This window comes from Palaemon carinicauda, chromosome 11, assembly GCF_036898095.1.
Source record: "Palaemon carinicauda isolate YSFRI2023 chromosome 11, ASM3689809v2, whole genome shotgun sequence".
Classification (NCBI taxonomy): domain Eukaryota; kingdom Metazoa; phylum Arthropoda; class Malacostraca; order Decapoda; family Palaemonidae; genus Palaemon; species Palaemon carinicauda.
This window is the reverse complement of record NC_090735.1, coordinates 3,161,046-3,305,224: the sequence shown is the minus strand read 5'-3', so window position 1 is coordinate 3,305,224 and position 144,179 is coordinate 3,161,046. Positions and strand designations below refer to the sequence as shown.

The 144,179-nt window shown below is 39.5% G+C and overlaps 2 protein-coding genes and 1 long non-coding RNA gene across 6 annotated transcripts; all 3 read left to right on the top strand.

Moving 5' to 3' along the window:
• Nucleotides 1–1,956: 1,956 nt before the first annotated feature.
• On the top strand, nt 1,957–23,630 carry LOC137649940 (small subunit processome component 20 homolog). The gene is made up of 3 exons (XM_068382900.1): nt 1,957–2,194; nt 4,441–4,655; nt 15,144–23,630. Exons 2-3 carry the CDS (start codon nt 4,452–4,454, stop codon nt 23,412–23,414), a joined length of 8,475 nt encoding a protein of 2,824 aa, XP_068239001.1. The 5' UTR covers nt 1,957–2,194; nt 4,441–4,451; the 3' UTR covers nt 23,415–23,630.
• Nucleotides 23,631–35,455: 11,825 nt separating this feature from the next.
• Nucleotides 35,456–97,314, top strand: LOC137649939 (uncharacterized). Of its 4 annotated transcripts, none has more exons than XM_068382898.1 (17): nt 35,456–35,658; nt 37,809–38,020; nt 39,429–39,574; nt 42,398–42,574; nt 45,765–45,888; nt 56,975–57,140; nt 59,787–59,932; nt 71,216–71,424; nt 73,183–73,306; nt 73,439–73,609; nt 77,824–77,940; nt 78,963–79,117; nt 82,405–82,576; nt 83,841–84,805; nt 85,902–86,100; nt 86,589–86,717; nt 95,011–97,314. In XM_068382898.1, the coding sequence occupies exons 3-17, from the start codon at nt 39,452–39,454 to the stop codon at nt 95,064–95,066; spliced, it is 3,033 nt and encodes a 1,010-aa protein (XP_068238999.1). In that variant the 5' UTR covers nt 35,456–35,658; nt 37,809–38,020; nt 39,429–39,451; the 3' UTR covers nt 95,067–97,314. The 4 variants fall into 4 exon arrangements, with proteins under 4 accessions (XP_068238999.1, XP_068239000.1, XP_068238997.1 ...); XM_068382896.1 differs by having other exon boundaries at nt 35,457–35,658; nt 37,809–37,933; XM_068382897.1 differs by lacking the exon at nt 35,456–35,658 and adding an exon at nt 35,712–35,819 and having other exon boundaries at nt 37,809–37,933.
• Nucleotides 97,315–101,973: 4,659 nt separating this feature from the next.
• LOC137649938 (uncharacterized) lies at nt 101,974–117,060 on the top strand. The gene is made up of 3 exons (XR_011045880.1): nt 101,974–102,097; nt 108,175–108,296; nt 111,369–117,060. It is a non-coding gene; the product is annotated as an uncharacterized lncRNA (long non-coding RNA).
• The last annotated feature ends 27,119 nt before the right edge of the window (nt 117,061–144,179 follow it).

Sequence of the window (144,179 nt, the reverse complement as noted above, 5' to 3'; positions counted from 1 at the left end):
AAGAGCAATATGGGAAGGGGAAATAATGCCTAAAGACTGGGAGGAGAGTCTAGTGACATTTATATGTAAGCTGAAAGGTGATATCATGGAATGTGGTAACTACAGGGGAATTAAACTAACAGAGTATGGTTTGAAAGTTTTTTTTTAGAGGGTACTAGATGAGAGATTGTAAAGATTGGGAAACAGCTATATGGATTCGAGTGGGAAGGGACTGTAAATGCTATCTTTATTGTAAGGCAGCTACAGGAAAAGAGGGTTGAGAGAAACCAGAAGCTCTTCTGTGCTTTTGTAGATCTAGCAAAGGCTTATGACAGAATAACAAGAGAAGTTGTGTTTCTGTGCTAGAGGGAGAGTAAAGTCTCGGAAAAGTTGTTTAGAATAATAGAGATGTACAAAAGAACAAGGACAAAATTAATAACAACGGTTGGGGAAACATAAACCTTTGAAGTTAGTGTTGGATTACGCCAGGGGTCAGCATTAAACCTGTTTTTTAATCGTGCTGGTTATGGTTGTGTTAATTGAAGAGATCAGAAATGAAAAGTATTGGTAGTTGCTATATGCAGATGATTTGGTGATATCACTGAAAATGAGAAAGAATTAGAGAAGGGTTTTAGAGTAGCAGGAGACTTTGGAAAGGTGTGGTTTGAGGGTAAAAGTGGCTAAGACTGACGTTATGGTGAGCAGTAAGGGTCACTAAGGAAGGCATGGTTAGGAAGATATCCATACATGAAAGAAAAGGTTCGGTTATAAAACTGGTGGAACAATTTAGATAACTGGAATTTACTAATGTCAGGAGGGAGGTTGTGAGGTTGAAGTTAGACTCCTGAGGATCTAAGTGCTTGTGACTGGAGAGAGGAGGAGGATGATGTCCATAGACTTGAAATGGGAAATGATTAAAAAAAACATGAAGAAGGTGCACATATGAAGGACTTGGATATGACGCATAAATGTTCAACATCTGTGATCTGCTCAATTTTGAAGCAGAAAGACTCTCAAGGATATAATGCCAGCCAAAGGTGGTAGATAATTTCAAGGCTCCAAACATCTGTTTATGAAAAGTGATGAAATTTGGTGAAAGAGACAATAATTAGAGAAGATAGTTATAAAAATTAAGATAAGCAAAGAAAAATAGAAAATAAAATAAGAAAGATAAGAACAAACAATTAGGAAGTAGCATTTAAGTTTAGGGTTACGTATTTAGTGTTAAGTAGTGATAACAAAAGACGAGCACTGGTCCTCCTGCAACAATTTCCTCTACCTCCCCCAGCATCCTCGTACACTGTATTAATTTTCTTTATATCTTTACATATTCCTTCTCTAGTTTTTATGCAAAATTTGTTATTTAGAATTTTTTTTCCTCATTTAATAACATGAAACAAGAATATGGGGTGACATTTTGAGGGGTGGAATGGATTAAGGGTATTTTAAGTATTTTCTAATGTGGTTAATCTATATTGGCTTTCACAGTAAAAATACTACCTCATTGTTCAAGTGATACACCTATCATGGGATAGTACACATCAACTGAGAGTAAAGACAATAATTTCAAGAGCATTAGGGAAGCAGCGCTGTAAAGGCGAGAATCGAATACAAGCTACTCTTACTAACGTTTAAGATACAATAATAATAATAATAATAATAATAATAATAATAATAATAATAATAATAATAATAATAACAATAATAATAATAATAATAATAATAATAATAATAATAATGTTTTTTTTTATTATTTCCTTGTTTCCTTTCCTCACTAGGCTATTTTTCCCTGTTGGAGCCTTTGGGCTTTCAGCCTCCTGCTTTTCCAACTAGGGTTGTAGCTTAGCTAATAATAATAATAATAATAATGATAATAATAATAATAATAATAATAATAATAATAATAATAATAATAATAATAATAATAATAATAATAATAGAAATGAAAGAGCCGTTACAAAGGCATAACTTTTTTCTTAATGTATAAAGGTAAACAAGCTAAAACTCGTGGAGCACTTTATTGCATTGTGCTTCTATGACATTATAGTCTTTGTTCATCTTATTTCTTCTTGTTTATCATAATTATCGTCATTCTATAATTTAGAATTTTATAATAGTATATATCGAATGTGTGAATAATACAGTGGATTAACTGGAACCAGAAAAGACGGGAGAGATGACATCACATGGACATGCTTTGTTAATGTAAAAATAGGTAAGAAATTATATTGTTTATCTTTTAAATATTAAATTTAAATTGTGTTCTAAAAATTTTACCTGTAAAATATTTGACATTTTTTTCATGTATATTTTCGTGTTTTGAACGTTTTAGATATTTCGGAGCCTTGGGTTGTATGTATGATGGCGGCCACCTGTATGTCTTATTATGTCAAACTTAGAATACGGCAGTTTAATGGGGGTTGCAGGGGGGAGTTAGGCCCCCTCTGTTAGGTAAGTAGGTAAGGACACGGCTAATAGAGTCCTTTCAATACACGTCATCAAACTTCCGGTCCGCCATCTTGGAGGGCATACAAAGACGCGTTCATTGAATAGCTATGGTTGAACTGCTGAATATTTAGCCATTTCATCACATTCACATTCACACAATGCCCAGTTTTTGCGCTATTGCTGGCTGTGGGAATCGAGGACGAAGAGATGACAAGAGTTTCTACTGCATACCGGCAGTTATTCAGAATCAGGACAAAGATACAGAGGAATTATCCAAGTGCAGACGTGACTTGTGGTTGACTAGAATATCACGGGCTGATTTACGTGAATCCTCACTACCCTAAGCACGTATCTGTTCTGATCATTTCATATCAGGTCAGTCTCGGCTAGGCCCTAAAAGTATCATTATTCCCGTGTAAACATGCTATATCCGATCGCATAGGTGACTTCAAAAGTATCATCGTCAGTTCAGTGTGTAGTGTGTGTGGGGGAGGGGCATCTCAATTCTTAAACATCAAAAGGGGCATCTCAGATTTACAAAACAAAAATTAAAAGCGCCCATATTGGCTATATTAACAAAGGCTACTTACCTAGGTCTCTCTTTCGCCAAGGTGCTCATGCCTATATATAATTAAGTGTATATTTATATTTATTTTAATTTGTGTATTAAATTGTGCAGACATACAGGCCTATGTGATGAATAAACATTGATTATAAATAATATAATATCTGAAAGCTGGTTTAACCCAAAGGGGTCTTCAGCTTATATATGAAACATCGAAAAAATAATTAAACTTGCGCATTTAATTGCAAGGAGGCAAAACGATCATCCAAGAGCATTACAATAAAGTTTGTCCATCATATGTTTATATGTATATAAGAAATTATAGCATCTGTAACCAAACACAAATACAATGGTTAGGCATGAACTGATAAAGATTTGACATAATAATGCAAAACTTTTACATACATTTTGACAATAAAAAATTATAATACACAAGGTTAGGCTAAATGATCAATATTAGCATTATAATTATTAACACTCTCTTCATCGGCCCAGTGTTTATCTAATTTTGGACTTAAAAGCATTAAAGGGAAAAACAACAAATTCTGGAAGCAGATTATTCAATGGAAATGTATGCCCACTCATGTTCTGGGTTGGCCGACAGTACCAAGTAGTTCACCATGTCAATGTATGAAATACTGGGAAAATCCTCAATATTTTGACTGAATGAATTCTGCATCTGGTATGGATCTAGGCCATCAATTAGATCGAGTTTCTGCTTGTAAAAACGCTCATCATCACCCGACAATTGTTTGACAAAGTCGCTCTCATTGTCCATATTCGCTGTAACAGCCGCTATGTTTTCGCTTTGTATGCCCTCCAGCATGGCCGCCGGCGATTCCCAGTGACGTCATTGAAAGCACTCTATAGGTTAGGTTGGGGGGGGGGAAAGTGGTAAGTTTAGGTTAGTTGATCTCCATTTTTAATCAGTGTGAGGAATTGGCTGCTGATATACAAAGGCTCCGGAGCCTTTGTATATCAGTGGCCAGTTCTTATAGTGTGCATTAAAAATGGATACGAACTAACCTAAACTCCCCCCCCTCCCAACCTAACCTACAAATTGTGTTCTTACCTACATACCCAACGGGGGCTAGCGCCCCTCTGCGATCCCACTTACATTGTCTTATTCAAAGTCAGCGGTCATCATACAATTTTGATCAGCATATTCAATTAAACATTGCTAGTGCATTCTAAAACCCATACCCAGAAATCGCTGGGTAATTGAAACTGAGGTCATCAAATTCTGAGTTTGTATAATTAATAATTAACACTGAAATACAAGCCCATGGAGCTAACGCGCTTGGGGAAACATGTTCCGCTTGCCAAAACATAGTCGACCCACCATAACTCAAAACCTAAGGATTTCCACCAGAAATCATTATCAGAAACATTCAAAACACCTATAAATACACAATATGTCGTTCTTTTGAAGTCTAAAAATTTTTCAGGTCCAACCAAGATGAAAGGGAAAGCTAGTCGTCAGTCTCACAAAGCCACCAACACCTTTGTGTTTCGTGGTTTTGGTGAAAAGGTGCGAGCATTGCGAATCAGTGCCAGAAAATATCTGTTGCAACGTCCCCAGAATACTGAGGGCGAAAGTACAACTTTTATTTATGAAGCAATTTGTAAAGCTAGAGAGCTAAATGTCACTCAGGAATTTAAGGTAAGTACATGATTGTACAACAATTTTTTTCCTGTAATGATGCTACGAGTATAGTGCAGAAACATACAAAAAGGGCCAGTTGTTTCAACACAAATACAAATTTTTGTCCTTTTAAATAGGAGAATTTTCCCTCCCAAGATTTAACAGCCATTGAATCTCTTAGGTGATGTGGTAATGGCTGGTGGTTGAGTTGATTCACATTTTTACCCGACAGTCAAGCACAAACATCCGCTCAACAGAGATAAGTGTATTGAGTGTGGTTTCTGTCTCTCGGTTTGATGGTGGTGCCTGGGATTGTTCTGGAGACGTATTGTGACTGTGGTCTGCTTTGTTTGTGAGTTTTCATGGGTCATGTAATTGACTGATTCATGCCAATGATTGAGTATTCTAGAGCAGTGGGATAGCTACAAGCAGCCTGGGTTGACTGGGAAATCAAGTCCATCTGGTGAGGTCTCATGCTGTACCCCCAAAAAATGGAAGATTGAAAGAAAAGAGAGGCCCGTCAAACTTCACTATCATCCCAGTCTTATATGTAACCTCAGCCCTCAGCTCACAGTTACTGGTCCTGTGAAAGGAACCAAAGTAGCTAATACCACCTTCAGAGCAGCTACACCAGGCCTTAGCGTAAAAGGGCCCAGGGACTTGTGGGTCACATTCCATAGGTAGTTGGTGGTGAAGGTTGTTTGACGCTTCCACACACCTGCTTGGAGAACTTGCATCACAGAGAAATTCCTCCTGAATGCTAATGAGATTCTGATTTGTCTCATGTAATGATTTTCAACTTGTGATCTTTCTGTGGAGGCTGAAGATACAGTAGTGTTTGGGAGATCACCTCTCTTAACCTGAATGAGATTGTATTTTTGGATACCTCCTTTTTGGTTCTTCATATAGAATTGTTCAAAAGCAATAAATCTTAAATTACTTACTGCAGTTCCACACTCGTCCAATTCCAACCAACGTTTAAACAACTTCATATTGGCAGCAAATTTTTAAGTAGTTTCACCTTTGTAAAGCCTACAGCTTCAAACTTACTTCAGAATTTTTGTGCCATGCATTCAAATCTTTTTAACAAAACATTTTTCACAGATTCTAAATCTGCAGCTTCTTCTGGTGTATGGTGATCATATATACAGAGTGCTTTTCCTTGAAGTAACGATGATAAACCTATGCTCCAAACCTCAGCTTTCCATTTTGTAGCTGTTGCATAAACGGTAAATTTTTGTAGATACGATCACGACTTCTTCCGCTGTATTACGCGATACTTGATCTGTATAGATCCCTTTGTGATTATACATTTATTCTTTGTGTCAGAAGTTCCAGCAAAAGGATGACTTTTCACTTTTGGAGATGTCTTCATTAAAAGTGTCAAAAGTCTTCCTTCGTTCTCACCCGAGAACACCACATAGTACTTGAGACTGCTGTTTCCCCCCGTACTGAGGCAGCCATGGTGAAAGGTTCTCACCTTTCCCCCACACCTACATATAAGTCTAGGTTGCCATGCATGCATATAATGAAATTATATAATTTCTGAGGGTTTTAGCATTGTTCTCCCCAGAATTTGCCCTTTTTATATCCTTTTCTGATGATGACTCTCCCGGCCAAGTTGATTGTGCGGTCACCAGCTCAGCTGATGTAGCCCCCCTCAAGGTTCTGATGTCTGGGTTGGAAGCATCAGAAAAAGTGAATTAGTCAGCCACTATCTGTGATCTGGGAGTATTCTCGCTGACCATACCCTGATGCAGGTGAAGACTTTTTTGTATCCATTATGTTTCATATGTTGACGTAATTCTCTTGATGCACGTTCTTGGCAGTGTTTCATCTCCAATTACGTTAATGACTTAGAGGGAACTGACACTTCGGCCCTGCCTCTACAGGAGCCGGCCGGCCGGTCAAATACTTATATTTATTTTATCTGTCCATTCATTAATGGTATAGAACTTAAGGTGACCTCCTCTTGACAGGAACTTCCTCCCACCTAAAGAAGACCCCGATATAAATGACTCAGGAATTTGCTTCCGCAGAGGAATAAACTACAAAATTTTAGTACAATTTGTATTTTTCTTAACTATTTAAAGAATTTAATCATTTTAAGAATTTTAATAAACTCAACTTTAATAACAATGATTTTAGTAACTTTAAATAATAATAAGTTTAATATGCAAAGGCCCTGTCTCATCCACTCCCCAAGTCTTTGACCAGGCAGAGTGAAGTCTGTCTTGCAGCACCTCGTAGTGCTGACTAACATTGGCGTTGCCTAGTAGCATATAGTATAGTAGCCAGTTAGGCACTCTTTTTTTTTTTTTCTGATCGTACAGGTTCAACACGGGAGTAAACCCATATGAAGGACTCGGGTTTGTATAGCTAAGAAAAATACAAATTGTATTAAAAATTTGTAGTATTATCACTTCAAATCCTTAAAAACAATTCAGCACAAATCAAAGTTGTATTATCAGAGAGATCTGAGAGCAGAGGTATCAAAGCCTAAGAGAGACTTGCCGTATATCTGACGTCTAAAGGGCGGTCGTATCTGAACTTCCAAATAGGTGTTTGTTCCGTAACCGAAATACAAACCACGCTATTTACATTGGGTTTACCTTTTAGCGTAGCTGAAATGACGAGCCAATAGTTCTTAACGAGAGTTAACTACCCCCGCGCTAGTTAGCGGGGTTAGGGGAAGGGATAGCTTGCTACCCCTCCCCCCCACACACCGGGGATTTGCTTCACTTCACTTTTGGCTCCGGCGATGAACAGACGTGTCTGTCCATCATCCTCGTTGACAGCCTTTAATCTTTTTCTGCTTTTTCTTTCAGTTTGTGTGTGTGTGTTAGAAGTTGACCACCTTTATTGTTACTATGCGTACGTGCCCTGGAATTGCCGGCCGCCCTTGTGGTACTTTTATGTCGGCCGTGGACACTGATCCTCACACTCTTTGCCCGCAGTGTTGAGGCCGACGGTGTGATCAGGAAAATAAGTGTAGTGAGTGCAGGGAGTGGTCTGCCTCCCAGTGGGAGAGGTTTGGCCGCCGGCGTAAGAAGAAGTTCAAGAGAGACCGTTCTCCTTCCGGGGTTGCCTTGAAGGAGGAAGGTTCTCGGGACTCTTCTTTCGCCGCCCAAACCTCCTCCGAAGCTCCCCCTCGTTCGGCTCCTAAGGAGAGTCGGCCGAGTGGGAGCGCAGGCCCTAGTTCTGTTTCCCGACCTTGGGTTGGGGGAGAGGGCGTCGCCTCCCATAGCGGGACGGTTCCTCCTCCTCCTCCGGGGGAGGTTATTGATGAATCTTTGTCTAACGATGATCTTTTTCAGATTTGGGCTTCCCTGGGGCTTAAGGGCCTGCCCTCCAGGGTAGCCCTGATTGACCTTGTCCAGTTGGGGGCCGCCGTTAAGCAGTCGCCGGTGATAGCAGAGGTAGATCCTCTGTCTATCGTCGACGTCGTGGTGACAGAGGCTTCCGATGGGGCGGGTCAATCCTCTGCAGGTGCAGTTGTGGATGTTGGTGCTGACGGCTCTCCTCCCCCTTCCGTACATCCTTCGAAGGGGGAAGGGAGTCCTACGGGCTCTTCTGCTGTCCAGCTTCCCTCTAAGGGGAGTGCTTGGACTGAGACTCCCCTTTGGAGGACTGATGGTCCTGACGATCTTCCTCGTGGCCGCCTTTGCCGTAAGGCTCACCGTCTGCTGCGTCGCAAGGGCCTCCCGTCTCCTTTTAAGGGTGCTAAGAGGCGCCTTTTTGGATCTTCTCCTTCTTCCTCCAAAGGGGACTCTCCTCGCCGTAAAAAGCCTGCAGCTCCAGCTTCCTTAGACCTCTCTGGGGATCGGTCTCCTACGCCTTCCAGACCTTCAACTTCTGGGGCAGATGTTCAGTAACCTGACCTCGTCACCCGACGGGCAACGGTCCCTTCGGGGCAAAGGGATTCTTCCCTTATGCGTGCAGTGTTAGCGCACAGGCGCTCTCCTGCTCGTCAGCGCTCTCCTGTTCGCCACCGCTCTCCTGATGATCGCCCCTCTTCTCGCCAGCGCTCTCCTGAGGACATCCTTCAACCTGTTGTTCCCGATGAGCGGCCAACCGCCAGCGTTCCCCTGCTCGCCCTTCTGCAGTGTTAGCGCACAGGCGCTCTCCTGCTCGTCAGCGCTCTCCTGTTCGTCAGCGCTCTCCTGTTCGTCAGCGCTCTTCTGAGGACCATCGCCCCACTGCTTGCCAGCGCTCCCCTGTGGTCTCCGAATATCCTGCAGTTCCTGTTGTGCGCCCTGCGCGCCATCAGTCTCCTGAGCGCCCTCGCGATCCTCAGCTTGTTCCTGCACAACATCGCTCGCGTTCTCCGGCGCGTGTTTCTAAAACACACGTACGCCCACGCGCTTCCTGTTCCTGTTCGTGAACGTTCTCCTTTGCGCCCCACGCCGACTGTTCCCTCACAGGATTCCACGCGTCGCTCTCTTGCTCGCCAGCGATCACAGACGATTCAACAATCACCTGCTCGTCAGCGTTCTCCTGCTCGTCAGCGATCACCTGGACATCGGCGATCTCCAGACCGCCCGCGTGACCTATCGCCTGCGCGCAAGCGTTCTCCAACGTGCCGTCGCCCAGAAGATCTGGAAGGACATGGGTCGCCCTCTGTTAGCTCGCCCTCGCGCGGTCGTTCGCCTGCGCGATCTACGCGCTATCGCTCGCCAACGTGTCACCATGCGCCAACGCGCCATCGCTCGCCTGCGCGCCAGCGTTCACCAGCGCACCACCGATCGCCTGCTCGCAATCGCTCTCCCACGCGCTACAGGTCTTCTGACCAACGTCGCCAGCGATCTTCGGAGCATTCTCGCTCGCCAACGCGACAACGCGTTCCCTCGCCTACGCGCCAACGCATTCGTTCAGCCAGCACTCGCCGATCAGGGGAACAAGCCAACGACTGCCTCACCTCCGCTGAAGAGAAAGAGAGGAGTGGACTTCGTGATGACTTCCCCCAGGGAGAAGTTGGTTCCTAAGAGGTCTGTCGGGAAGGCCCCATCCCCTTCGCAGGCGTTTTCTCCTTCTCCCGTGGACGAGGCTTTTCCGTCCTCGGTTGAGTCCAGTGAGGTGATAGTCTCCCCCTCGGCACCAAGGGGGGAGCCTTCTCTTCATGGAGGAGAATCGTCTCGCGCAGAAGGGGCTCTCCGAACCTCTTTGTTGGGATCCTGTATCCCTCCCAGGAGGGAACCCAAGTACTCCAAGACCATCCCGAAATCGTCTTCAAGGATTCGCCAGGAACCCGCTGCTCCCCGGGAGAACGTCCACGCTTCGCCCCAGGAAGAGATTCCGGGGACGGGAGACTTAGCTGCCAGCCCGCAAGGAGGAGACCAGCAGGAATCTGAACATGCCTTCTGCCAGGTCCTGAGCCTGATGAGGTAACTCAACGGGTTCATGGATCCTGTGATCGTCCCCCGAGAAGGCGAGGACACGGTCCTGGACCAAGTGTTCGATGTTCAGAAGGCCCCTAAGACCAGTGCGGCTCTGCCCTGGTCTCGAGATTGAAGAGTGCCAGAGCCAGGGCCAATGCCCAACTCGCGATTCTTGCCTACTCCAGTCGTTCCTCTGCCGGGAACAAACTCATCCCACCTCCTCGTCTCCAGCAGTGAAGGTATTTTGAGATCTTGGGTGAGTCTAGTCTCGCTCTTCCTCTCCATCACTCCGTAGAAGAGCTGGCTAAGGGAGTTCCTCTTGAGAAGCTCTCCGCCCGACAGGTGTTGTTCTCGGCGTCGGAGATCCTGAGCCATGAGAAGGTCGCGAAGTGCGCCATGCAGGCCACTTCATGGCTGGATATATGGCTAGGAACTCTGGGCATCCTATTGCGCTCCGAGGACTTGTCTAAGGAGACCAATAGGAAGGCCATGGAGACCTTCTTACTCTCGGGCACCCGCTCCATCGAGTTCCTGGCGCACCAGGTCACCACCCTGTGGGCCAACTCGGTGTTGAAGCGGCGCGATGCGGTGACCGAGAGGTTCCACCCGAAGGTCCCCGCTGTGGATGTCTGTAGGCTCAGACATGCTTCCCTCCTTGGGGAGAATCTGTTGGAGCCACAGGATATGGAGCGAACGGCTGAGAGGTGGAGGAAATCTAGCACGGACTCCCTCCTCCATAGGGCCCTTACAGCTCGGCCCTATAAGCCTCCAGCTCTGCAGCAGCAGCCTCATAAGGCACCAAAGCAGGCACCGGGAGCTAAGAAAGTGGTGTCTAAGCCCCAGCCCTTTCCAGCCAAGGTCAAGAGGGGCAGTAAGTCCTCCAGGGGAGGCAAAACTCTTAGAGGGAGCGGCCGCCGCCGCAAACACTAGGAGTGGCAGTCCCCCCGCGTGTCCACCTGTGGGGGGATGCCTTCAACGTTGCGTGCACAGGTGGCAGCAACTCGGGGCCGATGCTTGGACGGTTTCAGTGATCGGCCAAGGCTATCGCGTCCTGTTCATAACATCTCAACCTCCCCTGACAGCGAATCCAGTGTCGTTGAGCTCCTATGCCACGGGATCGGCAAAGGGGCTGGCCCTTCGGGCAGAAGTCGAGACCATGCTCAAGAAGGATGCTTTCCAGGAGGTCGTCGACAGCTCCCCAGGCTTCTTCAGTCGACTCTTTCTTGTAAAGAAGGCGTCTGGAGGCTGGAGACCTGTCATCGACCTCTCGGCTCTGAACGGGTTTGTCAAGCAAACCCGGTTCAGCATGGAGACAGCGGACACGGTCAGACTTGCGGTGAGACCACAAGACTTCATGTGCACACTGGATCTAAAGGACGCGTACTTCCAGATCCCAATCCATCCGTCTTCCAGGAAGTACTTCAGATTCTGCCTAGGCGACAAGATCTACCAGTTCAAGGTGCTGTGTTTCGGTCTCTCCACAGCACCTCAGGTGTTCACCAGAGTGTTCACCCTGATTTCATCTTGGGCGCACAGGAACGGCATCCGTCTCCTTCGTTATCTGGACGACTGGCTGATCCTAGCAGACTCGGAGTCAACCCTTCTTCGGCACCGAGACAGGCTTCTAGGTCTTTGCCAGGATCTGGGGATCGTGGTAAACCTCGAGAAGTCCTCTCTCCACAAAGCCTTTCCATCAGACGACAGGATAGCAAGGCTGAGGAGGGTGGCGGAACCCTTCCTCAGGCGAGAAGAGCTTCCCGCCCAATCGTGGTTGCGTCTCTTAGGTCACCTGTCCTCCCTGGCTCGTCTGGTTCCAAACGGCCGCCTCAGGATGAGATCCTTACAGTGGCGGCTCAAGTCCCGGTGGAATCAAGGATCCGATTCCCTGGACGTTCAGGTCCCGATAGGATCTTTGGAACGGACGGATCTGCGGTGGTGGCTGGTCGACGAGAACCTGCGAAAGGGAGTGAGTCTTCTCGTCCTCCCCCCGGAATTGACACTGTTTTCGGACACGTCAAAAGAAGGGTGGGGGTCGCACGTTCTGAACCAGAGGACCTCAGGCCTTTGGTCAGAATCGGAAAAGTGCCTGCACATCAACCTGCTGGAGTTGAAGGCCGTCTTTCTGGCTCTTCAACAGTTACAACGGACCCTAGCGGGTCATTCCGTGGTGGTGATGAGCGACAACACCACGGTAGTGGCTTATATCAACAAGCAGGGAGGCACTTTTTCGCAGCAGCTATCCCATCTTGCAGTAGAGATTCTGAGGTGGACCGAAGTCCACTCGATAACACTATCAGTTCGCTTCATTCCTGGCAAGAGGAATGTGCTCGCTGACAGTCTGAGCAGGGCCTCGCAGATAGTGAGTACTGAGTGGTCTTTGGATCCTCAGATAGCCAACAAAGTCTTGACTTTGTGGGGTTCCCCGACCGTGGACCTGTTCGCGACAGCATTGAATTTCAAGCTGCCTCTATACTGCTCCCCAGTCCCGGACCCCAAGGCTCTCTGGCAAGATGCTTTCCAGCAACGGTGGGACAACATCGACGTGTACGCCTTCCCACCGTTCTGTCTGATGAGAAGGGTGCTCAACAGGACCAGACTATCGGTCAACTGTTCGATGACTCTGGTAGCTCCGCTATGGCATCACGCGGAATGGTTCCCGGACCTTCTGCAGCTCCTGACGGAGCTCCCGAGGGAACTTCCTCCACGACACGAGCTTCCCAGACAACCCCACTCCAACGTCCCTCACAAGGCCATGGCCTCGCTTCGGCTTCACGCCTGGAGACTATCCAGCGTCTCCTCACGAAGAGAGGCTTTTCGCAACAGGTTGCGGAGAGAATGTCTCGGCACCTGCGAAAGTCCTCTGAGGGAGTCTACCAGGCGAAGTGGAGAGTCTTTTGTGGTTGGTGTCGTGGGAGGGGTATCTCTCCACTCGATGCCACTATTCCAGCAATAGCTGACTTCCTCGTATATCTGCGGGAGGAAATGCGCCTTTCTGTCTCAGCAGTGAAAGGCTATCGCTCAGCCTTAACCTTGGCTTTCAGGGTGAAAGGCGTGGACATTTCTTCCTCGGTAGAGCTCTCTCTACTCATACGTAGCTATGAGCTTACCTGCCCCCAGTCGGAAGTGAGACCTCCTCCTTAGAACGTGGTTCGGGTTCTCAGGGCTCTTAAGAGACCTCCCTTCGAACCATTACGCCAGGCCTCCGATCGCCACCTGTCTTGGAAGACGGCTTTCCTGCTCGCTTTGGCTTCGGCCAAGCGAGTTAGTGAACTTCATGGTCTCTCGCACGACATCGTCCATTCAAGGGGATGGGGGGAGGTAACGTTCAGGTTCGTCCCTGAGTTTGTTGCCAAGACTCAGAATCCTGGAGTGCCGGATCCTCGGTTCGACTCTTTCAGGATCGCGAGTCTCCGTTCTGTAACAAGCGACCCAGACCAGCTGCTACTATGTCCAGTGAGGTGTCTGAGGTACTACTTGAAGAGAACAGCTGCAGTCCGTCCTCAAGTGCGAGCATTATTTGTAAGCACAGGCAGAACGTAGAGGAGGGTCACCAGGAACACCATCTTGGCTTGGATTCGAAGGGTTATCCACCACGCCTTGAATCCAGACCCTCCTCCGTCACGTCGCCCTAGGGCACACGATGTCAGGGGTGTTGCTATGTCCCTGGCCTTCAAGAGAAACTTCTCTGTGACGCAGGTGCTTCAATCTGGGGTCTGGAAGCGTCAGACGACCTTCACAGCCCACTACCTGCAGGACGTGACCCACAGGAGCCTCGATACGTTTTCTATCGGCCCTGTGGTGGCTGCACAACAGCTGGTCTAACCTCAGGCTCCTTTATGGACAAGTAGCAGTAGGTTGAGGGCGTTGTTACCCGGTTTTAGTCTGCGTGAATGAAAGAGTATGTCTGACCCTTACTTCTTTCTTCATTCTCCCCTCTCTTGGGGAAACAGCATCCTGGTCCTCGCATAGCTGACCTCGACCTCTGCAGGTAACCCATGCTTCCTTGTACTCCTAGTATTAAGCTTAATACTGTTGTGTCCCCTATACCTTGACGAGGTGGTATTGGGAAAGTCCTATCCTAGATTCCTATCTAAAGGTCTCAAGGTCAACTTCATAGGATGAGTCACACTTTTCCTCCACACACAACTTATGTAGGCCACTCGTTCCTAGCGAAGTAAGGAACTTGTGAGGTGCAGGGGCTCCTTCTCTCAAGTGCTACTCACTGAGGGACGGAGTCCCCGGGCAAAGCCGAAGTCAGTAAGGCTGGGAACTTTCGACCCTTCCTAAGGGGTAAGTCACCCAATGTAAATAGCTTGGTTTTTTATTTCGGTTACGGAACAAATGACAAATTCGGAGATAATTTGTATTTTTCCTAACCATACAAACCTCAGCTATTTACACATATTTGCCCGCCAGCCCTGGCCCCTTAGTCAAGTCCTACCTCTAAGTGAAGTGAAGCAAATCACCGGTGTGTGGGGGGGGGGAGGGGTAGCAAGCTATCCCTTCCCCTACCCCCGCTAACTAGCACGGGGGTAGTTAACCCTCGTTAAAAACTATTGGCTCGTCATTTCAGCTACGTTAAAAGTAATCCCAATGTAAATGGCTAAGGTTTGTATGGTTAGGAAAAATACAAATTATCTCCGAATTTGTCATGTCGTCCTTTATCCAAAAGCAACTTTTATATACCCAACCCTACCTATTTTCTATTGCAATACTCACTTGATGTTCTTATGCATGCCTTTTTGGGGTGTTTATGTTCATACAGTATTGAGTCAGCTTCAAGACCAAAGCATTATATGAAGATCAGGTAAGTGTAGAAATAATAAATTTTATTATTTAGATTGTGTTAAGGCTTCCACATATGCCATCTTAAATATTTTCTGCTGAAGTGGAGGAGAGGTTTTAAAGGAACCATTTTTGGCTTGTGTAAGAAAGGGGAACTCTATTTTGGTGTACCTCACCATCACTCAGTAAATGTTTCCTATAGTTTTATCAAATTGGAATGATCCACTTTTATTTGTGGCATTTACAGCCCATGTTAGATATGTAAGTTTTTTTGTGGAGTGTCACTATTTACAAAAATCTAGACTGGTTTATGTCCTCATGGTGCATTCTTTGTTAATTTCAGGCATTTTTGCGTGAACTGGGAAATGAAGTACGGACAACTAGTCAGCTGGTACTTCTTGAGAACCACATTGTTAACTGTATATCAACACACATCAGCATACCGGAAACATCAGCTCTTCAGCCTTTATGTGATATTTTGGTAGCCTTTGCTAATGACCTTCCTCAAGAGTTTTACAATAATCATTTCTATAACATATTGCCAAAACTCATTGCACATTTATCTATTAAGGAACCAGAGGTGATTGAAACAGTATTTTTGTGTATTGTATCATTATTTGTTGTTTTACAGAAGTATCTTTACGATGATTTTTACACTTTGTACCATGTGCACAACTTCTGTCGTCTCCTCTCTAAGTCATATCCTTGGTACATTAATGAGCTTGCTGCTCAGAGTCTTGGAGTGTTGGTTCGTAAGATTCCCAAGAAAAACCAGTTCATTTCTGTATCCCTTAAAAAACTCAAGAAAGATGAATCCCAGATACAAGGTTTGGGCCGTGTTTTTGCCTCCATGATGAAATCAGATGTTATCCACAGACTTCATAGCTGTACTCCAAAAATATTAAGTAAATTGTTGGAAGCTTTAAGTGGCAGCGATGAAGTGCCTCAAGAGCCAGCCCTGGAAACGGTCAAATTTGCGATGTCTCTTGTGGCTAAATATATAACAATTCATTCAGACAATAGTGTCCCGTGGCAAACTTTGTGGAAAGAAGATAATGCTCTTGTGTGGCCAACCTTTTGGGATTTTATTAAGAGGTTGATTTCTCAGAATGATGCCAATACTCATCATCACTTAAACTGTGTTTTACAGGTTCTTAATGTCTTTTTATCCCATAAACAAGGAGCATTGATAACAGATGTAAATGACAGTGTGGCTAATTGTGTACTTGTGCTTGAATTCTCCTTACCAGACACTGTGGGATATACAATGACAGAAATTCTGGCAACATTGCTGACAATACCAGAAGACAGACTTTCTCATTCTGATTTCAAGAGAATTATTATTTCATTTCTGTCATGCAATTACTCTCCTGCCGTTAAATTTAGTTTTGTTAAGCAAGTTCTTGAACTAGAAAGGTTTGATGAAGAAATACTTCCTTTACTTTTACCCTGTCTAGATTGTATGATAGGCAAGAATGAAGATCCAGGCGTATCTAGGAATATCGTAGAGCTAATTGCCGACATAACTGTTCAAAAACGACCTCCCTGTGCAACTGGTCTGGAATTGAGTACTTGGAGTCCTTATGCATTAAACTTTACTGCGCCTGGTTCAAGTGAAGGGTCTCATATTGGTCAGTATATTGAGAGGGAAATAAAGAAAGGTTTTTCTGAAGACCTGTCAAACCTAGAGGATTTGTCTTTGTGCCTACTATGCTTGCCCCATATTATGAATATGAACTACCATACATTAACTCCATATTTGTCTAAGATTTTGGGCAATGCCATGGCAATGTTAAAAGATGAAGCACAGAAAGTGGTTGACACTGTTAAGCCTTTGAAAAAGAAAAAGAAGTCTGAAGTACCAATTCCAGAACTTTCTTTTGATATGAATATAAAGTCGGATATTCCTCTGGTTGCGAGACAAGTTTTATTTCTGATCAGTTTGGTGGTAGAAGTAATGTCCCATACACTATCAAAGGAGAATTTTCTTGCAAGTTTATGTCAGCTGAAGCTTATTGAACTGTTGAAGAAGAGGCACCATTATAGAGAAAATGTTCATATTCTAAGAGCAGTTGATATTCATTTTACTGTTGCATCCTCTGAGAATCAAAAAAACATCATAAATGAAGAATATTTGAGAGAAATTTATAAATTTCTGGCTCCAGCACTAGCATCGTCCAATCCCCAAATTCGTTTTTTGATTCTTCATATATTTTCATTGTTTCCCATAAATTTAATTCCCCTAGAAAATGGCGATCATGTTGAAAGCGTTTTCCAAATCTTGCTAAAAGCTGAATCTGTACCTATTACCCCATTTGAGTTTAGGGATCGCCTTCGATTCATCACTATGGTAGATGCTGACCACCTCAAACCGCATATTCCAATATCGGGAGACTATAATGAGGCTCCGTTGTTGTTTTTGATTGGACAGTTATATACAAATTACAAAGATCTTTGGAACCCAGTTCTGAAGACAATATCGGGGTTTGCTTATTCCATGCCACATGATGTATTTTGGCCCCTTTGGTTTTCCAAGTTAAAAATAGCCTCTCACACAACGCATGAAGTTTTACTTAGAAAACAGGTAGACCCTGAGCAAGATCTTCACCTATCCTCTAGTGTCATATATGATGTTGATTGTAAATTAACTCTGCATTCAGGTTACTCAAAATTACAGCCAAAACCAAATCATTTAAATTTCCGTGACTTGCTGTGGAGAGCAATGGACAAGTTCCCAGATATTTGTGAAAATAAAAACAGGGATTTAGTACCATTGTTCTTTGATTTTTTAGAGAAAGAATTTTTCCCTGTAGATTTTACCGTAGCACCAACTCAAGACATCACCTTACAGCAAAGACAACAGGAATGTGTGAATAATGAAGGTGACGATGTGTCAGAGCAAGCTGAGGAAGGAAAAGAAATAGGGAGCCAGTTAGAAGAACTGGAGGGAGATGAAGACACTGCAGAGTATCCGAAAAGAGCTTCGGTCAAGTCACTCTGTGAACAACTTACGCTTTTCTCTAGATTTCATAACCCAAGGATGCTTACTCAATCCAAAAAACTGGAATCTATGTACCTTGAACTATTAACACATCCTTCTCCTGCACTTCAAAAACTATCCTTTGATTGCCTGTTGGGTTATAATCATTCTTTTTTAACTCCATACAAGGATCACATGTACAAGTTGCTAGAAGACAAGACATTCAAGAATTCTTTAACGCTTTTTTCAATAGATGGATCAGAGAAGACACTAGATGATGAACATAGAAAAGACTTCATGCCATATCTAATGAGGGTATTGTATGGAAAAATGCACTTCAAAACAGGCTCTAACAGCGCAGGCAAAGGAAGGACCAGTGTCCGCAAAGCTGTAATTCTCCGATTTTTGGCTGGCGCTAGTGAGGAAGAGTTTCAGACATTCCTTGACTTGGCGTTTGATGTAATACTTGGTCATATTGATGGAACAGCTTTAGATATTGTTAACCGAAGTAGAGACGGTCTAGACCTCAAGAATGTTGTGCCACTTAATAGACTTCAAGGAGCACTCACCACTATGGAAAACATCATTGAAAGAATTGCAAACAGAATGACCATAAAAAAATCTTTGCTTTTAAAAGTTATTATCTACATAGCAAATTTGTCCTCTTTGATTCTTGAACGACGTTCTGAAATAAAGAAACGCCATGTATCTTTCCTGAAGCATATTAGACAACAGGCTCAGAAACAAATTGTTAACTACTTTGCACTTCTTGAAGATTACAAGTGGCAAATGGAAGAAATTGATGCTGTGTTTGAAACTATGGTTTGGCCTAATTTGAAGCGTTTACCAGATGAGGGCCTCCTATCCCCTGTTCCACTCTTGAATCTGTTTGAGTGCTGGGCTGAAATTCCAAGATATTTTCCATTACTAGCCAAGGTTCACAAGGAAGATGATACCCTAACACCGCTAACTTACATTGTAAAACTTGTGTCTAGTGAGAAATGTAGTAGTAAGGTAAGGACTGTTGTATTTGGCATGGTTGAGAAGCTTCTCACTCTGAAAGACCACGAGGAAAGTACCTTGAATGAAAAAGGTGAAGCCCTTCCTTTAATTGTATGTACTCCTGTAGTAGAGGTGAAAAGGCTTATATCAAGAGATGGTCTCACTCAACAGAATTATGGCTCTGCCCTTCTTGTGCCTCACTTGAGTGGGTTGCTGCAAAGCATGAAAATATTAGTAACCAATTTAAGCAAAGGCATTAAAGTTTCCCAGAGGGACTTGACAATTCTTAGCAGTCTAACAGAATGGGTTACTGATAAAAACATAAGTGAGGAACTTTTGACACTTACAATTCCACTTATTGTAAATAAGCATGTCAAGAAAGCTGAAATTGTAGCACAGTTGCTCACAACATGTTCTTATCTGTTGCCTGTCATTGATAACAGTAAGCAATTTTTACGTCCATTAGTCTCACAGTTTGGTTGCTTAGTGGACCGAGCATCGCGCGATGCGTTGTGCAAAGCAATAGCTGCCATTGCTTCTGTAAATTCTGAGTATAAGGAGATTGCAGACTTGGCCGCTAATCTCAATTCATGGAATCCAAAGTTCGTCGATGTAGTAGACTATGATCGAAGGTTGGATGGCTATAGACAGTTGAGTGATTACTGTAAAAGTGCTGAAAATATTTCCATTGATTATTGCCAGTTTTTAGTATATAACTGTATGTATGTAATACTTCATGTTCATGACACTTCATTGCGAGATATGTCACGCCTTTGTTTAGACCAGTTTATTGATATGTGTGTGAGGTTGGAACCAACTCAGCCATCTGAAGTGAAGCAGGTTTTGATCGATCGATTGTTGTCCTTGGTGAGAAACGGACTTAGAGACCCGAAAGATGAAGTAAGAAATGACATATTCTTTGTTCTCCAGAAAATTGTTCATAAATGCCATTCTTTGTATGATAAACTAAAGGACCTTCATAAAATTGCCGACGAGGTTGACGACGATGCCGACTTTTTCAGTAACATGATGCACATTCAGAGGCACAGACGTTCAAGAGCAATGATGAGGCTCTCGGATAAATTGAAGAGTGGGTCTGTTGTTCTCTCAGTAGAAACTATCACTGAATATCTTTTACCAGCTTTGAAAGTTTACCTATTCAACGATACTTATGCAAAAGATGACCATTTAGTACAAGCTGCAATTAGATGTATTGGCGCTTTTGCTCTACTTTTACCCTGGCATTCTTACATGAGAATGTTGAAAGCATATTTGAGTATGTTTAAGAAAATAGATATAAAATATCTCAAGGTTTTAGTTAAAATACTGGAGTTCATGATTGATGGTTTCCATGAAGAGGTAGAAGAAGTTGTAATATTGGAGAAAGAAAGTAAGAATATCAAGGAAAATATTGAGGGGATAGGAAGTGGTGACAAATTAGTGTCAGAAGAAGGTGCTTTGATTAAGAGTGAAGAGTCTGTTGCTAAAGCTGCAAAGAAAATGTGTGGGAAGGAAGGTGAGAAAGTGATAGAAGGAAAAACAGACCTTAAAGAATTTGAACATGCTGATCTTCCCTTGATGGCTGATGAAGATTTACTTACGAGACCCCAGAAGATTTACCTTGCTCTTGTAAATAACATAATCCCACAACTGAAGAAGACTCTGGTTGGGAGAACTAGATCCGATTCAAAACACAAAGTCAACAAAGGTAAATATCCTGAGGATGATGATATTAAGCGGATTCCATTGGCATTTGCTCTCATAAAGCTCATGAAAAAACTTCCACCAAAGGTTCTCGATTCTAATGTAAATAGTATACTCATGAAAATGATGACTTTCTTGAAGAGCCAGTCTCAACCTATACGAGACGAAGCTCGCAATATGCTCGTGAAAATCATGACAGAATTGGGTGGGAAATACTTGCCCTGGCTGGTTAGTGACTTACGAAGCATTCTGACCAGAGGATTCCAAACACACGTTCTTGTATTTACCCTTCATTCTGTGTTGTCACAGATTCGGCCATTATTGAGAGGGACTGATATAGATTCTTGTCTGGTTGATATGATAGAAATATGCAAAGAAGATATCTTAGGTCTGCAATCTGAAGAGAAGAAAGTGGCAAAGATCACTACCAAAGTGAAAGAAGCAAGAAATGACAAGAGTTATGCCATTCTGAATTTTACAGCAGAATTTGTTTCAGCGCAAGCCCTAGCGGAGCTTTTGATGCCTTTAAAGGAAGTTCTTGCTTCAACTCAAGATAGGAAAATAGTTAACAAGATAATCAAATGCATGGACGACATAGCATCTGGTATTGAAAAGAATGAGAACATTACCCTTACACAAAAATCTGTCTTCATTTATGGAATATTGAATGAAAAGCTAGGCCTTCTCACTGGTAATGGTAAAAAGACAAATAGTGAAGGCAATACGGAGAAAATTCAGCACCCTGATTGCTATTTACTTGAGCCCGAGCCAAAGAAAGCAAGACTTGTCCCCAAAACAACTTTTGAAACTACATCGTTTGTTTTTATTGAATTTGCTCTTAAACTCCTTGCAAGTTTATTAAGGAGAGAAAAGTTTAATCCACAGGATGAGGAGCATCTAAAATTGCTTGATCCATATTTAGGCGTCATGGGAAAGTGTCTCAAATCTGAGCATCCTGACATTAGTATGCATGCATTGAAGTGTATCACTCTTCTTGTCAAGTATCCACTTCCGTCCTTAAAGAAACATCTGGCTGATGTAAGCAGTGAAATGTTTGTTATTTTGCACAAATTTTCTTCCTCAGAACTAGCAAGAGGAAAAGTTTATGAACTATTGCAGTTGACGTTCAGGACGTTAGCATTCATCATTAAAAATGTGCAAATTTACACCATGACTTCTGAGCAAGTGCGTGTATTACTACAGTATGTACAGGAATCTTTGGATGATAGTAGTCATCAGACAGTGGTTTTTGCTGTCCTGCAAGCTGTTTTAGCAAGGAAGATAGATGCTCCCGAGCTTCATGAACTAATGGGGACCGTGAAGAAAATGAGCATTGTATGTACTCGTCAATATGCTCTCAACCAAGCCCGAGTAACCTATTACTCTTACTTGCTTACATATCCTATGAAAAAGAAGAAACTAATAGCTGAAATCCTTTATTATTTGGGAAATGTGTCTTACTCAATAGAAGATGGTCGACTTTCTGCACAAATGTTCATTAATGGTGTGATTACTAATTTCCCTGTGAAGATTTTCACCAAGGAACTAGAGACAAACTTTTGGTTGAAGATATCAGAGCAGATTGTTAAAGAGCAATGCAAAGAAAACAGAACTTTGCTTCACAAGTCTCTGAAGACTTTATTTGAGAGATCAGAGAGGAAGTCTTATTTGATTGATTTGTGCTTAAAGTTGCTCGGTGATGATGATGATGAGAATATAGAATCATGTGCTGTGGCCATACAGTTAAGTTGCAAGTCTTTAAGTGCATTCCTTGATGTGTCAATTAAGAAATTGCCCAAAACCATGATTTCTGAGGTTGCTCCCAAAATAGTTTCACTTTTGAACCCTTCAAAGTTCAGTGCTCAAATGAAAGGATCTTCTCTCCAAGATGATGTCCTGTGTAATGAACCAGCTGTCAGTCAGCTTCAGGAAGTTGATAATGCATTGGTGTTGTTGATGGAAGTGTTGACCAAACTAGGCTCACTATATTTAACAAGTTCAGAATGGAGTGAGCATGTTGATGACAGTATGTGGGTAAATATTCAGTCTTTACTATTCTATCCTCACATTCAAATACGTTTGAGCTCAACTAGTCTGATTGGACAGTTGCTGGCTGCATATCCAGTAGAGGGTGTTAAAGTTCCTGTTGTCTGCTCCACTACAGATAAAGCCCGTTCGCTTGTGCTAGATTTATGTGAAGTTCTACAAACTCAGGCAGAAACAGAAGTTGCCACAATGATGCAGTTATCTTTGGCTGTTGTGAGAAATCTTATTTATTTAATTCGAAACTCTTGTCGAGTGTCACTTAATAAACCTAAAGTTATTGATGAAGGTGAGAATGAAGTAAATTTTGAGAACACAATAAAGGAAACTCAAGATGCAGGAGAAAATATTGAAGAAAATAAAGATCCTCTTGTTCTCGGTGCCCTTTGGGTCATCCGCCACGTAGGAGATATAGCTTACAAAGAGCTAATGGTTAGTGGAAAAGATTATACTGTTGTGCGAGAGGCTCTGTTGAACTTAATCGCTGGAGTGATTGTTGTTGTGGGAGAGAAACTTGTGTCCCCGAACCTTCTTTCGTATATCATAAAACATCTCGCTAGGGAACTTTCTGATGATAGACTTTCTGAAAAGCTTATTAACTGTACTCAAGAAGTAGCGAATTTGGTGAAAGATCACGTCGGTGTGGAACTTTATACCCGTTACTTTACTGCGGCTCAGGTTAGTCTCTCAAAGAAGAGACTGGAAAGGAAAGCACACGAACAGCAGCAGCGTCTTGTTGATCCACAACGCTTTAACAAGAAGAGGAAGAAGAAGCGATTGGCAAGAGCTGTGTCCAAAAAAGTTGCTCTTGCAGAAAAGAAGGGGAAAGTGATGAGCAAGACTAAAATAGCTAAGTTAAGAGCCAGTGCATTTGCAACAGAGTAATGTTGTTAGTATTAGTGAAATACAGTCACAGGAATGTACAATATTGTTGATGGGGTTTCATGAACAATGTTTGATTAGTCTGTTAACCTGTTATATACAGTATACTGGTCTGTATTGATGAGTGCGTCAACTTTTTTTATATACTGCTCTGTATAGATTGATTTATCCGACATATGTAAATGTTTTATATATTCTTAATAAATCTATAACTACTCAGTTGTAATAGTTTATTTTTATACATTTAAATGTTGAAAGTTTTATATTTGCTTTGCAATCACAAGAACATTAGACTGGTTTGTGTTAGATTCTGAAGAATTTTTGCTGATGCTTTGCCAAGTACTATGTGCTTACTCAGGTTTAATTCTAAGTATCAACCTTTCAGCTGGCAACCAGAGAAATGATGGAGTCAAGAAAAAACTATTATGTTTAAAATTGAGGTCATTCCAAGATTTATTTACACATGTAAAATATTTAAATTAGTGCACTCAGTTGCCTCAGATTTGCATCAAATATTACCTCCCTGGTCTCCCTTTGACCGTGCTATACCTGTCAGGGCTTTACTGCCTCTTTGGGGTATGAAAATTTGCATTGTTTCCTACATGAGTGCAAACCACCGTCCGTTAATAGAAGTATGATTTTAGCAAATCTAGAATGGTTGTTCGAAATTTAAAAAGTTAGTATTTAACTACCGATAAGTGGTAGTTCAGTGATTAGCGGGCTGTTGTCAAGTGTAGCGCACTGACTAAATCAGGTTAAAACCTTGATCCCTCTAACCTACAGCTAATTAAATTACTCTGTTGGAACACTTTCAAGTTCTGGGCACCACCCCCTTTTTTTTTGGTCCTTGGCAAGGTGACCCAATAAGCTATGTGTACTTTAGGCGAGATTTTTCTGTGTTGTTATTACAGTACTTAGAAAAATTAAGATCTATTTTATATTAATACAGGTACTGAGAAATCTGGGTCAGGTTAATAAAGAAGTAAACTGAGAAATAAGAATAAATAATTTTTTCAAAGCAAAATTAAAGAAAAAACTTAATTTTCAATATTAAACTTACCCGATAATCATGTAGCTGTCAACTCCGTTGCCCGACAGAATTCTATGGAGGGATACGCCAGCTATCACAATACTAGAAGGGGGTGTATTTACCAGCGCCACCTGTGGCCAGGTACTCAAGTACTTCTTGTTGACACCTCCTCAATTATTCCTCTGTCGTGCTTCCGGCAAGACGTTCTGGGATACGCTTATGTTCTTGGAGTATTTTCACGACTTTGGTGAAGTATTTCTCTTTGATTTCGGCTATGTTATTGTGGATAACTGATTATATGAAAGGAAACTTCTATATTAGCTTAGTTAGCTTTTGGAATTAATTTGATTAATTTTGGTGACGTAGAGAGTATGAACTCTCGTTCACCTTTCAATGGCCGACCCTTCCCTTAGACGGAAGTGTTGGTGTCTAAGAGAGTATAGACTCTTTTTCTTAATTTATTTTATATCTCTCCGCCTCTTATAGGCCTCTTCGATTAACTTCCTTTTATTATAAACTTATTAAAATTAATTTTTATATTTGTTTATATTCGACCTTCCTAATAGTAGGCGGTCTTTTCTTGGTACCGAAGTTAATTAACATTGAGCCCGTCATTTCGGTTTTACCTCTTTGATAGTCTCGTACTGTTTTCAAAGTTGAACTAACGTTTTGTTTTGTCTCTGCAGTTGTTGACGTTCAGAACGTTCAACTTGCACTCTATCGTTACGATAGAGAAAGAATGTTCACGGTTTCACGTTGCAGTAAGAGTAACCGTGTCTAGCGTTTTGTTCATTCTTTCTTAACTTAATGGTTTTGATCCTAATAAAGGAACTTTTCAGTTTTTTCCTTTAACAATAATATGTTTTAACGATATATATGATTGGGCTCTTCTCTCAGGTTCTAAGTCAAGAGAGAGAGAGAGAGAGAGAGATAGAGACGGAGGGAGAAAGAGGATAAACGTTTCATTCAAGCCTGCCAGGCGTACGAGTAACGTCGTTATCGTTTTTGCTCTTCTCCCTAGTCTCTTTAGGGGAAGAAACTAAACGTTTCTAGAGTGATCTAGTGTTTAGTCTCTTTCCAGCCACTGAATTATCTTTCATTAGATTTTTCTGTTACATTGTAATTCTGTTTTCGCAATTACTAACTTTTGAGAAAGGATAGAATTGCGTGTTTCAGGTACAAACCACTTAAAGTTTCGAGTTCAGTGAAATAAGTGCAAACAGAAATCAAAGTGATAAGTGATTAGCGCAAAGTTGTGCGTGAGGGTACTTTTGTGCGCGCCAGTCGTCCTCCCAGTCCGGGACCTCTTGCAAGCTCCCAAGCCCAGGGGAGAAGCAATGTCGAAGGGCAGAAGGGTTCAGCAGGCCTTGATCGGCGCACAGAAGTATCCTCGGTGGTTGTGGGCGTGTCTTACCGAGACCGTCACTCCCACCCGCAGACGATTGAGCCCTTATTTTTGCTCGTCTGCAGAAGAAATTTAGGGGAGAAAACGCTGGTCTCAGGTCTCAAGACCTTTTAAACGTAAAGTCCAGACCTATGCCAGACGTACGAAGTTAGAGTTCACAGTCATTGGGTTAGCTCTGACTCTCCTCAGTCATCAGTTGAATGCACTCCGCCTAAGAGGAGTTAGGTTCTGCCACAACAGAGCTCGACTGTTAAGGCTTTACCTCAGCCTACTGTAGTTTCTGCCGACCCCAAGTGGACTCTACTACAGTCCATGCAAGCACTGCTTTCGGACTTGATGCGTGAGTGTCGGGCTGAGAGTGTTGCGCATCCGCCTCCGCCTACACTCCCTCCGCCTGATCGCAGTACCACCTGCCAGGCGTACGATGTTGTGGACTCTACTACAGTCCATGCAAGCACAGCTTTCGGACTTGATGCGTGAGTGTCGGGCTGAGAGTGTTGCTCCTCCGCCTCCGCCTACACTCCCTCCGCCTACACTCGCTCCGCCTGATCGCAGTTCCACCTGCCAGGCGTACGATGTTGTGGACTCTACTACAGTCCATGCAAGCACAGCTTTCGGACTTGATGCGTGAGTGTCGGGCTGAGAGTGTTGCTCCTCCGCCTCCGCCTACACTCCCTCCGCCTACACTCGCTCCGCCTGATCGCAGTACCACCTGCCAGGCGTACGATGTTGTGGACTCTACTACAGTCCATGCAAGCACAGCTTTCGGACTTGATGCGTGAGTGTCGGGCTGAGAGTGTTGCTCCTCCGCCTCCACCTACACTCCCTCCGACTACGCTCGCTCCGCCTGATCGCAGTATCACCTGCCAGGCGTACGATGTTGAGCCACGTGCTGAGTTTGCTGTTCCCAGTGGTGTTCAGCCTCCGCCTTCCTTAAGGCAACCTTTACAATGGGATCAGGAGGATTTTACCTCTCTTCCTCCGCCTCCACTTGCTGTTCCACCAGTGATGCAACACTCGGTTGAGGTACAACAACCTCTCCCGTCCATGAGTCAGTCTCCTCAGCTCTCGCTGCAGCGAGCTCAACCCTCCACAAGGCAAGCACCACAACACCTTAGCCTTGCGCCTCAGGAGCCTCAGCTTGCGAGACATTTACCTTGTTCTGCGCAGCCTCTTCCTCATCGCGCTCCGCTCACACCACAGGAACTGGAACTTGCTACTCCGCTTCCGCCAACCGCTCAGCAAGCGCAACCCTTGGGTTCAACCACTCATGCTAGGAGTCAGCCTCCTCCACCCATGCGCCTTCCTTCTGCTTGTCTTTTATTCAGCCTTTGCAGACTGAGCCTCAGGTGTTCCCTCAACAGAGTCTTGAAGAGGAAACCACAACTATTGTTGTTCCAGCTCGTTATGACTCTGCTGTTCAGCATACCTTACCTCCATTTTCAAACCATGGCAAAAATATGAATCATGAGTTATGAATGTAAGGTAAACATTATGTTGATTTTTAATCCCCATGCAAGCATGCATAAAGCACTCTAGCACTGGTCATGGAATTTCTGAGAAATGTTAAACGCCATGCACACGCTCTGCTTTCCTTACAGCAGGCTCTGCTTACAGCAGGCTCTGCTTACTACATGCTCAGCATACAGCATGCTCTGCATTCAGCATGCTCTGCATACAACATGCTCTGCATACAGCATGCTCTGCATTCAGCATGCTCTGCATACAACATGCTCTACATACAGCATGCTCTGCATACAGCATACTCTGCATACATCATGCTCTGCATACCTTACCGCATGCTTCTCAGTCACACATCTTGGGTTGTTGCCAACTCACTAGACTGTCAAGCAGTTTCATAACGTTGCCTTCTAGTCTGCTGCTTTTGCACCAGTGAACCCTCACTCAGAGAACTTAGCTTTTCTAGGATAAGGTCCCTGTAGATGAGAAAGTTCTTTTCTCCCTCCTTCTGATATTCCCTTGAGGACTCTGTCATTTGGAGGGAGCCTTTAGCTGCATAACCTCTTATGGACTTTTATTTAAGCATAACATGCTTACAGGGAAGGTTATGGTTCCACTTCAGTCGCTAATCCCGTCTGTTACCACACCTGCTCCCATAGACCTTGAGCTGTGTTGCATGACATGCAGTCCAAGCTTAGTCCTTGTTAGAGGATTTTTTGTTTACGGAGTCAATGTGTCACGGGGAAGACGTTCAACAACCAACAGAAGTGACTTGTTGTGACGCAGTGCGGCAACCTCAGCAACCCGTTAAGGAGTTGTCTGTACGACCCAGACAGTCTAGACAGATTCGGGTTGTCACTATACTTCCTCGCTTGCCCATGATTGACAGTTCACAGACTGTGCAGCAGTATCATGATCTTATGTCCGGCTCCGTCAGACGACTGGCTTTTAAGAGCTCCCACAAGTCGTCGCTGTCTGGAGATTTTCAAATGGACTATGGATCTGACCAAGGAACTGGGCCTCCTGGTCAATTTTGAGGAGTCTCAGCTCGTTCCATCCCAGACCATTGTCTCCTTGGGTATGGATCTTCAGAGTCGAGCTTTTCGGACTTGTCCGTCGGCCCCAAGGATCTTCCAAGCCCTAGAATGCATCCAGAGCATGCTGAGAAGGAACCGATGCTTAGTCAGGCAGTGGATGAGTCTAACAGGGACACTTTCATCGCTGGCCCTGTTCATCGAGTTAGGGAGACTCCACCTCCGCCCCCTTCAGTATCATCTAGCTGCTCACTGGATAAAGGACATGACGCTAGAGACGGTCTCAGTTCCTGTTTCCGAAGAGATGAGGTCTACTCTAACGTGGTGGAAGAACAGCATTCTTCTCAAGGAAGGTCTACCATTGGCTGTTCAGACCCCCGACCACCGTCTCTTCTTGGACGCATCGGACACGGGCTGGGGTGCGACACTGGACGGACAGGAATGCTCGGGAACATGGAATCAGGAGCAAAGGACACTTCACATCAATTGCAAGGAGTTGTTGGCAGTTCATCTGGCCTTGATAAACTTCAAGTCCCTCCAACTAAACAAGGTGGTGGAGGTGAACTCCGACAACACCACAGCCTTGGCTTACATCTCCAAGCAGGGAGGGACTCATTCGAGGAAGTTGTTCGAGATCGCAAGGGACCTCCTCATTTGGTCAAAGATCGAAAGCTCACGCTGGTAACGAGGCTCATTCAGGGCGATATGAATGTCATGGCAGATCGCCTCAGCCGGAAGGGTCAGGTCATCCCCACAGAGTGGACCCTTCACAAGAATGTTTGCAGCAGACTTTGGGCCCTGTGGGGTCAGCCAACCATAGATCTATTCGCTACCTCGATGACCAAGAGGCTCCTCTTGTATTGTTCTCCGATTCCAGACCCAGCAGCAGTTCACGTGGATGCCTTTCTGCTGGATTGGTCCCATCTCGACCTGTATGCATTCCCGCCGTTCAAGATTGTCAACAGGGTACTTCAGAAGTTCGCCTCTCACAAAGGGACACGGCTGACGTTGGTTGCTCCCCTCTGGCCCGCGAGAGAATGGTTCACCGAGGTACTGCAATGGCTGGTCGACGTTCCCAGGACTCTTCCTCTAAGAGTGGACCTTCTGCGTCAACCTCACGTAAAGAAGGTACACCCAAACCTCCACGCTCTTCGTCTGACTGCCTTCAGACTTTCGAAAGACTCTCAAGAGCTAGGGGCTTTTCGAAGGAGGCAGCCAGAGCGATTGCCAGAGCAAGGACGACATCCACTCTCAGAGTCTATCAGTCTAAATGGGAAGACTTCCGAAGCTGGTGCAAGGCCAATGCAGTTTCCTCAACCAGTACCACTGTAACCCAGATTGCTGACTTCCTGTTACATCTAAGGAACGTAAGATCCCTATCAGCTCCTACGATCAAGGGTTACAGAAGTATGTTGGCAGCGGTTTTCCGCCACAGAGGCTTGGATCTTTCCTCCAACAAAGATCTACAGGACCTCCTTAGGTCTTTTGAGACCTCAAAGGAACGTCGGTTGTCCACCCCAGGCTGGAATCTAGACGTGGTCCTAAGGTTCCTAATGTCATCAAGATTTGAACCGCTCCAATCAGCCTCTTTTAAGGACCTCACATTAAAAACTCTTTTCCTCGTGTGCTTAGCAACAGCTAAAAGAGTAAGTGAGATCCACGCCTTCAGCAGGAACATAGGTTTCACATCTGAAACGGCTACATGTTCCTTGCAGCTCGGTTTTTTGGCTAAAAACGAGCTTCCTTCCCGTCCTTGGCCTAAGTCGTTCGAGATCCCAAGCCTGTCCAACATGGTGGGGAACGAACTGGAGAGAGTACTTTGCCCAGTTAGAGCTCTTAAGTACTATCTAAGAAGGTCAAAACCATTACGAGGACAATCAGAAGCCTTTTGGTGTGCTATCAAGAAGCCTTCTCTACCAATGTCTAAGAACGCAGTTTCTTACTACATCAGGCTTCTGATTAGAGAAGCAAATTCTCATCTGAAGGAAGAAGACCTTGCTTTGCTGAAGGTAAGGACACATGAAGTGAGAGCTGTGGCTACTTCAGTGGCCTTCAAACAGAACCGTTCTCTGCAGAGTGTTATGGATGCAACCTATTGGAGAAGCAAGTCAGTGTTCGCATCATTCTATCTCAAAGATGTCCAGTCTCTTTACGAGTACTGCTACACCCTGGGACCATTCGTAGCAACGAATGCAGTAGTAGGCGAGGGCTCAGCCACTACATTCCCATAATCCCATAACTTTTTAACCTTTCTCTTGAATACTTTTTATGGGTTGTACGGTCGGCTAAGAAGCCTTCCACATCCTTGTTGATTTGGCGGGTGGTCAATTCTTTCTTGAGAAGCGCCGAGGTTAAAGGTTGTGATGAGGTCCTTTAGTATGGGTTGCAGCCCTGTATACTTTAGCACCTTTGAGTTGATTCAGCCTCCCAAGAGGAACGCTGCGCTCAGTAAGGAAGACGATCTTATTAAAGGCAGAGTAACGGTTCAAGTCGACTTCCTTACCAGGTACTTATTATTTCATTGTTATTGTGGATAACTGATTATATGAAATACGGGATACTTAGCTATCCTTTAGTCTTGTACACTGGTTTTTCACCCAACCCCCTGGGTGTGAATCAGCTACATGATTATCGGGTAAGTTTAATATTGAAAAATGTTATTTTTATTAGTAAAATAAATTTTTGAATATACTTACCCGATAATCATGATTTAATCGACCCTCCCTTCCTCCCCATAGAGAACCAGTGGACCGAGGAATAATTGAGGAGGTGTCAACAAGAAGTACTTGAGTACCTGGCCACAGGTGGCGCTGGTAAATACACCCCCTTCTAGTATTGTGATAGCTGGCGTATCCCTCCATAGAATTCTGTCGGGCAACGGAGTTGACAGCTACATGATTATCGGGTAAGTATATTCAAAAATTTATTTTACTAATAAAAATAACATTGTTCTATACTGTAAAAAAAATCATGGTTGCCAATACAATTTACATCTATAACTACTATGACAACTTTTACTTTGAGAGAAAAAAATATGGAAATTATTTAAACACTGAAGAATCACAGAAGGCTTTCAACAGAACAAGAAAATTATACTAGAGTAGAAATTTTTTTTTTCTCATTGCCATGACTTCTAAGGCTGCCCCTGCAGTTTCATCCCAACTCCTCCTTCTCCCATGGAAGTGCTGGAGGCTGAGGAACAAGCTGATGCTGCCCCCATGGTCTCTTCCATGGAAGTTTAATCATTGTGGGTTTCCAAGAACTCTACCCCATAGAAGGCTGGCAACAAGAGGTGCGTTTTCTCTTATAGCTCTTCCTCTGCTTCGTATTTGTTAAAGTCTTCAGAAGCTGCTACTGCACTGTACTCTCATGTGCTTGTGCAATCCGGAACAGGAACAAGGGACCACCCAGAAGCACTCACAAGCACCGAGATGCTGTATTGCACATGTGTGATTGGCAGTAAGGTTCTTTAATTTACCAGTATGTATACATGTATCGCTGTCTGATATTGCTATCACTTTTACATTCCTAAGAGGCTCAAATATGCTGTACATGTACTTCCCCCTTAATGAACGAGCTACAACCCTGTTAGCAAGCAAAATCTTTGCTAAACAGTCTACCCTTTTAGTCAACATCTTGAGTATACAATTCCAGTCTTGCTCCTCTATTACATTTTATAAATTCTTAAATTGTACTTTGGGTAAATTGTAATGGAGCCATTTAGCTTGTTATCGACACGGCGTCAATGACCTTAGATGTCAGGATGCCTGAAAACTTTAAATCATTCATTCAATTGTTATCGACAAGGAAAAAAATACTTGCATCGCACTAAGGCGCATGTATAAACAATGGAAATTCACATTTTATTGGCTGTAATTCCTAACTGTATGTGTGAGTATTTTGCAGTTACTTGTATTGTCTAACAAATTGCCTAATTCAATTGAACTTTCTTCTTGATAAGTATAACTTTCCGTGTTCTAGATCATAATATAAAGTGTAGATCTCACACCATACTTTGGCACTCGCATGGAATCACAATGTAAGATGTAGATCACAAAGGTTCCAGGTTCCTTGTCACTCGCTTCACAACAGGATGATTGAGGGCACACTAACATAGATGTGTTGGTGCAAAGCACTACAATCCATAGAAAGTTCATTGTTATCAGTTATCTCCTGTGCAAAGAACATAGCTTGCATACTTTAATTCTTAACTTCCCTAGCCTGTCTAATATATCAGGCAACTTTTTTGGTTGGCAACTCCATTCTTTTTTAATTCTATGCCACTGGTTCTAAATGTTCTTAATTCTCTATAGCTAAACAAATGCTCAGTTGTTTCATATGAATCTCTGCACAGCTTACAAAGCCTATAATTTTAATTTATGTTTCTATATTTTTTCAAATCTTTCATATTCAACCTTATCTTTAATACTATGACAGCTTCCTAAGTATCAAGTTCACTAGTGTAATCTTTTCTGCCATTATGATTTTTAGACCAACTGGGTCGTTTCTCTTTTCTTCTATATTTCTTTCAATTTCATTTACCCCTTTACCTCTTATTTCTTTCTTGAGTTCTCACTTCTTATACTTTATTACCCCTTCAGTTTCAAAATTATACTCTGCTTATTTGTAAAAGTACAGAGTATATCCATGACGCTTTGGTAACAGGTCAAAATAGCACCGTCGTACTGCTGTAGATATAGTTGCACTCGTTCAGTAATCAGTTCTGGTAGTAACAGTTAATCGCAAGTTTTTAACCGAACATTCATCCAGATATTTATTTACGAATACAAAGTTTCTCATATCTAGTGATGCTTACTACATTATTCATTTGAGCACTGAGAGACAAATTACAGTCCAGCAACACAGGTCACAAACACTTGAATATCAGAATGTCTGATTTTCTAGGAGGTTTTATATTATATGTGAGCAGAAAATGCAGTGGGTTGAATTCCTATTTGGAGCAGCACTAGAGGGTAAAGCCTACAAAATTAGTTCAATGCGATAATTATACTCATACTCGATGTGTTTCACAAAAAAATATGAAGGGATTGTTCCAAATAGTTTGTGAAATAAGATTATATTTTTTTATTCTTAGCTGATTTATTTCTTGATAGAATTCAATAAAACTTTACTTGAATAATCACCATAAATCAAAACACATGCTGTATTTGAGCATCCAGGCTCTATTAGGAAAAAGATCAAATTTTTTGCTCTACAGGAGCACATTAAAAGATGTCGCTAAAGTAGAAAACATGAAGGATATACATTATAAAAAGGGAGAGGGTTAATGTTACTCTCTAGGTATAGAAATGGCATAGAAATAGGAAAGGTGAAAACAAGAACTAAAGACATAATGCATGGTTAATGCAGTGCATACAATTATACTTCTGAATTATTGTCATTTTATTTTTCAGTAGTTAATGCTGAAGATAGAAATTTGGATAAATCGACAAAACATAAATTGGGGAAAATACAAGAAAGCAAAATAAAAAATAATCTTTAATAGTATTAGGGACATCAATAGATATGTAAGATTTATAGGCTATCAAAACTTAAATAGAAATAAGGAAATAATAATAGATTATATGAACGACCACGGGTTAGTTCTGCATAACGGAAGTTTTAGATTTACAGTGAACACTACAGATAATGAAAACCAGCAGTAATGGTGAAATGTGGTTTAGAAATAACTAAAGAAAATGAAAATGGGAAAACATAACATATACAACTATAGAGAAATTTTAGAATAAATTGTTGATAGAAAATAAATGGAATAGTAGTACATTAGGCCTATCATCAAGTCCATGGGGATGAAATACAATAAACTTAAGAGGAATTGAAATAACGAAGCTACAACGGATAGGAAATGGGATATGTAGGAAAATATTAAGTGCTACTAAAAATACAGCTATTACTACATTAAGGGGAGATAGAGGGGCAAAATCTGAAAAATGTCATATATGGGAAGCTGCAGTAAAGTAACAGTACCCTGAATAAGAAAAATAAAAGATATATAGTCCTAGAAAACAATAACCCTGGTCATACAAGAAAAAGAAGGGAGTAGTTTAAAGAACCAGTTAAGTATCTACTAGATTTAAATGAGATATAAGACAAATGGGAAGAATAAATGAAGAGAAAATTAGATACTGAAATATAGCAGGAAAAAAGTGAGCTTAGAAATGTACAGAAAGTTGAAGAAATAAAGTTTATATATATATATATATATATATATATATATATATATATATATATATATATATATATATATATATATATATATATATATGTGTGTGTGTGTGTGTGTGTATATAATATATATATATATATATATATATATATATATATATATATATATATATATATATATATATATATATATATATATATATATATATATATATATATACATATGACAATACTTTTGCATTCATGTTATATTTCAGAACAGGAAAACACATTGAAATTAAGCATTATAGATAGATATCTGGATTGGATGATGTATAATCAATAATTGTTTTCTTTTTATTAAGTTATAGCGGATTTAACACTTTCGCCTGAAATAGAGAAATGAAAATTTGAATTAATTGAACAACCATATGAAGACCTAAAGAAAATAGAAGGAACATTTCTATTCAATGAAAGTTATATTAGAAAATAGAATTTTATAAGAAATGTAGAGAAAACGACGAAATATTACAAAAAGGCTGAAAACTCAAAACTAAAATACACCACAACATTAGAGGAGCTGTTCTAAATCTAGACCTCACTAAAGAACTACTACTATCACCACTACCCAGGGTTGCCATTCGTACGATAATTATAGTACGTGTACGATTATTTTGGGTCCGGTACGATGTACGATACATACCTAAGGTATAAACAATGTAGGTGTGTGTGGGTTTAATTAAACAATTATACTAAAATATTTTGAAATAAGTCAATCATGTAACACCCTAATAATTATATTGAAACTGTGTACGATAATTTTGGTTGAAAAACGACAATTTTAAGGCTCATGTACGATAACTCAGTCGAAATAATCTGGCAACCCTGCCACTACCCTAAAACTGACAAAGGTTGTTAGAGTAAAACCTCATAAGTAAACTTCGTTCAAATTTCTCATCAACAAACCTCAAAGTAGAAATACTTTTAGGCATAAAAAATATGAATTTAATCCATATAAATATTTCTTTCAATTTTAATTAACTAATAATTCATGTGTTATCAAAGGCTACAATCAAATATAATAGAATTATTCAAAAATGATGTCAACATTTATCATGTCGTTGGCGGGACGAACTTGACAACTGACAAAAGGTAAACACAAATAATATTTTGACTTATTCTCAAATTACGATCTTGCTATCCTATACAGTACATTAATTTACTTTACTTTTAATTTAAGGGCTTTTTCTTGGTCCTGTCAAATTATCATTGTCATCATTACTAGCCAGGCTACAACCCTAATTGGGAAAAAAGTGAGGAAAGTAAATAAGGAAAGAATAGTGTGTGTGAGTGTACCTCAATCAAAATCTACATTATCAAAGCGCCATAATAAGAAAGTCTTCTAGTTTCTCCTTGAAAGCCTTAATATTCTGCCATTCTGATATCTAGTGGGAGCTTACTGTATATTTTAAAGCTCTTGAATGTTTTTAAAATGTTGCAGTTGTTCATTACTACTTTTATCGCTTATTTATTTCCTTTTCTCACTGGGCTGTTTTTCCCTGTTGGAGCCCTTGGGCTTATAGCATCTTGCTTTTCCTTAGGAAGTAATATTATTATTATTATTATTAGCCAAGCTATAACCCTAGTTGGAAAAGCAAGATGCTAGAAGCCCAAGGGCTCCAATAGGGAAAAATAGCCCAGTGAGGAAAGGAAATAAGGAAATAAATAAATGAGAATAAATTAATAATAATAATAGAAGCTCCAATACTTCAATAACTTAAAACTATTCTCGTATCTCTACACTATTCGGTAATATTTCGGTCGAGTCCCACCCGGCCATTACCGCTTGCCAGTACATAATAGCTTGATGGTTTTTCTTTTTTCCCGAGCGAAGCGAGCGCATGGGGCAGCAAAATCCATTGAATTTTGGTAATATTTTGATAGTTTTTCATGGTTTTTGCTGTGCTGTGTGCTCGCCTTCTCGGGAAAAAAGAAAGACATCGACCTCCTATGTACTGGCAAGTAGTAATGGCGGGGTGGGACTCTACTGAAATATTACCCATGATTCGTTACTTACTTTACAATAACAGTTATGGCCTCTATAGCAAGGGGACCCTTTTACAAGACCTTTCACAATTCATTTTGGTTTTATTATATGCATTCCAAGGCATTCATTATTTCACACCTCATATTTTCGTTTATTTTCAAATCCACATTATCGAAGGATTTAGAAAACAAATCTTCAGTTTCCTTTAGAAAGATTAATCTCATGATGTTACTGTTCATAAAATATTTTATTTTGATTGTTAATGCTTCTCTTATTTATTTCCTTGTTTCCTTTCCTCTCTGGGCTATTTTTCCGTGTTGGAGCCCTTGGGCTTATAGCATCTTTCTTTTCCAACTAGGGTTATAGCTTGGCTGGTAATAATAATAATAATAATACATTCAATCTTTTGGGTGTCTCCTGGGAGCTTTTTGTATAATTTTGGGGCCATATATTTAAAAGCCATAAAGCATACAGTAGACATATATCTAGGTTCCAATCATTTGAAACCAGCTGTAACTATTTTCATGTGAACACAATTTCTTGGTTGTACGATGTGTAGCTATTCTCTTAGATATTTTGGATGCCCTGTCCTGGTAACTATATGAGTTAATGCACATATCTTTATTATTATTATTATTATTATTATTATTATTATTATTATTATTATTATTACTTGCTAAGCTACAACCCTTGGTGGAAAAGCAAGATGCTGTAAGCCTTGGGGCTCCAACAGGGAATACAACCTAGTGAGGAAAAGAAACCATGAAAAATTATATATTTTAAGAACAATATTAAAATGAATGTTTCCTATATAAACTATAAAAACTTTAACAAAACAAGAGGAAGAGAAATAAGATGGAATAGTGTGCCCGAGTGTACCCTTAAGTAAGAGAACTCTAACCTAAGACAGAGGCTGTGACACTACCCAAGACTCGATAACAATGGTTTGAGTTTGGAGCGTCTTCTTAGAAGAGCTCTTTACCTTAGGTAAAGAGTCTCCTCTACCCTTACCAAGAGGAAAGTGGCCACTGAACAGTTACAGTGCACTAGTTAACCCCTATTCCAGCTTTAATAGGCAACCAGTATAATTCAATTAGTATGGAAGTAATCTTTTTGGGTTGGAACACCTTTTTTCAGTCCTGCTCCTCTGTTTAATGTTTTGTAATTTCTTAAGTTGCACTTTGGGTAGACTGTAATAGATGAAATTACAGTAGTCAACCCTGGCAATAACAGTTAATCACAAGTTTCTTTACAGAATATGCTGACAACACTAATTAAGACGATGACATCTTTGACCAACGCTAGCTGATTTCCTTCTCGCTGCAGACACTCTTCTTAGAAGCTCAGTTTGACCCCAAAGTGCTGACGACATTAATTAAGGTAGTGACAGCTTTCACTAACAACTTGCAGGATTTCTCCTCACAGCAGACCTGTGTTTGCTTTCCAATTGGCTTCTCTCCTGGCAAGGTAACACTAAGTCATTCTTTGTAAATCTAAAGACGTCTGGAAAAAAGAAATGTTTCTAAGGGGATATCCATCTTACTACATTATTATGGGTGTATGTAGTTGGTTGGGAGAGGTGTAAATTTTATTACTTGTCAAATCAATTTTCTTTATGAGCAAAATGTTATCTTTATCTGAAATACGATATTATGATGCTAGTTTTATGATTTTCGAAATATGGTTTAGTGTTACCTTGTCACGAGTGAAGCCAGTTAGGAAGCAAACACAGTTAAAACTTAGTCTTAGGGTAAGCTAAGGATAAGGCGGTCTACTTAGACATCGCAGTGGCTATGCTCCCCCCGGTAGGTAAGGATATGTCTCATAGGTTAGGTTAGGTGGTGTTTTTGTGTTTGTTTATCTTTTAAAATGTGTTTTTTCCATCATAACTTTTAGAATTTTGAAACATCTAAATTTAAAAAAAAAATATGGGTTTCCCCCAATTATTTGCATCAGAACAGTTCAAAGTACCTATGAATACTCCAGGAACATTTCTTCTTCTTTTCATTAGGAATATTGATGATAACAATTATTTACCCATGGTAATTACCGACCCAGTCTGTCCCAACCAATTACAGACTTTCCAGGACTAAGTTGCTTTTGATATTTATTTGGATGTCACCCAAGTTTCTTAAGTTGTTTTCCTTCTTACCACCATTTTCATTTAATATTAGTTGTCCTTATGCTGTATACAAACGCTATGTTCTTTACTGTAGAACAAGAAATCATTGCAAACTGACAAATGACTATAAAACTTTTAACGAGGTATAAACAACTGCCAATGTTAGCGGGGAGAAGGACCGTCTGCCCCTCGCTCCCTCATACTTTTCTTACTTCGATTTTAACCTTGGTCGAAGGCAGACATCTCCTTCTACATTACTAACTGGCTGTGGCCATGAAACGTATTCTTGGTTTCATTCCCAGTTGACGTATTAGCCTCTTGGGAATATTTTCTTGGAGTCTGAGTCTTGATTATATTAAGTAATTTGTATTTTTCCTAACTACTGTATGTAAAACTGCGTCATTTAAATTACACTGCCTGCCTCAACCACACCAAAAGTCGTAGGTTAAGGCCAAAGGGAGAGTTACTTTAACTGGCAAGTGGGTGGGGCTTACTCTCCACCCATTAGAAACTCTAACTACCTCGTTAAAAGTTAAAATGGAGGTTCCAGTTTTGCTGACGTCATAGTCCTGTTAAAGGTCTTAGGTTTGTATAGATAGGAAAAATACAAATTATGTTTACTACTGTATTAAAATTTTTGATATTTGCATAGCTAGGAAAAGTATAGGATTAGTTTTAGAATTTTATATTTTTCACTATAATCTTCAATAGTTAAATTTTTAGATTTTTTAAAATGATTGTATTTTTTTGCAGACCATTCAAAACTCAAAATTGCAATGGCTCCTATGCATCCATTAGATGACTCCTATGACACCGGTCAGGTACTTTACTCGTCACTACTGGTCCTTGGTCTTGATGCAGTCTCCCTGGAGCACAGCCTTCGTACACCAGTCAATCAGGTAAGTTTTAATTTGGATAACGTAGCCAACGAATGCTTGATTACTTAGGATTATTTTTATTTCACATCTGTGAGATTTAGCATAATTTATTACCTTAATTGCCAAATTTTGTAATTTCATAAGTGATAACAAATCTTTCGTCCTTTAGATTTACCAGTTTGGTTTGTCTGTTTAATCGTTACCAAGGTATTTAGGTAACAACGGGAAGCAAGGGGATCCACAATCTGTCTTTGGCCACTTCTGATGTGGATGTATATGAAGCAGCTCTTTGCCACCATGTTTCTTTATCTTTTTAGAACCTTTTATTTGTTCCTACAGGAATGCAAACAGTATTCCTTTAGTGGGAATAAGACTGAATGTGGCTAAATATTTAGATGGATATGCACGCATGCAGATTCAACCCTTACCACCCCTCCCCTCTCCTGACTGCAACCCTTCTCCTCCCCTACCCGAGGGACGGGGAGAGATCGAGTACAGTACAGTAGTTATACGTCTTGCCACTGAGCGTGACCTGGAAGAAATTCATATAATTATACCAAGACACATGCTCTTTGTTATATAAAGGAGATACGTATATATATGTACAGTATGTATATTCAGAAAAGTCTTTTAAAACGTTTGGTGATTAATCTATCATGAAAGAATGTTTTAATTCTTTCAGTCTACCTTATTTCTAGTATTGTTTTCTTGTCTGATGTTCAGCTGCTGACTCTCATCTTAATTTTTGGACAAAAATTGTGGTTTATTAAATTTCTTATTTCTGATTTTGATATTAGTCTCTGGCACCATCGTTCAGTTAGTTCTTATGCATGTGGCATAAGTTTTTTTCATAATTCAGGCCATATTTTGCATTCAGATATTCTTGGACTTTCCATTCTGTATGTACTATTAGGTATGTAGTTAATTCCAAAATTCTTGCCTTCTCCATCATAAGGGACAACACTGCACAGTATTCTAGAAGTTTTATTACAGCTAAGACTAAATTGTGGAGGGATCTTCCTAATCAAGCAATTGAATCATTGGAGCTTTAGAAGTTCAAACTTGCAGAGAATGTTTTTATGTTGAGTAGGTAATAGGTTAGCAAAGGCACCAACCATCCATTGAGATACTACCGCTAGAGAGTTATTAAGTCCTTTGAGTGACCAGATAGTACTGCATTGAATCATCCTCTAGGTATGGCTCATTTTTCCCTAGCCTACACATACACCGAATTATCTGGCCCATTCTTTATACATTTTCCGCTTTCCCCATACACCTGATAACACTCGAGTTGTTAACTACTGCACTGTAACTGTTCAGTGACTACTTTCCACTTGGTAAAGGTAAAAGAGACTCCTTAGCTATGGTAAGCTACTCCTGTAGGAGAAGGACACTCCAAAATCAAATCTGTGTTGTCTAGTCTTGTGTAGTGCCATAGCCTCTGTACCATGGTCCTTCACTAGTTTTCTTGCTTGAGGGTACACTCAGGCACAGTGTTCAATCTGTTAACTTATTTCCTTTAATCACTGAGCTATTTTTCCTGTTGGAGCCCTATGGCATCCTGCTTTTCCAACTAGAATTATAGCTTAGCTAGTAATTATAATAATTATATATATATATGCAAATTTTCATGTATTTTTTGTTTATTTCAAGTTGTTGGCTTACTTTTTAATGTTATTAGTATTAAGAAATCATAGGTTTAAGGATAATGTGTAGCTTAAATTACCCTCCTGTGTAAGAGTCTAGTTATATAACAATGAAGAAATGGGAAAATTCATACTGAAGAAACTTTTTTTCAATAAGATTCAAAGGTGTGAGGTTTGTTTTTCAATCCTACCTCATTATTTTTAATGCCTGAACAGGGATTGCCGAGGTTCGAATGTTGGACGTATGAAAGAATTAGAATTAGGATTGTTTGTGAAAATGGAGGAGCAAATAAAGGTATCAAAGGATGAATTTCTCTTGACTAGGACAAGAAGAGATGATAGTAGAGAATAAGAGTTTGAAAGGTGACAATAATACGCAGGAGGAGCTGAGAAAACTGAAGGAATTGTAGAAAGAGTGGAAGAAGGTTTAGCGATAAGACTAAGAGAGAACGAAGAGTGAGTATAGGAATGAATGCAAGCTACGATCGGCAAGTTGTAAAGATGATTTAAGACTTCATAGGTGAAGGTGCAGTTGGAGGACTGTCTTCTGTTTCAATTAATGGGTTGAAAGTGAAAGAAAAGACTAAAGTATGTGATAGTGGGGAAAGAATTATTAGTGATATTGAAGCAGGTAAAGGGATTAAGCATATTAAGAATTAACAAAGGGAGAGGGAAGGTAAGAGTTATTTGAAAAAAGAATAGGAAAAGGGTCACGATGAGAGTGAGGACTATCATGAATGGGTGAAGGTGGTAACTAAGAAGTGTAAGAATACTTGTAATATGAAAATTTATTAGGGAGGGTTTTAGGTGAATTTTAACTCATACATTTTTTTCATATGAAGATAATACCATTCATAAATTCAAGAATAGGCCTAATGCCATTAACTTCACTAATACCATTCATAAATTCAAGAATAGGCCTAATGCCATTAACTTCAGGAAAAAAAGATGTCTCAGAAGAACAGTTTTGTAAAATTATGTTATACTGGAAGCTAAACTGTACAGTAAAATTGTCTTTATGAATGAAAAAATTTAAAGAGGTTGAGGATAGAATTTTTTAATCTATTTATCAGACTTTAGTTCGATATTTTCTGTTTATTAGCTAGTCTTCATGGGATTTTGTCTGCCCCAATATCCTTGACATAGTAGGATGTGTGTGTATAGTGTCATATAATAAAAAAATCTCCCATACTTTCAGAAAATGTTTGTACGGATGAATAAGAAATTGGGAGAACATATCCTTCATTTTCTGTTCACCTGTATTGACCAGGAGAAGGCATCTAAGGTGTTTCGTGACTGTTGGCCAGTATTGGATAAGAAGCAAGAGTACCAGTTTCACAAGGCAACATTTGAATGGTACAAGCTCCTTCAAAAGGTAATTGAAAATATAACTATTGTGTACAGTTTTACATCGTTTTTTTGTTTAGTAAATCATTCAATTAGCATGATTTATTTACTCCTACACATATACAGTCTATCGTCTCTTAAATAGAAGTACGTATGTCTTCATTAAGAGCTGAATTATTATTATTATTATTATTATTATTATTATTACTACTTAGCTACAACCTTAGTTGTAAAAGCAGGTTGGTATAAACCCAAGGTCTCCAACAGGAAAAATAGCCCAGTGAGGAAAGGAAACAAGAAAATAAATAAACTACGATAAGTTGTTAACAATTAAAATGAAATATTTTAAGAGCAACAGCATTAAAATAAATTTCTCATATATTAACTATAAAAACTTTTGAAAAACAAGATTAAGAGAAAGAAGGTAGAATAGTGTGCCCGAGTGTACCTTCAAATAAGGTAGAAAGGAGGAGCCAACCACCTGCCCAACTATATTAAGTCTATTTTGTCTGGCCACAAAGAATATTTGATATCTCACAGGAATATAGAATATTCCTGTGAAGGGGGGGGGGGGGGGGGCCTGTGGCACCCTAGCAATACCAGCCAAACTCGGCTGAATTCCACGTCATGCTGGAAGGAGCGGAGAGAGGAAAGGTCTCCTTTTGTTCCTTTGTTTGATGTTTGCTACCCCCCAAAATTGGGGTAAGTGCCTTGGTAAATAGATAGAATAGACAAAGAATATGGACTTACTGATTACTGCTCTTCTAAGTGTTGGTCCTTTTCTTAATTCGTTATAAGTGGTTTATTTGTTCCTATGTGAATATATCAAAACGTCCTTTTATTATATTTACGGAAGCACTTGCGGTACTTACGTAATCCTTTTCTGACCCGTGTAAAGTACGTAAATATTCAATTTTTACCTCCGCCAATGAAGTTGAGAGGTTATGTTTTTGCCCTTGCTTGTCCGTTTGTTTGTGTGTGAACAACTTTATGGTCACAATTTTACTCATAGAGTCTCGAGCGGGAACGAGACTTTTTCTTCTTGCGGTATTTCTCCCTCTTCCTCTTGCTAAGGTTTCTGTCTTCGTCCTCTGAAGACGAAGAAGACGAAGAGTCCGATGACGACGACGAGGATGAAGACGGAGCTCTCCGGCCGGCCGACACATCCAAGACTGCGGGGGGAAAATCACGTCGTTTCTCAGGTGTGGGCGGTTGCAGAAACACGGGGGGTAGCGTAGCCGAGGGAGCCGGAGGAGACCGCGCGAGCCCTTTACAGAGCCATTGATCTACATCCTCTTCTCCTCTAACGGAAGACCTGAAGGGAGTCCTAGGTTTCACCCACGTGGCGGGGTCCGAAGACGACGAACTACCTTTCTCCGTGTCTCCCCCGGCGGTTGAAGCACCCGAAACACGCCACGAGGCAGGGGAAGTATCGGCACTCGGCCTACCCCACATTGGATCTTCCGAGGCGACGGGACCTGCGGGCACCAGGCCCTCGCCTCCTACCCACACTTCCGCACTACACTCAGGCCCCACACATGCCTGCCCCACACTGGAAACTTCCCCCACAGGAATATCAGACTCTTGGGGAAGGGCAATGGACCTCTTTCCCGCAACGGACTTACCTCGTCCCCTACGCTGGGTAGGGGAAGAAGGACGGGCGCTACGGTCTGCCGAGTCGTCTGGCGAACCTACAGGCGAAGAAAAGCTGGAATCCTTAGGCATCTTCTTAGCTGCCTTCTTCTTCTTCGTCCCGAAGAGCACCCACTGGATCTCAGACTAATTAGCACACTCCGGGCACGTAGAGGTAGGAGAACACGCTTTCCCCCTACACGTGGAGCACAAGGAGTAGGGATCAACCTCAGGCTTAGAGAGGAAAGCTCCGCAAGACTTCCCAGCCACAGGCCCAGGGCAACGACGAGGATGCTCCATAACACAAAGCTAACACACCAAGAGACAGAAGGATGGAACGGGAAAGTGAAAATGAAACACGTGGGTAACACGCGGTAAGCACAAAGGATCGGGGGACACAAGGGTCGCACAAGGTAAGAGAGAGCGCGGCGAGATGTTTATCGCGTCGCGACCAGAAACTTACTGACGATTTGACCTGAGCTAGCACGCTGCCTGACCCCGGGGTCGCCTCAGGGCATGTACCACACTGCCAGAGGTTGACCCCGTTGAAAACGGGAAGAGGGGGGTAAACTATACGAAAAGCTGGTCGGTTAGGTAGAGTTAACCAGTAACTCCTAAGAAGGTAGTTCTAGGTAAGTATGTTAGGAAAAATTCAAATTACTCAAAAATTTGTGATGTTGAGACAGGAACTGATTCAATTTTTAAAGTCCTAGGTCAAAGATCAAGTTCGAGCAAAAGGTCGAGAAATAAGCTGCCGTGGCGAAAGTCACAATTTTACTCATAGAGAAGTAAAACTTCCAAGGATTAATTGTTATGTTTAGACATGGAAGTGATTCAATTTTGAAAGCCCTAGGTCAAAGATCAAGGTCAAGGTAGAGTAAAAGGTCGAGTAATAAGCTGCTGTGGTTGAGGTCTGCGCTCTACTGAGTGCCCCTCTAGTTCTACAAGAATTTGAGGTAAAGATATTTATACTAGTCTCCGATAAACTTCGAGTGCTCCATTTTCTTTCATCAAGGCTAGAAAAGAGAATGTAGTTTCCTTTTTCCTTCCGGTCATGTGAATAAAGTAAGTTTGTTGTGTTTTTCTAGTTATGTTCATTGTATTTCATTTTTTTTTTCATTTATATATAAGTGGAATTATTGCTAACTATTAACATAAACCTTGTTCAGAGAAAATGCTTTTGGTCATGTAGTTAGAATTAGCTATCAACTTTTAAAACACAGAATTAAATGATTTCTCATAGGGGAAACTTCAATGAAAAAGTAATGTAGTAAAATAGGTAATGGAATAATGCTGAAAACCTTTAGAAAATACCTAAGACAAGGAAACAACATAGGAATTCAGCTCAGCTGTTAACGTATTCTCTGAATATGCATGTTATGTGTACAGCGTTACTGCTGCTGTTATTGTTTGATAGACAAAAGGCTCTAGTATCTGGTACGTTAAAAAATCATGACTGTAGATACTGCATAAGTGATAGTTTTGTGATGAAATTGATATATTTTGTTTCAAGCCTAGACAGTAGTTTTCAGTGTTTATTAATCATTAACAAAGCCTTAATTCAAAGTTTTATTGCTTTTCACCAGGAATATGGCCAGCCTTTACCTGCTGTGGTTGCCAAAACGTTCTTGTCACCTGGCGGTCCAAAGTTTACATCTACGTTAATGACCTTATCTATGGTTGCTCTCCATTCGTCTGTAAATAAACGAGGTACGATTATTTACATTTTAATTTTCTCATTGATAGTTATGCATAAGTTAATGTTATAAGCAGCAGTTGTTCAGTGAAGTTAGTGTTGATAGAAGTGCTGCTGTAGAGTTTGGTGTACAGTACATTGATTCATCCTTTTTTTTTTTTTAAATTGTTGCCATTTATACAATTTATAAGTGATTTGTGTTTCTCATAAATTGAACTTGTTTTATTGATTTTAAATTTGGTCTGTTATTGTTTACTTTAATAGAAGGTAGTTCTTACAATACTATACCTAATGATTATTTATAGATCCATTTCTTTAAGATGTACAACATTGAAACTTACCAAAATGTAATTTGCCATTCAACTGGAATATGGCTTCATCGGAGTTGGAAGAGCCGTATAACCTTTAACAAGGTAGTTATAGTTACTGGCAGGGGGAGGGTAGGGGACCTGCACGCCAGGCACAACAACCCTCACTTTGACTCCTGCTGCAGTTCAATACACACCTACTTCTCTGCTACTTCTAACTTTTGCTGTTTCCACATTTTCTTTATCCTTGCTGATTGCTTTTTCCGTTCATGGAGTCTGCATGTGACTGTACCCTTGGAGGCCAGGCGGAAAATGCGGCATCGTAATGAGCAAGGCTTGTGTTTTTCCCCCATGAACTTTTCGATTTCTGCAGAGGTATGACTGCTTGCAGTCAGCTCTCTGTAACGGGTGTAGCGCATGGCCTTTTCTTCATTTGGAAAGAAATTTAAGAGAAATTCTTTGGAGTCAGACTTAGTAATGTCTAAGCTAATGCCGAAGAAGCTCTATACAGTAGCTCCTTCTCACCATCAGGTTCCTCAGGGTGAGGGTCCTCCAGAGGGACTCATAAGAAGGGAGGAGATGCACTCTTCCCCTTAGGGCACATTTTGAAAGTAGCATAAGTATTACCTTCCCCTAGCAAAGCTAATACTCTTCTGCCTCTCAAAGTAAGCCTGTTGCTGTGCTGTAATGATGAGGTTTGCAAGGGCTTGGACCTATGGAAGTTGTGGTCTTAATTGGGTATCAATGGCATCCTATGTGCTGAAAAGCTTCTGGAAATATCGATTGATCCAAGGACCCGTAAGGAGCGCGACTCAGCCGCAAGCTTGGAATTTTGGAAATTTCAATTACTGTATAGTATACCAATTTTGGCTAGAGAACGTCTTTCATGTTTAAAATAGATTTTTTAATGAATACACCTATGTTTGTGCAACTGCGTCCAGTCCCATATGCAACCCTTTTTTGACCTGTTTACTTATTTCTTTCGTTTAAAAAATTCCATTGAAAGCTATTTATTTTATTATCCTGTTCAGTTTGTGTGTTGAACAAGAGCTGGTGATAAGTAGAAGAGAGATATAGATAAGTATACATAGGTAAGAGTGGCAAATGGAAGAGTTGTAGAACTGGCATTGATGGATTAAGTGTTTACTGTATAACAAGAATGATGTTTGGAAGATTGCAAGATGTGTACATGCTTAAGGGTATGGTCTGATCAGTTTTTGATTGAAGCAAAATTAGTTGTAGCTAAAGATTGGGGAGATAGAATGGTGGGAGGTAGTGAAGGTGGAAGAGTTGAAAACACCAAAGGTAAAAAGTGAATATCAAGAAATGTTGGAAGTGAAAGTGAGAAAAACTGGTGATTTAGAGGAGTGGTGGTACATACATACATATACCAAGGCATTTCCCCCAATTTTGGGGGGTAGCCGACACCAACAAAGAAACAAAACAAAAAGGGGACCTCTACTCTCTATGTTCCTTCAGCCTAATCAGGGACTCAACCAAGTTCAGCTGGTACTGCTAGGGTGCCACAGCCCAACCTCCCACATTTCCACCACAGATGAAGCTTCATAATGCTGACTCCCCTACTGCTGCTACCTCCGCGGTCATCTAAGGCACCGGAGGAAGCAGCAGGGCCTACTGGAACTGCGTCACAATCGCTCGCCATTCATTCCTATTTCTAGCACGCTCTCTTGCCTCTCTCACATCTATCCTCCTATCACCCAGAGCTTTCTTCACACCATCCATCCACCCAAACCTTGGCCTTCCTCTTGTACTTCTCCCATCAACTCTTGCATTCATCACCTTCTTTAGCAGACAGCCATTTTCCATTCTCTCAACATGGCCAAACCACCTCAACACATTCATATCCACTCTAGCCGCTAACTCATTTCTTACACCCGTTCTCTCCCTCACCACTTCGTTCCTAACCCTATCTACTCGAGATACACCAGCCATACTCCTTAGACACTTCATCTCAAACACATTCAATTTCTGTCTCTCCATCACTTTCATTCCCCACGACTCCGATCCATACATCACAGTTGGTACAATCACTTTCTCATATAGAACTCTCTTTACATTCATGCCCAACCCTCTATTTTTTACTACTCCCTTAACTGCCCCCAACACTTTGCAACCTTCATTCACTCTCTGACGTACATCTGCTTCCACTCCACCATTTGCTGCAACAATAGACCCCAAGTACTTAAACTGATCCACCTCCTCAAGTAACTCTCCATTCAACATGACATTCAACCTTGCACCACCTTCCCTTCTCGTACATCTCATAACCTTACTCTTACCCACATTAACTCTCAACTTCCTTCTCTCACACACCCTTCCAAATTCTGTCACTAGTCGGTCAAGCTTCTCTTCTGTGTCTGCTACCAGTACAGTATCATCCGCAAACAACAACTGATTTACCTCCCATTCATGGTCATTCTCGCCTACCAGTTTTAATCCTCGTCCAAGCACTCGAGCATTCACCTCTCTCACCACTCCATCAACATACAAGTTAAACAACCACGGCGACATCACACATCCCTGTCTCAGCCCCACTCTCACCGGAAACCAATCACTCACTTCATTTCCTATTCTAACACATGCTTTACTACCTTTGTATAAACTTTTCACTGCTTGCAACAACCTTCCACCAACTCCATATAATCTCATCACATTCCACATTGCTTCCCTATCAACTCTATCATATGCTTTCTCCAGATCCATAAACGCAACATACACCTCCTTACCTTTTGCTAAATATTTCTCGCATATCTGCCTAACTGTAAAAATCTGATTCATACAACCCCTACCTCTTCTAAAACCACCCTGTACTTCCAAGATTGCATTCTCTGTTTTATCCTTAATCCTATTAATCAATACTCTACCATACACTTTTCCAACTACACTCAACAAACTAATACCTCTTGAATTACAACACTCATGCACATGGTGGTGGTAGAAAAAGAAAATTTTGTTTGGCTTGCAAGTGATGTGTGTGGTAAGAGAATTGTTGGAAGCAACATGTGACTTCCAGGTTTCACCTTCAAAGATGAATGCCCTGGAGAGGTCTTCCTGTGGTGGAGGAGGAACTTCCAATTGTTCTCACTCGGCTGAGCAAGGAAAGCTTCCTTAACGCATGCACTAGACGTAAGTAGATTGCGGTTATCCTCGGCACCCACTGTTTCTCCATGGTCTGTCACCACGAAATCGGTCTCTACGCACTAAGTTTCCATGTTCCCGGTTTTCATGCGCTTGATCCTCACCTCGCGCTCCGGTTTTCATGCGCTCAATCTCCTCATCTTACGATGCATCACTGCTTAACCTGTAATAGCGTGCACAGTCTCCTCGCATTTGTACACCGAGCCATAGGGCACCACCTGATCGGACACCAAACGACCATACCCCTCAAGCCTCCACTTCTCGAGACCACGATTCCAGCTTTTCTTGGGATCCAGATTATTGTTCACTTGTGTTATCCCGTCTATGTCATGCCCTTCTAACTCACCAAGAAACTTCTAGGCCTCAAAACCTTCTGACACACCGAGACTGGTTTACATCGTACAACTTTTCACAATGTGACTGGCCTTTGACTCATGTTTGTATATTAAGGAAAAATAAAAATTATATGCTGTATAATTATTTGATTGTTAAGATGAAATGTTTTGTAATTTGAATTTTCAATATTAAACTTACCCGATAATCATGTAGCTGTCAACTCCGTTGCCCGACAGAATTCTATGGAGGGATACGCCAGCTATCACAATACTAGAAGGGGGTGTATTTACCAGCGCCACCTGTGGCCAGGTACTCAAGTACTTCTTGTTGACACCTCCTCAATTATTCCTCTGTCGTGCTTCCGGCAAGACGTTCTGGGATACGCTTATGTTCTTGGAGTATTTTCACGACTTTGGTGAAGTATTTCTCTTTGATTTCGGCTGTCGCTTTACTGGAAACTTCTATATTTAGCTTAGTTAGCTTTTGGAATTAATTTGATTAATTTTGGTGACGAGAGAGTATGAACTCTCGTTCACTTTTCAATGGCCGACCCTTCCCTTAGACGGAAGTGTTGGTGTCTAAGAGAGTATAGACTCTCTTTCTTAATTTTGCTTAACAAAAGTTATAGATTTATTTTATATCTCTCCGCCTCTTATAGGCCTCTTCGATTAACTTCCTTTTATTATAAACTCATTAAAATTAATTTTTATATTTGTTTATATTCGACCTTCCTAATAGTAGGCGGTCTTTTACCGAAGTTAATAAACTTTGAGCCCGTCATTTCGGTTTTACCTGTTAACATATTATGCTATTTCCGCCACAGAGTTTGAAAGATTTTCTTTGACAGTCTCGTACTGTTTTCAAAGCTGAACTAACGTTTTGTTTTGTCTCTGCAGTTGTTGACGTTCAGAACGTTCAACTTGCACTCTATCGTTACGATAGAGAAAGAATGTTCACGGTTTCACGTTGCAGTAAGAGTAACCGTGTCTAGCGTTTTGTTTATTCTTTCTTAACTTAATGGTTTTGATCCTAATAAAGGAACTTTTCAGTTTTTTTCCTTTAACAATAATATGTTTTAACGATATATATGATTGGGCTCTTCTCTCAGGTTCTAAGTCAAGAGAGAGAGAGAGAGAGAGAGAGATAGAGACGGAGGGAGAAAGAGGATAAACGTTTCATTCAAGCCTGCCAGGCGTACGAGTAACGTCGTTTTCGTTTTTTGCTCTTCTCCCTAGTCTCTTTAGGGGAAGAAACTAAACGTTTCTAGAGTGATCTAGTGTTTAGTCTCTTTCCAACCACTGAATTATCTTTCATTAGATTTTTCTGTTACATTGTAATTCTGTTTTCGCAATTACTAACTTTGAGAAAGGATAGAATTGCGTATTTCAGGTACAAACCACTTAAAGTTTCGAGTTCAGTGAAATAAGTGCAAACAGAAATCAAAGTGATAAGTGATTAGTGCGTGAGGGTACTTTTGTGCGCGCCAGTCGTCCTCCCAGTCCGGGACCTCTTGCAAGCTCCCAAGCCCAGGGGAGAAGCAATGTCGAAGGGCATAAGGGTTCAGCAGGCCTTGATCGGCGCACAGAAGTATTCTCGGTGGTTGTGGGCGTGTCTTACCGAGACCGTCACTCCCACCCGCAGACGATTGAGCTCTTATTTTGCTCGTCTGCAGAAGAGATTAGGGGAGAAAATAAAGGCAGAGTAACGCTGGTCTCAGGTCTCAAGACTTCTTAAACGTTAAGTCCAGACCTATGCCAGACGTACGAAGTTAAAGTTCACAACCCGAATGCAGTCATTGGGTTAGCTCTGACTCTCCTCAGTCATCAGTTGATTACACTCCGCCTAAGAGGAGTAAGGTTCTGCCACAACAGATCTCTGCTGTTAAGGCTTTACCTCAGCAGAACTTAGTGTCTGCCGACCCCAAGTTAACTCTACTGCAGTCCATACAGTCACAACTTTCGGTCTTGATGCGTGAGTGTCGGGCTGAGAGTGTTGCACCTCCTCCTCCGCCTACACTCCCTCCACCTGTTCTCGCTCCGCCTGTGCTCGCCCAGCCTGCACCTGCTCCGCCTGTGCTCGCCCAGCCTGCACCTGCTCCGCCTGGTCGCAGCACCATCTGCCAGGCGTACGATGTTGTGAACTCTACTACAGTCCATGCAAGCACAGCTTTCGGACTTGATGAGTGAGTGTCGGGCTGAGAGTGTTGCTCCTCCGCCTCCGCCTACACTCCCTCCTCCTACACTCGCTCCGCCTGATCACAGTACCATCTGCCAGGCGTACGATGTTGTGGACTCTACTACAGTCCATGCAAGCACAGCTTTCGGACTTGATGAGTGAGTGTCGGGCTGAGAGTGTTGCTCCTCCGCCTCCGCCTACACTCCCTCCTCCTACACTCGCTCCGCCTGATCACAGTACCATCTGCCAGGCGTATGATGTTGTGGACTCTACTACAGTCCATGCAAGCACAGCTTTCGGACTTGATGCGTGAGTGTCGGGCTGAGAGTGTTGCTCCTCCGCCTCCGCCTACACTCCCTCCACCTACACTCGCTCCGCCTGATCGCAGTACCACCTGCCAGCAGTTCCACCTGCCAGGCGTACGATGTTGAGACACGTGCTGAGTTTGCTGTTCCCTGTGGTGTTCAGCCTCCGCCTTTCTTAAGGCAACCTTTACATTGGGATCAGGAGGATTATACCTCTCTTCCTCCGCCTCCACTTGCTGCTCCACCAGTGATGCAACACTCGGTTGAGGTACAACAACCTCTCCCGTCCATGAGTCAGTTTCCTCAGCTCTTGCTGCAGCGAGCTCAACCCTCCATAAGGCAAGCACCACAACACCTTAGCCTTGCGCCTCAGGAGCCTCAGCTTGCGAGACATTTACCTTGTTCTGCGCAGCCTCTTCCTCATCGCGCTCCGCTCACACCACAGGAACTGGAACTTGCTACTCCGCTTCCGCCAACCGCTCAGCAAGCGCAACCCTTGGGTTCAACCACTCATGCTAGGAGTCAGCCTCCTCCACCCATGCGCCTTCCTTCTGCTTGTCTTTTATTCAGCCTTTGCAGACTGAGCCTCAGGTGTTCCCTCATCGGAGTCTTGAAGAGGAAACCACACTATTGTTGTTCCAGCTCGTTCTGACTCTGCTGTTCAGCATACCATGGTTTAAACCCCATGCAAGCATGCATAAAGCACTCTAGCACTGGTCATGGAATTTCTGAGAAATGTTAAACGCCATGCACACGCTCTGCTTTCCTTTCAGCAGGCTCTGCTTACAGCAGGCTCTGCTTACTACATGCTCAGCATTCAGCATGCTCTGCATTCAGCATGCTCTGCATACAACATGCTCTGCATACAGCATGCTCTGCATTCAGCATGCTCTGCATACAACATGCTCTACATACAGCATGCTCTGCATACAGCATACTCTGCATACATCATGCTCTGCATACCTTACCGCATGCTTCTCAACACATCTTGGGTTGTTGCCAACTCACTAGACTGTCAAGCAGTTTCATAACGTTGCCTTCTAGTCTGCTGCTTTGCACCAGTGAACCCTCACTCAGAGAACTTAGCTTTTCTAGGATAAGGTCCCTGTAGATGAGAAAGTTCTTTTCTCCCTCCTTCTGATATTCCCTTGAGGACTCTGTCATTTGGAGGGAGCCTTTAGCTGCATAACCTCTTATGGACTTTTATTTAAGCATAACATGCTTACAGGGAAGGTAATGGTTACACTTCAGCCGCTAATCCCGTCTGTTACCACACCTGCTCCCATAGACCTTGAGCTGTGTTGCATGACATGCAGTCCAAGCTTAGTCCTTGTTAGAGGATTTTTTGTTTACGGAGTCAATGTGTCACGGGGAAGACGTTCAACAACCAACAGAAGGGACTTGTTGTGACGCAGTGCGGCAACCTCAGCAACCCGTTAAGGAGTTGTCTGTACGACCCAGACAGTCTAGACAGATTCGGGTTGTCACTGTACTTCCTCGCTTGCCCATGATTGACAGTTTACAGACTGTGCAGCAGTATCATGATCTTGTGTCCGGCTCCGTCAGACGACTGGCTTTTAAGAGCTCCCTCAAGTCGTCGCTGTCTGGAGATTTTCAAATGGACTATGGATCTGACCAAGGAACTGGGCCTCCTGGTCAATTTTGAGGAGTCTCAGCTCGTTCCATCCCAGACCATTGTCTCCTTGGGTATGGATCTTCAGAGTCGAGCTTTTCGGACTTGTCCGTCGGCCCCAAGGATCTTCCAAGCCCTAGAATGCATCCAGAGCATGCTGAGAAGGAACCGATGCTTAGTCAGGCAGTGGATGAGTCTAACAGGGACACTTTCATCGCTGGCCCTGTTCATCGAGTTAGGGAGACTCCACCTCCGCCCCCTTCAGTATCATCTAGCTGCTCACTGGATAAAGGACATGATGCTAGAGACGGGCTCAGTTCCTGTTTCCGAAGAGATGAGGTCTACTCTAACGTGGTGGAAGAACAGCATTCTTCTCAAGGAAGGTCTACCTTTGGCTGTTCAGACCTCCGACCACCGTCTCTTCTCGGACGCATCGGACACGGGCTGGGGTGCGACACTGGACGGACAGGAATGCTCGGGAACATGGAATCAGGAGCAAAGGACACTTCACATCTATTGCAAGGAGTTGTTGGCAGTTCATTTGGCCTTGATAAACTTCAAGTCCCTCCAGCTTAACAAGGTGGTGGAGGTGAACTCCGACTACACCACAGCCTTGGCTTACATCTCCAAGCAGGGAGGGACTCATTCGAGGAAGTTGTTCGAGATCGCAAGGGACCTCCTCATTTGGTCAAAAGATCGAAAGCTCACGCTGGTAACGAGGCTCATTCAGGGCGATATGAATGTCATGGCAGATCGCCTCAGCCGGAAGGGTCAGGTCTTCCCCACAGAGTGGACCCTTCACAAGAATGTTTGCAGCAGACTTTGGGCCCTGTGGGGTCAGCCAACCATAGATCTATTCGCTACCTCGATGACCAAGAGGCTCCTCTTGTATTGTTCTCCGATTCCAGACCCAGCAGCAGTTCGCGTGGATGCCTTTCTGCTGGATTGGTCCCATCTCAACCTGTATGCATTCCCGCCGTTCAAGATTGTCAACAGGGTACTTCAGAAGTTCGCCTCTCACAAAGGGACACGGCTGACGTTGGTTGCTCCCCTCTGGCCCGCGAGAGAATGGTTCACTGAGGTACTGCAATGGCTGGTCGACGTTCCCAGGACTCTTCCTCCTAGAGTGGACCTTCTGCGTCAACCTCACGTAAAGAAGGTACACCCAACCTCCACGCTCTTCGTCTGACTGCCTTCAGACTATCGAAAGACTCTCAAGAGCTAGAGACTTTTCGAAGGAGGCAGCCAGAGCGATTGCCAGAGCAAGGACGACATCCACTCTCAGAGTCTATCAGTCTTAATGGGAAGTCTTCCGAAGCTGGTGCAAGGCCAATGCATTTTTCCTCAACCAGTACCAATGTAACCCAGATTGCTGACTTCCTGTTACATCTAAGGAACGTAAGATCCCTATCAGCTCCTACGATCAAGGGTTACAGAAGTTTGTTGGCAGCGGTTTTCCGCCACAGAGGCTTGGATCTTTCCTCCAACAAAGATCTACAGGACCTCCTTAGGTCTTTTGAGACCTCAAAGGAACGTCGGTTGTCCACTCCAGGCTGGAATCTAGACGTGGTCCTAAGGTTCCTAATGTCATCAGGATTTGAACCGCTCCAATCAGCCTCTTTTAAGGACCTCACATTAAAAACTCTTTTCCTCGTGTGCTTAGCAACAGGTAAAAGAGTAAGTGAGATCCACGCCTTCAGCAGGAACATAGGTTTCACATCTGAAACGGCTACATGTTCCTTGCAGCTCGGTTTTTTGGCTAAAAACGAGCTTCCTTCCCGTCCTTGGCCTAAGTCGTTCGAGATCCCAAGCCTGTCCAACATGGTGGGGAACGAACTGGAGAGAGTACTTTGCCCAGTTAGAGCTCTTAAGTACTATCTAAGAAGGTCAAAACCATTACGAGGACAATCAGAAGCCTTCTGGTGTGCTATCAAGAAACCTGCTTTACCGATGTCTAAGAACTCAGTTTCTTACTACATCAGGCTTCTGATTAGAGAAGCAAATTCTCATCTGAAGGAAGAAGACCTTGCTTTGCGGAAGGTAAGGACACATGAAGTGAGAGCTGTGGCTACTTCAGTGGCCTTCAAACAGAACCGTTCTCTGCAGAGTGTTATGGATGCAACCTATTGGAGAAACAAGTCAGTGTTCGCATCATTCTATCTCAAAGATGTCCAGTCTCTTTACGAGTACTGCTACACCCTGGGTCCATTCGTAGCAACGAATGCAGTAGTAGGCGAGGGCTCAGCCACTACATTCCCATAATCCCATAACTTTTTAACCTTTCTCTTGAATACTTTTTATGGGTTGTACGGTCGGCTAAGAAGCCTTCCACATCCTTGTTGATTTGGCGGGTGGTCAATTCTTTCTTGAGAAGCGCCAAGGTTAAAGGTTGTGATGAGGTCCTTTAGTATGGGTTGCAGCCCTGTATACTTTAGCACCTTTGAGTTGATTCAGCCTCCCAAGAGGAACGCTGCGCTCAGTAAGGAAGACGATCTTATTAAAGGCAGAGTAACGGTTCAAGTCGACTTCCTTACCAAGGTACTTATTATTTCATTGTTATTGTGGATAACTGATTATATGAAATATGGGATACTTAGCTATCCTTTAATCTTGTACACTGGTTTTCACCCACCCCCCTGGGTGTGAATCAGCTACATGATTATCGGGTAAGTTTAATATTGAAAAATGTTATTTTTATTAATAAAATAAATTTTTGAATATACTTACCCGATAATCATGATTTAATCGACCCTCCCTTCCTCCCCATAGAGAACCAGTGGACCGAGGAATAATTGAGGAGGTGTCAGCAAGAAGTACTTGAGTACCTGGCCACAGGTGGCGCTGGTAAATACACCCCCTTCTAGTATTGTGATAGCTGGCGTATCCCTCCATAGAATTCTGTCGGGCAACGGAGTTGACAGCTACATGATTATCGGGTAAGTATATTCAAAAATTTATTTTATTAATAAAAATAACATTTTATAACCGTTTGTTGATTTTGATATTGAAGGACTTTTCAAAGTGCTTAATGTTTTTACCTTTCTGCACCTATCTTTCATGCAGTAATGAATAGATGTAAGAAATTATTATACATTATTCTGGTACCCTTTTTTTTTGTTAAGTTATCTTTAATCCTATGAATCATGTTATGTAAAAGGCAATTATGAGGTTTTCCCTAATCTAGTTCCAGAACACACACTCATCCACTTTCCAACTCTCAGTCGTAATCCAAACCAGAATTGCAGCAAATTGAAACTTCTTCAGATGTCTAAGAAGTTATATTTACAGGAATTTATTGCGAAACAAAAAAGAAGACAGGCAATTTTATCCAAGCTTCAAGAAAAATCCAGGTGAGTTTGTGTTACGATTACGATTTGTAGAGGGAATTTTATCATTTATTGTAAGTATAGAATCATGTTTTGTTGGTTTCTTTGCTACATCTGGGTCTGGAAATTAGATTATTACAAGATATATCACTGAAACTTACATATGGTTCACTTTGCATCCTCGGCAAAGCGCTCTTTTTGACATCTTATCACTGAAATATTAAAATTAATTCCCAATCCATCAAAGTATGTTATGGTTAATTATGCCATCTGTGGTATACTATGGTAAACAATTTAGGTGTGGGTATGCATCATATTTTGTATCTAAACCTCACAAGTGAGATGTTCTTTTCATTTCACTTCACCGATAATTCGTTTTGAGTTACATAGTGCTTATTTTGTTTGTTAGATTGCTCAAGCATATGAAAAGTTCTTAGATAACCTTATTTAACCCTTTTACCCCCAAAGGACGTACTGGTACGTTTCACAAAAGCCATCCCTTTACCCCCATGGACATACCGGTACGTCCTTGCAAAAAAATGCCATAAAACATTTTTTTTTCATATTTTTGATAATATTTTTGAGAAAATTCAGGCATTTTCCAGGAGAATGAGACCAACCTGACCTCTCTCTGACAAAAATTAAGGCTTTTAGAGCAATTTAAAAGAAAATATACTGCAAAATGTGCTGGGAAAAAAATAACCCCCTGGGGGCTAAGGGTTGGAAATTTCCAAATAGCCTGGGAGTAAAAGGGTTAATAATGTGTTTAGTTAAATTTCTAAATGGGTTCGTGATACAACTCTGAATGTAAAAGGGAAGAAGATACTATATGGATTAGAAATTATGAACAGGCTAGGCTAGATACTGTACTGTATTTTGTGTGGCAGCATAGAAATTACTGAACAGACTGATGTGATGAATTTAGATTTCATCTTGCAGTATTTATAGGAAAAGTTCTCAATCATGAAGTCTAATGTTTCTAAAGATAAATCAATAGGTGGCAGTGTTCTGGCTTAAGGAGCGTGACTCAGCCCCTTGAAAACAATGTTATTTTTAGGTTATTTTAAATTCCAACCACTTTTTTTTCTTTACCAATATTTTTTCATTTAAAAACCATTTAGAAGAGAATTCTCTCCTCTAAAAGTTGTACATTAATTTGATGTTCATGAATATGAATATGTTTTGTGTATTAATCGAAAGTTAACCTAACTTTCACTGAAGTTGTAAGGGCCTGCATTCACATTGCTATATTTCAACAAAGAGGTATCTGGTAACCAACAGATTCAGTACTATTTATACTGTAATAATACCCTTTAGCAGTGAGCGACATTTTGCAAATGCCCAATTTTTTTTTTTAAACCAGTTAAGAATACTGATCTGAGCATTCGCAAGCGGCAATGAGTTAGATTTTGATCGTTGAGAAAAAAAGTTTGTAAAACGTGATCGGTCAGGCTCTACCCACCAAACAGAAATGCATATTTCTGTTAGTTAACCCCTCCACTCTGAGGCATGGGATCCGCCCTCAGAAAGGAAAAGGGTTTTTCACTGTCCTCTAGATTGTCCATTTGAACATTAAAATAATATCTTACGTAGCTTATTCAAGGAGGGATTTTTGTTACCTATCCAGTTTTAAAATATTGTTCAATATCTCTGTTGTATTTCAGCTGTTAAAGAGTGTGAGTAATAGATAAAAAGTCTGGGGAAACTGAACAGATTAGGACTTTTGTCAAATGCATTCAGAAGCAAAATTAGAAGAAAGGACCAGGAGAGGAGAGGCATTACTCTGTTCCTCTGCCTACAATTTCTGAGCCAAGCATTCATGATCAATCTTTGCAAGTGTGATTAATAGTACAGGGTATTACAGTTTTCATTAGTTCTCTGAATACAATGCTAAGAAAGATCTATCTGGACTTATTAGAAACTTAGTAATAAAACTCAGGAAGAGTAAGAGACAAAGTATTAAACACTCTTGAAAAGGAAATTGTTTCAAAGTTGCGGTTATCTTTACTTGGCTATGTAGGTGTGTATATAGGATTATATATTATTGATTCTAGGCTTGCGTAAAGTTTGCAGTACAGTGATTTTCTCTGCTCATTATGGCAATTGGATTTCTTCTTTTTTTCCGTTGTAGAACTTAGTTTAGATACTGTAAATTGGTTGCATACTGGTACAGTATACAAGAGTTTGTGATTCATTATAGTGAACCACAAGTAAAGCTCAATGAAATAAATAGAATTTTAGAAATAGAAATTATTTCAGTCCTAATATGTGGTTATCCTAATTACCCAAAACTTCATCCCCCCACTTCCCCACACATAAGTGATATTAGGAGGTTTTTTGGGGCTTAAAGGTGGACTGCAAAATGAAGTGTACCCACACCTAGGAGGAGTAGCACAGATGACATGATTAACCTGAACATACTAGGGTTAAAGGCAATTGGACTGAGGGAGCAGGAAGTGTTTTAATTTTTATTAATGATAGACACCATAAAGAGAAAGCTCTACCGAGGAAGCCAGGTAAAAATCAGATAATTATTTAGATGATATACTGTATTTATAATTGGAATTCTGCTTTTGCAAAATAGTAAAGCTTATGGTGTTATCACTTATGAATTATTTGAAGTGGATATTATATTGGAATATATATTGACATATTTCTTTTATTTTTCAGGTATATTTTAAAAAGATATCATTCGCTCTGCTCAGAAGATGATATGACAAAACAAGAACTAGAGCAGACCCTTCAGGATTTTGAAAAATTAAGTCCGCAACATAAAGATAATTTTTTGAAGAGTCCCCTCTCTGAATTCCAAGGAGGTAAGTTTCTATTCTTTTAGATTTGTTACCCATGTTGACAATATGAGTTTATTTGATAGAAGCTCTAAGCTTTTAATACCAATATAAAAGTATTGTAATTATTGATACAGTGACCTTAGACATTTATCATTGTAGGTAGTTAAGCAGGAAAGGCAGAATGGAGGCTTATTCCCATCGATAAGAAAAGTACATTTCAAAACTAAAGGAAGGTCTGGATAGGGGATATCTGCCCAATTTTGAGGAGCACTTCTCCCATCATCATCATCTCCTACACCTATTGATTCAAAGGACCTCGGTTATATTTCGCCAGTCATCTATATCTTGAGCTTTTAAACCAATACTTTTCCATTCATCATCTGCTTCACGCTTCATAGTCCTCAGCCATGTAGGACTGGATCTTCCAACTCTTCTAGTGCCTTGTGGAGCCCAGTTGAGAGTTTGCATAATACTCATATTGCACTGATTTGATTTAAACTTTGCAAGCAAAAATCTCCTATTTACAGCTCTCCTTTCTGTTAACCCTGGATAGGTACGGTGGGTCGTTTGCGACCCCGAGCGTCAAAAAAAAACAGGTTTTTCTCACGTGACTCACCCCTGTGACTGAATTTGTGGGTGATCGACCTGCAGGAGGTGTCTCCCCTACACGCTCTAGTAGTGTCCAGATGTGCATTGCTGTAGCTGTACTCCTTCCCCGATTTCTGAGACGCGTCGGGGTCGTTCGCGTCCGAGTTTACCCTTCTGAGGTAGTTTGCATAATTATCAAAGTTATTACGTATTATGAAATTGTCGTAGAATGGTGCAACTTGTATAGGTTATCAGTTGTGGAAAGTCTTGGTGGATTGTTTGGCTACCATGTGCATGTTTTTTTTTTTAGTTAAAATGTCGTTCATCACCACGAGGACCATTTTACAGCGAGTGCCCCTTTTTCATTTTTTTTCATTTTTTTTCCAAGTCATTTTTCCGTAAGATATTGCCAAATAGTGTCGTAAAACTTTTGCTTGTTTAGTGTTGGAAAGTGTGTCTAGATGATCTGGCTACCCATGCATGACTTTGTTTTTGTCAGATACGACGTAGTTATTGGTATATTGGGTATTTAACTGCGGTTACCAATTTCTGTTTTTTTTTCAATGTTTGTAAAAATTACTACGTAGTAAGGAATTGCCGTATATTATTCATTTTTTTTTCATGTTTATGTGTTAGAAAGTGTGCCTTGATGGTTGTGCTAACACGTGCATGTCTTTTTTTTTATCTGAGATGTCGTATATTAGAATGTCGGGCATTTTACCGCGAGTGTCCCTTTTTAATTTTTTTAAATTTTTTTGCCAAGTCATTTTTCCGTAAGATATTGCGAAATAGTGTCGTAAAACTTTTGCTTTTTTAATGTTGGAAAGTGTGTCTAGATGATCTGGCTACCCATGCGTGATTTTGTTTTTGTCAGATACGACGTAGTTATTGGTATATTGGGTATTTAACTGCGGTTGCCAATTTCTGTTTTTTTTTCAATATTTGTAAAAATTTACTACGTAGTAAGGAATTGCCGTATATTATTGATTTTTTTTTCATGTTTATGTGTTAGAAAGTGTGCCTTGATGGTTGGGCTAACACGTGCATGTCTTTTTTTTTTCTGAGATGCCGTATATTAGAATGTTGGGCATTTTTCCGCGAGTGCCCCTTTTTATTTGTTTTGCATTTTTTTGCTTAGTCATGTTACCGTAAGGAATTGGCAAGTAGTGTCGCAAAACTTATATTTTTATAGTGTTGGAAAGTGTTTCTAGATGATCTGGCTACCCATGCCTATTTTTTTTTTAGCCAGATATGGCGTATATATAAGTATGTGTTCGATTTTCCTGTGATTGCTATTTTTTCGTTTTTTCCCATTTCTTTCAAAATTACTACGTACTAAGGAACTATCACAGAGTAATATTTCATTTATATGTTTATTTGTCGGAAAATATGCCTTGATGGTTTGCCTAGCACGTGGCTGAAATTTTTTTTTTTCTGAAATGCCGTATATTAGAATGGCCATTTTTCCACGAGTGCCCCTTTTTATTTGTTTTGCATTTTTTTGCTTAGTCATGTTACCGTAAGGAATTGGCAAGTAGTGTCGCAAAACTTATATTTTTATAGTGTTGGAAAGTGTTTCTAGATGATCTGGCTACCCATGCCTATCTTTTTTTTAGCCGGATATGGCGTATATATAGGTATGTGTTCGATTTTCCGGTGATTGCCATTTTTTCGTTTTTTCCCAATTCTTTCAAAATTACTACGTACTAAGGAACTATCACAGAGTAATGATTCCTCTAGATGTTTATTTGTCGGAAAATTTTGTTTACTTTTTTTTTGATTGAATATCATCAAATTTTTTTAGCTAAAATATTGTTTTACATTTTTTTTTTTTCGATTTTATTTCCCTTCAAAAAAAAATTTTTGGGTCAGAATTTTAATTTTATAGTCGTAAAATAATCGACAATTATCCAGCAACCCACCATACAATTTTTATGCATATCCAATAATAATTAGATTAGTAAATAACACCTTGAAATTGACATACCCTTCCTACATTTCAAGTGGCAGATTAGGGAGTCTGAGTCAGTGTGGTTGGCGGCCATTTTGTGGACATATCCAAAGCGTAAGCTGCCCTATCTATATATATTCTTGTTCCCTATAGAATTTGTGATATTTTAGTATATTTTTACCTGCATAAATATCATATTATATATTAAATATATGTATTTTTTTACGAAATTTCCAAGTACTCAAAAAATTACCTTTAGATATGGCCCCTGATATAAATGTAATTTACAAAATAATGAAGATTTTTTTACATATTTCTATTTTAAGATAACATATGTTTATTCCCTAAAAAAATTAGCCACTTCCTATTTCATTTGGGTACCCAAAAAAATTCATGAAATTTGGACAATTTTTTTTGGCCAAAAAAAGTTACCCTTTTTTTTTCATTTCAGATCTTCACCTCCATGGGTCTGACTTCATCCAAAATACATCAAGATGTGTCCTAAACATTCAAGAATCAATTCCTAAAAGGATTTGTGTATATATGTATAAACTTTTTTTTTATGAATTTTTATGTCAGGTCTTTTTTTTTTCTACTTAATTTTTTAAAATATTTATAATAAATAGTTTTTCTGCAGATGAGTAGTATTTATCTTTACAGTTGTTTTAAGCATTCATTGAAGTTTTTTTTGGCAAAAGAAAAAAGGAGGTTACTGCAAAAACTGATTTTTCAAGAATTTTTTTTGGCGTCGGGGTCGTTCGCGTCCGAGTATACCCTTAAAGGGGTGTCCGAGGACCGTACTTATCCAGGGTTAATGCCTTTTCTGCTCTTGGTGTCGTCAGCAACTTCCCCCATATCTAATATCAGCATAAATGTTAGGCAGTTATGCTGCTGCCTTGGGCTACCAAACTAGAGAAGATTGTTGAGAAGTTTGCTTATCTACAAGGCCTCGCTGGTTTCAAGTCTTCCAAATGTTGGTTCATGTGGTTCAAGTGTAGTATGGTCTTACTAATTGTAAGGGACTCACCAAAGATTTGGGCATTTTTAAGGATGGTATCAACAAGGATTTTTAGGAAGGCTATATTTTTCAATATTAATCTTACCCGATAATCATGTAGCTGTCAACTCTGTTGCCGACAGAAATCTACGGTCGGGATACGCCAGCGATCGCTATACAGGTGGGGGTGAACACCACAGCGCCATCTGTGGTCAGGTACTCTAGTACTTCTTGTCAACACCACCTCAATTTTTCCTCTGTCGTGCCTCCGGCTAGACCTACATGGATACGCTGTTGATTCTGGAGTTATTGCTCACGATTTGGTGATGTATTTGCTCTAGAGTTTAGCCTTCGCTATTCAGGAAGCTATATCATTAGCTTAGCAAGTTTTTGGAATTAATTTGATTTAATTTTTGATTTAATTTTGGTACGAAGAGAGTATGAACTCTCTTTCACTTTTAATGGCCGACTCTTCCCTTAGACGGAAGTGTTGGTGTCGAAGAGAGTATAGACTCTCTTAATTTTGCTTAACAAAGTTATTGATTTATTTTATATCTCTCCGCCTTTTATAGGCCTCTTTGATTAACTTCCTTTTATTATAAACTTATTAAAATTAATTTTTATATTTGTTTATATTCGACCTTTCCTAATAGTAGGCCGTCTTTTCTTGGAACCGAAGTTAATTAACTTTGAGCCCGTCATTTCGTTTTTACCTGTTAAATGTTTTTGAAAGAATTTCTTTGATAGTCTTGTACTGTTTTCAAAGTTGAACTAACGTTTTGTTTTGTCTCTGCAGTTGTTGACGTTCAGAACGTTCAACTTGTGCTCTATCGTTACGATAGAGAGAGAGTCTATCACGGTGTCACGTTGCAGTAAGAGTAAACCGATTCTAGCGTTTTGTTCATTCTTTTTTAGCTTAAATGGTTCTATTCTAATAAAGGAACTTTTTATTTGGGAAACCTTTCAGTTTTTTTCCTTTAACAATAACGATATATATAATTGGGCTCTTCTCTCAGATGCTAAGTCAAGAGAGAGAGAGAGAGAGATAGAGACGGAGGGAGAGAGAGGAGGATAAACGTTTCGTTCAAGCGGGTAACGTTGTTATCGTTTTTGTTCTTCTCCCTAGTCTCTTTAGGGGAAGAAGGTAAACGTTTCTAGAGTTTTATTCTTGTTCTCAGACTTTATGCGGTGAGAGATTTTAAACGTAGTTTATTTGATCTAGTGTTTAATCTCTTTTCCAGCCACTGAATTATTTATCTTTCATTATGTTTTTCTGTTACATTGTAATACTGTTTTCGCAATTACTAACTTTTAATGAAGGATAGAATTGCGTGTTTCAGGTACAAACCACTTAAAGTTTCGAGTTCAGTGAAATGAGTGCAAACAGAAAATCAAAAGTGATAAAGTGATAAGCGCAAAGTTTTACAGTGTTGCGTTCGAGGGTTCGTCTGTTCGTGCCAGTTGTTCGCCTAGTCTGGGACCTCTTACAAGCTCCCAAGCCCAGGGGAGAAGTAATGTCGAAGGACTTATGGGTTCAGCAGGCCTTGATCGACGAACAGACGTTTCCCTCCGTGGTTTCGGGTGTAACCAACTCACGTAGCCAACGTGATCACCCCACCCACACAAAGACGAGAGAGCCCATTTATTCCTCGTCTGCGGAAGAGGTTTCTCGCAGAAACCATGGACCAATCTTGCAGCTTTTAAGTGCAAGTCGGTCCCTTCCGCGCAAGTCCAACTCCTAGGTGGTGCCAGACCGCTACGCTCAGTTAGCACTGGGTCAGTTCGGACTTGCTGCAGTACGACAACTGCACACCTCCCAGAGAGGCAAGGTGGTATCGCAACAGACAGTAACTCCGTCTGTTGCCGCACCAGCTGTTTTAGACCCTCAGTTTCAACGGACAGTAGCTCCGTTTGTTGTTGTCTTTCTTAAACTCTAGTGGTCTATGCTGCTGACAATGCAGTCTCAGCTTGCGGTGTTGATGCAGGAGTTTCAGGCAGAGAAGGTTAACACACCTCCTCCTGCGAGCGCTCCTCCACCTCTACGCAGTCCAGCCTGCCAGACGTATGATGTTGAGGTTCCTCAAGCTACCTCCATGCGTGAGCTGCCGCATTGGGAGTTGCCAGATACCAGCTCTGTGCAGCAACCTCCACTTTCCTTGAGGCAGGAGCCTCTTGCCACGCGGCAACCTCCTCAACACTTGAGGCAGGAGCCTTATGCTTTGCAGCAACCTCCTCTACCCTTGAGGTAGGAGCCTAATGCGTTGCGACTACCTCCTCCATCCTCGAGGCAGCTACCTCTTGCGGTGCGACAACCTCCACCATCCTCGAGGCAGCAACCTCAACTCCACCTCTGCGCAGTCCACCCTGCCAGACGTATGAAGTTGAGGTTCCTCAACCTACCTCCACGCGTGAGCTGCCGCATTGGGTGTTGCCAGATACCAGCGCTATGCACCAACCTCTCGCGTTGCGGCAACCTCCACCATCCTTGAGGCAGCAACCTCAACTCTTGCGGCAGCCACCTCCACTCTTGAGGCAAGAACCTCAACTATTGAATGGGCTCTCGTGGCATGGTTGGTTTCGACCTGGCCTTTCATTAGAAGGGCCTAGCGTTCGATCCCAAGTATGAGGTAGAAATTTATTTCTATTTTGAACACGATGTTGTGTTGATATTTATCCATATTGACTCATTAGGGGTAATTTGAATGAATTACTACCAATTTTTCAATATTAATCTTACCCGATAATCATGATTATCGGGTAAGTATATTCAAAAATTTATTTTACTAATGAAAATAACATTGTGTCACGTGGTGGCCCGGGGAAATCTGGTAAAACTCGCTGGTAAAGAGACTGATGTCTCACCAGGTAAATCCTCGGACAGCTAGATTAGTGTCAGGTTCAGATTTCTTTAAAAATCCTCCTCTACCCATGAGGCAGCCTCATGCTTATGAGGAGCCTCATGCTATGCGGCATCCTCCTCAAACCATGAGGCAAAAGCCTCATGCTATGCGGCAACCGCCTCAACCCATGAGGCAGGAGCCTCATACTATGCGGCATCCTCCTCAACGCATGCGGCATAAGCCTCATCCCTTGCAGCTTGAGCCTCATCCCATGCAGCATGAGTCTCATACCATGCAGCATGAGCCTCATCCCATGCAGCATGAGCCTCATCCCATGCAGCATAAGCCGCACGCCATGCAACATGCTCTGCTTTCCTTACAGCATGCTCTACATACAGCATGCTCTGCATACCTTACCGCATGCTTCTCAGTCACACATCTTTGGTTGTTGCCAACTCACTAGACTGCCAAGCAGTTTCATACGTTGCCTTCTAGTTTGCTGCTTTTGCACCAGTGAAACCCTCACTGAGAGAACTTAGCTTTTCTCGGATATGGTTCCTGTAGATGAGAAAGTGCTATTCTCCCTCCTTCTGATTTTCCCTTGAGGACTCTGTCATTTGGAGAGGAGCCTTTAGCTGCTTAGCCTCCTATGGACTTTTATTTAAGCATAGCATGCTTCCAGGGAGGGTAATGGTTCCACTTCAGTCGCTAACCCCGTCTGTTACCACACCTGCTCCCATAGACCTTGAGCTGTGTTGCAAGACATGCAGTCCAAGCTTAGTCCTTGTTAGAGGATTTTTTGTTTACGGAGTCAGTGTGTCACTGGGAAGACGTTCAACAACCAGCAGAAGTGTCTTGTTGTGACGCAGTGCGGCAACCTCAGCAACCCGATAAGGAGTTGTCTGTACGACCCAGACAGTCTAGACAGCTTCGGGTTGTCACTGTACTTCCTCGCTTCCCCATGGTTGACAGTTCACAGACTGTGCAGCAGTACCATGATCTTGTGTCCGGCTCCGTCAGACGACTAGCTTTTAAGAGCTCCCACAAGTCATCGCTGTCTGGAGATTCTCAGATGGACTATGGATCTGACCAAGGAACTGGGCCTCCTGGTCAATTTTGAGGCGTCCCAGCTCGTCCCATCCCAGACCATTGTCTACCTGGGTATGGATCTTCAGAGTCGAGCTTTTCGGGCTTTTCCGTCGGCCCCAAAGATATACTAAGCCCTAGATTGCATCCAGAGCATGCTGAGAAGGAACCGATGCTCAGTCAGGTAGTGGATGAGTCTAACAGGGACACTTTCATCGCTGGCACTGTTCATCGAGTTAGGGAGACCCCACCTCCCCCCCTTCAGTATCATCTAGCGGCTCACTGGATAAAGGACATGACGCTAGAGACGATCTCAGTTCCTGTTTCCGAAGAGAGGAGGTCTACTCTCACGTGGTGAAAGAACAGCTTTCTTCTCAAGGAAGTCTACCTTTGGCTGTTCAGAAACCCGACCGCCGTCTCTTCTCTGACGCATCAGACACGGGCTGGGGTGCGACTTTGGACGGACAGGAATGCTCGGGAACATGGAATCAGGAGCTAAGGACACTTCACATCTATTGCAAGGAGCTGTTGGCGGTTCATCTGACCTTGATAAACTTCAAGTCCCTCCAGCTTAACAAGGTGGTGGACGTGGACTCTGACAACACCACAGCCTTGGCTTACATCTCCAAGCAGGGAGGGACTCATTCGTGGAAGTTGTTCTAGATCGCAAGGGACCTCCTCATCTGGTTAAAAGATCGAAAGCTCACGCTGGTAACGAGGTTCATTCAGGGCGATATGAATGTCATGGCAGATCGCCTTAGCCGGAAGGGTCGGGTCATCCCCACAGAGTGGACCCTTCACTAGAATGTTTGCAGCAGACTTTGGGCCCTGTGGGGTCAGCCAACCATAGATCTGTTCGCTACCTCGATAACCTAGAGGCTCCCGTTGAATTGTTCTCCGATTCCAGACCCAGCAGCAGTTCACGTGGATGCTTTTCTGCTGGATTGGTCCCATCTCGACCTGTATGCATTCCCGCCGTTCAAGATTGTCAACAGGGTACTTCAGAAGTTCGCCTCTCGCAAAGGGACACGGCTGACGTTGGTTGCTCCTCTCTGGCCCGCGAGAGAATGGTTCATAGAGGTACTGCAATGGCTGGTCGACATTCCCAGGACTCTTCCTCTAGGAGTGGACCTTCTACGTCTACCTCACGTAAAGAAGGTACATCCAAACCTCCACGCTCTTCGTCTGACTGCCTTCAGACTTTCGAAAGACTCTCAAGAGCTAGGGGCTTTTCGAAGGAGGCAGCCAGAGCGATTGCCAGAGCAAGGAGGACATCCACTCTCAGAGTCTATCAGTCTAAAGGGGAAGTCTTCCGAAGCTGGTACAAGGCCAATGCAGTTTCCTCATCCAGTACCACTGTAACCCAGATTGCTGACTTCCTGTTACATCTAAGGAACGTAAGATCCCTTTTAGCTCCTACGATTAAGGGTTACAGAAGTATGTTGGCAGCGGTTTTCCGCCACAGAGGCTTGGATCTTTCCACAAACAAAGATCTACAGGACCTCCTTAGGTTTTTTAAGACCTCAAAGGAACGTCGGTTGGCCACTCCAGGCTGGAATCTAGACGTGGTCCTAAGGTTCCTTATGTCATCAAGATTTGAACCTCTCCAATCAGCCTCTTTTAAGGACCTCACATTAAAAACTCTTTTCCTCGTGTGCTTGACAACAGCTAAAAGAGTAAGTGAGATCCACGCCTTCAGCAGGAACATAGTTTTCACATCTGAAACGGCTACATGTTCCTTGCAGCTCGGTTTTTTGCTAAAACGAGCTTCCTTCACGTCCTTGGCCTAAGTCGTTCGAGATCCCAAGCCTGTCCAACTTGGTGGGGGTCGAACTGGAGAGAGTACTTTGCCCAGTTAGAGCTCTTAGGTACTATCTAAAAAGGTCATAACCTTTACGAGGACAATCAGAAGCCTTATGGTGGGCTATCAAGAAGCCTTCTCTTCCAAGGTCTAAGAACTCAGTTTCTTACCTATTCAGGCTCCTGATTAGGGAAGCACATTCTCATCTGAAGGAAGAAGACCTTGCTTTGCTGAAGGTAAGGACACATGAAGTGAGAGCTGTGGCTACTTCAGTGGCCCTCAAACAGAACCATTCTCTGCAGAGTGTTATGGATGCAACCTATTGGAGAAGCAAGTCAGTGTTCGCATCATTCTATCTCAAAGATGTCCAGTCTCTTTACGAGAACTGCTACACCCTGGGACCATTCGTAGCAACGAATGCAGTAGTAGGCGGGGGCTCAGCCACTACATTCCCATAATCCCATAACCTTTTTAACCTTTCTCTTGAATACTTTTTATGGGTTGTACGGTCGGCTAAGAAGCCTTCCACATCCTTGTTGATTTGGCGGGTGGTCAATTCTTTCTTGAGAAGCGCCGAGGTTAAAGGTTGTGATGAGGTCCTTTAGTATGGGTTGCAGCCCTTTATACTTCAGCACCTAAGAGTCGTTCAGCATCCTAAGAGGACCGCTACGCTCAGTAAGAAAGACGTACTTAATAAAGGCAGAGTAATGGTTCAAGTCGTCTTCCTTACCAGGTACTTATTTATTTTATGTTATTTTTGAATAACTAATAAAATAAAATACGGGATACTTAGCTTCTGTGTTAACATGTATGCTGGTCTCCACCCACCACCCTGGGTGTGAATCAGCTACATGATTATCGGGTAAGATTAATATTGAAAAATGTTATTTTCATTAGTAAAATAAATTTTTGAATATACTTACCCGATAATCATGATTTAATTGACCCACCCTTCCTCCCCATAGAGAACCAGTGGACCGAGGAAAAAATTGAGGTGGTGTTGACAAGAAGTACTAGAGTACCTGACCACAGATGGCGCTGTGGTGTTCACCCCCACCTGTATAGCGATCGCTGGCGTATCCCGACCGTAGATTTCTGTCGGCAACAGAGTTGACAGCTACATGATTATCGGGTAAGTATATTCAAAAATTTATTTTACTAATGAAAATAACATTTTTTCTATCAGTTTATCAGTTCTTGAATCTACCCCAGTATACCCAAAAAAGACTTCGCCGATGAGTCTGAAAGATGGATTCAGTACTGGTGGAAAAGTTAGCAAACAAGGTGTATGCCTTCTGCTGTGTAAACTTCCTAGATACTTATTATCTTTAGTCTTTGAGGGCTGGGCCAAAGCAACCCTTTTTCAAAAAATGATGGGTAGGAGTTTCTTTAATAGGAGTAGAATTTTGACTTAGCTGGAAATAGCCTTTCCACAAGGTAGTAGTAGTTACTAGTGAGGGAAAGGTAAATATTGATGAACTGAACTTCGGGAGAAGAATACATATAAACATCAGATTAGTATCATCATCATCATCAACATTTCCTCCTACGCCTATTGATGCAAAGGGCCTCGGTTAGATTCTGCCAGTCGTCTCTATCTTGAGCTTTTAAATCAATACTCCTCTCCTCCATTCATCATTTCCTACTTCACGCTTCATAGTCCTCAGCCATGTATGCCTGGGTTTTCCAACTCTTCTGGTGCTTTTTAGAACCAAGTTGAAAGTTTGGTGAACTAATCTCTCTTGGGGCGTGCGAAGAACATGCCCAAACCATTTCCATCTACCCCTCACCATGATCTCATCCACATATGGCACCACTCGAGTAATATCTTATAGTTTCATTTCTAATCCTGTCTGGGTGTGTATAGGAATGAAAAACTATTAATACAATTTATTTTCATATGATTTTTGTGGATTGATCTACATAAACTTCTTTTTAATTCATATAATTTGATGATTAAGGATTTCTTTAATAAATTATTTTAATTAAATTATTGTGAAATTTAATGTAATGCAGTAAATATAATATATTGCTTTTGTTACAGAAATAATGCTCGACATGTCAAAGTTGAATAGTGAAGCTGGTGATCTGTGGGGACGAGTCGGTACTTTCCAAAATATTGAGTCCTCTTCTTGGAAAGTGTTATCCCCGCTCTTAGATGGAACAATGTCCTTGTCACATTTAGATGGCTCTCTTTTTACACCAACAGTCCCTGAAACTGTATACAAGGACTATGCAGTAGACATCAATAAGGTTAGATGTGTTTTTTTAAGCATATATGCTGGTCTAGTCATTAATGTAGGCAGTAATGAAAGTTTGATATTAATATTTTCTTAAATTTTCTTTGATTTTATTAGTTGTCAAAATTTTAAGTTTTTGTTTGGCTCAAATAGTAATTGGAATGTATTTATAAAAAAATATCACTTGCAGTGTGACAAACCGCTTAATTTTTTATAGGAATGCTTAATAATAAGAAATATTTGTAAATGTTTATGAGTAGCCTCTAGTGATTTCTTAATGGTAAACATGGGTAGTAAGTGCTCACTTGCATATAATACTCTTGCCTACACATTTTAAGTTACATAACATGAGCCTGCATTCTAAGATAGCTGTATGAAATTGTAGATGTTATTAACATAGAATCTATAATTTTTTACTTTATCCTGTGCATGACTTTAACTATGAATACTGAATCAAAGGGCTATAAACCTAAAGATTGAAGATTTTACATAAGGATATGAGACCGATAGGTATAGGTAATCATTTGATTCAGCAAATCATTCTTGTACAGTGCACAGTTCCAATTTTAACAAAGCACTGAGAATGAAATTACATTGTATAGATTCTATATACATTGGCCTTAGTCATCATAGGTGAGGGACTGATTTGTTCCTACACATGTACAAATATTTCATCATTTAAAATATGTAATGTCATCAACGCTGGCTACAATGTCTGTTGAATTCATTAATGAGGTAGTTAACAACATGTGATGAGCGTGGGCATGTAGTGTCCACCCTCCTGTCAAAGACTCCCCAGTTTTGTCTTCGGCCACAATGAGTATGGACAAATTGTTGCAACCTTACAAAAGGCTTTGATGTAGAATTTCCTGTATCATTAGATAATGAAGTAAAATTTCATACCCTTGCAAAAGTGAGTCTCCTGAATTTATTCTTCTTAATGTAAAGGAGAATGCCTGAACAGACTGCTAACCTATTGGCATGTTGTTTGCTAAGTAGAGAAAGAAGTTCTGGATGAAGGTGATACGTCACAAATAGGAACTAAACCCCGTTGTATACGGTATTCCATAAGGTTGGCCAACACTTACAAGTGATTATACAGTATACACATTTGTTACACCACCTCTGTGAGATAGAAACTCAGACTATAAACAATATTATGGCACAATAAACTGTCACTATACTTCAAAGTTGACCTTATTTTTCTGCGGGACATTGATGAAGAGGGAGTTGGAAGTAGATGGCAATATTTTTTTTTTTTTTTTTTTTTTTTACGTCAAAATCAGGTGAGGTCTGTATTCTTTCTTTAACTATGATTTGATACAAAGTTGGTTGAAAGGTGTATCTTTTATCATCGAAAGTTTTCTTAAAGGCAGGCACATTTGGGTTATGTATTTCGAATTTTTGTTGACCCTTTCCATACTCACCTGATGTTTATATACAAATCCACCTACCTCCTAACTAACTTGCGATGTCATGGAATAGGGAATTCTTTAGACTTCAAAACTGAAGAATGGGAAACTCCTGGCATGGCACTTACCATTAACTGCTAGTTTGTTGCATTACTTTACTTGGGACATTCTTTTGACAAAAAGGAAAAAAAAGAGGAAAATATTTGATAAATGTTGGGGTTAAATTTTGATAAAATGAGCCTCTGGTGAAGAAGCAATGTATCAGGTGAGTATAGAAATAAAAAAAGAATTACATTCGAATTTTTTATTCCTGTTGTCAAAGTAAGGATAGTATTTTAATAATTTTTTAAAAATTTCAGATTGGTCTTCAAGGTTTATATGCCGATGAGAAGTTGAATCTCTTATGTTTGATACAGTATTCTACCTTTGCTCTCCGTAGTGTTTTAAAGGCAGCGCACACTATTCACTCTCAAACCAGACCAGGTAAAGGTTTCCATGATCTTGTATTCATATGTCTATTATATATATTTTGGCATATTGGATATTTAACCACAGTATTTTTGGTGTTTTCATATGCACTAATGTTTATGTATAGTTTTATTTTTGTCTCACCAGAATCTGCCAAAGTGCTGAAAGTGTTGACAGGTCGTGCAGCTAGTATGAGTGAATCTATGAGCGACCTTAGCAGCAAGCTTAACACGTTGCTCCCTACTCTCATAGACTCCGTTTCAACTCTACGACAATGCTCTTCAACTTTTATGGAATCTTTGGATCACTTGGAGCTCGGTAAGAGACGTATTGCAGTGTTTGGTTATTGAACTTTAGTTTCGTGTGGGACTATTTAGCTCTAGATTTTATATGAAGACTGGCCATTACTGTCAGTTTATTTCACCTAACTAATTTGTTGAAGCATGAATTACATGAAGGGTAAAAATTAAAGATTACAAATGTAATATGATATGATCTGTAAGGTAAAGGAAATTGATATGTAACATTTACAGCAATATATAAATCTGTTTAAATTCAAATTTAAAATAGAAATGAACTGCATAAAGGAGAGATCTAATACTTAGGAAAAGCAGTTCCCTGAAACTTATGAATTTTTAGAGAGGACTGGTTGTGATAAGTGTAACAAAGTCAACTTTTATAAGAAAAGTTAAGGCTAGTGTCTCCAATCAAAATGATAATGCTAGGCTTTGTTTCACCATAAATCCTTTACTTTATGTTTACTTTATTGTGTAAACATGCAAACTTCAGAAACTATATAGAAGAAATTGTCTAGTTACACATGTAAGGTATGCTTCCAGGCTTCAATAAGGGTGAAACGAATCACCACTCCTTGCTTACACATGAGAAATGGTGCTGTACTGAGAGCCAAGATGAAGGACGCTGTCCTTTTCCTTTCCTTTCTCCTAGATGCTTGAGGTAAAGCTCACTCCCTTTCTCTAAAGATACTTTGGTACAAAAGGGAGAGATTGAGTCATGGTGAGGTTCCATAGTGTATGTATAATAGAGAAACGGGGGAGAGGAATCGGCGACTAGTCTCCTTGCTTTTACGAACGACGACATATTCCCTCATATGAATGTGATTGAGCTTATTGAGCCTTGTTTTCCTTGTGATTGCTCTGGGTGTGATAAGTTGCCGCCAGATCAGTCACGCAGTGATCGGTCATCGCATGGTTGTCCTTCTCGTAACTCCCTGGTCATTAGAGATCCTCCCTTGCATTTGAACGTCAGGGAGTGATGTAACCTTTTCCATGTTCTTTCCTTGTGGTATGTTCTTTCCTCATGTGGAATGTCCACACCTCTGGAAGTTGCCCTTTCCACGAGAGACCAGGTACAAGAACAGCTAACCACCCAGGACTTCAGGTTTTATAATGTACAAGGGATTGGAAACAACGTCCTTTGCTACCAGGTGAATGATATTTACATGACGCCACCCCCAAAATAGTGCTCACTAACACTTACCACAGAGTCTAAAGTATGCTGTACTCCTTCAGTGTCTGGAGGCTTGAATGTCAAAGGCAGTTCTGTTTCTAAAGGGGAAGAGTATTGTCAGTCAGCTCCCCTCACCTTATCTTATTCTTTCGGTTCTATTCTTGGTCCTGATCTGTCACCGGAGGTGATTGTTAGACTACCTTTCTTGTGAAGGAAGAGGAGTCTCAAGTTTTCAACACCTTCATTAAACTTGACTTTAGTCCGGCAGACCCTGAGACCCCAAAGACTGATTGTTCATTTATTGATGTTCTTGCGCTCACTCGTGATTACACTGAACTTGGAGAGGCTACCGTGGCTTTTTTTAACTGGGATCTATGGTCATTGATCGCTGCTCCGGCTCATCTCAATGATCAAAGACTTCATTGGAGTTGCCATGTTCAGAACTTGCTTGTGTGGCATTGGACAGGGGTGATATTCAGATCTTTGGACATGAGAATTCTCTGTGGTTTAGCCAGTCAAGTAAATTTCCCCTCCCGTACTCTCTCTACAAAGGAAATTTTTTGGATCTGAGGGTGTTACCCTGTTTCCCCTAACTATCGATCCCGCAGTTTCTGCTTTGTCAACAGGATTGTCCTTGAGTCTGCTGCCATGGAAACGTCTTCCATAACTATCCTCCAGTGGCTTAGATATTGAATAGTGGTCTGGTACAGTCAACTACTTTGCCACTTTTCAAGATTTGTCAAATCCTTTGATGCCAAAATATAGCAAATGGGTTCTGTCTACTGCAAAGGCAGTGATCCTCTTTGTATACTAGTCAGCTAATCAATGAGCCAACTGGGTCTTGAAGTTGTTCCCTGATTCTCAAAAGGATATAGAGGTAATGGTGGAGAAATATAGAAAGGCTAGACAAATCCCTCATCTATCTTGCAGTTACTTTTAGGGGTCCGGGCCCTTTGAAGGTGGCTACAGCAAGAACTTTGGTCTCTGCTGTACTGTCAGTATCAGCTTTAAAGAAAGCTCCAACAACTTCCAAAACCCTATTGGGACCTCCAGTTGTCTATTCCTCTAGAAAAGCATGGATGTTGCTCCACTCTTACATGCCCAACCTGGCCAGTTCAGAAAGGGCAGGAGAGTCTGAAATCTACTGTTTGCTTCTCCTACTGGTGTGAGTCAGAGGATGCCTGCCATGCCATTGGTTAGCAGGGTAGCAACTTCGAGCAGAACAGTCAGTAGTAGAAGTCCTTTGGATATGGATAGCACCTACCCGTTGAAGATGATCTACCTTCCCACCCTTTCTCTGGTAGCGTTCCATATTTACCCTCCAATGTTCCTGAAATCTCTTGCCTTGGTGGCAGAGATGAAATGAGAGAAGAAGAATGTTGCTCTATATTTTTCTTTTTCCTGGTTGAAAAGTTGACGGGAGGCTGGAGAACAATTGTCAACCTCCTGCCAATAAACCAGTTTGTTCATCAAACTCCATTCATCATGGAGACATAGAGTACTATGCAGTTTGCCCTCAGATACGGAGACTTGAAGCTTTTGTAGGTTGAAGGAAGCATAAATCCAAATACCTCCACTTCATCCTCGATGGAGTAGTATATCTGTTCAGAGTCCTATGCCTTGAACAGTCCACTTTTGCACAAGTGTTCACGCAAGTGTTCAATCTAGTTTTGGCTTGGGCCCACTCAAACAGGATACATCTGTAGAGATACCTCAACAACTGGTTGATCCTGGCATCTTCCAAGAGGCTGTTGAATCAGGATTGAGATAGACTACTCTCCTTTTGTCCCAGTCGGGGGTCAGTGGTAAATTGGAAAAAGTCAAGCGTCAATCCCAAGCAATGGATAAAGCACTTGGACATAAACATGGCAGCAGCGAGTCTCACTCTACGAGATAATCATATTAGCAATCTCAGAGAAGTAGCGTAACTGTTCTCTTTCAAGCGAGAACTCCTCGTTGGTGAAACTCGTTCCATGGGACCTGCACCATTGATCGTTTGGGTGGTGTCTGAAGAGTCACTGGTCAGCAGCCAAAGATCTCCCATCCTATCTTGTTCCAGTTGAGCAGGAGGTACAAAACTATCATTAACTGGTGGTTGAACAATGAAAACATTGCCAGTGGAGTGCCACTCAATATCACTAGCCTAGCATACTCTGTTCTTTCCTCTAGTTCACTCTCTTCTTTTCCTTCAAGTTTAGAGTGCCAATCACAGATCCTTTTAGATAATAACTTACATATTCTTTCTTAGGCTTATCTGGAGAATTTACATATGCCAAACATTTACACTTTAAATCTCATTGCCGGGCCCGTCTTGAAAAACAAAGTGAATGTGGGTGTTCTCTTCTTAATAAAACTTTTGCACTTAGCATTTTCAAACAAAGGAATTTCAAAATCCATTGGAACACGTATTTGGATATGCTTAGATCTATATAACAAATGAAAAGTGTCTAAATAACCCTCAAAAATAATTTTTCTAACAGAGACCAGGACATCTGGCCAAAGTGAATTCAACAGTTACCGTAAGACATTACTAAGATGATATTATTTACCATAGAGTGCCACGTATGGCGTTTCAAACTATGACGTAGCTCTGGTGGGTGGAGAAGACAATTTGATTGAGGGAGAAAAATAATTTCTTTTTCATTCTCTAATGTTAGAGGTCAGATTTGTTCAGCAAGGAAGCACAGGTGATCCACAGGAGTGTCGGGTTTTTGGAAAAGAATGTTATTTTTTTATGTATAGCCTCTTTTAATTGTAAAGTTATCATCACTCGAGTATTTAGCTGTGAATATTAATTTTATTTATTTCAGAATTATTTGGAATCAAATCTTTGAGAGTTGAATTTGACTCATTTGTGTGGGTGTAACGTTCTCATTTTCTTTGATGATGATGCTATGATTTATCTACATCTAGTTTTATGAACCTTTCTGAACCTTCACTGTTTTAATACCTATCTTGATATTTACTTTGGTTCTCATGATGAGAGTGTCTATTATTAATTTCTTCATTACCTCTTAAACAAAGTTGGAAATTTTTTATATTAAATGTTATTGTTCTTGCAGAAGGAAAACTTCAGCTGTGTCCACCAACACCACCTCTAAGTTTAGTCAGCACTCCAGTTGGCACACCAGTCAGTGCTCACAAAAGTAAAAAGTTATTACCACTGCACCTCACTCCAGGTAATTGGTCCCTTTTTTTGTCTAAAAACTCTGATGATCTGGAAAAATGTCTTAATAATAAAGATGATTTCCTACGGGGAAAATATCGTAACCCTTTTACCCCCAAAGGATGTACTGGTACGTTTCACAAAAGCCATCCCTTTACCCCCATGGACGTACAGTACGTCCTTGCAAAAAAATACTAAAAAAATTTTTTTTTTCATATTTTTGATATTTTTTTTAGAAAATTCAGGCATTTTCCAAGAGAATGAGACCAACCTGACCTCTTTATGACAAAAATTAAGGCTGTTAGAGCAATTTGAAAAAATATACTGCAAAATGTGCTGGGAAAAAAATAACCCCCTGGGGGTTAAGGGTTGGAAATTTCCAAATAGCCTGGGGGTAAAAGGGTTAATAATAATGGTGATTTCTTAGGGAAAAATATCATGATGATAAAGATTATTTATTTTGGAACAATATCTTAATAATAATGATGACTTCTTAAAGTGAATAAATGTCATGTACAGTATAGTATACCTGTGTGCCTTATATGTTATGTCATACCTTACCGAATTAGAAGGACTGGACAGGAGGAAATCTTATACACCAGTACATTTTATGGCGGCACACGCTGATGATTTCATGTTTTAGCTCTTGTTTAACCATGATCATTCAAAATAATCAAATTTAATGCAACCAGCCTGCAGGTAATTTTCCTTGTGATGAAATTATTAAAACAAGATAATTGTTCTTTCATGGGTAAAATGGAATCTTTGTATATGTACATAACTGGCCCAGATCCTATAAGCTTCCTTTTTCTGACCTGGTCACTTATTTTCTTATTCTTATTCAAGAAGGTTAAAATACACAGGGTTTTCTGATAATGAATTTTTCAGATTCACTGGTTTTGATTGTATTGTATAGTAATATAAAAAGCTAAAACCAGAATGTACAATATTTTGCGGTATTAAGGTTTCTTTTAGAATTTTATATAGCTAATTTTATGTATTCCACTTGATAGTTTTATAATTTTTATCATTTAGGAATACTAGGCGATAGACGTAGGACAGTTCACTGCATGAATGGTATAACACCTACCAGATTATTGTCGTCCATCAACATAAATCGAGCTGCAAAGAGATCTCCCAAAGCAGATGTCATGTTTTCTTCGTCTACCCATCTTGATGATTCAGTTGTAGTAAGTGCCTTTCATTGTATTTTTTTTAATACAGTATTAGTAGTTTATTGGTATGCCTTTGAGTCTGTCATATGTCACATCATTTGGGTATAATTTTGAATGTTAAGATTGTTTTATTCATTCTAACTTCTTCATTTTAGTAATCTAAATTTGTATTATTTTATTTTTATACTTTCCATGGTTTTCTTTGCTAAATGAAGATAGCAACTTGTAATTTATTATATTGTCATACATATAAAATTAAATATTTTAAATGAAGTTTTCCATGGAAATTGTATTAATTTTCATTATATGTACAGTATATTATTTGGTATTTTTAAGCATTATGAAGTGAATACTGTACACTACTGCATTCAAATTACAGTATTCATTAAAAGGTTGTTACAAATGGTCTTCCTTAGGTTTCATTGCAGAGTCTATGGGAAATTGATGATCAATGAAAACAAACGCAATTTTGGGTAAATTATATTATTTGTAAGGGTAGAGGGATAAAGATTTTGTTTATTTTTTATTTCTAGCAAAAAAAAAAATAGAGAACAGTTTATGGTGTTTCATATTGAATACAGTATTTACATTAATACCTCACACAGGTATGTGTCTGGTGGTTGTTTATATATTGTCATAAAAGCAGTCACTTTTGTTTAATTACAGTCTTCTATTACTCCATGTGTTTGATACTGGCACTCCGAATGTTACTATTGCATTTTTTCTGCCAGTTTTGTGTAGTCCTCTTTGATGACAATTGAATTATACTAAATTTATTAGGCTAGGCCAACATATCAAGATGCCAGTGCTAGTAGAGATGTTTATGTTGAAGTGCTAAATTGGTTCTAGTGTTTTGATGATGTCAAAAGTGTTGTTGATCTATCTGCTGAGGGAGTTGTTGATGCACAATAAATTAGTGCAATTTTAATCTTTCAACGGGTAATAATCATCTAATGGTGATACTCTTAACTCTTACTGCTGGTAGACGACTATCATCAATAGATGATGTCCATGTTTCTGTGGATCACAAGCCAAAAAAATCAAGTATTTTATATATTTGGTAAGAACAGAATATGAATTACCAATTGGTAACACAATCTATACAGTATTGACCCATACCAGCTTGCTATGAGCAGTTAGTTACTCATGGGATTTTGCCACCTATGGATCCAAATATGCCTCCTCCTAGCATGCCATTTGCTGAACCCAGGCCCAAGACATTGTTGAAAGGAGGGCTAAGTGTTGTAGAATCTCGCCCTCTGTTAGGCAAAGATGAAGGTGATAGCCAACAGAGATTCTGAGGGTTATAGGGAAAATTAAAACGTAACTAATTATAGTTGCAATGAATTACCTTGAAGCATAATTACTGATGAAGTATCCCAATGATGAAAATGATAAGGAACTTTATGTGCCATTAGGCATTGATACTATTCATGAGAGAGATGAAAGATATACTTCACAATATATGATAATACACATTATAAAGAAGCTAGCTGTGTGTGTTAGTCAAGGGAGAACCCTGTGAGTGTTGCCAGTTGAGAAGGCTGCGTTCATTTGATGTCCTTGTAATACATTCTCCCACGTTAGATGACAGCCGTACACAGTGACAGTTATCCCCATTTGAAAGATTTTCTTGTTGATGCAGAGGTTACTTAGGACTTTGGTATACCTCATAATGGCAATAGATGTGATGATTATTATAATCTATGGAGTTTACGGATGATGATAAAATCATTGACAAGAATAGTCAACTGTTGAATGGAATCTAAGCTCAAAAGTTTTTTATCTGGTAATACCATGAGTCGGTAAATTTCTACAATATGCTAGTTAATGTGCATGTGAATGCATATCTGTCGGGGAAATAGACCTCACTGGAGTTGGCTCAATATATCAATTGTCGATAGCTTATCGTCGGCCCCCCACTCGTGTCCGAGTATTGGGTTCTGTCGTTAGCCATCAGCCTCCTATCTATGGGGTGGGTGCTTATGCCTGATGTGGCTGCTAAGTCCGATAGCTTATAGCAATATTGAAAGCCCTTCAGGATCAGATACCACTGATTGTAGGGAAGACCGTGGAGGTGTTTTCAAACAAAATGACGGCAGTAGCCTACATCGGAACTAACGGAGTACAAGGTCACCCTTCCTTTTCTGGATAGCAAAGGTGCCATGAACTTGTGCCAATTTAAAAGGAATAATCCTGTCTCTGTTACTTGACTCCCGCGAAGAGGGATGGCTGACTGTACTGTATTTTTAGTAGCCTTAGTCTTAGGAGGAAGAGTCGGCAAACTGGCTGCGTTCTACAGAGAATGAGTGTTCCTCACCCTCACTCCTATCCTTCTGCTGATACCGACTACAGGTCTTTTGGCAAAGAATTAAAAGCCCCCGCATTGATGGGATTATCTTTCTCTATATTTTAGCATTACAGCCCCTTTGTGACATCTATCCATTGTTTACTCTGTCATTCTTTTTGCAGAGATCTACATTGATACTGGGGAGGGGGGTGCCAGAACCTTGATAATTTTTCATTATAGGTTTCCAGTTCTTGCCAGAAGCTTACCTTACTAAAAAAACTTTTATTTGAATATTTAGAAAAAAAATACAAATGACATCTAAAATTTATATTATTTTAGCTACCAAATAGTAGACTCCAATTTAATTCTAAAAATGCATTCTCTCATATTACGAATCATGTTATTTTTTTTATGGGGATGGTACTTTATATGTTTTGGCCAGTCTATGAGATTTATATTTTTTTCTAATATCTTTGTTTATTTAAAACTTTCATTTATGCAAATTATATAAAAAACAATTAATTTTTTGTAGTTTGTAATCATTATATTACAAGTTATTCTATAGTGAGAAAATATTCTTAGACTTGTAATTTTGCTAGAAATGAGTATACTTTCAATGAGTCCTCAACTTATAAATGTTTTGTGTATACTTCTTAATTTCATTAGGGTCAACTCACTTGCATTTATATACAGTACAGAAGTTCCTGAACTTACAAACTTAACAGGTTCCAAGAAGCTGTTTTTAAGTCGAATTTTTGTTAAATTTTAGCCTAGGGTAGGCCTGACCTATGATTTCCAGCTACTAAGGTCAACAAATAGTTGTGATTCATATGAAGTAGATATCAGGTTATTACAAATGTTATTTTGCTTACTGTATTAAATGATATATTGTTTTATTACAGTATTTATTTATTTTATCTTGGTTAATTTTAGTTGGTTTGGTGTTTGGATCTCCAAATGTTTTGTAAGTTGGTGACCTGTATCTTCAATTGTATGACTTTAATTAAAACAGATCGATACGAGAGAGGAGGCCAATAAAGTGGAAGAGGAGGCTGGTCTCACTTTGGAAATGGTAACCGTGGATTGTAGAGGAAGCTACCAACTCCAGCAGGAACAAAAACTCCATGAACAAAAACACCAGAACTCACATGGGCACACTAAGCACCAACCTAAAGGAAAAAAAGGTATATCTTAGTATATGTTTATTTACCTAGTTATTGATGTTATTAAAAAAAGTTGAAAAGGACTTCTCGAATTGAATTTCTTCCATCTTGGAAGGTTTATTAAGTTAGTTATACCTTGATGAGAAGTAGAGACGACTGGCAAAATCGAACTGAGGCCCTTTGCGTCACTGGGCGTGGGAGGAGATGGTGATGATGATGATGAATGAGAAGTGAAAGTTATGCAGTAGTGATTTAAATCTTTTAGAAATTGCTTAGTTGGAAGAGATCAGAGAGCAACATAAGAGTGAAAGAAGAATGCAGTGCCACTCCAGAGAATTTTTAGTACCATCTATGATGCATGTTAACCCTTTTACCCCCAGGCTATTTGGAACTTTCCAACCCTTAACCCCCAGGTGGTTTTTTTTTTTTTTTCAAGCACATTTGGCAATATATTTTTTTTAATTGCTCTAACAGCCTTAGTTTTCATCATAGAGAGGTCAGGTTGGTCTCATTCTTTTGGAAAATGCCTGAAGTTTCTCATAAAATTATAAAAAATATGCAAAAAAAAAAAAATGTAAATAGCAGATTTTTGCAAGGACGTACCAGTACGTCCATGGGGGTAAAGGGATGAGTTTTGTGAAACGTACCAGTACGTCCATTGGGGATAAAAGGGTTAAGACATAATTTTCTTCCAATATCAAATTAAAAGAATGAGGTTCTTGTGTTTACATGTTAAAAATGTTCAGTTTAAAAACTGAGAAGAGAATCAGATGGGTTAACTTGAGGTTGTAACCTCTTATCTTTTACTTGAATTCCACGAGGAAGTTCTTAAATTGTGTGCATAATTGGTTTTCAGAAACATAATGGCTATCTTTGAAAGCCACCTTTGTAAGTAGCGCCATTAGTGTCCCTCACATGGCACTCTGTAGGTACACTTTCACCTTTCTGTCCAGCTTATTTTTGCTATTTCTTTCTGCTCCAATTATGTTGTTTCCCTCAAGCTGCTACTTGTTCTTTTTGTATGTATCTGGGTGCTGCTGGCTTTAGGATTAAAGATGTTTTGGAAGGTGAAGATCTTCTAACATATCCATGTATATAAGTTTTACTATAAGAAGCAGATGTAGATGGTATAAAAATCAGAGAATATAGTCATATGTTTTCCCAAAATAATTCCTTTTAGATAACTTATATGACAGTAATTACTAATAATTGTATTTTTAATTGAGATAGTTTCTTGGGAGATCCTATATTTTATTGTTCTAAAAATAATTCTGTATTTTATCAGGTCGTGCAGAAGAAAAGCGTGCCGAGACACTTTTAGATGCAATAGAAAAAATTGATATCACTCCTAAAAGCAAACTTAAGAAAAGCAAAGGCAAATCATTTCATCGAACTGTGGGACCAGGGAAGAAGAGTCTTGCTCTTAGCAATAGTTCTGATTTGCCACAATTCTCTAAAGCCAAACAAACACCAATTAAGTCTGGGTTTACATCAGAGAATGGTACACACTGTGCAAAGCTCATTGACTACACACCTTGCATTAATAAAATTGATCACCTGAGTGTAACAGGTGCTGTATCTTGTGAGGACCCATTTAAAACCCCAGTGCCTTTACAGCAACTATGTAGAGGAAAAGTTTCAGCTTATAGCAGTCTAAAATGTGAAAATGGATTAGCAGCTTTATGTAATATAGACAACAAGAGTCCCTCAAATGATGAGCTAATCGCAAGAATGGCACTTCTCACTCAGAGTCCAGCCAGGGATGCTCCAACTCCGCTTGCATCAAAGATTCTGTCGAAGTTTGAAGACGTGAACTTTGCGAAGGTCAAGAACTCAAAATCTGTTTTATCGTCAACAAATGATGTTTACTGTGCAACTGTGGAAGAGTTGCGACACCAGACCAAGGCCAATCTTAATAACTTAATGAAACAGGTCCAAGAGGTGAAAAAGGAATATCCAGCTAAAGTTGAGAAAATGAAGGAAAGAAGAAAGACCGAGTGCGGCTTCAATTCAAAATTTTTAACGTTTGTCGAAAATATTAAAAGTGGGAAGGACTCCGTTCAGACTACAGAACTAAAGGACAGTTGTAGCTCAAGTGGTCAGAATCACATAAATAATGAAGAAACGTACAAACAGGAGCCAATCAATTCCAGACTCTCGACTCAATCTTCAGTTGCAAGACTGGAGGCACTTTTGGATATTACCAACAGTGATGAGGATGATGACACCTTCACTGGAAACTTAGGAAAGGTATGCTTTTTTACTGTGTTTATATCTGAATGTTTGTAAGTTGGGGGGGGGGGGGGACCTTCTGTATACACTATATTGAGCTTTTGACCCAACAACAGGCCATCACCCTTGGCCTCTTATTCTGTTATATTTTAATCATGAGACTAACCCGGTAGTTATATATATAGCTTACATCCCTGACGTCAGCTATATACTGTATATAACTACCAGGTAAGTATGTTCAAAAATTTATTTTATAATAAAAATACCATTTTTTTTTTTTATTGATGACAAGGTTCACTGATTTTAACCAATAGCTAATAATTATCACTTAGCTGAATAAACATTAGTGTTCGTTTGCTTGTGCATACTACATGTATAACTAGGATATTGTTTCTGAATGTTTTGATTATGCAAATGTATAATGTTTATTGAATCTGCCAGTATCCTAAGAAAACCAAGAAATATTGTAAAACTAGAAGGCCTGATCCTTTAATATAATGGAAGATGCAAGAAAAAAAGAGTTGAAAGGTGGATCCTCTCCAATTGGTCAGTGACATTAGGAATAATTATAAGAAAATGTAACATAAATTTTGTATAGTGACATCATAATCTTTAGCTTATAAGCTACAATATTCCCTTATCCACTCAACTATAACCTCAATTTTGTCCTTTTCCATTGCTAGTGTTCAGGGGCACAGGGTTTTGTTTTTAGATACTTTTTCAAGGAAAACTGAAAGATTGTAAAGAATATGTTTCGCAGTTGGGTGAATTTCAAATCTAAATTTTATTGAATGCTTGTATAAAAGCCTTGTTTAGTGAAGTTATGCTAAGTCATCGAATAAGCAATTCTTTCAGCTAATGATGAAAATATTAAACTTTTTATATAATCCAGGAAAATAAATTTTCATGCAGATTTCGCTAAGCATATAGATAATTCCAATTTTTTCTTCTTAAATATCTTTTTTTCCTTCTTTATAGTAATACCTGTTTTCATTTTCCATCGTAAACGCCCATTTCTCTATTTTCTTTTTTCTTTTACCTTCATAGATACACAATACTCTGCTTCCTTGCATCTCCTATATTTTGTTCATTGATAAGTATTTTTTTTTTACAGATTACTTCATTAACTAAAGACGAGGAGAGCTTTATGAATTCTGAAGAATTTGAGAAGACATTGTTACAGACCCCTGGTTATCGATCATCGTATTTGCCTAGGGATTCAATATTTGACACATTAACGGAGTCTATATTAGCAGGAGAGGTGTCTTCATCTCTATTAACAAAGGAAGACGTTCAAGATGAAATTCGACGAGGTATGTTGTCGTACTCTCATTATATTGTATAAAGTTGAAATGTTTTTTTTGACAATGTATCTAAAATGATGTAATCTGTATTTTGAAGCCATTTTATATTGAATATATATTTACATTCTATTCAGTCTGTTCACTTTTGTAGAGAGGATTTTCTTGTAAGGATTTTCATACTAAATTTGTTGCTATATAAGGAAGCTGCTCTTAGGGAAAGAGCTGAACTAATGACATTTGTATATATAAGTTGAGTGTGCTTAATGTATTTTTAGTAATATTTAATTTTTTTGAAGGTTGCCATTATTTCTTTTATAGTTATAACCTAACTTTTAAAGGTAATAGAGAAGAAAGGAAATAAAAAATATTTATAGCAGACATTTAAAAAAGCTTTATGGTCTCTTTAGAAAACAATGTTATTCTATCATTCAGGAGACATTATTTTCTATACATTATATCAAGTTCTGTTGTTAAATTTCCTTTTAATTATCTTTCAGAATCAATTTCATCTCGTAGGCAGTCACTAATTAGCTTGGGAAGGATGAGTATCGGTTCAAATAAAGATTTATCAGAAGCCCTATCGGTGTTCCAGTGTCGGATGTCAACAGATTGTGCGGGTATATTAGGTAAGCTTTTCCTGTTTCCTTTCTTGTGTAACATTATGTCTTGTAATCTTGTGGGCAATAGAAATAAATTTGTATATAACATTGGGATCAGACTCAAAACTGATGAGTGAAAGGTATGCCACAAAAATGAGCGTCGGCGGATTATAAAGAAGTTGAAATGTAACTATCAATTTAGCCACAAAAATCATAAGTGAAGTTGGAACTTGAGTACTTAAGTGAATTTGGAACTTGAGCACTTAAGTGGATTTGGAACTTGAGCACTTAAGTGGATTTGGAACTTGAGTACATAGGTGAAGTTGGAACTTGAGTACTTAAGTGAATTTGGAACTTCTGTACTTAAGTGGAAGTTGGAACTTGAGTACTTATCACAGTAACTGATGGTGATCTTAGCAAGCTTCACACATGACATTCCAAGAGGTTTGAGCAACTTCTCAGTCCTCGAGAAACTCGGGATTTCCTTCATATTATATAGATATGACGAAAATCTACAGCAATCGTGTGCACTAATTGTATTTTAACCTATGTTAAGATGGTAGTAGCGCTTTTGACTGAAAGGTAAGGATGTTACCAAGACCTTTACACCATTAGGCAGTTCCAAGACTTTGTTTCGTAAGGATTTACTTGTCTACCTTCTCTTGAAGCTCACCAATCCACCCACCTGCTCTGACTATCAATGGGGCTAGTGGCACACATTTCTCCCTCTTGCTATTGTATCATAAGCCTTGCCTATTATTATTCATATACTTATTTTTGACTGGTTGCTACATGCAGCCCATTTGGAAGTGTGGTAACTCCACCTTTCCTAGATCTACTGATATACAGTAAATGCCTCAACATAGCTAGAAACAGTCTTTCAGTGTTATTACTTTTTCACACCTTCCATGACATAGCAAGAGAGAACTGTTTGGGCAGCTCAAGTTCCTAACACAGCACATCTGGCAATAGCTTGGTTCTATGCTTCAACCCCCATCCTCTTCAAGGTTGCAAGAAAGGGTAGCAGAAGGGGTAATTGAAAAGATCAGCAGAGGTGGATGTTAGTTCTTTCCTTCCTACCTCACACAGACATACCCATATCGTGTTTTATTCCCATGGAGTTTGTAATGAGATAGAAGAAGCTAAAGAATTCATAAAAGTTTTAAGGATGTTAGTTCATTGTTCGTATGTAAAACACAGGCAGAACAATCTAATATGATCGAATGAACTTAATATCCTTAAAACTTTGTGAAGTTTTAAAGGTTTTAAGCTCATTCGTTTGGTTTAGAACTTAACAAACAACCAAACTTATATGTTTGTCCATATCTGGGAAAGGGATAAGCATTTTTACGTCAAGTTACATTAAGAGCATGTTCCTTTTCTTATTTTCTATATTCCTTTTGCATTTTATTTTTATTACCATTTTGTTCCTTCAAAAAGTCCTTTACACCATGTTAAAGGACTGGTTATATCTACCATACAGAATTTTGATTTTTTCCAGCTCAAAACTAGACCTTTTTATTCCTGTATGCAGGTTATATGTTACAGGTCCTCAACTTACAAACTCAGTAGGTTCCAAGAAGCTGTTGGTAAGTCGAGTTTCTTACATTTTGCCCTAGGGTAGGCCTAATCTGAATCCCATGACTAAGATTTCCAGCTAGAAAAGTCAACAAATAATTGGGCTTCATATGAAATAAATATCAGGTTATTACAAATGTCGGTTTGCTTACTACATTAAATGATATATTGTTTAATTACAGTTTGTTCCGTAACTGAAATACAAACCACGCTATTTACATGGGGTAATTACTTCGGCGTAGCTGAATGACGAGCCATAAAAGTTTTAACGAGGGTTTACTACCCCGCCGCTAGTTAGCGGGGGGGTAGGAAGGGGTAGCTAGCTAAACCCCCCCCCCTCACACACACCGGTGAATGCTTCACTTTACTTTTGGCTCGGGAAGAGAACAGACCTGTCTGCGCTCTCCCTCGCTTTGACTGCCATATTATTCTGTTTTTGCTTTTTCTCTTTTGCAGTGTGCTTGAAGTTGGCCTCTACTGACAATGCGTACTTGCCCTGGACTTCCCGGCCGCCCTTGTGGGACCTTTATGTCGGCGGTCGACACCGATCCCCACACCTTATGTCCTCACTGTAGGGGCCAGCGGTGTGATAGTGATAATGTATGTATTGAATGTAGGGAGTGGTCTACCTCCTATCGCTAGCGCGCCATTGCTCCCTCGTTCCTGAATCTTCGCCTGCGTGCCACCACGCCCTCGCGCCCGCCCCCACCCACGCGGATGCGCGCCCACGCGAGCATGAGATTCCTGTGTCGCGCGAGCCCTTCGCATGCGACTCTTTCACGCGCGACCCTGACCAGGGCCTGTCACGCGACCCCCAGCGCGAGCGCCGCCAGGCGGACAGTTCTTCGTCTCGTTCCCCTCCCCGCAAGTGCAGACCAGCGCACTCGCCGGAGGAGGGGCGTTTCCCGGACAGGTCTAGGGACTTTCCTTACAGCCCCACAGGCGAACCCACATTTGTCGACTCCTCCTAGGGATCGCACGATCCCCTTCCCTCCAGAGGGGGTGTCTGACAGCACGACTGTCAGCCAGCTGCCCTGGTTCGGCACCCTAGTCAGAGCTCTTGTGCAGACGATTAAGCCCGCCCTCTCTGACAGGGGTCACAAACCAGCGGCAGCTTCCTCCCCCCTGAAGAGGAAGAGAGGAGTCTCTCCCGTGGAAACTTCTCCGAGGCCTATATTGTCTCCTCGCAGGTCCTTGCGCAAGGCTCCTTCTCCCCCCCAGACTTTCTCTCCCTCCCCTGCGGATGAGGACTACTCATCATCAGGAGAGTCGGATGAGCCGGACCGTTCCCCCATCGCACCAATGGGGGAAGCGCCGCCTCTCCCTGAGAACTCGTCTCGTCCAGGGGTGGAGAAGAGCCTACCCCCTTTGTTGCTCGAGTCCTGTATCCCACCCAGGAGGAAGCCTAAGGACTCTAAGACGATTCCCAAATCGTCAGCAAGGATCAGGCAGGAACCGTCTAGAGCCGCCGAGGATGTCCATGTATCCCCCCAGGAAGAGCCACTGGGGACGGGAGACTTCGCTGCCAGTCCTTCAGGAGGAGAGCACCAGGAGTCAGAACATGCTTTCTGGCAAGTCCTGACCCTCATAAGGAACCTCAATGGGATCCCAGACCCTGAGATTCCCCCTCGTGAAGGTAAGGACACGGTCCTGGACCGCGTCTATGGCACCCAGAAACCCTCTAGGGCCAGTGCAGCTTTGCCCTGGTCTCAGGGGATGAAGAGTGCTAGCTCTCTGAGCTTGCCTCCTCCAGCAGATCGAGTGCCGGTAACAAGCTCCTCCCTCCTCCTCGAGTCCATCAGAGGAGGTACTTCAAGATCCTTGAGGAGTCTTGTCTGAGTCTTCCGTTGCACCACTCTGTGGAAGAACTCACAGGGGGAGTCCCTCTTGAGAGACTCTCCAACCGGCACGTGTCCTTCTCAGCCACTGAAATCTTGAGCCAGGAGAAAGTCACCAAGTGTGCCATGCAGGCAACTTCGTGGCTCGACATCTGGCTGGGGTCTCTGGGCATCCTGGTGCAGTCCGAGGACCTCTCCAAAGAAAGCACCAGGAAGGCGCTGGAGACTTTCTTACTCTCGGGCACACGGACCATTGAGTTTCTGGCCCACCAAGTCTCGAGCTTGTGGGCCAATACGATTCTCAAACGTCGGGACGCTGTGGCCGAGAGGTTCCACTAGAAGGTCCCCAGTTCGGAGGTTAGCAGGCTCAGACACTCCTCCGTGTTCGGTAAGAGTCTGTTTGAGCCTAAGGTCGTAGAGCTCACCGCTGAGAGGTGGAGGAAATCCAACCAGGATTCCCTCATCCACAGGTCCCTGACATCGAGGCCCTACAAACCTCCAGCGGTTCAGCAGCCCCGTCCAGCTAAGGACACGAAGAAGACTACTGCAGCAAAGCCAAAGGTGTCTAAGCCCTTTCCTGCCAAGAGCAGAAGGAGCAAGAAGTCCTCCAGGGGAGGCAAGAATCCTAAAGGTAACAGCCGAGGCTGAAAACGCTAGCGTTGGCAATCCCCCTGCATGTCCACCAGTGGGGGGATGCCTACAAAGTTGCGCGACAAGGTGGCAGCAACTCGGGGCAGATGCCTGGACGATCTCTGTGATCACTCTAGGTTATCGTGTCCCGTTCACAGCCTCTCTACCTCCCCTGACAGGGAATCCTGTGTCGTTGAGCTCTTTTGCCATGGGATCGGCAAAAGGGCAAGCCCTTTGGGCAGAAGTCCAGACCATGTTGAAGAAGGACGCTCTCCAAGAGGTTGTAGACGGGTCCCCAGGCTTCTACAGTCGACTCCTTCTTGTGAGAAAGGCGTCTGGAGGCTGGAGACCAGTCATCGACCTCTCAACCCTGAACGGGTTTGTCAAGCAGACTCCGTTCAGCATGGAGACGGCAGACACGGTCAGACTTGCGGTGAAACCACTAGACTTCCAGATCCCAATCCATCCGTCTTCAAGGAAGTACCTAAGATTCTGCCTAGACAACAAGATCTACCAGTTCAAGGTGCTGTGCTTCGGTCTCTCCACAGCACCTCAGGTGTTCACCAGAGTATTCACCCTCATCTCTTCGTGGGCTCACAGGATCGGCATCCGTCTCCTTCGTTATCTGGACGACTGGCTGATCCTAGCGGACTCGGAGGCAACCCTTCTTCGCCACCGAGACAAGCTCCTCAAAGTTTGCCAGGATCTAGGGATCGTGGTAAATCTCGAGAAGTCCTCCTTGCAGCCCTCTCAGAAACTGGTATATCTAGGCATGGTCATAGACACCAATCTCCACAAAGCCGTCCCATCAGACGGCAGGATAGCAAGGCTGAGGAAGGTCGCGAGACCTTTCCTCAATCGAGAACTCCCAGCCCAATCGTGGCTTCGTCTCCTTGGCCACCTCTCCTTCCTGACCCGTCTCGTTCCCAACGGTCGCCTCAGAATGAGATCTCTCCAGTGGCGATTCAAGTCCCGGTGGAGTCAAGGCCACGACTCCCCGGACACTTTGATCCCTATGGGCACTGCGGAACGGACGAACCTCCGGTTGTGGGTGGCGGACGAGAACCTATGAAAGGGAGTGGATCTTCTCGTCCCTCCCCCAGATTTGATGCTGTTCTCGGACGCATCAAACAAAGGGTGGGGGGCCCACGTTCTGAGCCACAGGACCTCAGGCCTGTGGTCAGAATCAGAAAAGTACCCTCACATAAACCTGCTAGAAATGGAGGCCGTGTTCCTGGCACTCCAGAAGTTCCACCAAGTCCTGGCGGGCCACTCTGTTTTGATGATGAGCGACAACACCACGGTAGTGGCTTATATCAACAAGCAGGGAGGTACCTTTTCAGAACAGCTATCCCATCTTGCAGTAGAGATCCTGAGATGGTCCGAAGTCCACTCGATTTCACTAGCTGCTTGCTTCATTCCAGGCAAAAGGAATGTGCTCGCCGACAGTCTGAGCAGAGCGACGCAGATAGTGAGTACCGAGTGGTCTTTGGATCCTCAGATAGCCAACAAAGGCCTGACTTTGTGGGGTTCCCTGATGGTGGATCTGTTCACTACGGCGCTGAACACCAAGCTCCCGCTGTATTGCTCCCCAGTCCCGGACCCCAAGGCTCTCTTGCAGGATGCCTTCCAACAACGGTGGGACAACGTCGATGTGTACGCCTTTCCCCCGTTCTGTCTGATGAGGAGGGTACTCAACAAGACCAGAACATCGGTCAATCTCTCAATGACCCTGATAGCTCCGCTATGGCATCACGCAGAGTGGTTCCCGGACCTTCTGCAACTCCTCATGGAGGTTCCGAGGGAGCTCCCTCCACGTCACGAGCTACTCAAACAACCACACGCCAACATCTACCACAAAGCCGTTGCTTCGCTTTGACCTCACGCCTGAAGACTATCCAGCATCTCCTCACAGAGAGAGGATTTTCGCAACAAGTTGCGAACAGGATGTCTGGCCACCTGCGCAAATCATCCGCTGGAGTCTACCAGGCGAAGTGGCGAGTTTTCTGTGGTTGGTGTCGTGGAAGGGGTATCTCTCCCCTTGATGCCACTTTACCAGCAATAGCGGAGTTCCTCGTTTATCTGCGGGAGGAAATGCGCCTTTCAGTCTCGGCAGTGAAAGGCTATCGCTCAGCCTTAAGTCTTGCCTTCAGGCTTAAAGGAATGGACATTTCTTCCTCGCTGGAACTTTCCCTTCTCATACGGAGTTATGAACTTACCTGCCCTCAGTCGGAAGTGAGACCTCCTCCATGGAACATGGTTCGAGTCCTCAGGTCTCTGAAGAGACCTCCCTATGAACCATTACGCCATGCTTCTGATCGCCACCTTACCTGGAAGACGGTTTTCCTGCTAGCTTTGGCCTCGGCCAAGCGAGTCAGTGAGCTTCATGGTCTCTCGTACGACATCGCCCATTCAAGGGGATGGGGGGAGGTAACGTTCAGCTTCGTCCCTGAGTTTGTTGCCAAGACTCAGAACCCGGGAGTGCTGGACCCTCGGTTCGACTCCTTCCGGGTTTCGAGTCTCCATTCTGTAACAGATGACCCAGACCATCTCCTACTGTGCCCAGTTAGGAGTCTGAGGTTGTCTGAAGGTCACCAGGAATACCATCTCGGCCTGGATTCACAAAACAATACATCTGGCCTTGAATCCTGACCCTCCTCCGTCACGTCGCCCTAGAGCGCATGACGTCAGGGGCGTGGCTACGTCCCTGGCCTTCAAGAAGAACTTTTCAGTGACGCAGGTCCTTTAAGCTGGGGTGTGGAAGCGTCAGACCACCTTCACGGCCCACGACCTGCAAGACAGGAGGCTCGATACGTTTTCTATCGGCCCTGTGGTGGCTGCACAACAGCTGGTCTAACCTCAGGCTCTTTATTGGACAAGTAGCAGAAGGTTGAGGGCATTGTTACCCGGTTTTAGTCTGCGTGAATGAAAAGATCTGCCTGGCCCTTATTCTTTTCTTCATCCTCTCCTCCCTTGGAGAAAGCAGCATCCTGGGTTCTCTGCACAGCTGACCTCGAACCTCTGCAGGTAAGCCATGCTCCCTTGTGTTCCTAGTATTAAGATGTAATACTGTCATGTCCCCATACCCTGACGAGGTGGTATTGGGAGAGTCCTAGCCTAGATTTCCATCTGAAGAACTCCAGGTCAACTTCCTAGGACGAGTCACTTCTCACCTTCACACACAGCATACGTAGGCCGCAGCAGTTTCACAGCTGTCAGCGAGGAGCAGGGACCCCTTACTTCTTGAGTTCCTACACACTCGAGGTTGGGGTCCCCGGGCAAGCCAAAGCCAGTATGGCAGGGTACTTACCGCCCTTCCTAAGGGTTAAGTCACCCCATGCAAATAGCGTGGTTTGTATTTCAGTTACGGAACAAATGACAAATTCGTAGATAATTTGTATTTTTCCTAACTATACAAAACTTAGCTATTTACACATATGTGCCCGCCAGCCCTGTCCCCCAAGATAAGTCCTACCTCTAAGCAAAGTGAAGCATTCACCAGTGTGTGTGTGTGTGTGGTGGGGGGGGTTTAGCTAGCTACCCCTCCCTACCCCCCACTAACTAACGGCGTGGTAGTAAACCCTCGTTAAAACTTTTATGGCTCGTCATTCAGCTACGATGAAGTAATTACCCCATGTAAATAGCTGCTGCCTCCGATGCCTTAGATGACCGCGGAGGTAGCAGCAGTAGGGGATTCAGCATTATGAAGCTTCATCTGTGGTGGATAATGTGGGAGGGTGGGCTGTGACACCCTAGCAGTACCAGCTGAACTCGGTTGAGTCCCTTTTTAGGCTGGGAGGAACGTAGAGAGTAGAGGTCCCCTTTTTGTTTTTGTTTCTTTGTTGATGTCGGCTACCCCCCAAAATTGGGGGAAGTGCCTTGGTATATGTATGTATGTATGTATGTAAATAGCTAAGGTTTGTATAGTTAGGAAAAATACAAATTATCTATGAATTTGTCATATTTCTTTATCTTTTTTATTTTCAGTTGGATTTATGATTGTATCTCCGAATATTTGCAAGTTGGGTACCATCTGTATTTGCATGTAGAAAGACTTCTATTTCCATATTAACCATATATTTAGATTTAATTTAAGGGATTTTAAATTTTACAATCTATATAGTTAGGCCTACTGCCTTATTTGCTCAGATTTTCTTATAAAAGCAATCTCTACATTGTTCATGGGTTGATACAGCTTTTTTCCAGTAGGATATTCAGGATATTCTTAAACATATGTACTGTTCTCTATTTTAAAATATTTTCTGTATTTTCAGATGAGAGTGATTCATGTCTGTTGTATACATCAATGGAGGATTTTGAACAGTTTTGAGAAATCCAATTGCATATAGCATTGTTGAAATACAAGATTGTGTGAGTGATAAGCAAATGAAGGGTTGTAACTTTTGTACAACTTCCCGAATGTTCTTTTGTTACCTTTGCTTCAAAGTGCCTTTACTACCGTGTATATATTATAGTAAAGACACATCTGTATATTCTACTTTTATACACATGAGATTTGTTGGATATGTGATAAGATCGACTAATTACGGGAAGGGAGATGGTAGTTGAGTAGAATTTTACAGGTGGAGCTAATTTACAGACTGGTGTAAATTACATTCAAGTTTCAAGTAGAATTGGTTTTAAAATGTTTTCAGGGTTGGTTTTATTTAGTTTTACGTAATTATTATTATGTTATAACTAGGTAGCTGAGCCAGTCACTCCCAAATGTTGCTGTGGCCTGACTGGTAACGTCTGCCTGGTGTTTGCCAGTCGGGGGTTCGAGTCCCGCTCAGACTTGTTAGTGCCATTAGTGTCTGCAAACTTACCATCCTTGTGAGCTAAGGTTGGGGGGTTTGGGGGAGCCTATAGCTCTATCTGCTGAGTCATCAGCAGCCACTGCCTGGCCCTCCCTGGTCCTAACTTGAATGGAGAGGAGGCTTAGGCGCTGATCATATATGGTCAGTCTCTAGGGCATTGTCCTGATTGCTAGGGCAATGTCACTGTCCCTTGCCTGTGCCATTTATGAGTGACCTTTAAACCTTTAAACCTGTAAACCCTGTAATATTTAAAGCTAATCCTATAGCTATTTAGGTAGCTCCAAAGCATTTCCCTAGTTACTGAATAGATTGTCATTTTTTTTATTTTGAAATATTCTTTTTTATCTTTGCAAGAAACTAGTCATGTCTTAAATCAGGAAAAAAACAGAATGTAATTAGATAGTTCTGTATGTTTTGTAAAATGTTCCATATAAAAATATTATGTGCTATTGATGAGGTATCAAAGTTCTTGATGGTTTATGTATATGATGTAAAAAGAATAGAAATTAATTGATAAATTAGTAAAAGTTGAAGTAATAGAAAGGCCCAAATATTATGAAAAAACTTCACAGTTGAAGACATTGACCAGATGAGAATTTAGACAAACTACAAGAGAACTCGTCAAGAGAACTCATCTTATGTCTAGCTCTGTGATATTAGTCTGTTGAAATACAATTTATGCAGTGAGGATACTAACATACCAACCAACTGTATATTCATGCAGTATTAAACCTGACTATAAAAGAAAGGAGTTGCAATCATTCATGTGTAATAGTAATTTTAAACTGGATTACTAAACAACTGGTGTTTGCTGCTTTTCTATAATTCAAGTCTACAGAACAAAGTTTGGTAGATGTGATATACTATATTGTACAACACTTACGATTTTGGTCACAGACAGTCGTCGTAAACGGTATGAGGGTTTTTCTTTACTTTAGGGAAACATATTTACAAGTTAATAGTTTAAATGAAAGACATAAGTTGTAAAAGACAAATGTAATATTTTTTTAGAGAATTTAGAACTATTTTTTTATTCTAAATTTTTTGTATAAATTATTTTTATTTGATGTAATTTTATATGCAACTGAAACCATAATGAATGTTGTCTTGAAAAGTACCTTAGCTATATATATTGTAAATCATAAAATACTATTTTTGTATTATGACCAGGCTTCACATTTGCGGTCAGTGTAATAGTGTTTTAAAGTGGTTGCCCAGTTTAGAAAAAGTCTGTATTAGAATATGGCCTGATATCTGTATAAAAACAGAGCATACACCACAATTTTAGATCAAGAAAACAATATTGTATAGTACTGACTAAAATTGCATCATATTTCTTAATTGTTGCAATTATGATGGGGATTCCTTTATGATTTTACGACGATGTTTTTTGTTGAGTACCTCATTCGTGGAAATAACGTAAAAATGTGAAAAGATTATTTCATAGCTTTAATTGTTTTAGCAGTTGGCTCCCTTATGTTGTAAAAGGATAGGTACAATTCATCAAAATGAAATATGTATTACAACCCTTAGTGATTCTACCACAGATACTAGACAAAAATAAGTAGGAGTCCCATTAATACATTCCCAGATGTTGCCTTTTAATTGGATACTCTTCAAATCCACACTCGCCTTTTATTTATGTTTCCTTTTTAATTAAGCCATTGTTAAACTTGGATACTCTGAATAGCAAGTGAAATAAGCTTTGGTTAGGTTTAAGAGTAGATAGCTGTTGCTTCTTAAATAAAAGTTTACTTTGGATTTTAATATTTTATTTTGTTAGTACTTTCCTTAACCCCCAAAGAATGTGTCCTCAGAATAGAGACCACAATATGTAAACTGTAGAACAGAAGAAAAACAAATGCTGGTAAAGGTTATCAAGGGGTAGTTGCAAATGTGTGATAACAATGATTAGACGGTGTATTGATACTGTAGGAGCAAACCTATATTGGTACAAAAGAACAGTTATAGAAACTGAAAAGGGGAAACAATTGAAATAATACCATTGCCATAACTGCTGAGCTAGTTGTTCAAGAAACCCAGATGGAAATGGATAACATACGACAGTGAAAATTGAGACAAAAATTGATTTTATTGGAATGAGTGTAATCAAGAATATAGTGAAACTTCAGAGGTACAAATTGGTGGAAATGCTTATAAGTTGGGCGGGTTAACATAAACTTTGTTTTGTACAGTAGTTTAGATTTTATATGTATTTAACATTCTTATTTATATTGTTGGGAATCTTTGGCTTGTAGCATTTTGTTTTTTCAACTAGGTTTGCAGTTTGGCTAGAAATGATAACAATGAAGATGTTAAACACAGAAACCCAATAGAATAACAACATAAAGTATGATACTGTAGATTAGATCAAATAGGAGTGTAAAGAAAAAGGTGAACAAATACGAAAATATTGAAACTGCTAAAAGAGAGCATGCAAAAGGCAGCAGAAAAATGTGATGCAACATTGTATAAGGGATATATTAAAAGAGAGATTAGGATAGATAATAACTGACAAAAGGGTTGAACATCCTGAAAAGAGGCAGAGAATGGCTGATCCCATCATTCCGACAGACTGCATGCACTAGGTTCAGTACGAGACTGAGCAGCAGTGATGGAAGCGTAAGCCTCGTACTGCATACCTAGATGCCTCCCCAGTCTGGGTTGGTTCTCTGTGCTGCGCAGTCTCTCGCATGCCTACGCTTGGAGAGATCGTTTGGAGACGTGTGTCTCCTGTCTTCCTAGATCTCTTCAATAACATCTTTTTAAGATTTCCTTAATAGCATCTGAAGAATCGAGCAAAGACAAGGCAGAGGAGGAGTTCACACGCTTCTTGCTAGAATTCTTTGGGCTCTAGGTATTGAAAACTCAACGACAATGCTCCCACTGAGGAAGAGGGCTAGACTTAGAAATGCTGACATTGGCAAAAAGACTTGTTACTGCCGACAGAGTACCAGCAATAGCCCTAGAAAGACCAACTTCCTTTAGGTTAAGGTAGCTGTCATACAGCCACTCATAGTGAGGGTACGACTGCGAACAGTCGTACCACCTGCAAAAGGTACAAGGATGATGAGGTTAATGGCAGGTTTGCACATAAATCTGTCAAACATTTGCAGCTTATGTGAAAAACTGTATATCCTTGTAATTTTCATATAAGTTATCCAGCTTTATCCAAGCACAACAGGATGTCTGGTCACTTGTCTATCTATCTAGAAAGAGAAGGTAAAAAATTTCAAACTGCTAAAATTTGAGAGGCAGCAAGAGTGTGTGTATTATATGCAGCCAAAGTCAAAAGTAAGTATCTAGTCGATTGACAGGTAGGCTGGGCTTTCTGTCATCTGGTGATAGAGATAACTACAGTACCTCATTGGCCTCCTAACTGCCGTTCTAGCATAGCAGAAGTCATACACATATTAGTGGATGAACAAATAGTTACAGATTCACATTACTATAGGAGAGAACTGTATGCTATACCTTGATATCTGATTGATTATTTTTTCTTGGAAATATTCTAAGTGCATAAGTGCAAAATATCCAGAGAGGCTGAAGCTAAAGTAATTGAGAGATCGGTGTGCACAGGCAACCAAAAGGACAAGCCAAAGGAGAATGATGAATGGCTATATCTGGGACAAGATGCTGAGACTGGGTGAGCACCAGGCCAAAATCATAGTGAAATTGAAACAGTATCAAGCCACTGACAGTAGCTTCAAGGAGTCCTTATGTGGAAACAGGAGTTCTAAATAGCCCATCAGAAGGATTCCAGCATGTTCAAGCAATGAAAGAGAACCAATAATGAGAGGAAAGGAACTTTTAAATTAAAATTTATCACGGATTTATATAATTGAAATTTATAGAGCATGGTGACTGGTGACAAGAGACAGCACTGTACAAGAGGACTTTGAAAATCAATTCATGAATTTAGCACAGGAGTCTATTGTGTATAATAATTTCTGAAAAATTGCATTTATATCGGGGTACATTGAAAGGACTTACACAAATTCTAATTTATAGATGGGATTGTGACAGTGAAGTATGTAGCTACTACCAGTATGTGTTGGAGTTGAAGAACTGCCTTTAAGAGACTTGTTAATTACCCAGGGAGACTTTGTATGAAGCTTCACTGTTACATGAACGACAATGATTGCTAATTCATGGTTAGACAATGTTAATGCTAATACCAATAAAAGCAAACAAGATAGAATGAAATAATTAAAACACTTCAGAATAGATTGGTCACCAAAAAATCTTCAAAGACTTCCACTTTTGCGGAATTGAAGAAGAAACAGACAATGTGTCTCTCAGAAGTAAATTTGGAATCAAGAATCACACTTGAAATTTTAAAGGAATCATACAGGCCAGAGTTGAAGAAACTATCAATATAGAGATCTGGATGTCGAGGAGCCACATTGTCCTCGAACTACTTACAATCATACATTGAAGGGTTCAACTTCATACCCCATAATTGCATCAATCTTAGGTTTATATGTTTAATGGCAGAGGCAAGGGACAGTGATATTGCCCTATCAAGCAGGACAATGCCTTAGAGGCTAACCATATATACCTATGATCAGCTCCCAAGCCTCCTCTCCACCCAAGCTAGGACCAAGGAGGGCCAGACAGTTGAGAGACTCAGCAATCCCAGATCTACATAAGGGAGATGGAATTATTGCAGATAGTAGCATCAGCTGCATATGCAACGTCCTTACTTTCTAGGCCAAACCATATTTTATTGTATATGGCATGAAAAGTAACGTAGTTAATTTTGATCAAAACAAATTTCTTAGGCCTATTGATTTAGAATCTTCATTTGACTGAAATCTATGACTTTTCCATTCTACAGCCAAAAACGAAGCCTTTCACTAAATTTCTACAATTATTTGACATTAATTGGTATCTAAAAAGGCATATTTTATTGTAGTTATATGTCTGGCAATGTCACTGAGCACACACACACACACACACACACACACACACATATATATATATATATATATATATATATATATATATATATATATATATATATATATATATATATATATTCAGACACTTGCTCTTTATTATACAGGGGAGATTATTTCACCATCCTTGTTCTATTTCCAACTATCATTCATTTTCAACTTTGTTAATGAGAAAATCCTTGAAAATTGTTTTCCCCGCATTTTGTTGTCCCCAATAAGCACGTAATTACCTACAAAAATCAATCCTTCCATAACCTACACACAATCCCCTTTGCCTGATATCTACAGCAGTGCCATTTCTATGACCTCTCATATCACCCCTTCTGAATGTTGATCATTCAAGGGAATATGTCCTTGTCTCATACCCAATGTACGTTTTGCAAAAACATATAGACCCAAACCGTATATTTTCATTGTGATATTTATACTTTCACCATTGCCTGTTCACATAAAATATCAAATGTTTCTAGGTTCATTCATATTTACGACTCAATGATTTTTTTTTTCTCTTATAGAAATCATCACTTGATCGTCGTGTCCTTGTGATTGTCTTATTTTCCTCTTCGTAGTAGTATACTAACAAATATTATCCTGTAATCCTTCATATGGCTACCTCAATCAAAAATAGATTTTTCGTATGTCAAAATCCATGTATAGGCTATATATATATATATATATATATATATATATATATATATATATATATATATATATATATATATATATATATATATATATATATATATATATATATATATATATATATATATATATATATATATATATATATATATATATATATATATATATATATATATATATATATATATATATATATATATATATATTATCTGCATCTGTATGAGGGCATAATGTGGGCATAACGTGTGGATTTTAAATGCATGTGTTCATGCATTTGTTGCTCACCATTGCATAAAAAATCCAATAAATCTTGGGAAAAAGTCAGAAAAGTAGTTCATGGTATTTCCTCCCTTTTATTGTAAAAAACGGAATTAAGTATGTACAGTATTTAATGTATCCTTTATTTTATCTTTATATCATGGCATTTAAAAGAAAGATTTGATTAGATAATGATTTAATAAGAATTTTTTTTTTTTTTAATTCTGGCTCCAATATTCTTGCCAAATGTATTGTTCCACCCGCCTGTGTGACCAGTGTTGCCAGATATGGAAATTTATTCCTAGATTTGGGGATTTTGGGTGTCTGATGGGGATATTCTGTACAAATTTCTATGAAGAAAGAAACAAAGATGAGTAAACCTTTATATTGTTGCAATTAGTTTACTTGAAAGTACATGAATTATAGTTAGTAATCAATATATTAGCAAAGCCTACATGATCAGAAGAAAATATATTTGTGGAAATGGGGATTTTTGGGTTGTTTCGGGGATTTTTTATCGCGAGTTTTGGGGATTTTTAAATTAATCCATCTGGCAACACTGTGACAGTGTGACATTGAACCGGCTGTTCCTGATTAGGGAGGACAGATCCAGGAGAATTTCCGACATTTTCTGTGATTAAACATCCCGCATTTTCCAAAAGACGCCACACTTTTTCTAAAAGGTACGTACCGTTAATTTAGATACCAGGCCAGTTATATTAAAGTACCATTATAGCTTTTTTTCATATAAAAATTGATAGGTAAGTTGTATGGAATGATGGTAGGGCTACTCTGTTTTGAGTCGGCAGCCATAGGCCAAGGCATTTTACCAATGGCATAACTTCTATGTTATTTACTACAGGAAAACTTATATTTACTATTCGAAATGATACCCTGTAGGCTTGTAAAACTTTACCTTTCTTTGTTATAATAGTCAATAGAATTTTGAAATACTTTATAGGCCTTTGGGACAGTATTATTCAATGATTTTTACTCCAGTGTGAGATAATTTTATTTCGAATAGAAAAAGATTGTTAATGCTAGGATACTGAAGTATGACTGACTCAATTAATAGTAAGGTACTGTACACATAAAGTGGACGGGCCATCTTTACATTTTTTTTAATTGGTTAATATTTGATACTTTAATTTCTAATGGAACTGGAATAGGCTATTGTTGCGTTTTACTGTACAATATGATTAGTGGGACCCAGAGTATAATGACTCGCGTATCGATTGTCTTCCGTGTGGGTATTATTACAGTTTCGGCCAAATTCTGTTATAAAATCCTTGTAGCCTTCTAATTACCATAACAGAAGAGCAATGAAATAATGTTTGCGAGTGAAGCGATCCCTGGCAAGAGTTAAAACCATTAGAGGTATATGATGTGAATCTTAAATAATTAGGTTACATTAATTTCGGTAATAGTATAGAACATCACGCTCTCCATTTACTCCAATATAATGGAATCCTGCAGTTCTCACCTTCTTGCACAGTAACTAGGGGGTTATTTAAATTCTTGGAAGGCAATAATTAGCAAGATACGTTGAAGAGGGGAGAGGGGGTAATAAAAAGAAAATAGCTCGGTTTCCTCACTAAACGACTAGGAACTGACATCGTCAACCAAACAGAATTCGTGATGCCAGCGTACATGAACAGAAGTTCGTGATGCCAGCGTACATTTGATTTACTGTATATTCAAAATATACTTAATCAAAAATAGAGTGATTACTCAAAATTGTCACTATTTGTAAATTGCATATTTTATGGACACTTTTGAGTAATTAATTAGGTATATTTTCAATATACAGTACAGTATATCAAATGTACGCTGGCATCACGAACTTCTGTTTATGTACGCTGGCATCACGAACTTCTGTTTATGTACGCTGGCATCACGAACTTCTGTTTATGTACGCTGGCATCACGAACTTCTGTTTATGTACGCTGGCATCACGAATTCTGTTTGGTTGACTATGTTGACATGTCATGTCAGTTCCAAGTCGTTTGGTGAGGAAACCGAGCTATTTTCTTTTTATAACCCCTTCCCCCTTCCTCACCATATCTTGCTAATTATTGCTTTCCCAGAATTGAAATAACCACCTAATTACTGTGCAAGATGAGAACTGCAGGATTGCATTATTTTGGAGTAAATGGAGAGTGTGGTATTGTAAACAATTACTGAGTTATTTGCAGTAATAATAATGGTCAGAAATGCAAAATAAGCCCAATATAACCAGTTGGATTAATATATGGTTCATGTAAATGGTTGAAAATAGGCTAAAACGTGATTATTTAACTTTTCAGATCTGGAAAAGGGTACAAAACCTAAGAAACCCACCTAACCTGACCTAGTAGTTCCCAGGTCACAACCCCTATCCAGGGGCAAGCCCCCCCCCCCCCCCCCAGACCCCCCTTCCCAGGTCACAACCCATAGCCCGGGTGGCAAGCCCCCAGACCCCCCTTCCCAGGTCACAACCCATAGCCCGGGGGGCAAGCCCCCAGACCCCCCTTCCCAGGTCACAACCGCTAGCCGGACACCCACTTCCCAGGTCACAAACTAAAAGTAAATCACAAATAAATCCTTCCATTATGAAAAAGTAAATCACAACTAATTCCTTACCTTATGGTTGACATCTTCGCCTTTTTTGTTTTCTTGGCAATCATTACAAAAGCTTTCCCTGAAAATTAAGTCAGAATTGGACCTTTGAGGCCTTATTTCGCTGTTATTTTTTAATTTCACATGAGTAACAATAGCTTTACACTAAACGGAGAGCATTTCCATCATAATCAATTGCCGACATAAACGAAATTACACTAAATATCGAAATATTGATGTTCACTCTTCGAGACATCTTTACGAGATGGTGGTTAACTTAAAACTGAAGGCGAAGGTGGGAAAAAAATGGCTGTTGTAGAACAACATCCTGGAACTTATGAAGTAATTGTAAGCTGTTAATTGGTTTAAAAAAACCACCTGACAAATATGTCATTGTAAATGCTCAGAAAGCACTGCAATCTATGGAAAAAACGCATGCGCAGTACAGCAAGTCCCCTTCAGTCTCTCAAATGTAAACAATGGACTTGGAGTGAAAACATATTTCACATTTAAATCGACAGATACGTAAGTTATTATGCCCCAGCCCCCATTAAACATATAGAGAAAAAAACAAACTAGCCAGCACTCGTCCATTTTTTATAGTGCATTTCATTTTCGCTAGCAATTAAACTATCATATATTAAGCATGAAATGCTCATTGTAAAAGATAATACCAAACATAGATATGTAAAATACTGTAATGAGCTGATGTGGATGATAAAAACAAAATTTAAGATGTACAAACATCTAAAATGACAGCAGCAGTAGCAAAAACATTATTATTCAGTTGGAAGACCCAGGCCTACATAGGTGAGGACTATGAAGTGTGGAGATGATGAATGGAGAGGTATTGAATTAAAAGCTCTGGCAAAATAACTGAGACCCTTTGCGTTAATAGGCGTAGGAGGAGACGATGGTGATGATGACGGACGCAGGGTTACATTAAGCAATGATACAGTTGTGCCAATAGTAAAATGGGATAATAGCAGGGAAGGGAAGAACCTTAGGTTGACTGTAAGCAGATGCTGTAGATGGTCTTCCATAATTTTATACTGGTAGTAGTGGTAGTAATATCAGCTGGCTCAATGATAATACTAGTAATAAAAAAGGAATACAGGTACTCATAATATTGATGATAATCATATTAACAGTAAAGAATAATGAGAAAATAATTAATTGTTAGAAAAATAAATTTGCCAAGATAATGATAGTAATCTGTAATAATAAAATCCTGGTAATAGAGCAGGTGGTGTGAAGAAAATGAGTGCACTTATAAACAGACAATGATATAATACATTATAATAAAATTATCATAACTGTACTGGAGATTACAACAAAGTTACATAGGTGGTGATGATTTTGCATAGCCACAACCTCAAAGATAAACATAATACAATTCACTGCGCTGATGCTTCCCAATTCCAAGTTTCCCACATTTTGGATTTTATTCAAGCTGCACTGGCAAGCACATTTTGAATTGGGATTTTCACTAGTTTGTAAGCGAGAGGAGAGACTTGCTATAGAACATTGAATTAGGGTTTTCAATTTATCCTATCTATTCTCAATAAACATCACTGAAGCTGAATGGTGCCTCATGGTATTAGTGAGGCATCTTAGGATGTCATTGTAAATGACTGTGATATGTCGCATCGATTCACGTGTGAAGTTTGCCCATTGTGAGCAGCCGTAAATGTAATAACAATAAGTTTGAAAAGTTTTTACCTCTGCCAGTTTAGTTGAAAGGAGGTTATGTTTATCCCCTGTTTGTGGGAGTGTTTGTTAATGAGCACCTTCCTGGCCACAGTTTTAATGATAGAGTAATGAAACTGGCAGGGATTGACTGTTATGTTAAAAGCTGAAAATGATTTTATTTAGAAGGTCAAGGTCGCGGTCAAGCAAAATGTCCAAATCACGCAATCAGCCATAAATTTGGACGTCGTCACAGAGACTTCAAACTTGATTCATATTTGAGTGTATGAAAATCCATCCCAATTTATACATGCTAAGGTCGAAAGTCAAGGTCAAGCAAAAGGTCAAATTCCAGTCATCAACCATACAGCCACAATTTTAATCATAGAGTAATGAAACTTGCGGGGATTAACTTAGGTAAAAAGAAGGAAATTATTAAATTTGGAAGGTCAAGGGCAAATGTCAATTCCACAGTTAAGCAAACTGTCCATATCACGTAATCAGCCATAAGTTTGGACATCATTGTCACAGACTTCAAACTTGTTTCATATTTGAGTGTATGAAATTTCACGCCAATTAATACATGTTAAGATCAAAGGTTGAGCAAAAGGTCTAAAAATAAGCTGCCGCAGCGGAGGTCTGCGCTCAAACGAGTGCCCCTCTAGTTTGGTGTCTGTGGTCTGCAAATCTCATTACCATGACATACCAAGAGTCTTGCCCTTAGAGATCTGCTCGCCTCTACCAGGAGGGGGTAATGGAGCTTACTTGATCATGGGTACCCATGGGGATCAAGCAGAGAAAGATCCTGCCTTGGCAGCTATGGCTCTAACACAGGTTACTGATGAGCAATCCCACACTGACCTGTCACAATAGGCAGGGTATGGGTAAGAAACGCGCTTATTATTATTATTATTACTTGCTAAGCTACAACCCCAGTTGGAAAAGCAGGATGCTATAGGCCCAGAGGCCCCAACAGGGAAAGTAGCTCAGTGAGGAAAGGAAACAAGGAAAATAAAATATTTCAGGAAGAGTAACAAAATTGAAATAAATATTTCCTGTATAAACTATAAAAACTTTAACAAAACAATAGGAAAAGAAATAAGATGGAAGATTGTGCTTGAGTGTACCCTCAAGCAAGAGAACTCTAAACCAAGGCAGTGGAAGACCATGGTACAGAGGTTATGGCACTACCCAAGACTAGAGAACAATGGTTTGATTTTGGAGTGTCCTTCTCCTAGAAGAGCTGCTTACCATAGCCAAAAATGCTTAAGCCCTGTAACCATGTCCATATTCTCAAGAATATATTTTGATGTTCTTTCATATATTGCTGCACACCAAATTTCATAGCATGAAAAAAACATATCTGGAGCTGAAATAACAAACGCTTCCCTTTGAAACTATCCACCACTTCAAGAAGGGAGTGACAGAGCTAACCCTGTGACTGTTTTCTCTAGGTTTGATTAACCAGTGCTTGAGTCTAGTATTTTAGATGCTACTGACATAGTGGTAGTAGGAAATTGTGTGTCCTCTTCATTCAGGGGAAGGTAGAACGCCTGTCTACCTTTCCAATCTCAACTAACCTCTAAGCCCAAGAGACACTATGTTGGGTTCCTAATTGTTGGGTAGGTTCCCAGGGAGACATTTTATATTGTCAACGTTTCTCTCGACTGTGCTTCAGTGTCCCTTATCTGCAAAGGTTTCTGTACTTCAATGAGGGAGGCATCTCATTTAGCTTTATTGAGGGTCACTTTCAATGATGGGGATCATAGGTTGTAGACACACACCTATATTTTTGTATAAAAAATAATAGAATCTGTATGGGCTTTCTTTACTATGGATAGGATGTGGATAATTATTTATTATTGTTGATGGAAAAATATGTCAATCAGTCCATTAATACCAATTGATAGGTAAAAGTTTCTCGAAAGGTCCTTTTAAATTATTATTACTTGTTTTGGGTTTAAATCCAACCCTCCACTGAAGTCGAGTGAACTACATCTCGGGCGGGTCCATATCAATCATCTAACGAAACATTTTCATTATAACTTATACAATTCTTTGATTGTAGCATCTTCCAAATCATATGATCTTGTGAAAAGTAATGACTTTAGTTTCTTCTTAAATTCAATTGCTCCCTTTAGGTCCTTCATTTCAGTTGGCAGTTTATTATAATGTCTAGGCGCACAGTAGCTAAAAGCCCTTTCACCAAATTTACTATTTGTTCTTGGTTCAGATAGCCTATGTTTGTCACTCATGTGTCTTATGTTAACATTTGTTTCTAGTTCTAGTTTGTTCAGGCATTCTTTTAGATATTTTGGTTCAGTATCTTAAACGTTAGTAAGAGTAAGATTGATTGATTTAAAGTTTTCAGGAATCCTGACATCTATATTATAGCAAGAATATCATGTTCAATTCCATTACATGAATGTAAAGAAAGATGGGAGATTTTTAAATATTTTTAACTTTATTTCAGGTGCATCTTGAACAATGAGCCATTGGAGACTGGAAATTGACGGCTTATAATTCTGCAGCTTTTTCCATGAGAGCATACAATCTGTAGAACCCCATTAACTGTATTACTTGAATTTTCTAAAGGTAAGGTTTTTTAGATTTGAATGGTATTATGAAAATATCGTTGGCTTGTTATGTGACTTTAGTAAATTAAATTTGGATTAGCCCATTTATAGATTATGATGATTATAGCTTGTCAATGGATTTATAATATTAAGTTTATAGATTGGGCCTAAGATTTTATTTAAATAATTTAATTCATATTTAGTTATTCAAGGCTGAATTTTCTTTGTAGTAGATTACTGTAAGGTCTTCATTCTGTACTGCATTGACAATTATTAGTTGGACTAATGAATAAAGGTGAAATTTGATTACCAATATATTAGAATAGTGTTAGAATCCAATTGTACAGTGAACCCTCGCTACTTCGCGGTTCGACCATCGCGGATTCACCACTTCGCGGATTTTTTCCATAACCCATATATATACAGTATATATATATATATATATATATATATATATATATATATATATATATATATATATATATATATATATATATATATATATATATATATATATATATATATATATATATATATATATGCATGTATTTATGTATATATGTAGGTATGTATATGTGTATACATATAAATATATATATATATATATATATATATACACACACACACACATATATATATATATATATATATATATATATATATATATATATATATATATATATATATATATATATATATATCTATATATCTAAAGTAGGAAGATGTGATGTAGTTCTAAGGGAAAAGTATGGGAAATATGTCTGGGTAATAAGCAAAGCTCTACCTCCAGTTTGTTTCTACATTATGATCAGAGATAAATGTAAACAAAACATTGGTTGCCATTTTTTATCGTGCTTTTTAGCATGTTTAGGAAATGCATGATATAAAATCACCTTTAATATTTGTGCCTGTTTTAGTTTAGGGTACTGTAGTACATGCATTAAGTGTTCTGTACATTAAAGGGTAGTTTGTTAACAGTACTACGTACAAGGGAAGGTTTTAAAAGTCTGAATATACATGTTGAATAAATGGGTAAATATGGTGTCACTACTTCGCGGATTTTCACCTATCGCGGCCGCGACTGGAACCTATCTACCGCGATAAACGAGGGTTCACTTGTTCCTACACATATACAAACACTCATCCTTTAATAGGAGTATGAATTTAGCTTGAACTCAGCTGGTAAGATTTGTGTGTCCATGGTTACAGGTGTGGAAGGGAGGCCCTGTCCCCTCACCAGCACACCAAGAAGCCACTTCTTTCTCATTATAGAGTGAAATTGTGTTTGTGTTGGTGGATATGCAATCTTTCCCTGTGGTTGGTGGACATCAGTTCAGAACCTTCAGGAGCAGGAGATGTGGATCCCCATTCGTTGTGCTCCTGTAGCATGGGTTATGATTGTTCGTTGTCTTTCTCCACTAGTGAGTGAAAGGATTTGCCATCAGTACATTTGTGTCATGTAAAACTTGATGAAGTAGTATCCACTGAAACAAAGCCACTCACCATTAGGGTCGTCCTCAAAAACGAGGAAGTCTGCAGGAGTTCATGTGGTAACTGAACTTCTGATCCTTCTCTGTCAACCTCCTTGGAGGTGGTGACAAATAAGGATGATAATTCTGCTCTCCCTCATGAGTAAGCTACAGGAGAGAGGGTGGTAGCTTGTTACCCAGAAGTGAGGCTATTCCCTGCTCCTTGCCTGATAATAAGCCTAAAAATTAGTTGACAACAATGCTAAGGAAATGCGTTCTGGATTTATGAATGTTAAAGATGTGACTCTAGCAAGATCAGGTTCTTTGTTTATTAGTGCAGAATATTTTAGTTCATGGATGAAGTAGGTTATAACCAGTAAGTAAAAAACAATAACATTGAATAAGGTCATCAACGAACTAATTAAGACTAGTTTCGAGAGTCGGAGACTGTGATAAGTTTTCCCTATTTTAAAGCAAGATAAGATGAGTAGAATAAACAGTTCATTGAACCAGAAAATTCACTTAAATTGATTAATATGATAGAATAGCTGGAGTTAGTTTATGAAGGATCCAATCATTATATGTTGAAATTTTACTAAGCCATTTCAGTTATGAGTGATACATTTGCTTGATAAATTTAGGAATTTGCAGTTAGTGTTTTTTTTTGTTTAGGAGAATGAAAATACAATAATTATTCATTTGCACATCTTTGTAATCTTGTATACTAAGTAATTTTATTCCTGAAACTTACCGTGTCAGTAAGTCCTGTTTTTGCTCAGGATTTAGACACCATTTTTTACAAATATTTTATGAGTAGCCTACACTACTCTAGTGTGTTTGACCTGGTATTCTTTGTGGTGTATGTCAGGATGCCTGAAAACTTGAAATCAATCAATCAATCTTTGTGGTGTTAGGTTGAATGTTTTATTGAGTATTTCTTGAAGAAATACGGGAGCTCCTGGTAGTTGGTAGATTACCACAGTCCAGTCATTTGTTTGTTGTAGTGAAGTATTTCCTTGTTTGGATTTAGGAAGTAATTTTGCTACCTTACAAGATGTACAGGGAGTCTACAAAGTTTGGGTACATAGGAGATTAACACTTTAAAACAACTCTTATTTAAATTTTAATTTTTCAATATGGTTTGTCCAATACACTGCCTATTTCTTTGAAATTTCTTGATTAATTTCATGACGTCAGTAAGGTAAATAGTTTACCTATAAAGGTGTCGAAGTTTAAATTCTTCAGCAATTTTGCGATAAGACCATCTTTTCTTTTCGTCCACTTGAAAGTGCTAATTCGATTCGCACTTAAGACAGAGCCATCATTCGATCTGGACAGGAAAAATAACATAGATAAAATAGTGAAATTTCCTATGTACCCAGACTTTGTGGACACCCTGTACATTAATTTTTGTTGTAATATTTTCTATTATAAATGTCATAGACATGTCTAGTTTTGTAGTTATTTACTCTATTGCATATCCATTGCATTAGAAGATTTTATATTCATAGTTTATCATTTCAGAACAATTTGTTAGAATTATAGTCTTGATATTGAAGTGCATGGTAAAATATTTGAATGACATATATCTGTACAATTAACATCTTTTATTTATTTTCCAGACCAGAATCATCAAAAGTGAAGAAAATAGATTATATCCTCGTGCTCAAACCAGGAAATTCCTAATGACATAGACGAAGATCAGCAGTGAATAATCAAGGATTTACCCGAGTCGTAGTTCCAGAAAGTTTCGGAGGATGACAAAATAATGAGGAGTACCAACTCATTTTAACTGAAGTGGCTACTTGATCATCAAACTTTTCTGGAACATTGAAATGCCCTAATGAGAAATATCATCTCAGTACTACAAATATCTTTAAATGCTCAGTAGACCTGCGTTATTGAGATTTTATGGGGCTGTGTTATTATGATCACTCCATTTATATCACGAAGGTTTAATAGCAATCACTAACTGAAGATAAAAAAAAAAAAAAAAAAAAAAAATGTAGTAAATCAGTGTTATAGACTCACAACGAACTGCATTATTTCAAGTTTATCAAAGCATCATTATTTCTGAAAGCCATGAAGTTAATTATAAAATCTGTTAACTTGTGTCCAGTAATTTATTAGCTCCTAATCTTTACAGTCTGTTTTTATGAAGCTATTTTGATTACTTTTTAATTCTAAGCATCTTTCTGTTTAAATTATTTACATGGTGATGCTATTTTTCGAGTAAATTCTAAATGCCCAAAATTTAACTTGCCAATTAGGTCTAGATCTACATTTGAGCTTTGACTTTCTAAAGATTCAGATTACAATTTTCCATTATTATTTGAAATCAAACTAGCACATTCATTCATTTAGATGCCTGCAAACTACAGTAGTTGGCAAATATGAATAGGCTATACCGATAGTTAATCGATTCTTATTACTGCTTAAAATAATTTGTCAGAATAATTGTAGGTAATGTTTAATTGATTGGTTTTATATTATATAATGTATTGTAAATATTTTTTAAAAAGAAGGAAATTTAACAACAATCAATTAAGTGAGGAAGGCCTTTTTTCTTAGAAATATTCCGCTCATATTTTCTATTTTAATTGACAACTGTTAAGTCAAATGACAATTTTCTCTGGATCTCTTAACAAAGATTGTATCATTTTTAGAATTGTGTAAAGTGCTGTAAACAAGTTATCTAAATGTGACTAAAGGGAAAATTATATTAATCATCATTTTAGCAATCGATTCAAATTCATTCTATGATTTATATATTGAAGTATGTTACTTGCATGTGGATATAACCTCCAAATGATTATTTTAACTATATCATTTCATCTCTGCCTTTCGAGACTGTCGTCCAGTTGTTAGCAACTGTTGTGGATTATTTTCTAAACACTAAATCTATACTAGTACTGTACTACTATATGTTCTCTTAAAGGATATAAAAAAATTTGCTCAAGAGGATAGCTAATTGACAAAATAAGTTTAATCATCCACAGCTTGTTAGTGCTGTTCAATCACTCCCCCCCCTTGGGTTTGTAGAATAGCTTGTCATACCTAGCAATCAACATGTACAGTAAGTATTGATATTAATGTAATAGAGAAGTAAAAACAGTAATTGATTTTAGCTTATATACTATGCTAAAGAATAACTGCCATATTTCTTCCCTCTTGCATACATACATACATATACCATGGCACTTCCCCCAATTTTGGGGGGTAGCCGACATCAACAAAGAAACAAAAACAAAAAGGGGACCTCTACTCTCTACGTTCCTCCCAGCCTAACAAGGGACTCAACCGAGTTCAGCTGGTACTGCTAGGGTGTCACAGCCCACCCTCCCACATTATCCACCACAGATGAAGCTTCATAATGCTGAATCCCCTACTGCTGCTACCTCCGCGGTCATCTAAGGCATCGGAGGCAGCAGCAGGGCCTACCGGAACTGCGTCACAATCGCTCGCCATTCATTCCTATTTCTAGCACACTCTCTTGCCTCGCTCACATCTATCCTCCTATCACCCAGAGCTGCTTTCACTCCATCCATCCACCCAAACCTTGGCCTTCCTCTAGTACTTCTCCCATCAACTCTGCATTCATCACCTTCTTTAGAAGACATCCATTTTCCATTCTCTCAACATGGCCAATCCACCTCAACACATTCATATCCACTCTAGCTGCTAACTCATTTCTTACACCCGTTCTCACTCTCACCACTTCGTTCCTAACCCTATCTACTCGAGATACACCAGCCATACTCCTTAGACACTTCATCTCAAACACATTCAATTTCTGTCTCTCCATCACTTTCATTCCTCACAACTCCGATCCATACATCACAGTTGGTACAATCACTTTCTCATATAGAACTCTCTTTACATTCATGCCCAACCCTCTATTTTTTACTACTCCTTTAACTGCCCCCAACACTTTGCAACCTTCATTCACTCTCTGACGTACTGTACATCTGCTTCCACTCCACCATTTGCTGCAAAAACAGACCCCAAGTACTTAAACTGATCCACCTCCTCAAGTAACTCTCCATTCAACATGACATTCAACCTTGCACCACCTTCCCTTCTCGTACATCTCATAACCTTACTCTTACCCACATTAACTCTCAACTTCCTTCTCTCACACACACTTCCAAATTATGTCACTAATCGTCCAAGCTTCTCTTCTGTGTCTGCAACCAGTACAGTATCATCCGCAAACAACAACTGATTTACCTCCCATTCATGGTCATTCTCGCCTACCAGTTTTAATCCTCGTCCAAGCACTCGAGCATTCACCTCTCTCACCACTCCATCAACATACAAGTTAAACAACCACGGCGACATCACACATCCCTGTCTCAGCCCCACTCTCACCGGAAACCAATCACTCACTTCATTTCCTATCCTAACACATGCTTTACTACCTTTGTAGAAACTTTTCACTGCTTGCAACAACCTTCCACCAACTCCATATAACCTCATCACATTCCACATTGCTTCCCTATCAACTCTATCATACGCTTTCTCCAGATCCATAAACGCAACATACACCTCCTTACCTTTTGCTAAATATTTCTCGCATATCTGCCTAACTAAAAATCTGATTCATACAACCCCTACCTCTTCTAAAACCACCCTGTACTTCCAAGATTGCATTCTCTGTTTTATCCTTGATCCTATTAATCAATACTCTACCATACACTTTTCCAACTACGCTTAACAAACTAATACCTCTTGAATTACAACACTCATGCACATCTCCCTTACCCTTATATAGTGGTACAATACATGCACAAACCCAATCTACTGGTACCATTGACAACACAAAACACATATTAAACAATCTCACCAACCATTCAAGTACAGTCACACCCCTCTCTTTCAACATCTCAGCTCTCACACCATCCATACCAGATGCTTTTCCTACTCTAGTTTCATCTAGTGCTCTCCTCACTTCATCTATTGTAATCTCTCTCTCATTCTTGGCTGAAAATTTCATGTAAAGTCCCCGTTAACAGAATTATTTTCCATAGATTTTGGTTAAAGAGAGATCCAAGTATGCTCTGTGAAGATTCCACTTTTTATTGATTGGATAGGTTTATGTACTGGGCGAGCGACTAATCAGTTTATCTTGTGTAAGGGAGAGCAGGGAAAATCATAAATAGAATAATTTTGAATATTTGTGAATGGAATCACTGTATTTAAAGTCTTTCTAACCATTAGAAGTTTAATATCTCTCTCTCTCTCTCTCTCTCTCTCTCTCTCTCTCTCTCTCTCTCTCTCTCTCTCTCTCTCTCTCTCAATAGAATAAAGGTTATATCCACAATAAAATAATGTACCTCTTTCTAAATAAGTTTAGATTGTTTTAAAACTATTTTCCCCCAAAGTATTTGTAAACTTAATATAATTTCTTTTAGTAATTTTTGTTGAATTAATTTTTTTTCCCAAAACATCAATATTTTTACTTATTTTGGTCACATAAAAAGTTCTAAATGCTTGTTTATAGTAGAAAATCCTTTGTATTTTTCTTCTATCTAGTGAATAGGAATTTGTTTAAAAATATTAGAATGACAAAATTGCTCTAAGATGGATGAAATATCTTGTCTACTGGTTTTAAGCTTTGCACATTCTTTATACAAAAGATGCCATTAAATGCTTCGTGCTCTAGTCTAGAATACAGCCTATATAGTTAATAAGTTGTAGTTTGGAGTATTTTTACAAATTAAATTTATATTAAAAGGTTTTATGTAAGGAATAGTAATATAATTTATGGTAGTCTTAAGAAAAGGAAACCATTAGTTTAGTAGTTTTAAATCAACATTCACAGGAAATTTGCTTAAAGATTTTCTAAGAGTGATTTTAAAGTAAAGTTTCAAGATTATTCCTGAAGGGCTTAGAATATTAGTTAAACGTGATGAAACGGTCAAGATTAATATTTTATGAAAAGAATGCCGACATATCTGGTTCTTAATACGTAAAGTAGGCTGAACTTTTTAGGGATGTAGGAAATGCATCCAAAGCACTGCCTCGGTTGAAAGAAAATAAATCGGGTCATGATCAATATTTTAAGGCAATGGGAGCCATTGTTATGTTTAGGAAGGCTTAAAGAATTTTTTTTTTTTGATAAGTTGGTGAATTCTTGCAATGTTCTTTCCAATGTAGTATTTTGAAGAATTATCTTAAAAGGTTAGTACTTTTAAACTAATAACATTTACAGATTTAGAGAGTAATGTTGTGGTTGGAAATTTAATTTGCGATAGAAATGTAGATTGTATATCATATCTTTTAAACCTATTAAAGGTCGTTTTATAGCTAGGGTTGCTTTGTGAATCTAAAAAATAACTATAAATAGGATGTAAACTGAAAATGGTAATGAGAATATCAAATGCTTAAAACCAGTTGCTTTTTTATACATAATACTGTTTTGTCATTTAATAAATACTGTTTATCATTTGTTAATACTGTTTTGTCATTTACAATTTTGATACAAATAATAATCATTAAAACTTAGTGACATAATTTTCTTGTATAACTCATAAATGTACATTTTATAATAATTGTTTCAAATATGTTGTAAATGATAGATGCTACTCAATAATGTTTATTACATAAGAAAAATTTGAGTGGACAAAAATACTTGGAAGATACAAGAGCAAGAGTATTGAATGATAATTTATGGCAAAAAAAAAGTGACATACCACTGCTATTAGTATAGCTACATATATTGAATAAATAAAGGTAGATGTCCTAGTATTTTGATGTCGGTAATATGGGTATCATTATAGTCATGAGCTGAAAAAGGTTTATTCATGATAGTACAATATATTTGATCATCTTATTAGAATAAACGTCTTCATCCATAATAGAAATAATGTCTAAGTTGAGCAATCCTAGGGTTTAAAAGGGGTGGGATTTAATTCTTAATATCCCCCTTAAAGAAATGTTCAAGTCCAAGATTTTAATTGTTCAAAATGGAGCTACAATAGAAAGGTAAGACTTCTTACCTATCTATTCCAATTTTGAAAATTAGCATAATATTAGAATTTGCCTTTGAGATATTAAGAATTAACCCCATTGGTAAAGACCAGGATTGCTCAACTTTGGATATCTCATATCTTTTATGGATGTAGTTGATTCTAAAAAGGTATTCAAATATCTTTGAGAAGGTCATGAATAAACCCCTTTTCAGCTCTGACTACAGTATAATGAAGCTAGGAGACGACTTGTCATTAGCATACCGACCCCAAAATGCTGGGCCATTTACCTTTATTTATTCAATAGATGTAGCTATAATATTAGCAGTGGTATGTCACTTTTTTTGCCATAAATTATCATTCAATACCCCTGCTCTTGTATCTTCCAAGTATTTTTGCCTACGCAAATTTTTCTTATGCAATTAACATTGAGTAACGCCCATTATATTGTAACTAAAATGTTAAAAGATATTGTTCTGTTGAGATAATTACCATACTTATGGTAATAGCTTAGGAAATTCGAAATAAAATGCATATGAAAAAAATTACTGTTTTTAATTTAGTTTCCGTGGTGCATGAAAGAAAATGGAATGAAATAAAAAAAAATGGGGAAAAAATAAAATGCAATGAGACCAAGTATTCTCCCTATATTAATCCTCATATGACAGAGTGTTCTCCTTAAACGGCCCCCTACCCCTTCTATTATCAGCAAATGCCCTATTCTCCACAAAAATTGGGCTAAAAAGTTCATGAAGTAGTCCTTGCTCGTAACTAGTCACTGGTTCGCTTTGACTGTTAGTATGATCCCACACACACAGTTCATTTGCCCCCACTGGGGAGATGAGAGCAGTACTACCAGTGTTAAAATTGGTATATTCCAAGTCAAGATGGCCGAACTGTCTCGCATTTCATTTTGGACCCGAGTTCATTTCTTAATCCAGCTGTCGGTAAAAAAGTTTTTTTTCCCAACTAAAGTCATGATAAATAATGGCCTTATTACTTCCATTAGTTAATATTCCTCAAAAGCCTCTTATTTGATGTTGAAGGTATTAAATTTAAAATTTAGGTACAAAAGTATACCTAAATACGTACTTAAAACTTCCAATAAACAAAACATGGCTAAAGAAAAACTTAGAAATTTGTTAAAAGACTTTTATTGTAGAAGATAGAATGCCAAACATGAGATAGGTTTCAGTGAAATCAGTTTAATTATATAATGGAAATACAAACACTATAAAGTCAATGATATGTGCATCAGATTCATGAAACTCCATTTTCTGAAAGCTTCAAACACCCTAGATTCAAAGAAAACTTATCGTCTGTCAAGTATTAAGCTCACGATTCGACAAAGAAAGCCTCTTAGACGAGTCACTCTTCATCAAATATTGTGTGCAGAATAATAAAACATCCAGTTTTCTTTAATAACTGTTGGGGAGTTTTAAGCTCAGCATATGAGGTTACATATTTCATACTTGTGTAAGTAAGCAGTGCTTCATCTAACAGAAATCATAAAATTATCAATAAAAAAAAGAAGGAAAAGGAAAGCCCACCAAGGCCATCCCCTGTCCCACCTAGTAACCAGTAACCTAATGCAAAGTTTTCTTCTGAGAAAGCAATGTTACTAGGCCCTTGAATGCTTTCCTTTTCCTTCTTTTTTTTTTTCTTTTTATTGATAATTTTACAAACAATATCAGGATTGTAATTCAAATACTTCAGAAATACTTTGGAGCTCCCCAGAAGTAGAATGGTAAAAAATTTTATGCTAGTATTTACATTACTATAAGGTTGATCAGAGTGATTATAAAGTTATGTTAATTTGTTTGGGAAACAAAATTATACACGCAGGCAAGAAAAAAAAATACTTCTAGAATGGAAAACAAAATCAAAATCTAAAATCAGTAAAAGTCATTTCCAAGCCTTTGTGCAATTTCAGAACAATCCATTACTACAGCCACATGAAGCTCGGTGAAAAGCAGACAAGACTCACAAATGCCAAGTTGCCTCCCTGACTCGTGACATTTAATGTATATGATTGAGTCGGGTAAAAAAGAAGAGACGTGCAAGGCTACTGCCCTGACCATCCTTGCTACTCCTCCCAGCAGACAGTCAGATCGGACCGAAGTACGCATTCACCTTACACGTGGACACCCAAATCACTTTAGCTGTGTAATAAAGTTCTCAAACGCAAACCCTGGTAAGAGAGTTTAACCTGAAACACTTTATATAGCTAACGAAACTATTTTAAATAAATAATAACCTAACGAAATTCCTTTCTAAGTCATGTAATTCTAATTGAATATTTGCCTACTTCTAGAGTTAAATTAAATTTTAATTCATTAGATCACAAAATTTGTATAAATAAAATTGACTACATTCAACACCCAAAACTATGCAATCTTACTAGACATATGAGTACTGTATGTCTTATACACCTATAGAATTAAATAAAGTTAACCCCACTAAATGCTATCTTCAGCTCATACTATCTTGAGCTTATAATTCCGTACTACAGTATTGTATACTATACTATCCTCAGCATAAACGACCTTAATAGTATCTTCATCTTATATCTATAATATACTTCTCATCTTATAATCCCTTACTGCACTATCTCGAGTATATACTCCAACTTATCCTCAGCCAACAATCAAAGGAGAGATTTCTTTATCATTACATATTTTATGCAGGTCCTGTGTAACTATTAATCACTACAAGTTACTGTCAAAATAGTAATGATCATGTTTTTTTAGTAATTAGAATAATTTTTTACTTTCTGGATTTGTGTTCTTAACAGACTTTAAATTAACCCAACCTGAAATGAAGTTAATTTAAAATGCTTTTCTTTTTATATGTTACCAGAATGAGCTGAGACACAAGGAGACAAGACAGATAGCATTCGCCATGTTCAATATTATCTACTGAAAACCGGCACAAGATGAACAGCTAATAAATAAAAGATATGATTTTAGTATACAGTATTTCAGAACACAAACGTCTCTCAGCTCCTAAATACCTTTTAATGTATGGTAGTTCAAAAAGAGCATCAACGGAGGGAAATATATCTTTAGATTATTAAATACTGTACTTGATCATCTATAATATCCAACAGTTAACCAACAAACTGAAATCTAATACTGGTGAATTCATTACGCTTTTTAATTCAAATAATGGAAAAACACTAAAATTGTTTACTTTATAGGGAAACACAGGACCTGGAATTATAACTTCTATATCGTACAACTTAATTATTGTTAGGCAAATGTATACTAACAAAGAATAAAATATCAAACTCAAACCTCTCCGAACTATGAGGCAAATTATAATCTATAAATTATTTCTAGGTGACTTCTTTACGCAGACTGAAATTTTCTCGTTAGATACTTTATATAACATATTACTGTACTTCAAAATTCTATGATAGACAAAATAATTTGGTTTTTAAAGAATCTTTTATATAAATTCATATAGAAAGCTAAATTTTACGTTAAATACATAGTTATCTTGGAAAATCTATATCAATTTAGGTATATACTAAAACTTTGAGACTTTTATACTAAAACATTTTTCAGATTATAACGGCCCGTCTAAAAAACTTTGAATAAAATATTTATATGATCTGCTTACCGAGGCTGAGGATTCTATACTCTTGGAAAATACTTTTTAGAAGAAACTCGAGTTTGAAGCTTGCCAACTGGCTGAATTAATGGGTGCTGAACTTGCTATAAAGGTATAGGCTATTTTTCACTTTTTCCCATGGTTAAACATCTAATTATAAACTACACTTCATAAATACATTGCAAAACCCACACTAATTCTGCATGAAAAACCTAATTTATACCAATCAACATAAAAAAGCTGTAACTAAATCTTTTCAAATAGTGACAAAAAAGACTAAGCTTCTTCACCTTGAAGGGAAATATGCAAACAAACTACCTAATATCTACATAAGAATTTCTCATCAATCACTCAATACTAATATAATCCTTCATTCACAGCACTGGAATTCATAACACTTTCATAGCACAAAATCCCAACCTTCAATATTTGCAAATTCTCTCACAATTAAATCACATACTGATATCAAGGGAAACAGATTATTTGAGTTTTAATATTTTTCCTTATACTGATGTGCAATGAATAATCATCTTATAGAGTGTAAAAGTGGCTTAAAAAATAATTGAGAGCTTTGACTGCAAAACGGAGGAGTGAAGGGAGAGGAGGAGATAGAGTTGAAGGCTATAAACCTAGTGCAGCTACAGTATAGCCTGAAGGAAAGCTGCTAAGACCATTTAATAATGCCTAGTGAAAATAATGTGAGGTGAACTGATAGCCCTACCTTCTGGTTTTTGAGAGAGAGAGAGAGAGAGAGAGAGAGAGAGAGAGAGAGAGAGAGAGAGAGAGAGAGAGAGAGAGAGAGAGAGAGAGAGAGAAATTACTTGAATTACCCTATTTCTGTGTCGTGAAACAAAAATGTGTCTAGGTTATGCAATATCCAATTTCCCATACTTAATTTTCATTACTTTTGCAGCATCTTCAATAATTTTTAATCAAATCCTATAATTCTAAATTTAATACTCAAAACTACTCCAGCCCAAATGAGCTCTGATGACCCCTTAAGGACAAACGATTAAACCAATGGTATTCTCAGAGGGTGTATATTCAGAAATTATTTACAAAGTCAATAGTTGCTCATCTGTTTTTTTTGCAAGTTTAAAATCTTAAGAGAAGTCAAAAGACAATCTTTAATATTGTACTGTAACACTTTAAATTGATCCCTCTTTCAAATGACTATTTTTACTTTGATAACTATCTATGTTCTGAGTGTGAATTATTGTAATCACTACAATTCTAGTCAAACTTCACTCTAGTTTCAAATAAAATAAATTTATACCAGTTATCTAATGAATTAAAACTGGCCAAAAGACCCGGCAATCTTACAAACGAACAAAGGCCATACAAAAAATGTTGGGTATGAACCTGCCCCCGGTTCAGTGCATTATTAAAAAATCTTACAATTAATGTACGTTGTCAAGATATCTAACCATAAACATAGTTACGGGATTAAAAAATATAGTAAATCGGATTATGAATTATCTATATATAAGGGCATCAATAAACTTTTGTGTAAAATATTTCAATTATGTTTAATTTTGCAGGTACAAAATACCTAATATGTCTCTTACAATGTAATGAACTTTCCTAAAGGAAGGATACTGTTTTAAGATGACTATTTCTGCACATCAGTATTGCATTAACCAAAAAAAACCTACCGATGTCAATGCATTCTTAAAACACAGGTTATGAGGATGCATACACAAATTAAATTAACGGAAATGGAACTTTCTTACCTTGACCAATTATTATAAGGAAATAAAAAAAATCTTTGTCATAAATCCAGGAAATTTTGTACTTAAAACACAAACCTGACAAGATCCTTTGTCAGCGATTTATAACCTATTCTTTATACCAAATATTTTCCCACCCTTTTCACAACACTAGCACACAACATACATACATCTGGACAGCTATCTTGTCAACGATAACATATTCAAGAACTTATTACACATTTCTAAAAATGATTAAAGTATAGTTTATCCCTTCTTTATGTCATAGGCACAAACAACAAGAGTCAAGAAACAACATGGAGTTTATGAACCAAGCTGTGCACCTTTTCAGAGAGCCCAGGTATCTCGCCATAATAAAAAGCTCTGAAATGCGACTTCAAAATGACCTTTACCAATTCCTTGAAATGCTTACGTTAAGTACACTTATCATTAATCTTTAACATCTTAATCATACTTGAACTTGAAGTTTTAATGACAAATTTGGCAGTAACAGTTAGCATCAATTACGCATTACCCTTAAGAGGAGTATAAACATGTCTGGAGCACATTGAATCACAACCCTTTTACATTTGATAGACTTTCCACTACTTACATTACACAATCATAAAATAATTGATGTTTTTATCATTGACACAAGTGCGTACAACTTAGCTAGAAATGAAAATGATAGTACTAAAACCTGTACATTTGACATAATAACCTTCTACAATACAAGCTTCTTAAACAGTCTGAAATATATGATTCTAATATGAAGATTTATACCGGATTCTAAAATTTGATAAACCATCACAAACTTAAACGAATTTGAGACTTTTGAGCAAGTTAATGACATAACACAGGTATCATTTTTCATGACTTTGCTGTCAGGATAAAACCAGCACTGACAAGACAGCTGGATCAATAAATAGACTAAAGTCCAACATGTTTACCAGTACAGGCTGTCGGCTTTTGACAAGTACAATATATTCAAATTACCACAGTGAATTACAGCTCTCAAGACACCAGTAAGAGAATGAACAAGTTCTGTACATGGAGAATAAAAAATAACAGTCTAAAAGAACAAGTGATTACTCTAGTTATGACCAGAATCTACCTCATAAACTCTTTAGCCCTCTAGTGGTGAAGAATAAAGTGGCAAAGGCTGATGCTCAAAGAGGAGGGGGCCAGCGGGAGACTCATCAGCCATATGAGGCGAGTGTCTAGTTTTTTTTTTATAACATTTCCAATTTTGGGATAAGGAAGGATCAAGGATGGGGAGTGGGAGATCTGAATTTGGAGGGAAGCATCAAGTTAATATAAAAGAGAACTTCATAATTCATCCATATTAGAAAATGTGTATGAAATCCCCCATTACTTTTAACAATTTGCATGCTATTCTTCAAGGTATATTCATGTAGCCCTAAAAAAAAAAAAAAAGAGAGAGAGAGAGAGAGAGAGAGAGAGAGAGAGAGAGAGAGAGAGAGAGAGAGAGAGAGAGAGAGAGAGAGAGAGAGAGAGAGAGAGAGAGAGAGAGCAAATGTTGCAAACCAATATAAAACGGCAAAGGAATGATGGGTATTGGTGGGATAAAACTTGACTAATATTTAAAGAATTATTCACACTGAAGAATAGAAATACAAAATACCATGCTATTCAATAACTTTGAAACATAAAAATCAAAATAAGTATTCTAGTTTGTTTTCATCCTTAGAATTGTAAAAGGGGAATATATTGTTTTCAATAAGAGGAAAGCAAAAGATAGTTATTGTGCACAATTTTCCCTTAGCAATATAAAAGAAATTTACAAAATATGCTTTTAATTTTTGCCAGTTTTATGATCGTTTTGTAGATAGAGCATGAAGAAAAACTTAAGGTGCTACATGTCAGCAATATACCTTGAATTCCACTGATACAGAAGTTCTCTTTTTAATATTCCCCCCCCCCAAAAAAAAAAATAAAGGCAAAATTAATAAAGATATCTATAAATCTTGAATCCACCAATTACAAAGATTTTGTCAATTAGATATTAATTCACAGAGCAATGGCACCTAACGGTGAAGCCTACAGATTGACAAGAAAACTGAAACTCTTGAAAACAAGAGCGACTAAAAAACTATGAAACGAGGAATTATTTGAATAAAGACAAGAAAACAATAAGTGACATGAAATAATCAATCCAATGAGTGCAAAGATAACTCCATACACAAATGATTACACTAAATAATTGCATAGGCAATATAGTGCTCCAAATAACGTATAGATCACTTCATTATCCAAGGAGTACCCAAGACAACTCCTTTGGAGTGTTCTAAATAACACTAAAGATGAAAATGTCCAAAATAACTCCCAAGATCAAGAAGGGTCATGAATAACTGAATGGACAAAGGAATAAGTTCCAAAAAATTCCATAGACAAAGTGGTGTCTGGAATACACAAGTGTGTGCAACATGAAATTCTGCAAACTAAGAAATACTCAAGATAAGTAAATCAAATAAGTGCTCCAGATAGCTTAGAATCACGAAACTCTTCAAATAACTCCATAGATAATGAATTACAAGATTACTGCATAGACTTACTAGTATCCCAAATAATCTAAGACAAATCCTGTAGAACCTGAATTACTCCCCAATCCATGAATAAGGATTGCCTCAAATAACTCCACAGAGCAGGGAGTGCTACGAAAGAAGTTTTAAGCAAATTGGAACTAAGGAGTACAATCATGAAAGCTTGGTAAAACAAGGCATTACCTAATACCTTTGCTCAGAAAAAAATTAATAAAACAAGGGGAACTCTGCAGGATATTTTCAAATAGGAAGTGGGCCCCACACAGCCTGAATACTAAAAAAAAAGCCCTTTATACATAATTACTGTATTTGAAAAATGTGAAAATAAGAATTGCTCACAAACAACCCTGTACAGCAAGAAATGCTCAAAGTCACTCAACAGACCCAAGATCAACCACACAGGGTATCAGAATTAAATGTAAGGAAATACATTAAACTGTATCATCCAAACACTGAAAACAAGTCAAGGAAAAATTTGAAATCTCTTGAGCTCAAACTGGTCCTTTACAAACTGTCAACGCTCAAACTGGTCCTTTACAAACTGTCAACGCTCAAACTGGTCCTTTACAAACTGTCAACGCTCAAACTGGTCCTTTACAAACTGTCAACTAGAGTGGCCTAAAAATTGTTTAAGGCAAGCATAATCCTGAAACTTTAAGAAAAGCCTTGTAAAGAATTGCAAACCAAAGTATGAAAGGAAAATATTTTGAATCGATATGGGAAGATCATAACTGTATACATTTTCTTTAAAATGTTTACAACTAATAATGAAAGTCCCAAAGAAAAGCATAAATATACTGATATCCTTAGGGTGAATATTCCTGGAAACCAACGGGAGAAACCATTGCTGTTACTAAGAACTAGATATCGCTTGCTATTGATTTAACAAACCTTCTAACTCTCCGGATATTTAGAAATTTCTAAATTCAAATTGTTTCAATACTTTCCTCAAGATGGAGCAAAACAATTTTAACCATTTCTTAATAAGAAGACGAACAGGAAGCTTTCAGAAAACCTGAAACCTACAGTAAACCAAGCTCTGAAATTATCATTACACATCTCCAAATGAGATCTGTATTTTAGATAAAACAACACAATGAAACTTATTATGAAAAGAGAAACAAATCCCAAGACTAAATTGTCATGTTTCAGGACTAGATTAGGAATAAATTTTCTAGCTAAATAACCTTTGAATTTTGTAGAAAGCCTTAACACCTTAAAATCACAAGCATTTACAAATAGCTGTTACTAACAACAATTATTTGAAAGCTTTGCTAAATTGACCAGCTTACATATAGACCAGTCGATTACCATAAGGTAAGAATTATGATCTAACCAAACAATGAACTTGTAGTTGGAGACTCCAACCTTGAAGAAGACATTGACGAGAACCCCACCAATGAAGAAATTATAGTTACCAAATACAGTATCCTCTTCTATTTACTGAGGCACTTCCCCCAATTTTGGGGGGTGGCCACCATCAAACAAGAGAACAAAAGGGTACCTTTCCTCTCTCCGCTTCTCACAGCCTGACAAGGGATCAGCCGAGTTTGGCTGGTACTGCTAGGGTGCCACAGCGCACCCTCCCCCCAGAAATACAAATTCCAGTAGCATAAGTGTTATCCCAAATAAGTGGAACACAATTGAAAATCATATAACCTCGTTCTATAGTCTTGATAAAACAAGATATTACCAACATTCTTTAACTAAGAAAAAAATGTTATAAGTAAATTTTTCAATTGGTGACAATACATTAGAGAGAGAGAGAGAGAGAGAGAGAGAGAGAGAGAGAGAGAGAGAGAGAGAGAGAGAGAGAGAGAGATTTAATACTGAGGATTCAAGTAAATTTAGTATGACACAAGATAACAAAAGCCTGAGATGTTGATCAAAGTTATTTAGTGGTGATTCAGTGCTAGTTTAAGTTGCAAATAAAGTATAACTTAATTTTATGCATTGTTCTTTGTTGAAATTTTCAAATAAAAAACTGACAATAGCATTTAAAACTTACTTAGAATAGTGTAAAAAAGAAAACTGTATGGCATAGACAGCAACAGATTTTAGGATTTATAGAAAAATATTAGTTTTGCACTTAAATTCTAACAGCTAACCTTAACAGATTAATTAGGCCATATAAGGATACCTAAGTCTCTCACTGTGAATAGATCTACACAAGAATTTTGAAAAATATTAAAATCTTCCTACACCTAAACCCGTGACAAGTTTTCTTTTTCATAAAGTCACAGATCCTTAATTCCACTTGCACTGTTGAACATAAGTTTTCTTGTAATTAATGGAAATCACCATTATATCTGCCGTCAGTCAGTTGATAATCTCAAGCAAGCGGCAAACTGTATCCTGAAAAAATGATATTTTAATTATAAAATAAATTTTTGAATATACTTACCCGGTGAATATATAGCTGCAACTCTGTTGCTCGACAGACAAAAAACTGTACAAAAAAACTCGCTAGCGATCGCTATACAGGTTGCGGGTGTGCTCATCAGCGCCAACTGTCGGCCAGATACCAAACTCTATGTAAACAAAGACTCAATTTTCTCCTCATCCCACTGCGTCTCTATTGGGGAGGAAGGGAGGGCCGTTTAATTTATAAGTATATTCAAAAATTTATTTTATAATTAAAATATCATTTTTAAATATTTAACTTAGCCGGTGAATATATAGCTGATTCACACCCAGGGTGGTGGGTAGAGACCAGTTAAATATGTTTACATCTTATGAGCTAAGAGTTTTTATTTCATTTTAGAAGTTATCAAAATAACAAAAACAAAATAAATAGGTACCTGGTAAGGAAGTCGACTTATACGATTACTCTGCCTTATAAGTACGTCTTCCTTACGGAGCCTCGTGATCCTCTTAGGATGCTGACAGACCCCTAGGAGCTGAAGTATCAAGGGCTGCAACCCATACAACAGGACCTCCTCAAACCCCTAATCTGGGCGCTCTCAAGAAATGACTTTGACCACCCGCCAAATCAACCAGGATGCGAAAGGCTTCTTAGCCTTCCGGACAACCCATAAAAAACAACATTTCAAGAGACAGATTAAAAGGATATGGAATTAGGGAATTGTAGTGGTTGAGCCCTCACCCACTACTGCACTCGCTGCTACGAATGGTCCCAGTGTGTAGCAGTTCTCGTAAAGAGACTGGACATCTTTCAAGTAAAATGACGCGAACACTGACTTGCTTCTCCAATAGGTTGCGTCCATTATACTTTGCAGAGATATATTTTGCTTAAAGGCCACGGAAGTTGTTACAGCTCTAACTTCGTGTGTCTTCACCTTAAGCAAAGTTCGGTCTTCCTCACTCAGATGTGAATGAGCTTCTCGTATTAACAATCTGATAAAGTCTGACCAAGCATTCTTTGACATAGGCAAGGATGGTTTCTTAACTGAACACCATAAAGCTTCAGATTGGCCTCGTAAAGGTTTAGTACGCTTAAAATAGAACTGAAGAGCTCTAACAGGGCATAAGACTCTTTCTAGTTCATTGCCTACGATCTCCGATAAGCTGGGAATATCGAAAGATTTAGGCCAAGGCCGAGAAGGCAGCTCATTTTTGGCTAGAAAACCAAGTTGCAGCGAACAAGTGGCTTTTTCCGATGAAAATCCGATGTTCTTGCTGAAGGAATGAATCTCACTGACTCTTTTAGCCGAGGCTAAGCATACCAGGAAAAGTGTCTTAAGAGTGAGATCTTTCAGGGAGGCTGATTGTAACGGCTCCAACCTGTCTGACATGAGGAATCTTAGTACCACGTCTAAATTCCATCCAGGGGTAGCCAAACGACGCTCCTTGCTGGTCTCAAAAGACTTAAGGAGGTCTTGCAGATCTTTATGTTGGAAAGATCTAAGCCTCTATGCCGGAACACCGATGCCAACATGCTTCTGTAGCCCTTGATAGTGGGAGCTGAAAGGGATCGTCCTTTTCTCAGGTATAAGAGAAAATCAGCTATTTGAGCTACAGAGGTACTGGTCGAGGATACAGAAACTGACTTGCACCAGTCTCGGAAGACTTCCCACTTCGATTGGTAGACTCTAATGGAAGACGCTCTCCTTGCTCTAGCAATCGCACTGGCTGCCTCCTTCAAAAAGCCTCTAGCTCTCGAGAGTCTTTCGATAGTCTGAAGGCAGTCAAACGAAGAGCGTGGAGGCTTTGGAGTACCTTCTTTACGTGTGGCTGACGTAGAAGGTCTACCCTTAGAGGAAGACTTCTGGGAACGTCTACTAACCATCAAAGTATCTCGGTGAACCATTCTCTCGCGGGCCAGAGGGAAGCAACTAACGTCAACCTTGTCCCTTCGTGAGAGGCGAACTTCTGCAGTACCTTGTTGACAATCTTGAACGGTGGGAATGCGTAGAGATCCAGAAGTGACCAATCTAGGAGGAAAGCATCTATATGTATTGCTGCTGGGTCCGGGACTGGAGAGCAATAGATTGGAAGTCTCTTGGTCAGCGAGGTTGCAAAGAGATCTATGGATGGTTTACCCCAAGTGGCCCAAAGTCTCTTGCACACATCCTTGTGGAGGGTCCATTTGGTTGGAATTACTTGCCCTTTCAGACTGAGACAATCTGCTATGACGTTCAAGTCGCCTTGGATGAACCTCGTTACTAGGGAGATGTCTTGACCTTTTGACCAGATGAGCAGGTCCCTTGCGATCTCGTACAACGTCAGTGAGTGGGTACCTCCTTGTTTGGAGATGTACGCCAAGGCCGTGGTGTTGTCCGAGTTTACTTCCACCACTTTGCCTCGAAGGAGATACTCGAAGCTTTTCAAGGCCAGATGAACTGCCAACAGCTCCTTGCAGTTGATATGCATGCTCCTCTGACTCGAGTTCCACAGACCTGAGCATTCCCGACCGTCCAGTGACGCGCCCCAGCCCAAGTCCGATGCGTCCGAGAAGAGAACGTGGTGGGGAGTCTGAACAGCCAGGGGAAGACCCTCTCTTAGGTTGATATTGTCCTTCCACCAAGTCAGACAAGACTTTATCTTTCCGGAAATCGGGATCGAGACCGCTTCTAGCGTCTTGTCCTTTTTCCAGTGAAAAGCCAGATGGTATTGAAGAGGACGGAGGTGTAGTCTTCCTAGTGATACAAACTGTTCCAGGGATGACAGCGTCCCCACCAGACTCATCCACAGCCTGACTGAGCAGCGTTCCTTCTTCAGCATCTTCTGGATGGATAGCAGGGCTTGATCTATTCTGGGGGCTGATCGTCTTGTTGTTCAGCAACGTCCTCATCAGATAGTTCCTCATCCGAAAACTGATGAGGAAACGGCAACGGAGTGAGTAACGTCTGGCTCGCTGAGTCCGGTCGCACTGGTGCATGCGTGACGGAGCCGGACGCAACGTCATGGAATTGCTGCACAGTCTGTGAACTGTCAACAACCATGGGTGCGCGAGGAAGCACAGCGTCCACCCGAGACTGTCTAGACCGTCTGGGTTGTGCAGTCAACACCATACCGGGTTGCTGAGGTTGACGCACCGCGTCAAAACAAGTCACCTCTGATGGTTGTTGAACGTCCTGAACGTCAATCACCACCTCCGAGCGTCGCTTAACGTCAACGTGCGGCTGGCAACCCACACTGGGTCGCATCGGTGGAGGAACCACCTCAACTGGTAGACGCGAGAAGGTTACCTCAGCGTCAACAGGACGCACAACCGACCGGTTGGAAGGTTGTTGGCCAGAAGGTTCAGCAGCAACCTTCTCCGCATTAAAGTCCTCTATCAAGGAGGCAAGCTTGGACTGCATGTCTTCCAGCAAAGCCCATTTAGGGTCTACGGGAGCAGGTGCGGCAACAGACGGGATTAGTGACTGAGGCGGTACCGCTTTCCATCCCTGAAAGCCTTGTTTATGCATGACATAATTGTACAGCAAAACTTCAAAGGCTCGAAAACAGCTGTGAAGTTGACCTGTAAAAAAAACTGGGAGCGTCTATTGGCCAGGCGCCAGGGAGAGTCTACGAGATTTGAGAAGTCTATCTGGGCAGAGGCAGGAACTCCCAAGCCGAGAACTTCTCTCGTGTCGTATCAGACTCTCACTCTATAAACCAGTTTAAAAGAAGGGAAAGCAAAGGCTGTATCCCCCAAACTCCTCCTGGTGATAAACCAGTCGCCTAGCAGACGTAAAGCTCTCTAGGAGAGCGAGAGAGCACTAGCTTATAAACAACGGCTTCGAAGTAGCTAGGCCTAGTGTAAGCTCTGACGTTTAGGCGAACGAGGAGCAGCAGTTACAAAAAGATCCGGACAAAGATCCTTAAAAATCAGCATGATTTAATTAAAGTTCATAGAGGGCTAAGCAGCTTTAGGCTCCTCTCCGTCTGACAGAGTCCTCAAGGGAATATCAGTAGGAGGGGGAACAGCAACTTCCTCATCTAAAGGAACCTTGTCCGATAAAAGCTGAGTCTCAAGCAAGGGAGAGACCTACCGTGGTGGCAATGCTTTACAAGCAGAGTCCACACACACTGGTGCAAGTAGCGGACCAGGACGCAACGTCATGTAACTGCTTGACAGTCTGTGAACTGTCAACAACAACAGGTGCGTGAGGACGCACAGCGTCCACTCGAGACTGCTTTGACTGTCTAGACTGAGCAGTCAAAACAACTCTAGAATGCGGAGGTTGACGCACAGCGTCAAAACAAGTCAACTCCGATTGTTAGCGAACGTCCTGAACGTCAACAGGAGCATCAGCAAGTGGCCTAACGTCCAAAAGTGGCTGAAAATCCACAAGAGACCGCATCGAGTGTGGTTCTAAACAACCTGACTGACGTGACTTAGCTACGCCAACGTCAACAGGATGCACAAAGGAACGTTAGGTTGGCTGAAAGCCAGGATATCGATGAGATAAACGGCTAGACTCAACGGACTAATCGGCAGAATAGTCTTCCATAAGGGAGGCAAGCATATTCTGCATGTCTTGCCGTACAACCCATTAAGGATCCACGGAAATGGTTGCGGTAAGAGACGAGGGTAACGTCTGTGACCGCAACACTTTGCCAACAAAAAAGACTCTCGGAGTCTGTGTTACGTTTTTGTTAGGCGGCGAGCAGTTTTCCGATGACTGCAAAGGGTCAGAGCTGTCCTAATGGCTGTAACCAGGACGCTGGACCTGTCCTGAAAGGACTGACTTTCGCTTAAGGGTCTCGAAACCTTGTTACAGGTTTCTTATGCGAAAAGCCTTCGGATGACGAGGAGAAAAACGTCTCTCTCGCCTTATGGTAGGGGAGATCTTGGTAAGATACACCCGATACCATAGAGGGAAACGTCTGTTCGTTGATCAAGGCCTCTCGAACCCATAAGTCGTATGACATTACTTCTCCCCTGAGCTTGGGAGCTTGCAAGAGGTCCCGGACTAGGTGAACGACAGGCACGAACAGACGAACCCTCGGACGCAACACTGTAACACTTTGCGCAATATCACTTTATCACTACGATTTTCTGTTTTGCACTTATTACACTGAAATCGAACCTTTTACTGATTTCTACCTGAAGCACGCAATTCTACCCTCATCAAAAGGTAGTAAATGCGAAATCAGGCGTAAAATGCAAGCATATTAATACCAGCAAAAAAAACAGTAAACATCTTTTAAGATAAAAAAAAAAAAAAAATCAGTGGTTGGGGAAGAGAATAAACACTAGTTCATTCAAAACTATGTTTTCAATCTCTCACCGTACATTGCCTGGGGACGAGAATAAAACTAAAAACGTTTTATCCTTTCTCCCCGTACAGAGACTAGGGACGAGAGTAACTCGAGAACAACGTTACCCGCTTGAACGGAACGTTTTCTCTCCTCTCTCTCCCTCCGTCTCTATATCTCTCTCTTTCTCTCTTGATTTCGCACCTAAGAGAAGAGCCCTATTACGTTTCGTCAAAAAAACATGTTATTTGACCAAAGGAAAAAATTGAAAGGTTTTTCAATTAAAAAGTTCCTTTAAAATAGAATTTAAAACATTTAAGCTTTGAAAGAATGAACAAAACGTCAGAATCGATTTACTCTTTCTGCAAAGTGAAACCGTGATACACTCTCTCTCTATCGTAACGATAGAGCGCAAACTGCGTAGCATAAATAAACTAAACGTTAGTTCATCTTTGAAAACAGTACGAAGACTATTCAAAGAAATTCTTTCATAAAATATTTTATTTAAAAAGTTTTAAATCCTTAGCTCTTTAAAAGCTATTTACGATTTAAAGGGCTCAACGTTGATTAACTTCGGTTTCCAAGTTAGGACCGCCTACTCTCAGGAAAGGTCGCATATAAACAAAACATTAAAATTTATTTTTTATGTTTATTATAAATGGAAAGTTAATCGAAGAGGAAAATCTATAATTAATTTATAACGTGATAAGATAATTACTAAAAGCCTAAACACACATCCGTCTAAGGGAAGGGTCGGCCATTTAAAAGTCAAAGAAAGTCCATACTCTCTTTGTCACCAAAAATTAAATCTATCCAAAACGAGTTCAAGATTTAAGATGAAGATAAAACACCTGCACTGCGAAAGCTCAAACCAGAATATAGTACTTCATCAAAGATGATGGGAAAAACTCCAGGTTTCAACAGCGAGTAAAGTACGTCTTGTCGACACGTCGACAGAGAGAAAATTGAGTCTTTGTTTACATAGAGTTTGGTATCTGGCCGACAGTTGGCGCTGATGAGCACACCCGCAACCTGTATAGCGATCGCTAGCGAGTTTTTTTGTACAGGTTTTTGTCTGTCGAGCAACAGAGTTGCAGCTATATATTCACCGGCTAAGTTAAATATTTAAAAATATATTTTATGAAGTACTCCTCTTACAATTTAGAACAAATAAGACACTTTTAATGGGCAAACTGAGACATATAATAAAGTAACATAAAAACTTCTATTAAATGAGACTATAGCAAAAAAAAAATTTTTTTGTTTTGCATTGCTATTTTTTAATTAAAACCAATAGAAACAAGCACACATGCGCTCCATAGATTCAGTTCATAAACATTTTTTAACTATGTGATCTAAATGAATAATTAAGATTTTATATAAACAAAACAGATTAGATTCCTGAGTTTTCTAAAAATGGTGTTTTAAATAGAAACTAACTTTAACAAATTAAAATGAGGGTATCTATTTGTATGCAAAAAATTGTCTGGAAATTATAAGGAGTGTTTCAAGTAATTGAAGGAGTAACATTTACAAAATAAAAAACTCAAGACTTCTCATTATCAATTAGTTAACTATAATATCCTCTATGGTTCATTTTTTCTAATTGACTAACATGAATTTAGTAAAATGTTCAGTTTACAAAAAATCAAAGTTATGCAAATGTTAAATTTCAATAATAAACTGATTAGTTCATGTAACCTTTATGTACATTTATAAAAAAAAATTCAAAATTCCTAATGGCTTGCAAGATTTTCTTCAAGATAGATCTCATTTGTTCCCATTTCAAATTCTAAGAAGAGAGACACTGAATAAACATACGCCTTATCTAGAACAGTTGTTCACTTCTATCAAAATTTTAAAAGAATCTCATCTACAACCTGTATAGATTTGCCTGTTCTATATAACATTCGGTGTTTTGTAAAATAAAGATGATTAAGAAGTCACTTAAAAATAATTTGGTACACCGATTGGCTTACGCTATTTTCCATTGAACCTGGAAGTTTAGATCTATTGACAGAAATAGTAATACTTCAATGCAGGAAGGAAAATTGTAATATTAATCCCATATATCCTAGATTCACCTCAAACATCAAACAAAGGGTACCTGATAAAATAGATTATCCATAACTTTTGGGGGGATGGGAAGTGAAATTACTAATTTACAAATGATCTATAATATTCTTCTTTTGCTAAATTGTAATGACTTTCAAGGAGATATTACAAATACTGTATTAATCATTCAATAAGTATTATACTATAGGTTTAAGAAATATATTTCATGGCCCTAAGGTAAAATTCTTAAAATCTATGACCCTTGAAAGTATAATGGATAGTAATAACAAAATCTACGACCATCTTGCCAAAAAATATTTTCAAAACAATCTCACTTTCTAGATAAGTTCTGCAATACTGGACTTTCTTAGATAGTATATGCAACATTATAAGCTACCTTTCATGAATATTTATTAACTACTCTGTAGCCTAGCTAAGGAGTAACTGAAAAAAACTTGAATAATTAAAACTTTAACTTATCTTTAAACAGATGTCAGTTAAATACAGTATTAAAGCCTTCATCCCTAGAATCAGCCTTGATTTAGATATGAATACAGTAATTCAATGTTGTATCATCAGCGCTCCTTCAGTTTCCATCTCCCTCCCACATAAATAGGGGAATCGCTTTGCCGTCGAGACAGGTTTTTGTTTACCGGCTTCAGCGTTTAGATTTCATATGTGCAGGTAAATAAACACTCCTGAAAAAAAGAAAATATCTTAACACAAAATGTTCTTCACTTCTAAGTTACAACCTGACTCTTGAAGATAAGAGTAACTTTTTAGAAATATCCATTAGAATAACTGGCATATTCAACTTCATCTTTAGAGGTCAAAATAGCATACTTTTGAACCTTGAAGTTGACCAACCTATGATGAATTAAAAAAAAAAAGTGCTAATAACCATAGTAAAAAAAAAAAAAAAAAAATAAATTCAGCTAGGATAGTTATCAGATACAATAGTAGCAGCTGTGTATAATAAGAGATTGATGCTTTCATATCAATCCTATTGTTTAAATAATGGTTTTCTGATTACTATTCTTGATAAGGTTACCAGCACCATCATTGCATTGGTAATATTACATTTAAAGTACTAGGAAGTGAAAAAGATTAGAACCTCACAATCATGTAAATGAATACATACTGTACAGTAATTAGATATAATTATATTTTTATGGTTAATAAGATGGAGGACATTAAAACCTTTCCAAATACTCTAGCTATCTGAAAAGTTTTCTAGAACTCACTGTTTTAGTAGAGTACATGGATTCAAAACGAGTGAGTTTTAATTTAAAGGGCGACAGCAGTAAACCAATTATAGATAAATTGGTCCTCTCAGCTACTCTCAGACCTTGCCTAGTTCTTGCTATTGATGTTTTATCCATTAATAGTTTACTGGAACAGCCCAAAATGAGTTGGTAGGCAAGGGGCATAAATCTTTTAATGTCTACTTGGACAATATTTACATTAATATCTTCCAATAGGTACAAAGAGTGAGTATTGTATCATTAGGATTCATTGATAGTGATATGGCACATTGCTAAGGTCAGGGATGCCATTCAGTCCCAAATGAAACTAGGGAAAATTCCTTCAGATACACTAAGAAGTAAATGTGGATAAGTTGCATGAATGGCAGTTGGAACGAAGGCAAGGTAGAAGGATAAAAAGGCATAAGTAAGGGACAAAGGGGAATGGTTACACATGGGAGATAGATTTCCTGAGTTACCGAGACATGTCTTGTTCAAAAAGCTTCTCTCTATGAAGAGGTCCTGGATAACCTCCACCAGTAAAGGGATAGAGATTCCATGAAGTTGTAGAACCTCTGCAGGTTGTGCCACAGGGGAAGCTCTCGGAACCTCTACTAGTAGAAGCAGGTCTGGGTATCATTCTACTTGAGGCCACTGAAAAGCACAGACGTCAAGGTTATCCCAGGGATGAGGAACGCGTCCTCGAGTGCTGCTGCAGGGTCTGGGACTGATGAACAATGCACAGGGAGTTTTCTGTTGAAGCTTGTCTACAACATTTCTATAGTCAGGGAACCCCACAAAGTTATGAGACTCGTCGCTGCTTGGGGGATGTAAAGACCATTCTGATCAGACTATCAGGCCACTCGGACTTAATTTGTCCATTATGACATTCCTCGTCGGGAATGAACTGGGCTGAGAAGAGTACAGCGGTGCAAATAGCTCATTCGTGTACCAATAGGGCTAGTTGACAGCGACGCTAGGAGACTGTGCCGCTTTCCTTGTTCACATATGCCACTAGTGTTACATTGACTGGAAGTGTTGAACTGCAAGATAAGCTACCTTCAACTCTAGAACATGAATGAAGAGACTTGTCCTTGTGAGACAATTGTTCTGATACCAAATGGTCCAGGAGATGGGCCCCAATCTCTTTGATGCATCCATAAAAAGGAGATCTGGTGGAGGATACTTCAAAGGAAACCCTAAAAGAGACTTGCCTCATCTGGCCACCAAAGTAGGTCAAGTTTCACATCTCTTTAAGGCACCACTGAAACAATCATAAGTGGAGATGACGGTGAAGAACAAATCTAACGAGGACAATTGGCCTAGTAGCTGTTGCCATTGTTGTGATGGTAACTATACTTGATGAAGGAAAGGATAAGTTACCTTCCTGTATTGTGCTACCCTGTCTTAGGATGGATACATTTTCCCTATTACCATATCTATGTCCATGACCGGGTATATCATTCTTGCATGGAAAAAAAGCTTGGGCTTTTCTAGATTTGTAACAATCCCCAAATCATGACAAAATGGGAGAAGTCTGTTCCAATGTTGACGAAGTTGGAACCGAGTGCACCAGTATCAGCCAGTCATCTAAATAATTCAGTTGGCAATTGCCCATGCCGACACCATCGTAAACACTCGAGTGAATACCTTGGGAGATTGTGGACAGCCAGAGGCAAAGAACCTTGAACTGAAAGACTTTTCTCCCTAGATATTTTCTTGAAAAAGTTTTTATGGAGATTCAGAAGTACAGTATGCATCAATGAGATCCAGGGATATCATAAAATTGTTCTTTCTCACTGTCTTTGACTGTGTTGGGAATCTCCATCCTGAACCGAGGCTTGCGGATGAACTCGTTCAGGGCTGAGAGGCCTTTTCAACCAAAAACAGACTGCTGAAGAACCCCAGAGAGCCATCCAGGACTTCTTCTAGAGTGCCCTTTAGCACCATAGTCTGCAAGTATCAACAAAGAGCAAGGTCGTCTTCTGTTCTACAATGATAAAAGGACCACATCATCAGAGCTGGAATGAGAGGAGGAGAGCTAGTGAACGTGAGGAAGTATTATTATTATTATTATTATTATTATTATTATTATTATTATTATTATTATTATTATTATTACTATCCAAGCTACAACCCTAATTGGAAAAGCAAGATGCTATAAGCCCAGGGGCTCCAATAGGGAAAAATAGCCCAGTGAGGAGAGGAAATAAGGAAATAAATAACTGAAGAGAACAAATTAACAGTAAATCATTCTAAAAAAAGTAACAACGTCATAGCAGATATGACATATATAAACTATTAACAACTTCAAAAACAAATATGTCATATATAAACTATAAAAAAAGACTCATGTCCGGCTGGTCAACAAAAAAGCATTTGCTCCAACTTTGAACTTTTGAAGTTCTACTGATTCAACAACCCGATTAGGAAGATCATTCCACAACTTGGTCACAGCTGGAATAAAACTTCTAGAGTACTGCGTAGTATTGAGTCTTATGATGGAAAAGGCCTGGCTATTAGAATTAACTGCCAGCCTAGTATTACGAACAGGATAGAATTGTCCAGGGAGATCTGAATGTAAAGGATGGTCAGAGTTATGAAAAATCTTATGCAACATGCATAAGGAACTAATTGAACGACGGTGCCAGAGATTAATATCTAGATCAGGAATAAGAAATTTAATAGACCGTAAGTTTCTGTCCAACAAATTAAGATGAGAATCAGCAGCTGAAGACCAGACAGGAGAACAATACTCAAAACAAGGTAGAATAAAAGAATTAAAACACTTCTTCAGAATAGATTGATCACCGAATATCTTAAAAGACTTTCTCAATAAGCCAATTTTTTGTGCAATTGAAGAAGACACAGACCTTATATGTTTCTCAAAAGTAAATTTGCTGTCGAGAATCACACCTAAAATTTTGAAAGAGTCATACAAATTTAAAGAAACATTATCAATACTGAGATCCGGATGTTGAGAACGCCCACTGTCCACTGCCGTATCCTGTTAAATAGCCACCTTATCTATTTCTCTGTCAGGCATTCCCCCACCCCATGGTAGCTGAGTGGAGGAATTGCCAGCCATATCGTGACTGAGGGTCTCACTTATTTTTCCATCTATGATTCTGGTTCTGTCCCCTTCCCTAACAAAATGGATACCCAGAATCAGTATGCTTCTGAGATATCGACAGTGCATCTCCTAGGTCATTCCTATTTGACAATGATCGAAGAGCTGGTCAAGAAGTTTATCTAGGAGGAGGCGACGACCTAGAAAGGGTGTTTGAAGAGGAAGGCCGAAACCTTCAAAAATATACCGCTAATTGGTGAAGCAAATTTGGATTAAATTTTCTCCACTTTTCAACTCTCAGCTCTCACCAATTCCAAAGGAAACAGGAATAGTCCTTTAAGTTAAGAATTTCAAAGGTTCAGCACCTCTCTCTGATCTGAAGTAAAGAGCGAAAGGGTTTGTATTGTATGATGGAACAAATATCGTTCACATCCTCAACATATGTCCACACCATCTCAGTCAGGACACCCCTATCACCTCTGTAATCTTTACTACTCCTGCCAGTCTTCTTATTTCATAATTTTTCAATCTTTCAAGCTGTAATATTCTCTTAACACACCTTAGGATTCGCATCTCTCATTCCCACTACCTCCCTCCACTTGCCACAGGCCGCTTGTATCCTATTCTCAACTTCAGCCTCACATCTCTCCTGACTTACAGTAGATCCCAAGTATCTAAATTGTTTCACCTGTTTTATAACCAAGCCCCTACTTTCATGTATGGCTATCCTGTCCCTACATTCTTTATTGCTCACCATAATCTTAGTCTTACCCACATTTACCATAAAGCCAGCTCTCTCCAAAATCTCCAGCTATTCTACAACTCTTCTCTGTAAGTCTCCCTTATTTTCATCAGTAATTATCAAGTCATCTACATATAGCAACTCTGCTCCCTCATGCTTTTCAAATACAAAATGATTATTGAGGATCTCAGTGGGGGACTTGGTTTTGGGATTAGATGGGCCAAAAACAACTAGTGTAATAAACTCTGCACTAGCAGCAATCACACAAAACTAATTTGAAAATACATAGATCATTAATTATGTGTTTACCGGGAAACCATGGTCTCCAAATGAGGTAAATAGAAAAAGGAAGGAACAGAGCCTTTAAGCTAGCATAACCACACTCAGATTACCTATCCTATGATTCCAGGTATTTCTCTTTACTTACCAAAGGGTTACAACTAGTCTGAATAGCCCATCCTATACCAAAGCAGTCTCACATATAAACCTATGGTTAATAAATTGGACCATGTAACAAACTTGAACTGTTCCTTACCCAAGTCTAAGAGGCCGAAGACTGAGGTGTTTCTGTAGCTACGGGGGATTAATTGGAGTCCAATTTCTACTGTTAGGTGAAAGTATAATGTAGTCGCTTCCTTCCATCATGAAGTTGTGGAGCTGTTCTTGGCTCATGTTCTGTTGAAATAACATACTTGTATAACTAGCAGTCAAACATGACAAAAAAATATTTAGTATAGAAATTGAAATTATAGTTTTACTTGGTGATTTAACATATTTATAGCATTAGTTAAAACATATCTTATTCTTAATTCTTAATAGAGAACATATCTCCATATATGGTCATAACCTCCCAATGTTCCGAGTATATTTCAAATTACCCCCTCCAGCTTGATAAAAAGAATTTTTCTCAAGCACAAAAGTATTAATAATCTTTAATTAATCCCCAAGTGGGATCAATAAGGAGTTTTAGGTCTCCTGCTCTATGCCATCATAGGCTACATCTACACACCAGACAAGGTCTTCCTTTACTATATTTTAACCTCGCAAACTTTATTCTCTTGAATGTCATTCTATAAGAAAAAGTAGTTTTTATCCTAGGTTACATTGCCCTTAATACAGTAAAAAAAAATACAGAATAATTTTCAGTAACTTCAGCAATGAGATCTACATTTAATTAATGAATGGGGTAACCTGGGTAGGAAAGGTAAGGGTAGGTAAGGTTAGGATAGGTAATTTAAGAGTTAGTGAGGTATGGAGAGATTAGGTATGATGATGTTAGGTAAGAGTATGTAATGTGAGGTTAGGCCAAGTGAGGTTATGTAATGTGATGGTGGGCAAAGTATGAGTAGACATGGCAGAAGTAGGTAACATAAGAGCAGATATGATACGGGTACATATAGTAAGTGTGTGTAAGATACAGCTGGGTAAAATGAGGTTATGTAACTGCAATATCAAAAAGTTTATTTTGTAATTTGTCATTGTATATTATTACATCTCAATGTATCCTAGTATTCCAACTACTTTTTCTTATAGGAAAAATTACGCTCCCTTCGAAAATAACACTCTTTCCCGTCGCAAATGAATAGTTACAGAAATATATATACATCTATATCCGCCGATAATGGGGGACCCCCAGTGGGAACTCGGGGTTTTGGGTGGGGAAAACATACTGGGGAATCGATATATAACCCTAATTCAGTCCTTTTCTTCTCTATACATTTCTTTCTTGTATTTATTATAACCGTAGGAAAATACAAATCAGTATACCTGGATATATTTGGGAGGAGCCGTTTCAAAGGTTATTTCTTGTAGTAATACAGTAACCAGTGCTGCCAACGCCTGATGTAGATTAAATGTTAGCATTCCATACCTGATGTAGATCAAATGTTAGCGTTTCATGCTATCATTAGCACCCATTTGTTCGTTTGTTCGTTCGCCCCTCCTTCCGTCCTTCGTTTCTCTCCATTATTACTCTTTTTATTACCGTATTATTTTCTCATTTTATATTCCCATTCAATATAATTTATCATACATTCCATTTTACCTTCCTATATTGGGTTTATTTGTTTGGTTATTTCCTTTCCCATTTGTACATCAGTTTCCGATCTGCGCATATATCCCCCCGCCCCCTGCGCAGCAGTTTCCTCTCCCCCTTTTACTCTTTTTATTAGTGTTATTTTCTCAATTTTTATTCCCATTCAATATTATTTATCATTCATTCCATTTTACCTTCCTATATTGGTTTTATTTGTTGGGTTATTTCTTTATCCCTTCCCGGTTTCACATAAATACTTACCCTGGACTAGTTTTTTTATCCAGTAAATTCTCGGTATGATCTCCTCATTTTATATTCCCATTCACTATTATTTAACGTTCATTCCATTTTATCTTCCTATATTGTTTGTATTTATTTTTGTGGGTTAGTTCCTTTTCTCTCCTCTGTGTCTTATAAAACTTTTCTTTCGTCTAGTTTCCGTATTTAGTTCATACATGTTTTCTCTTCTGTTCGTTGTTTTTCCCTTAACCAATCACTCTAGGCCTATTCAGATATCTCCCTACCCCCCCCCCCCTTCCTTTATCTCTGTATGCGCTGTTTTCCGACCCATTGTTCCCCTGCCTTTCCCGTTTTAACCTTTGACCTAGTTACTCGTCCTTCGTTACTAGTGCGTTTTTTTCCCATATTTTGAGATGGATCATATTATAGAAACTTGTACCGGTTGCAGCATTCCGTATCTAAAAGTAGTGGCTCTATTCCATGGTGATTTTGGTGATAATTCAGGTTATGTTGATCATTTTCTTAAAGAAGTTAATCCGTCAGTCTCTTCCTTCCGAGTCCAGCAAGTTTCGACGTTTCCTTCATAAAAGTAAGTCATTCCTCAATAGTCATTATTCGTGTTTTGTGACCGGGGTACTTCTAGGCAAGGTTAGGTGGGTTTGTTAGGTTCTGTGGCCTTTCTGTACTTTTTATATATTTCGTACCACTTATATGGAGAAATTATTGAATATATCTGAGGAGATATTTAGCAGTTCTAGCTCTAGTAATGACATCGTGTCGTTGGTAGTTCTGTGTACCATTCGTCTCCGTTGGTAGTACTGTGTATCAAGGTAAGTCATTCCCCAATGCTTATTATATGTGTTTTGTGACCGGGGTACTTCTAGGCAAGGTTAGGTGGGTTTGTTAGGTTCTGTGGCCTTTTGGTACTCTTTATTTATTGTGTAATAGTTTTATGGTAGTATTATTTAGTTTACGTATGGAAAAATTTATTTCTACCTCTAGTAATGACATCGTGCCGTTGGTAACACTGTGTACCATTCGTCATCGTTGGTAGTCCTGTCAATCATTGGTAACGTTGCTAATGTTATCGTCCCATACATCTGTTGTTTATATATTTTAACTCAGTATATATGTCCACAGTGTTAATATTTATATGGTTCATTTGTATTGTATTTCATTGTGTGATTTCGTACAGGAAATATATGATTTCCTATAGTAGATATCGTGATTTAACTGGTTTTCTCATTCATTTCATCCGTAATAACATAAACCAATTCGTCAACTTATAACTAACCGAATTGGTTGATCTGTTTGTTTGCGATTGAAATGATCATCAAAATCGGTTAAATCTCGTTATTTGCTATAGGAAATCATATATTTCTTGTACGTAGTCACACGATGTAATAATATACAAAATTACCTGTAATTTTTTTTTCGTCATTTGGTTCGTCCTGCTTTATTGAATTTTTTATGATTTTTTTTTAAACTCAAAGATACACCCTACACGAATCTACTGCAAATCCTACTCTGAGGGTAGGCCTTAATCAAACAAGTTGCTAGATCTGGAAAAACTACATGGCTAGGCCATAAAATACACAAATATCATATTAGTTTCACACCACGAAAGACAACGTAACCTATAAAATCATTTGAATATCAAATAAATTATCATGTATTACCTTCATAGTGAAGAAATCAGAAGAATTACACCGCACATATCATTATATATGTCGCCATTCCTTGTTGACAACTTGCTAAGGAGGAATAACAATGGGTGTCTCAGTCAGTGTTGCCAGATGGGTTAGTCTAAAAATCCCCAAAACTCATGATAAAAAAATCCCCAAAACAACCCAAAATTCCCCATTTCCACAAATATATATTCTTCTGATCCTGTGGGCTTTAATAATATAGAAATTACTCACTATTCTTCATGTAAGTTCAAGCAAACTAATTGTTTCTTCTTCAGAGAAATTTGTACAGATTATCCCCATCTGACACCCAAAATCCCAAAATCTAGGGATAAATTCCCACATTTGGCAACACTGCACGAGACCCAAAATTTCGCTATCAATCAATGTTCAGTCAAATTTAATGCCTTTTCACTTAATTATTTCCCATTCTCAATCATCTTGACCATCACATTTCATTATAATCTGCACTGAATATGCTGTAATAAATTGGAACTAGAGCTTACAGAAATGAGGTAGCTGGTAGTAATATAACCTATTGTTATTGACATGGAAGATAGAATATCGGATTCTTGTATATATAAACAAGCAGTAATGTAATGATTTTGAGTAGACCACAACCAAACCTCTAAGAAATTAATGAAAATAATAGCATTATTTTAATAATATAACTTGATACTGGCTTTATTAGCATCTTCACTACTAATATTTCATCCCATTTTTATAGGTTGACTAAATAATATAAAATGATATAACTCCCGTTACTGTGATTTCTTTATATACAAGAATCCTCTTCTTTTTCTTCTTCGAACTCTTTCTATACATCTATAGTTTGAGGAGAGAGAGAGAG

Bases quoted from the DNA above. Each gene is read 5' to 3' on its own strand.
- LOC137649940 (XM_068382900.1), top strand. From the start codon at position 4,452: ATGAAAGGGAAAGCTAGTCGTCAGTCTCACAAAGCCACCAACACCTTT. The intron at 4,656-15,143 runs GTAAGTACATGA...TGTTAATTTCAG, and splicing joins ATGTCACTCAGGAATTTAAG to GCATTTTTGCGTGAACTGGG.
- LOC137649939 (XM_068382899.1), top strand. From the start codon at position 39,452: ATGGCTCCTATGCATCCATTAGATGACTCCTATGACACCGGTCAGGTA. The intron at 57,141-59,786 runs GTGAGTTTGTGT...TTTATTTTTCAG, and splicing joins AAGCTTCAAGAAAAATCCAG to GTATATTTTAAAAAGATATC. The intron at 86,718-95,010 runs GTAAGCTTTTCC...CTGTATTTTCAG, and splicing joins AGATTGTGCGGGTATATTAG to ATGAGAGTGATTCATGTCTG.